Source organism: Sylvia atricapilla, chromosome Z (assembly GCF_009819655.1).
Source record: "Sylvia atricapilla isolate bSylAtr1 chromosome Z, bSylAtr1.pri, whole genome shotgun sequence".
Lineage (NCBI taxonomy): Eukaryota > Metazoa > Chordata > Aves > Passeriformes > Sylviidae > Sylvia > Sylvia atricapilla.
In genome coordinates, this window is record NC_089174.1 from 15,009,682 (window position 1) to 15,153,860 (window position 144,179).

At 38.4% G+C, this 144,179-nt stretch overlaps 2 protein-coding genes across 4 annotated transcripts; one reads left to right on the top strand and one right to left on the bottom strand.

The window, feature by feature from the left end:
* Positions 1 to 44,724: 44,724 nt before the first annotated feature.
* Positions 44,725 to 54,267, top strand: CCNH (cyclin H). 3 transcript variants are annotated; one of them, XM_066339955.1, is made up of 10 exons: positions 44,725 to 44,864; positions 44,958 to 45,080; positions 46,247 to 46,320; positions 46,606 to 46,816; positions 47,128 to 47,291; positions 48,982 to 49,052; positions 51,460 to 51,571; positions 52,003 to 52,044; positions 52,130 to 52,190; positions 54,094 to 54,267. In XM_066339955.1, the coding sequence occupies exons 1-10, from the start codon at positions 44,748 to 44,750 to the stop codon at positions 54,136 to 54,138; spliced, it is 1,020 nt and encodes a 339-aa protein (XP_066196052.1). In that variant the 5' UTR covers positions 44,725 to 44,747; the 3' UTR covers positions 54,139 to 54,267. The 3 variants fall into 3 exon arrangements, with proteins under 3 accessions (XP_066196052.1, XP_066196053.1, XP_066196054.1); XM_066339956.1 differs by having other exon boundaries at positions 44,967 to 45,080; XM_066339957.1 differs by lacking the exon at positions 52,003 to 52,044.
* A 1,312-nt stretch (positions 54,268 to 55,579) lies between these two features.
* On the bottom strand, positions 55,580 to 110,170 carry RASA1 (RAS p21 protein activator 1). The gene is made up of 25 exons (XM_066339318.1): positions 109,565 to 110,170; positions 94,170 to 94,319; positions 92,671 to 92,806; positions 91,843 to 91,913; positions 88,869 to 88,986; positions 87,744 to 87,775; positions 85,393 to 85,445; positions 84,608 to 84,758; positions 81,624 to 81,702; positions 78,669 to 78,789; positions 76,444 to 76,600; positions 74,774 to 74,861; positions 72,611 to 72,688; positions 71,314 to 71,471; positions 70,949 to 71,025; positions 66,756 to 66,928; positions 66,377 to 66,536; positions 66,063 to 66,205; positions 65,226 to 65,341; positions 64,048 to 64,134; positions 61,019 to 61,086; positions 59,263 to 59,351; positions 58,386 to 58,463; positions 57,121 to 57,255; positions 55,580 to 56,453 (listed from the first exon to the last, which is right to left on the bottom strand). The coding sequence occupies exons 1-25, from the start codon at positions 109,945 to 109,947 to the stop codon at positions 56,370 to 56,372; spliced, it is 2,985 nt and encodes a 994-aa protein (XP_066195415.1). The 5' UTR covers positions 109,948 to 110,170; the 3' UTR covers positions 55,580 to 56,369.
* Between the last annotated feature and the right edge of the window lie 34,009 nt (positions 110,171 to 144,179).

Sequence of the window (144,179 nt, forward strand, 5' to 3'; positions counted from 1 at the left end):
ACCCAAACATCAAAAATCCTAAGAGCTTTTCCAAAGAAATTCATTCAGTGCATCCACATGCTCCAAAGACTAGCATGATGTCACTTAATGACACATATTAAACCCCAGATTTTGCACTTAGTTGGGATCTTTGAGGAACCATTTCTGATTTCCCTTATGCTGTTATAATTTCCATGAGGTTAAATTTATCCCAATATAAGAGAAAGTGAGACTGTTGTCTTAACCTTCTAAAAGCTCAATTTGGGCATATAGATAATATCTACATAATTTAAATTATGAACACTGTTAAAAATTAACATTGGCAACAGATCTTCCTAATGTTTGGACTGAAACCTTAAATACCTATCCCACATAGTGCTATTTACCTGTCAGAAATAAGGTTTTAATTTGCTTTAGAATCTGAGCTGCAACCCCAACAACTTTGGCAGTGGAAAATATCATTACCAGCCTCACTTGCAGACTAAAGATAGATCTTCAGAGCACTCTTAAACTTTCTAGTTCTCAGGATGTTTATCACCACTCTCCTCCCTTCCCCTCCCACCCCTCACCCCACCTCGTTGTTTAAACTTAATATAACTTTAGAGGGAATAAGAGATTCTGAAATAAGTCTATTACTCTGTTAGTGAATCACAGTTGTGCACTATCTCACACGTTATCAGAGAGTTTTATGAAATGCTGCAGTCATAATTCCAACAACAGGAAAAAAGAACACAAATACTGGTAGAGAAAATATTCCTCTGCATGACTTTACAGATCTCCACTTGAGAAGACAACAGAACTAGACCCTTTTGAAGGTGCCACTGACAAATAATTTAAGACCTCAACAGTCTGTAAGGGTTCAGTGAGAAGAGACCTAGGATTTCAGAAGAAGAGACTAGTCAGTGAGTGTCTCCAAGTACTGCTTGACTCCTGTTTGGGGGGCATTTCAGATGGCACAACGGGGAAAATGAGCTGCTGTGAAGGCAGCACTAATGGAATTGTGTTAGACTTGTCCTTTCATTCTACAGAATTTTTTAGGAAAATGGTGACTTTTTAGCAAGACTGCGCAGTGCACTCTGTTACCATATGCCTGCATTTCCTTTTAAAAGGCAGGTCTTGCATAGTTTGATTAATTACTGTTCAGGGACTGGTTTTGCTAGAAATATCTTGATGAATACTCAGAAGAAACCCTTATTCCTCAGGAAAAAAAAAAAAATCCCAGGTGCAGAGTAGTTTAGAATGCTCAAATATTCAAATACAGAAGTAACTCCACCCCAACACTCAAAAAAAAAAAAAAAAAAAAAGGTTTATAAGTTATATAACTTCAGAGTGTATTGAAATTAAAAATAAAAACAGGAAGCAATTTCAAAACAAAATTATTTCTTTTTCATACAAATTATATATCCTCCATAGGGTACCATCAGGTGACAATAACTTCTGAGAAGAGACAAAGTGAAACAATATCATGTGTATTTTTTAAACAAGAGAAACATCTCAAATTAGATCTGACTCTCTCTATTTCAGAGAAACAGAATTATGGGATTACTTGGCTGAAAATGGAAACTTCAATCCTGCTGGTATGACACAGTTCATGCATTTCATAGTGGAATTTGACTGTGGGTACAGGTAATGTCCCTGAACCTTTGGCAAAAGGAAGATAAGTATTAAAACTAAATGTATAAATCAAAATGGATCTCTCTCTGTCTTTACCTTTCAGGGAAGGAAGCAGACCACTCACATCACATTTCATGAGAGGTGAAACAGAGTTTCATTAACTCCCAAGATTTCTTCTCCAGCTCATCAAATGAGATGAAAAATGAGCCATAATCCAGGAGAGTTTACATAAGAATCACAGAATTCATAGTATTTCTCTGCAAGCATTCTAGCCAGGAAAATAAGGAGGCAAAAAGAAGTCCTATCATTTTTTAAAAGCAGAATATTTCCATGATCATTATAAAGATTATTTGACATGTATTTTGACTGACCAAGTGTTTCAACCTTGTTTATCTGTGAACCAGTGTATTCCATATGTAAATTTAATGTGCCTAGCAAATGAATTAACACATTTCCCCCCTTTTTTTTTCACACAGTAGTGTGAATACTTCTGTTCTGGGAACGACCTTGAAAATGAGGGGCTCCTGTATACAGGCTAGTAACAATAATGGCTGTAAAGTAACAATAATAGCTGTAAAGTAACAATAATAGCTATAAAGTAACACTAAAAGCTGTAAAGTAAAGCTGTTTTGCTGAAAAGAACAGACATACCAAATGTCATCTCATGTTTATCAGGAGTACAAATACTTTCTTTGACCTAAGAAAGTATTTGTACTCCTGATAAACATGAGATGACATTTGGTATGAGAAATGTTTTAAAGTGAAAACTCAAGAAAGCCTGAGATTATTAAGGCAAATTATGTGGATAATTTACCACAACCATCATGAACTGCTCTGATTATGTTTGTTTTTCAAAAACAGTCGTTCAATAATATTTTATTTGCATGAGTCTCTGCAAAAGGTGAACGCTACACCTGTGAGCACAAATATTTGAAGGAAATGAATGGTAAATCTATAGCTGTGTACTGATGCAAGAAAAGTCCATGCACTACCCTAATCAGGCAATTTGCACAATGCTGTGACACAAATCTGCCCAGTCACAAAGAACCTAAACATTAAACCATGAGAATGAAGAGAGATGAATGCTTGAGCACTTCAAGGAGAGAAGGCACTAAACTTTGCTGAAATACTACTGAGGATATTCCACCAAATCAAATTTTAAAAAAAGAGAGAGAGAAAAAATATTCCACAGCAAACTAAACAAGGTAATTTCATTGAATAAAATATTAATTGTGAATTATTCATTCAGTATTAATATCTGAATCTTAATTGAAACCAAATAATTCCGTTCTGCTCAGATAAAAATAAATGAAATGCTTTTTTTATATTTTAAAATGTATTTTAACTCTAAGTTTTGTAAATGTTTCAATAGACTGAAAGATCCAAATTATTTTCAATTTCCACACAATTTATAACAAGACTCCATCAGGAAAATTCTTCTCCTGGAACTTGGAGGATCCCTCAGGAGATTGGGATGAGTTAATTTCACTTGGACAATCTGTCTCAGCAAATTCAGAAAGGAATGGTACCTTATTTTCTGATCCTCCTCTTCTTATCCTCTGTTTTTCCGTTTTTACTGTTGCATTATTCAATTATGTGAGAGGATTTTATGTATTGATTTCTTTTTCAGCATATATTTGTGTGTGCATCATTTGCATAAGTGATTTTATATTTCTCATTATTTACCCTACTTTTTGGTAGCAAGTGTTTGCATTCTGCAAAAAAAAACCTGTTCAATTTTCAATTTAAATACAAAACTTTCATGGGGTTTTTGTTTTATTTTCCTCATAAACAGGCAAAATTCATCATGAACCCTGACTGAATGGGAGAGTAATTTAACATCCCCAGGCAATGATTCTGATTTTTGGTGTTGTCCCCTTCTGGGATGTCTCTGCAACAATTATGCACAGCAAATATCTGAAGAATATTGAAGAGATAGTTACACCTTTGTGTTAATTTCCTCAAGCACTTTCTGTGTGCTTTTGACACTAAGGAGTAGGGACCCATTTTATTAAGGTAGCATAATGTTTGGGGCATGACATGATGACAGCAGAATAAGCAAAGGAAAATGCACAGCAGTAAAAACTTTTCTTCTGAGATGTCAATTCAGTGCTTTGGTGGCTGAGACTACCATTTCGTTTGTCTATGTAAAAAAACCTTTAAAATTAGCCAAGCATGTAGCAGAGGAAAATTTGGATTCCTAATGCAAATGACAGGGAGTCAAATATTTTATTTTTCTATCTGCTACAAAATACTCCATTTTATTGCACAGATCATTTCAATAGTCTGTTCCTGGTTGTCATGGGTTTTAGTATATATAGGATGTATTCTATTACCATCTTCATGAACTGATGAATCCAATTGTTGGAGCAGTGCTCTTCCCAGCCCCATCCCTCTGGGATGCCTTCTGTTAATGGCCCATCAATGCCTTGTGCATGACTCATAGATAACTCTCTCCAGGAGCTATCTCTCTTTAATGGGCCATCAAGGACCTCCAAAGACTCATCATCCCATTGTGAGATGCTCTGCCCAGGGGGAGGAGCCAAGCATTCTCAGCTGGATAATGCAGGAATTTGGGACAGTACAAGCAGCTCCCACCCACTGGATTCCTAGAGCTGTCAGACCTTTCTGTGAGATCATTGTGTCAGGAAGACCACCTCGCCTGGACTGCTTCCATCACCCTGCTGAGGTTGTATTCTGACTCTCTCAGTGGTCTTTTTGTATTATTGCATTTATTTTATTTTACCTTTTTTCCTCCCCTTTTCTTCTCATTAAATTGTATTTCTGACTTGGAGCCTCTCACTCCTTTTTCTTTCAAACCACTACATTGGTCTTCCCTGAGAGAAGGACAGATTATACCTTCCTGATGTAATTAATACCAAATTTAATTTTTTACTATTCATCACATGTAGAAATAAGACAATGGTAAACCACACAAAAAGACTCTTCTTATCTAGTCAAGTTCTCACTGGTTTAGATTGAAGTTTGCTGAGATAAAGAATAGAGAATTAATTACTAAAAAGTGTGAGCTATTATAAATAAGAATTCATTTAACACTTTCATTCAGATATATTTAATGTAGGGTCCTCACATCTATGTGGAATGATCTCAAGAATATGAGCTGGTGGTTTTTCTCTTCTTTTTTTTTCTCCTTTTCCTTTTTTCAATGCACAATGCCCAGATTAATGGAGCCCTCAGTTACCCAGGGTTTATTATAATGCACTGAAGTAATGAACAATCATTTATGTGCAAAAAAAAGGGCAAGGAATATCTGAGGCATGATGCCTGAAGTGGTCAAAATCATACACTTGGAATATTTAAATGTAGTTTTATAATATTTAAAGACCCTTTTAAATTGAAGGACAATAATTTCCTACTGGAGTTTTTAGTCAATGCTGCTGCACCACAGCTTCATGTACCAGATCAGGATTTCAGCTAAAAATACATTTGGGGGAAGCCTGTTTGCAACTAAGAGGTGTTATTCCCCATAAAGCAATGAAGAATTCTTTTGTAGAATAGATGCCACTAAATATACTAGATCAAGAGTAAAACAACTGCCCTGTCTCCCTAGTAAAAGCCTCGATTGATAAAGATTCAACAGAATATGTGTTAGAACTAAGCATTTATTCCAGGCATTTCTCTCCCATCACCAGTTTATCTTTTTCCTCTTTTCAAAATTATCCTCAAAAGTGCATGAAAAGCTCTTTGTTCTTTGCCCCAGTATCAAATCCACTGTATTTTAAGGTCCACATTGGAAGTATAGGAAATACTTCTGATGACAGCATGAGCAAAATGAGTACATCCCCTTCCCAAGATGCAAGATTTATCTTCTCAGCAGTATCCCATGAATCAGACAGGTGAGACACAGATGCCAGGGGTAACACCAGCATAGGTACTGATGGTTTGCTAGAAGGTAGAGTCCTTCAGCAGCCTCAAGAAAAAATTCTTTAATAGCAGATATTTCTCTAGTTTAACATCTGCTGAAGGGCAATGGTTAATTTTCTGTCATTTACAGTATAGCAAGTCATTGTTTGCACATACTTCAAAACATTCGCTATGTGATTTAATCCAATTTTAGTATTTTTCATGAAAAACTCTCATTGACTGAAGATATTGAAGCCAGGACTGAGACAAGTGAGGACCCCAAAGTGTTACTTAGGAGAAATTTCACTAACTGTTTCACTATTGCTCTGCCAAGATACCAATGACAATGATCATGCACCAAGAATTTTATTTTCTTTTAATAATCAGAAACATTCTCAACAGTAACATCCCACCTAAATATCTGCTGTGAATATATTGCTATCAAAACAAAATGTATTCCTTTGTTTCTCGCTAGATAGCTACATCATAGGATCACTCCTCTCTTTTCATCATTCATTTTCTCCCTTCTTTGTTTCACGTTCTCTGTGTAGTTTCTGTTCTACCAAATCAAACCATGTCTCAACCTTACCTCTCTTTCTGTTGTCTCATCTCTCTATTTCCCTTTGCCATCACCTTTCTCTGCCAGAGTATTCAATCCCTGAAGAATAGGAAAAGGTAGGATGAAATGTTGAGTTTTCTGTTCAAAGCCTTCTGGCACAAAACTCATACTCATCTGAAAAAGAAAGTCAAATGGAAGGTTCCATAGGAACTCTATCCCTTTTTAAAATAAGTATAACCAATTAGAGAAATACCTAAATCAGAGATCAGAATGACAGAATTATTAAAAATGTTTTGTTTCCAGGATTTTCTAACAGCATTTGCCAATACTTTGAAATGGAGATGACTATTAAGGAACATATTTTGAAAAAGAGGCCCCCAGCTTGAATCAAAATTACACACTATGCACAGTAGGTTTTAGGAGAGATGTTGTATCTTCTGGTGCAAAGAGGGCATATAAGTATGAACATGTAGAGACAGGCACCCATCCACAGCTTATGCAAAGTAACAGTCTTACTGAAAACCAGTCCTCATCCCAGAGAAGGTGAGAGGGTCAAAACCCCTAAATTTTGTCATCAACAGCAGCATTAGTGGTATAACACCACAGGACTGCCAGAGATACTGTGCATTAGAGAGGGCAAACACTTCCCAAGCATCATAAAAGTATAGAAACATACTTAAGAAGGAAAGCTGTGTGCATTTTGCTCTTTTCCTTCTAATTGTTTTAGATGTGTTAGGAATTGCCTTGAACATGAGGGCTGAACTTGCTCTGGGTGCCTGCAGCAAGTGCCACTGGTCTCCTCCTCCAGCTGCTACAGACAAGACTGACTCCTAATTTCAGACCATCCTTACCTATGTCAGGAGATTATATGTAGTCTCAAATATATTCACTTGACTTCCAATGGAAAAACCACCTAGATTTTAGGGCACCCCAGAGGATCCCCTCTGTGACATGTGAACGCAAGACAGGCAAGCTGAAAGCAAGGGAATCTATTTACTGCAGATCTAGGACAGTATTTGCACTCTCAGTGTGAGAAACTGTGTTCCATTGTTGGCACAAAACTTATTGCAGGCCTGTAATAAATCCATTGGCCTGACAGTTTGTTATTTTTCTCAAGGTTAACAGGCTCGAAAAACAGCCCTTTCCTGTTGTCAAATCACATGTAATCTGCTTTCTTCCCTGTTTCTCAGGGGTTTGCTTCTGCAAACAAAGTTTGCAGCCTTGTGTAGTAGTGACTTCCTGTAACTTCACACCCCGCTGAAGGGTGCTGTTGCTACAAAGCTGGGGTCTGAGATATGTTGTCCAGTCGTCTAGCCTTGACATGGCCCTGGTTTGACAAATGCAAGGGCCAAAAACCAAGGAAAGCTACCTGGTAATATAAATGTCACTTCCAAAATGTCAGAAAGGAATTTAATAAGTGGTCAGTCTTGAAGTTGCTTTGGATTATCAGGGGTTTTTCCTCTTTTTTAAACCACAGGGAATATTTATAAGTAGTTATTCCTATCTTCTTGTCTCTTCCGATTCTTCAGTTTTGCAGGAGGTACATTAAGAAAAAAGCTAAACAGAATCTGAGCTGGGGTCTTTTGGGGGAGGGTTGGTTGGTGTTGTGTTTGAGGTTTTTTAATGTTAAAGAGAATTACATACTCCTGAGATTACTCAGAAGTAATCTGAAGCCAAGAAAGGAACATTCTAAGAATAAATTTAAAAATAACATAAAAAATAAAATAAAATAAAATAAAATACAATATAATAAAATAAAATGTCTTTACACTTAAGCACATTTGATGGAGAGGCATTAATGGAAGTAATTTTCTGTGTTTCATTTTATTATTTCTTAAGTGAATTCAGCTGCTGAGACTATTATTATCATCTATATTGCTGGGGCTTAGGCATTGCTTCATTGAAAACAGATCACACTTTTCACAGCCGTGAACCACAGTTACTACAAGAGGGTTTTCTCTCCATTATGAAATCCATTCTGACTAAGCTGCAGAACTGGTACGAAAGGGAAGCCAAATACAGAGGAATGTATTTGTATTGTACAGCCAATACAAAGGAAGACTTCCACACACAGATGTAAAATGACATGTCACTGTGTTGTGAAACTGAACAGAAGCATCCCACTGCTTATTTTCCTGCAATATGACTGGGGTTATGGCAACAGTTCTCACATCTTAGCATAGAAAACTGAGAAATTTAACTAACCTCAAGTCTTAAACATTACCATCTGTTATTACTATCATTTTATTGCTTCAATTTTTTTGCTTGGTCTGTTTAGGAAATTATTTTCACTTATGTGTCATGAGAAGGTCAGAAAAGGTCAGTATTTTCACAACAATGGAGTTTAAAGCTTGTCCTCACATTTCAAACAATTTTGATGTACCTATTTACAAGTCAAACTCAATGTGACTATATGCTCATGCTTAAAGTGTATGATACAAATACCTGCTAATGCTGGAAAACAGCCAAAACTGAGGCACAAAAGATCATTTTCAGTGCACTAGCAACAATATGAAAAATTATATTTCAAAAATCCCAGAAATACTTATACTGGACAGTTTTTTGCAGTACCAGTTTTTGGAAGTCATTCAATATTTCCCTTACCTTCACTTTCTGATCAGAGAAAAACATTGCTGACAACAAAACTGTCCAGAAACTCCAGCAAAGAAGTACATGTGGATACAAAAATATGACCTGGGATTGCTTTTACCACTGTGGTTCTGTACATTTGTAACTCACAGATGTAAAGATTGCCTACTCGGGAGAAATACTGAACACGATGTTGAATTTATTCTCTAAAATGTTATCATAAAATTCCCAGCTAAAAATATGAACATTTTAATACACAATAAAGAAAAATCTCCTAATTACTTTTAAATTGCAAGATTATAGTCTCCTTTCAAAACTTACCATTTAGATGTCAATAAAATGCCTATTGTGCATTTGTTTGGGATTGGCTAGCTTAATTGCAATTAATGTCTTAACAGAATGTAAAATAATAATATTATAAAGCAACTTGCTATAATATGTGCATTTGTGGCAAGAACATCAGCAGTTTTAAAAATTCCAAACTACTAGATCATAAGGCACTTTAAAGAAGAAAAGGGAAACTCCCTGTGACTCTAATTCACAGCTTGTTTCATAAACCAGGTGCACAAATTAAACAGTTTTAGTTGTGATTATAGGGAAGACCTTGTTTGGGATGGAGAAGTAAAAATACTCCAGAAAAAAATTAAAAAGCTTTGATTGAAATAAAGCATGGTTTTAATTCTGCTTGAGGAGAATGAGGCAGGATAGCATATATGCAGTGCAGCTTTGTGTACACAAAATTATTCAAATCTTGTTATTCAGGATATGATCATGTGAGTTGAACATGTCATGAGCCAAAGTTCTTCCAGACCTATAGAATCATCAATGATGAGACATGGATCACTCAAAGAGGCACCAAAGGGTAAATAATGACAGTGAATTGCACTAAATAAGTATTTTTTTCCTGCATAGCATTTACTATATGCTTTTTAGGAAAGTCTGCTGTATCCTTGGTGTCTGTGTTAAAGATGTGAAGAGAAACCTCCCTATCCTGGTGCAGTCCTCAGGTTTGTATCTGTTGTGACTGTATCATGTTAGCAATGATGCAGTTGCAATAAGTCTGAGAGCAATCAAGATATTTCAGGGCCTATGTATTACTGGATAAGGGATCAAGAATTCGAGAAGTTTCTTCCCTGTCCATCCAGAGGGGAAGGATGCTGGAAGGAACAGGAAGAGCCAGCAAGTCCATATGGGAGCCTGGTATCACTAGCAGAATTTGGATTTTTTTGATGATGAGTTAGTCTACATGACACTGGGCTGGAATGCAATTAGTAGGGTTCCCCTTTCTCAAAGGGGAAAAGAATCTTTGCAAAAGAGTTGGCAGGGCTTGTGGGAACTGTTTTAAACTAGATTTGAAGGGGGAAAAGACAGGGGTAGCCCCGTATGTTAGGGAGGGGCTTGACTGTCCAAAGTTTGATGATAGTGATGACAGCATTGGGTGTTATGAGTAAGAATCAGAGGAAAGGCCAATAAGGAAGTTTTCATGGCAGGAGTCTGTTACAGACCACCTAATCAGGATAAAGAAGCAGTCAAAATAATCGAAAAGCAACCAGGAGAAGCCTCATGTTCACTTGCTTGGGTGCTAGAATTATTTTCCCCAGAAAACACAATTATTTTTGGAATATTGTGCTGGTTCTGAAATCAAAATAGCTGTTATTTGTTTCAGGGAAAGTGACGCTCTTCTTCTGTCCCACACAATGTAGAACTAATGATACAAAATAATAAGAGAAGTTAAATGACAAGAATTTATCTTGTCTGTTTAACAGCTGGGCTACCTGTTTGTCTAATCCTGTCCAACAGCTAGCTAAGAGAGAAGAGAAATAGTAGTAATTACAGAGGCAGAGGTTCTTGGCACAGTGATGACTTATTTAACACTAAGAGAAGGAAAGGCCAATTATGAATAAAATCAGAAGGGCAGAATGGAAAATTACTTCCATTTTGCACCCACTCCTAACAAAAGATCAACAAAAATAAGGAAATTATATAAGACAAATTAAAAGGAAAGCATCCTCACACAGTGCACTGGCAAGTGGAAAATCCACACTGCCTTACAGTCAGATTGAAAGCACTTAGCACAAAAAACTAATTTTGAAGGACTTCTCAAAGGACTAAAACATTTTCTCTAGTCCTGGAGGGAAATGGGGATTTTGCTATACCAGGCTATGACTTATGAACCCTTGTTTATGAGATTTTCTGGCTGCAAGGTGCCAGTAACATATCTGATGTTACCACAGGACCACAGAATGGGTCAGGATGAAAAGGAACATGGTGAGTCATCTGGTCCAATCTCCTTGCTCATGCAGGGTCCTTGCAGAGCACACGGCACAGAATTGTGTCCAGACAGCTCTTGAATATCTCCACTGAGGGAAACACAGTGAATAAGGTGTTTTTTTGGTGTTGGTTTGGGGGGGGGGGGGGGAAGGGATGGGGGAGCAGCAGGGGTGGTGTGAGCTGAAGGGAAAAAACACTGAAGGATGTCTTTATTTTCTTTGGAAATAAAATGCAATACTGTCTCTCTTTTCTGTACCATATACATGGAAGAATTGATGTTTTGATGAATGGCAAACTGTGACAATAAAACTGAGATATTTAATCTCAAAAACTCTAACAAAATATTCTCAGATTTCAGATACTTGTCCTGTTTGGGTTCTCAAAGGAATTTTTTTTCACAGCTACAGAAAGATGACAGAAAAAACATCTTTATCTTATTCACAGTATATAATAGAACAATATCATGCATCTGTTCAGAATAATTGTTCAAAAAGCAGTGTTCTCTGAATGATGGAGCCTTTCAGAAAAAGCAATCAGAAACCACTGCAGTTTTGTTTTTTGTTTTTTGGTTTTTTGGGGGGTTTTTTTGGTTACTTTTTATGCACAGATTTAAATGATGTCTGTAGGTGTGTTGGGTCCTTCATGTCCATCAAAACTGAAGTTAAACATACTAACTATGTGCCAGAGTTCACCAGGTAGAAATAACAGCATTATTCGTTGAAGGAGTGAATCCATTACAATGTCAAATGCGGGAATTATTTTAACACTGGGAGTTTGCAAAGTGCATTTGAATATTTTAGAGTTCTTATCCTCTGTAGGAAAGATTTGGAAACAACGGAGTATAAAGCAGAGGAGGGAAAATGTGCAAAGCAGTCTTTAAAGAAATTAAAGTCTTCAAGTCGCAGTGATGTGTAGGAGGCAGGGAAGCAACATATACACACAGGGATTGTGCAGCAACAGCCCAGTTTATTGAGACCTCTTACCTCGGCCTGCTCTCCAATGGGCATTACTGGTTGGGTTACATAATTAAGGTAATTATATAATCAACACATTTCAGTTATAAAGTTGGAATGATTTATAACTGTGAGACCTACAGGCCTGCTGTAGGCCACCACAATTCCTCTTTCTTGTTTTTAAATACAAAAGCAGTGTCTGTCCTCTGCAGTGCCCTTGCAGGCAAGACATACACGGCACTGTGTTAAAACCTCAACCTAGGCCTTGGGAAGCTTGAATGAGACCTTCAACTTGAGAGGCCCGGTCCTCTTTTAGTTGTTGGTGTATCCCATGTACCTTTGAAGTTGTAACATTTCACTCTGAGATGTTGGGCAGGACTGCTAATGCTGCTAGTTATCAAATTGGCATGCTGCAGGCATATGGCTTAAAGGTTACAAAGTTACAACTTAACTCTTAAAAAGAGGAAACATTTCATTGCTCAAAACTGTGCGAAAAAAACAACCAACAAGCAAAACAATCTGCCTCACATTTAAATATGTACAAAACCTGCAGGTCTGTAAATAGATTAACTCCTTAAATAGACTTGTCATCTCAGAAATTCCGGTTTTTGATGTGGCAGGTGTACAAAATTGTTTAAGTCACTGCTCCTCAACATGTGCTGTAGCATCATCATGAGGATGTTGTCTCTGGTCCTAAACATGATGTAGGTAGGGCAGGATGGATACGCCTGGCAGGTATCCACTGTGTTCCAGTATCCATAGAAACAAATTGTTTTTTCCACACTGGCTACAGGTTGTATTCCTTTGTCTGTGAATTGTCCCTGGTAGCATAAACTTATGGGACACTGGCTTTTAGGTGGCCTGGTTGTCCACATCTGTAGCACAGGAGTGTCACTTTCACAGCTGCCGCTATGGATTTTGCAAACAAGGACATGTTGTGGGCACTGGATCCAACCTTGGCACATGCATTTATCACCTCATCCAAGGACGGGTTCTCATTTGGCAGCAGTTCTAAGACCCTTTGACAGTCCTTATTAGCATTGTCCTTGGCCAATTGTAAAATTATTTGGTTTTTGACCTTGATGTTTATAATTTATTTCTCCATTGCAACTCATTAATTCCCTTTCTGATCTTTAAGTGGGTCTGGGTTGGATTTGCTGTGTTTGTTAGTTTAAGCAATGCTTGCATCCCCAAATCCTTTATTTGTACCAGCACTAGTGGATGTAGTCTGGCTTGGAGCTGAGGGCAAGCTAATGGTGCTAGTCCTAAAAGCTGAGAGACCTCTACCTCATAACATGGGTCTTCTTGAGGAATGTTTGGGGGTTTTTGCTCCTGTTTTTCTGCACCGCATTGCCAAGCTGACTCAAAAACCGTATACTTTGTATATGTTGTTAGTTTGGCAAGCTGTTTAATGACAAAGGGGGCAACCTCCTTTGCTGTTAAAAACCACAGCTTGCTGGCAACAGCAGGTGAGCCCAGGCAGTACTTGGCTACAAGCTGACTCAGTTAGGAAAGAGCTGGCCACTGAAAAGGTGTGTTTTTCCACTACCCCTTAATACCTGGTATGCTTCAACTGCGCCATACTCAGGTTCCCTGCCTCCCGATAATGGCACATCAATCACTTCTGCAGCTTCATAATCCTCACTTGTTATTGCCGCTAGCTTTACCTGGTGCCAAACGCTGATTGGATTGAGCACGGCTGATGATGGCTTTGTCTCGGGGGTCTGCAGAAAAATGGTGGGTTTGGCTTCCGGTGCCCCTAGCCGGTGGGTGTTCCACCGGTACCTCCAGCTCCGGCAGCAGCGGTGCACACACAGCGGCAGCGGCTTCGGGTCCTGCAGTCCGCCGCTGCCTCTGGGCATCATGTCAGCTGAGTATCCGGGCGCTCACAGTGATGGATGTCTGGGATCTGCCCACAAATCAGCTCCAGCACCAGGTGCGGCTCTTCCACTGCCAGCTTCTCCTTCGGGGCTGCCAGGCTCAGCTCGGGGGCATCCCCCTGTGTGTACGTCCTCGCTCGGGGTGGCAGCAGTCCCTAGCGGCTGCAGAGTGCTCTAGGAGCGAGGCGTCCCACGACAGCCCGGCGGCTCGGTCCCGCACGGCCACTTTACTCCCCCGTGTGCCTGGGGCCGCAGCCGCACCTCCCATCGGCTGTCCCTGTGCCCGGTTCTCCTCACCCATCTCGGGAAGAGTCCGCGGTGCTCCCTCCGCTGCCCTCTCGTTCCGGTCCCTTGTAGCTGCTTCAGCAGGCCCATGATGAATCTCCATGGCTTAAGAATGTCAATGGCAGCCTCGTCTCCAGTGGACACTGCTCGAAGTATAAGCCTGCCAGCTCAGCCCCACGTTTTAAAATCTGAAGCAGCCTCTTCAGCAATGTCCAGCTCATGGCTTTCGCACCAGGTTAGCAGGGCAATTAGAGACTGGTTGTACCTTATACTCATTTCTTTTGCATAAATGTCCATATTTAGAGGATAGGCTCCTCTGGCATAGAGCCCCATGCTCCCATCCTGGTGGCTCCTTCTTAAACTCCCTAAAAAGGTGGGAGGTCTGGATCCAGACACAGCTCTCCTCACCATCTTCTGTAGCTCTACAAGCCACAAGTAGCAGCTCTACACACTGCCTTTGCCGGGGCTCCACAGCTCTACACGCCACAGGCAGCAGCTCAGCATGCTGCTTTCCTGCCTCCTCTGCTCTACACACGAAGGTCATGCAGCAGCGGCCCACTTTATTGAGACCTTTTCTCCTGATATAGATTAGAATCTATGGATTAGAATTAACTGCACATGCAGTTAATCTTCATTGATCAAACTATTTGCCACCCAGCCAAACAGCTAATAGCACCCTGAATCCCCAGCTGCCTGGGCCTAAACAAATAAGGCTTTTTTACTCAGCCAAGAAGCTTTCTTTTCTATTAGGATAGCTTTACCTGCATTGCTATGCTAAAGAAATACTTTGGAGTAAAACATTAGTTCAAATAAATTAATTTTATTCTAATTTATGAGCATTTTACAGGCTTTTGTAGGAGGTTGCTTGGTCTACAACGGTGTAAAACAACTCAGTCAATGCCTTATTTGCAAAGGACATTCATGAATGAAGAAGAGGAAGTCATGCTGTTTTGGTGTTAAATAATGCCAAAACCAGTCCAACTCACCAATCCCAAAGTTAAACATCCTGATAGTGAGATGAAGATGTGGTAGATGTTATAAAGTACCCAATAAAGGAAAAAACAAGTGATACTAATAACTTATTTATAGCTACAGAACTGGCACAGCTGATCTGAAAGCATCTGACTGACAGTCAGTCGCTTTATACTGTAAAACCCAGTCCTGCATTGTGACAGCCACAGCTGGTCTGAACCTGCACAGATAAATTTGTCCAGAACCCCAACTCAACCAGCCTAGTTCATTAAAGAGCAGAAGTAAACAAGTCCCTGGGTGACACTGTAGCTCACCACAATGACTCAAAGGCTCCGACTTCAGAAGGTTGAAAATGACTCCTTTATTCTCGGGAAGTGTTTCCCCTTTTATACTATTTTACACATAGCAATTTGGTGGGTGACAAGAAGACAAACCTCTTCAATCACATTGGTCAGACCAGAAGGACATCAAGAAGAAAGTCCTTCCTAGAGAAAAATATGCAAACAATTTTGCTGTTACCAAAACATGTCACGTGTTTACACAAAATTCCCTGGGAAAGGAATTTCAGAACACCAAACATCTCAGGCGCAAACCAGGGCTATACCCAGGTATGATAATGACAGGTCAGATTTGAACTCAAACGGGGACCCCAGCCTGGATTCAAACCTGAATGCAGACATCTGATTGGCCAGTGAGCTGGGTGGTGCTGAGACCCCAACCAATCAGGTCCAGTTCTAGAGCCCCCATAAAAAGGGGGTCCATCAATAAACTTTGGCTGTTGTTGCATGACCTTCAGTGTGTTCAGTCATGTTACTGTCTCCAAAATTGCGACCAAATGTAATACTGTGTTCTAACAGCAAGGTCTCCTAACAAATCACTTTTAGAGTGTGTGCGGAGATTCTTCCCTTGACTGTGGACACCCCTCAAGGTTTGTACTCAAGCACCTACGTGTATGAGATGTGCCCACTGTTGTTGATATGGGTGAGCAACATCAACCTCTATTTAATGATTGCTTTTGCTAGTTTTATTACAATTATTGCAATAATTGTAATAATTACATTATATTACAATTATTGTAATAATTATTGCTATTTATTACAATTTGTTATTGCTTTGATATACTTTTTTTAATAATGCTTCAAAATAGTGGACTATACTAGTAGTTATAGCTCCTATACTGTGTAGTAAAAATATCTGAATAATTCCTCTTGTCTAATCATGATCTTAGTAAATCATATATATTTGTGCAAATATATCTGGCTTGCCATCCTTAATACTGCAGGACAAACTTTATACGTATAAAGGTTCAATTACACCTGTATAATCCTTTAAACATAAACCACTGACAAACTCTGTAGCTAGGATTAGATCCTGCTGCACCTTGACTCCTCTCTGTAAAGGAGTTTACAAATCAATAGGATTCTTTCTTCACCTCATGAGTCAGTGGAAGAGATTCTCTAATAAACTTTTTCTGAATCTCCCACTCTTTCCAGGACAGCTACCTTTTGGAAACCTTGTCTCATACCACTGAGGAAATAAATTGTTTTTTTATGTAAGACAAGAGTCAGTAACAAGATGGAAAATGTCTTTTAGAATGGGAAGACTGGAGTCAATATAATACAAGTACTGGCAAAGCAGGTGGAGCTCCCAGCCAACAGCACAACACATGCACAGCAACGCTTGGGAATGTGCCAGGAAAATACCTTTCTCTTCTGATGACATTTTACATGTGATACAAAAACTCTTCACAGCAGCATTCACAGACAATTTTTAAGTCAAGGGCAAGGAGCTACCAGTATTGAGTACTGGTAGTCTTAAAATGGAATGCCAGCGGAAAATGTGCTTTATCAGCCAAAGTTCTATTCCATTTCATTTACATAGAGCTGGAGTGAAAAAAAGATGCAGAAAAATAAGCAAGTAATAAAAAGCCTTAGTAGGAAGGACAGACAGAAAAACAACTTCAGCTTCAAAAACTTGAGCTAAATTTACAGTTAGAGCACTGAGATTAAAGGGGAAGGAACGTATGTGAGCAAAGGAATGTCTTAAGTATTTGACTTTACAAGGAGAAGTTTCAGAGAAGAGATGACGCCTTGGCCAAGAATACCAAGAGCAGCCTGGATGCCTAAGACATCTGCCACAAAAGGATAAAATGTAAAGAATATACACTCTTTTTCTCTCATTCTTGCACAAAGGGTGGGGAAATAGATACACATATTGAAAAACACAGTACAGGCCAACACCGACTGAACATATAATCTTTCAGGTTCCTGCTTGGATGTGGTAAGACCCTTCATAATCAATAGCTTTCACTTATGCTGAGGAAAAAAGGAAGCCTGAGCACACCACTAGTTTCTTTAAAATATGTAAACAACAAACGAATGACTCAGTGAGTCATTAAGCAGATGATCCTAGATTTTTTCCAAGTTGTGTTTCCCATCTGCTTGAGAAGGCAGGATCACAATTATGCTCTTGACGTCAGCTTCTGCACTGCATTTTTAAACAGGATTGGATTCAGATGGTTTATAACTCAGAATTCTGGTTATGACCAGACATGACCTGCAGGAATACATCAAGTGACAAACCTCCATGTCTTAATACCACTTCAAACCCTTTGCTAAACTCTGACTGGAGACTCTGAACAATCAGATTTATCTGCTGATAGTTCCAATGGCCCAGAGCAACTATAAAATTTCATTTAAGACTCATTATGTACTCAAGTTGATCTTTTTAATGTAAAATCTGCAATTGCTTTTGTGTGATTAGTCTCCTTTTCCCCACAGCAGTCCAAGCCAACAAGACCACCACATGAAAGCCAAGAGATTAAAATAATAATGTGAAGTGGCTGCAACTTTTTGTTTATCACATGAATAGAAGCACCCCTGGTCACAGTAAGCAGGGCCTTCACAGGAGGACATAAAGAACAAACATTCACACACAGCTTTGTGTCAGTGTGCTGTGAGCTGTGCAGAAACTGAATGGAAATAATTGCATTGTATGTGTCAAAAAAACCAGCAAGCCTGGGAATCATGCAGATTACTAGAAGTTTCTCAGCCACAGCTTCAGGGCAAATAAAGAAAATATGCAAGTTTATGAGAAAATTATCCTCTGTAGATTAAGAAGTTTTAAAATCAAAAGGAACTCCTTCATCATCATCCTTTTATGGGAAATCATACTCAGATCAAGAAAATGCAGGAAACATTTAGGCAGGAAACATTTATGCAGGAAACACAGCCAGCAGATAAAAAGCTGACTTTGGTTCAGACTATAGTAGTCGAAAAATTGGATCAAGGTGGGCTGCAACCAATGTAGCTGAAATACAGGATCTTGAGAATTGTGAATCAATATTCTCCTGAACATCAACATGGTAGCCTAAACCATTTTATCATTCTATTATTTTATCATGCTTGACACCCTCTTTTTTAACTTGAATCATCATACCTGAACAAGCACTGGTTATGTTTTCTACTTTGTTATGCTGCATTGCATAATTCTCAAATTAATACCAACAAGGTCAAGTTCCACCAAGGAAAGTCCTTGTCATCTCTTCACATCAGCACAATGACAGAAAAAATACATGGAGGTAGCTGGGGCTAACCCCTCCTTATCCACTGCAAGAAGATATAAACTTTCTACTGTGATGTAGTTCAAAGGCCATCACAAGCTCAATACAACAGTGAAGAAAAAACAGACCTAAAACCACACTTCAAAAGGCTTAACAGAGCATAGGAGTCTGCATGCACAGTCATGCACCCTGACGACAGGTGCCAAGTTTTTGCCGCATCTTCGTTGAAGACTATAGAAGCTGGGCAGTTGTAAAAGTCCCTTATTGCATGGCTAAAATCAGCCTCATGAAGGCAAAGTTGTTACAGTTCATGCCAGTATGCAGAAAGCCTTCTAGCATAAAGTCCCCAAGTCTCAAGCAGAAAAGGCAGCATCTTAGCAGCAGCAGCAGTAGTAACAGCAGCAACAGCAGTATCTGTGATCTGTGTTCCGTGTCTATGTTAGCATCCTCAAAGCAGTGCATTTTATTCTATTTTTAATCAATCAGGTATAAACACAATTTTTCTACAGTCTAGTTGGACCTATCCTAACCTAACATTGATGTGCGAAAGTAGTCATAATTTCTTACATAAATTCTACGTATGTAACTCTATCTGTTCTATCCAGAAACGTTAGCAAGGCTACACTATGTTTTCATTATGTCTAGAACTTACTTAACTTTGTAAAAGGTGAAGCTACAAAACTTTAAACTAGGCTTTGGGGCTTTTCCTTACTAACTACTGCAGTCTCTTATTTGCTTAAGGCACTTAAAATATTCTCTACTTATTTAAAACTAAACTTGCATTTCTAACTCATGTCTATGTGGGTTTATGTATTTTAGTTTCTCTGAAGGTTTTAGGAAATTCACCTCTCACATTTCTGAACCCTTCTGGGCCTGTGTGGATAGGCCCCACAGGGATTTGTATCCTGACATCCAAGGACAATGAAATCTTTACATTTATCTGCCCACATAGTTATTAACATGATAGATAGAAATTTGATGCGCTGGTGTCACTGAAGAGAGGCCAGTCTTCTATTGGATCTCTATTTCTTGAATGACACAAACAGATTTCTGTTTCAGGTTCAAATACTGACCCTAAAAAATGAGTTGGAAGAGAAATAGTGAATGAGAGAAAGAGAGAAATAATATAGACTTCTTCCAAAGAAGTCTATATTGTGCTTTCTGGGGATTTGAGAATCCATCCACAATTACTTCCCAAAGCAGCAGAAGAAAGTGTCAGGAAATAACTGATACTTGAAAATATATCTTCATCACTAGGTATACCTATGTCAATGACAAACCAACGAACCAACCAAGAAATCCTGGCTCTTACACTGAGATTCTGAAAGGATTTGCAAAGTATATTTTATTCACAGAGACACATCAAAGGACATTCCAGTTTTTTCCACTAAAATCTCTTTGATGACTAACCAAGGTGTTACAAAATTAAAATCTTCTTGGAAAGAAAGGGAAGAAAAAGGTGAAAACTAAGAAATCTGAGACAACTGCAAGTTAATTGGACTAATTTGGGAATTTTAACTGAATGACAGATGGAAAAACCTGTAAGGCTAGCTTTTCTTGGATGCAAACATAACTCTCCTCCCACTTAGGTTTCAGTTCGGAAGACAGTGGGGAAAATCTAGAATGCCACTTATTTCCTGATGAACATAAGCATCAGTCAGCAGAAAATTTTATCTTCAATAAACTAAGGGCATATAATCAGCAACAGTAAAAAACATACACTTCCATTAAAGTCAGGCTCACTATGTGAATCCATAGCCAAGCATCTGTCTACCAGCATTCTGAAAAACAGCTAGAAAAGTCTGTCATACCATTATACATAAAGGTGGGTGGCTCCCCAACAGGAAAGAAAATAACTTTGTCTCATAGCACAGGAGAACAGATAGCAGGGCCTGTAAGAGAATTTTTTGTCTCTGCCCATCCAGGAGCTACTCTGAATTTCTCATTTGCTCAACAAGAGACTGTCACTACTGGGACCCAGAGAGGCTCCAGTGACCTGATGGGTCCCCTCTTCACTCCCCACACATCCCATTCATACAATCAGACAAGGCTTCCTCTGTGGTTCAGCCTCAGGTTTCCCACAACAGAGTCTCAGACGTTCATATCCTTAAAGCAATTTATTCACAGCAGAGTAACATGGAAACAGCTGGAGTGGGTGTCTCAAAGGAGGGTCCCTCAACCAAGAAATCCCATGGCTTTTACACCCTCATGGTCCACACATGCAGTAGTCTGGAGTCTTTCTGGTGAGTCACCCTCTCCCGATCACATGACTCATGCTAGAAGTCCCATCCCTTTGCTGTGAAATTGTATTTGCACCTTTTCGTCTTTGCCAGCATAGGAGTAAGAAAAATAAAGTTTTGCTCTGGCAACCTATCAGAAATGAGCTGTCAAGGTCTTGAAATACTAAATGCTTGACATCATCTGTTGATGTTTAAAAAAAGGCATTTCAACATGTGTTTTGGTTGCTTAGATGTGATGTTCAATCGGCAGATAAAAATAAAAATTTACAGAATTATTTATATAGGTAGTAGCTGGTTGTATGACAGTATCCTCAGCTATTAAAAACATTAATCAAACCCAACTCTGAGAGCCTGTACATGACCTAATCATCTGCAGCTACAATTAAGCATGTTGTGAAACTGTTTGCTATAGCAACCTTAGATACTCTCCTATAATACTCAAAAAAAAAAGCAGAAAAAATGTTAAGTAATTTACAGATACAAAAATTCCTAAAACAAACCTTTTTTGTGCATCTGACTAAAAGTTAATTAACTTTTTGATGTTTATGGGTGAATAATCAGGCTGGCACACTGACCTTCATTTTATTTCAGGAAAAATACAACTTTTGTCAACATGCCTGAAAAGCCTGAAAAATTATTGTTCAAATCATAAACAGCAATAGCTTTCCCCAGCCTTGTTAATAAATGGTAGTTGTTTAAGGGGAGAAGAAGAATACCAAAAAACCCCTTATTTTCTTTCTGAGTAATTATATAGACTAAGATGTTGCTAAAGTAAAGTTAGACCTTTGTGTATCTTGGTTAATTAGCGACCTTTTTTCTTTATTAAAAATACATGCTTAATGTAAGGATAATGTATGTGCTTTAACAGTATCAACTGACTTGAATGAAAATATTAAATGTACATTTCAGAAGCCATTTCATTCTCCTGGAGAAAAAAACCAAAACAATCTAAAATCTCTAAACTAAACTAAAATTGAAAGTAAAATCTCTATATTTTAAGTTTTTAAAATCAATATATTTAAATTTCTTCAAGTGTTTCTTAGCATTGCCTTTTTACTTTCACTGAGAAAAACTGAGAATCTGTTCATTCTTTGCTTATTTGTACCACATGCTCACATTTATGCAAATAGGGAAATAATCCAGCAGTATCCTCAAAAAAAAAAAGCCCAAAAAGCCAAACTGCAGATCTGACTCAATCCACAAAGGAACAGTCACAGGCCTTTTAATGCATTCTTCACAGGGAAACATCATCAAGGAGCAATAATTTCACACAAAACTTTCCAATACAATTTCCTTGAAAAGACTACAAATATTTCTCACATAATGAATACTGTCCATTCCTGTCAGTGTTTTCACCCTCTGTTGTGTTCCCAGACATTAACAGTAATGAAAACAGAGCAGAGCCAATCATATGGTTGTATAAACTACTGCACTTAGGGAGCTAGGAACATTGTATTTAAAATAAGTCTTGCACATTATTCATATACTATGTATTTTTATGTAAATTATTAAAATGAGAAGAGTATACAAAAGCAGAATAAGAAGTAAAACAGCAATTTTAAAAATAGGAGCAGTGAGAGAGAGAGAGAGAGATGTGTGTATGTATATATATATACATACATGTATGAATACGTGTGTGTGTGTATATATATATGTATGAATTTATGTATATGTATATATTTATACACTAAAAAATAAGAATATGATACCTCTTCTAGGCCTCCTAGTTAAAAGAGTGCAGACACATGCTGTATCCTGCATAGAAAACATACTTCCTGGCTTCCAGGACCAGACATTTACATGGGAGCAAGTATATAAATATAAAACAAGATATGTTAGCCTTTCAGTCATTCAGAAAGGCACTGGGAATGTTTGTTAGTGCTGTTTCTAGAAAATATATACGTATCTAAAACTACATGAATGTGCAGGAACAGTCATGTGCAAATTTACCAAAATCGAAAAAAATCTTAAACTTACTCTTTCCAACAAACCCAGAACATCTCCAGGTAAAAGCTGCTTTTTCTGTCTGTTTACACTTGCTATTATCAAGGTACCTATCCCATCTTCTGAAACGGAGAGTTTTAGAAAATACCACATTCAGTACACAAACGAAGACAAGGGTTAAAATATTAATTTCATTCAGACATTTTGAGTGACAAAAGGAGAGGGAGCACTTACATAAAAGGCCTTTCTTCTTAGATGTCAGCTTTGCAGTCCTCTGCAGCTGAGTAACACACATGGCAGAAAGACATTGGTGCTCCTGTATTCACATATTTGCATGCAAAATGTAGTATCTTCCTCCTAAGGCACTTAAATTTTACATCATATTATTTCAAAATACATATATAACTTACATGCTATCTATTATAAATGTTAAGCAAAATAAATGAATATAACACATAATATATTAAGTGAAGCTTACATTACATAAATCATTCTCCTTTTCATTCTTTAAATAAAACCATTGCTTCTCTTAAGCTATTAAGAGTATAACTTAGTGAGTGACTACAGCTACAGAATTACACATTTAGCGTGAGCAGGAAATTATTTTTCTCGATTTGTATTGCAATTTTCCCTTAATGCTTTATAGCAAAACCAATTTGCAGAATACTTCAGATCTGTAATTTGTACCGCAAATAATCTCCATAATCTCTTGCAACTCAGATAAACTGAGTTCCTTTAAAAATGTAGGTATTTTGAGTAATGAATTATTCCACACAAACCAGAGGCAAAACAGTAAACTTAGGCTCAAGGTGATTGATAGGAAAAGTAGAGTTTTGAGAGACATTTTCCCACTGTACTGTAGTGCTGATTTTTGAAAATTAATATCAGGATTACAATGTGACAGTATCTCAAAAAAATTAATGTTGAGCTTATTTTAGCATGTAGAGAATACTGTGGGAGGAAGTTGGACCCATAATTCTGCAGGACCAAAATACAATTGGCGAATAACTGCCTTCTGATGCCAAATACCTGCCTTCAAATCACCGGTCCATACACTATTTTTTCCTACTTGTACTTGCAGAAGAAGAACCTCTCCATCACCATTTTCCTAGAAGTCTGTTAAAGACATCACTTGAGAATGCTTGTGATGAGACACATAAGTAAAGGTTTGGGTTGTTATCTGTGCATCAGCATAAAGAATCCCTCAGGGAAGAAGGACCTGTATCATTATGTCATTTTTCATGTCTCAGGGCTGTAGACAGAAATTCTCAGTGCCATTAAGTCTGAGAATGAGCACTGTAACTAGTTTTTACTGTTAACCCAGTGATAAGCAGAATCCACTCAAAAGATTCTTCCAGAGAAGCTTCTGCCTTCAGACCTCTCTGAAAAGACTTTGTGTCTTTGAGGAATATGTTGTACCAAACAAGTCCAGATCTCAGACAGCAATTATTTGATACAAGCATCTTACAATATTTCAGTGACACAGTACTTGACATCTCTGATCCTAGGGTATAACATGGTTAGCTACAGACTTTACCTGGTATTTCCTGCATAAAATATATAGGTGCATCAAATCTGTCTACATCAGATGTGTGATACTGTGCAACACATTGTGTAATGTAACATAAAAAATTACCATATATTCCTTTCTGATAACATTGTGACTATGAAAGGACCTATTAAGTAAGGAGCTAAAACTATATTATGCATTTTTAGGAAGAAACATGGATATTTAATTCCCTGCTGAGGGTGACCTAAGAAAAAGAAACACAGTAAAAATTTTCTTTTGACTAGACTGTTCAACGTTTCTTTGAGAAAAATAATCAGTGTAACTCTTTAAAAGGTATAAAGTCCATACTGATGTCATATAATTTTTCAGCCTTTGTTCTTACTGCATTTAGTTAATTAGTATTTTAGTTAATGATTGTGGGGTTTTTTATGTTTCTGAAAAATATCTCTAGAGTAGCAACATTAGCATACTCACCATAGTTCAAAAGGGCAGTCTTCTATCTGTCTTCAAATATATCACCCTTCCTACTGCTGAACATCCTCATTGAAAATACTATGATCTGACATATTAAAAAGAGAAGTTCTGTTCTTTCCAAAAATTCTCCCTGGTATCCAGTCTGTAGCTTTGGAAGACTGCAATAGTTGACTACAAAGCAGAGATATTTAAATTAATTATATTTAGTACAGAAATAATGTAACAATTACTATGCAATGGTCCTCTTTCAATTTATAATGAGTTTGGTTCCAGTGACTACTCTTCAGAGGCAGGCGTTTCCGAGGATGGTTATTTGTACAAGGCACACTCTCTGGCTGCATGGGGTTCAACAGTTATCTGATAAAATTACCTCCATACTCACTAGTAAGTGATGTAATCTAAAAGTACCTGGACAGGTATTCTATGCACAATTTCACATCTTCATTTTCAAAATGTTTGTAGAAGTACCAGCCTTGGAAGTTTTATTTGGACTATTTGGAGATACGCTGTCAGTGCAGAATGACTATGGAGTCTCCAATGCTGCTCTTTCATGTGCCCAAATTGGGTGGCAAAGCAAGACACTATAAAAATACAAATGCTAGACAATGGGACAGCACTTGGCACCTGTCACCAAAACTCTTGATGACCCAGCCAGCTCAAGTAAAATGGATTGCCATCGTGTTGTAGTTACAGGAAAAGGGTGCCACTAATCAAACCATGTATTCTACTTCCACCTACATCATGAACTGTTAACAGCAGGACATTTGCAACAGCCACCTGGTACACACTCCACCCCTCAGACTATGAGCTGGGTGTTTGAGATAAGGCAAAAAAAGAGCCAACCAAGAGAGGCAGGATAATGACTCAGCCCTGGTTGTTGTTGAGGTGGCAACGATGCACAGAGGGACACGGTTAAAACTTCAGAAGGCTTCTTTTTTTGTGGCAGCATACTGTTCTTTATACATTCCTTAACAAAGTTTATACTTATCTATTGGTTACAATAAATCAACACAGTGTTCATGGGTACAAAGCAGTCTCCACCACTGTTTTCAGTTAGCATTCACAAAACTTTTCTAAAAATACTTTTTCTAGAGGTAGGTTTCTTTTAGGTTATCTTTTCTTTCTTCTCAGTGTCCATGTAAACAGCTTTGGCAAAATTCCCTTCAGGGGTAAACAAGAATCTCATTCATTAACTCTTCCTGTCTCATAGACCAGCTGTCAGCCCCTTCCACAGTCCCCTCCAAGGATGCACAGTCACACCCCTTTTGAGGGGCCATCCCTGTTAATGGGCCATCAAAAAGTCATGGCTACAGTGATCATCAAGGACTCTAAAAATATCCTATGACTCATAGGATTACATGATTCCATTATGAAACTCCCTGCCATGGAGGAGGTACCACCTGAATCTGACCACAAATAATCTTGACATTTGAGGACTTGGCACGCCACCACCACTGAACATCCATAGGAGGACCAGACCTTTCCACAAGACAACTGCTTTCAACAAGACCACAACTCCAATGGGAATGTAACCACTGTTTAAGTGGACTGTGACCACCACCCTGACCAACAGGGTGTCAGGTTGCACTCTGACTTTGTTGATTTAAACCAGTGTTTCTGTACTATTGCACTTATTGTAAGCAATCAAGTTGGAAATGAAGCAATGTGACACACAAGACTTCAGAAACAACAGATGATCCCACTAAAAATTCTGCTGGCACCAATAAATAAATGCTGCCACTTACAGATCAAAGGCAACACTGCAACTGTTATGTGTTCGCTGTAAAACTCTAAAAATACTTGGCTTTCTTTTTAATGGGATTAGAACTGGGAACTCCAAGATGATAGCAAGACAATAATTTCTCAAATAAACTAAAGGAACATGCTTTTCAGTATACCATGGGAAGACACAGATATTTTCAATTAGACTGCCAGGATTTTTTTGAACAATAAATTGTGCAGTGAAAGTGATATAGGGAACTTATAAGTAAATTTAAACAGATTATAATTTACTGTGTAATCAAGTGTGTTAAAAACAGATAATCCTTTGCCATACAAAAACAGGACCTTGCTCATTTGTTTTAGACTGATAAGAAGAAACCAATCTCAAAAACCTGGAAAAGGCTAGATTTGCAGTTTAGACCACACCAGGAGCCTTGGAGAATAGTGAGAGACCCAGAGAGCCTGCACACAGGCAGAGTTGATCCAATGGACACCTGAGGAACATGAATGTTACTTCATCCAGCAACTCCAGCCTGGGATCACCAGGAGATAATGCATAAGCACAGACTGACAAAACCTGATTAACATATGAAGTGACAGTGGGCAGGGGAGATACATTCTGAAAATGTATAGGCGATGTTGAAACTTTCATAAATATGTATGAGTTTAAGTATATTTGAACAAGAGCACCTGCTCTGTTCGGTGTCCACGTGTCCTTGGTGGAGTTATCCCCCGTGTGCCCGGCTGCCGAGTAAAGCATACCCACTTCATAACCTTCGGTGGTGAAGTCTTTGCTCCACTTCCAAATTATAAAAGTCTTCAGAAACTGGATACTCGGAGCAAAATATTCTGTATGATACTCATACAAACAATATATATGTATGTAATCTCATATTGTTATGTAAGCAGCATTACCATAGTAACAGCTTCATCCTGCACTGAAGCATTCTAATGAAATCACAAGGTTTTGTACAGAAGTGTCTTTTTTGAAATATGCTGATATTTTTATACAAAACAATGTCTTTAAGATTGATTCCAAATCATGCTTTAGGAAAGTATCCTTGAATGATGTAACACTGATGCCATATCAAGAATAAAACCATGTAAAATTTACCTCTTAAAATACCAGAATAAATTCATGATAGATGCATAAATTACTCTATGATTTCTATGTCAATTTCAAAAAAAATCATAAATGGCTTGGGTTGGAAGCGACCTTAACAATCATGTGTTTCCAAAACCTGTTCCACTAGACTAAGTTTCTCAGAGCAATAAAGTGCTTTCCAGGGACATAAACAAAACAGATTAAATGGGAATGTGATTTTGAATTCCATGGACACAGAAATTTGAGGCACAATGTGCTATTTTTGCATTGGATACTCGATTATATTTGTTGGTTTATAATTGATAGCAAACAAATATTAGTATTGACCTATATAACTGTGACTACAGAGATCATTAATGCTGCTTCTAACAGTTGTCAAGAAGGATGGAGAACTACTCCAAATATACAAAATAAATTTAAAAGTTACTTTTAGATATTGCCACTGTGTAATCTTCCTAAATTTCCGAAGTAGATTACCCAGGCACCTCAGCTGCTAAATATTCACAGTCTCATGATCTATCAACATGGACAAAAGCAGCAAGGATGGAGCAAGAAGAGTGCTTGTGGTCCTTTGAGAAGGTAGGACAAACATGGCAAGTGTAACCACACCCTTCTGAGTGCCACCACCATTGCTACTGATGATGAAAGAGATAGTATTTAGGCGACGGTGTAAGGTAGAAGCCAATCAAAAAATTAGGGAACACAGTCATTTTCAGCTGGAGGATCCCAACAGTACTTTAAGGACATGTGCTTTTGCCTCAAGAATAAACTGAAAAGAATTTTAAAGACAAAAATTTATTCCTCCTGGATTATCTGGAATACCACCTGCTTTCACAATGAGTCTTCACAGTTCCATGGTTTGGGGATAAATTTTAATACAAAGATTGCATGTACCATAGTTCTGTATTAAATAATTAATAAAACAAACAAATAAATATTAAATAATTAAATAAATATTTCATTAAAGAATCAATAATAACATTAAAGCACGTAATTCCTTACATTATCTCCTGAATTTTATTCATTTTTCATAGTGCACATAACTGCACATGGAGGAAGGATGACCAGTAACACTTCTGTCCTGTCTTTTCAGGAACCAACAGGAAACAACCCCATGTTTTCATTTCATATAAATCTGTTTTAATTTGGGGATAAAGATGAGTAGCTTCAATAAAAGCAGTCTCTAACACCATAAACACAATGTAGACAGTTATGGAAGAGGGAAATAATTTTTTTTCTCTTTTGTCGTTTTACAGATTTTAAAGGGCGTTTTGTTCATTTGTGTCCAAGTAGCACCATAATAGACAATTGACTCTGATTAACAGTATCAATAGTCCTGACTGCAGCCACTCCAAATGACAGCATTGGCATGGACCAGTGGGAGTGAAAGAAGGACAGTGCAAGCTAAATTTTGAAATAAAACAAGAAAGTCGAAACCAAACCCACAAACAAACAAAAATTTCTGTGAAAGAGGAGTTGGTTGAAATCTGCTACGCTTTAGTGTCCAATGCCATTTCAGATGCTGCAGGCTATCCTAACCCAGCAAGTGAAAATGGTGTTGGGAAGCCTGTTTCATTCTTCATGTCTCTGGATGGGACAGCTGGACTTCTGAGATCTCTTCAAGAGGGGGAAGGGATAAAATCTGGTTGTGTAGAGCAAATCTGTAAGGAAATCTGTGTAGTTTGGGGAGTCTGGGAATAATTACTGGAGTCCACAATGTCATAGAAATGCTCCTGGAAAAATGTTCAGGCACAGCTAAACTGACCACATTACATCTAAAGAAAATGTTTTTAGCACACCTAATTACCAGAACACTTATATCAGCAGTTACGAAAAAACAGAATCATCTCATGACAGCAGAAATCACACCTTTTTTGATTTGAATTCGGTTTGTATCAGACTTATAGTTTTGTTATACAGAATTTAAATTCCATTAAGTTGTGCTTTATTCACAGTGTCAGTAAAACAAATTCTGTAACAGTAATGCTGAAAAACACAGTTTTTTAAATCCTTCATGTGATAGATGAAGAACTCTCACAGATTAGTTTAACTTTTTAACTTTTTAAAAAGTTTTAACACAGATTTTTAACTTTTTTCTTTTGAAAATAGAATTTAAAATGTGGAAAACATTAGAATTTTAATACAATGAAAAAACATGAAGAGAATTTTTTTGAATATGCATGAATAAGCTGTAACACATTTGCTAATATAACTGTCTTCTAACCTGTTTCTGCTGATTTTCAATAACACACAACAGCTGATATCTCCTCAGGTCTCTGACAGCTGAAATTTCTGCAGCAAGACCATTTTGGAAAATCAATTCCCTCTTCAAAAAAATTTTATTCCACTGTTCTGTGAACTCACTAAACACTTGGCAGCAAGGGCAGAAGACAAAATACTTCAAAGGCCGTAGATTCATCCAACTGTGGAATCACATTTAGGTTGCAAAATCCAGACTTTCCAAAACAATAAAGGACTGCAAAATATATGAAATTCCAGAGAAAGGCAAACCCACTCATATCCACATAACTTGTAACCTGCATCACAGATACCTCTCCACAGGAAAAGAAAAAAACCACTAGGTTTTGCTACATGATATAACTTGTGCATTGCTGCAGTCCAGCTCACTGTGACTCCGAGTCTGATCCAACCAGGTGAGGGTGGCATGGAGTTGCTTGAAAAACAAACTTCAATAGAGAAAATAACAAACCAGAAACTGCATTGTCAGAGAGGCAACATCCAGAAACTCAAGGTCATGGCAAACTTAACAATATATAGGGGTATCTTAGGGCAGGGGTCCAATCCCAAACATGGAACAAGAACATGATCTTATATATGACAGCTCCTGAACCAAATGAGAACCAGAACTAGAAACATGGCTTATTATGGAATGATTCTATTAGCATACTAATTTCTATCTTTTCAGTATCCCGCCTCCTATGGTCTCAGGTTGAAGCCTCCTGCATAAGCCACCAAGGCTAAACCACCACTCATCCCAGCCAGTTCAGTTGTCACAGTGCGTCACTGAATGGTGGAGGGTGGTGTCACAGATTGTGACACACCAAAACCTGGCTCTCCAAAGCCTGGCTCTCCAACAATACTGACCTTCCTGGTCTCTTCTGCTGGCCTATCCCAGAAACAATGTCTGTGAGGGCAAAGCCTCTTGTGCTCTGCCCAGCCTCCAACACAGATAGGAATTCTATGAACTTCTCATTCCTCAGCTTCTTGACTTCAAGAGACTAAGAGCTTCTTTAAAGGTCCGGACCAAATAGCACATAAAAAATTACTCCTATTACTTGGTTAAAAAGTAAAGTTTTGAAAATATGGTCAATGGGTTTTTGTAATCCTTACTTGTAGTTCTGAAGGCTGAAAATTCCAAGATTTCTGAATTGAAGGGTGCCAATCCTCGTTTGACCTGAGACCTTGGAAAAGGCTTCCAAAATTGGGTGGTAGCACAGAGGAAGTGTATGTGTAGTTTAGACAGTCTGTGTGATCTCACAGGGTGAAAAACTTATGATAGTATAGGGTTAAAATGATTTTTTTAAATTGTAAGAATTGTAAATGGGTAACTGGGGAGGTGGTGGGGGTGGTTAGAAAGGCAAGGCCTGGACCTGTAGGATAGTGAGGCCTTGGGAATGGAATGTTAGCTTTACTGTAGCCAGGACTACACTTTTATGCTCTTGTCTTAACCAAATCAAGGATGACTTTGCCTGGCTAATAAATCATGAGAAGGGGGGGATGAGTGTGATTTTTGTGATTGGTAGTTAGGGGAGATGTTGATTTGAACAAATCATTAATATTTACAATGTAAGAACATAAAAGCACAAGCCTCTGTGTGTCCAGTGAACACACGATTTGGGCCTTCTGCTGCCCCTGTGTTCCGAGCACTCTCCAATAAAGCACCAACATATGATTGCCTCTGTGTGATTATGTGTTTCTGAATGCTAACACTTAGATTTGGGATTTTAGTGTATGGTGATATATGGGAGCCTATATGGAGAACTTTGGGTGTAGATTAGTTGTCTTTTCGCACCTTGTTCTTCCTTCTTCTTCATGAATCTGGGTGGTTTTCTCTAATTGAGTGAAAGATGCATTGTGAGTTTCAGGTGATCATAATTGGATTAGCAGCATAAATAATATAGATGTTAGTTGCTCATTTGACTTAAATAGCCTTGAATAGACACCATTTTAGCTCATTTTCTTGACTTAAGAGAGTGAGCTCATATCTCATGAGTTTGTAATAGATAGATTGTAAAAGAATAATAAATTTCAGAGTGAGACTTCAAAAAACAATGTCTCCTGAGTTTTATTCACCCTGACCTTGGAGCAGGACAGAGCCAGAAATTCCAACACTTACTAATTTTTTGGATGCAAAAGCACCACACAGCATCTTATGTATTGGACCCTCCTAGTCTGAGACTAACAGGGATAATCAGGAAACACACAAGAAAGAGCTCTCATTCATCAGTAGACAAGACACATAACTGCAAAATTGAGGATGCAAATGAATTTCCTGGCTCTGAATGCTATGTCGTCTTTGGGTACCCTGAACTGTATTACATGAAGGATGCTCAGCAGGACAAGTAATGCAATTCTCCCTGGCTGCCTCAGCAAACTGTACGTTTCTCCCAAAGGCACTGAGCAGAAATTGTTCAAGACATATCCATGGCTTTCCATTGCTTGCTTGAGGAATGCCTTGTCAGTCTTTCACTTATGACTCCTCTCTAAGCATCCACCACAGTGTTTACTCACGAGCTCTTTCATCATTGTGACTGCAGCAGTGTTTCCTGGGGGAGGCAGCTCTGCAAACATGGCCCTAGGGCTCCAGAAGCCTTTGGCTGACACTTGGGTGTAAGGGTGAAATAGAAATGCCTCAGGAGAAGAGAAAAGAAGAAACAACCTGAGACTGGATTAAGGAAAAAGTCTTTTTTTCTTTTTCTTGAGTAAGGGTTTGCTGTAGCCTTTCTAGAGCTGATCACGGCGCTGCTTCTTGCTGCAGTGGGAGACATCTGGGGACTCAAGGGCCCTCCTCTTTCGGCGACGCTGGGATGTCGCAGGTGAATGGTCACTGCCCTGGCCAGGAGCAGAGGACCCAGCAGCCACTCTTGTCTCCCCCAGCTCTTCCTGGGGCTGCTCCTGCTCTGCAGCAGCAGACACAGATGGGGAGTGGCTGGGATGTCCATGGAGGGCAGGTTCCAATGTCCTGGCTTTCTCCTCAGTGCTGGAATTTGTGATGCTACTGGATGGGGTCTGGCTGTGGGTGGGAGCAGCCTCCTGGAAGTCAGGGGAATCAGAGCTGGCAGCCGGGATCTCATCCTCCTCCCTGGCAGTGTGAGAGTGCCGCAGCCTCTGAACCTCCTCACTGCACTGAGTCTCAATGATATTGAGGATGCCATGGACCAGCGATGCAGTGTATTGCTGGAGACGGGGCTGCAATCTCTGGACCAAGACTTCCCTATCTGGACCATAGACACAGAGTGCGAGCATGATGCCACTCTCTGCACTCTTCACCTGATACCACTCGCCTCCATATATCATCTCCAGCCCCTGGCGCAGCCATAGCCGCACGGGCTCCAGGAGGTTCCGTCGTCTTCGGAAAAGTTCTGCCCAAAGCTCGGGCAGGATGCCACCCACAGCCTCTGATCCTCCAGCCTGCTGCTGAGCAGGGACTGTTATTCCTTGTGGAGAGGAAGCATGGGAATCTGCAGGGCCATGGAGTGCATTTTCAGCCAGGCCTCTAGGAGCTTCTACTGTCTGGCTGTTGGTCTCTGGCAATTCTCTACGAGGTGTGATGACACAATGTAGGTAGTCATCTCCACCATGATCAGAAAACTTCACTGTCAAGATGGATCTTCTGCAGAGTGGACAGGCAGGATTTCTTTCTGTCCAACGCAGGATGCAGCCAAGGCAGAATCGATGGCCACAGGGCATCGCATAAGCGACGTCGTCTGGTGCATCGCAGCAAATGGGGCAGCTCCACTCCTTCCCTGTGGCCATGTGTGCTTGTCCCACAGGCTGGCCCAGGCTCTGACAGCACCTGAATTTACAGAGCAACAGCTGTGAGGTCACAGTCATAATCTACCACCAGGATTATGATTATTCCTAGGATTATTATTAGGATTACTACCACCTCCATTACCTAGTGATGTTAGAATGTGATGTCTGCTCCTGTAGCTCTTGGAAATACACTGCTAGTTGGAGGCTGCCCTCTGCAGGAGTCCCTGCTGCACCCCAGAAAGGAGGGCATCACCAAACCATGAGATCTGAGTTAATGAATCCATGGCTGTGGAAAAACAGCAAGGTTAAAGTTTGGTCGGTCACAGATTATCAGAAATTCAGCACAGAAGGGCTCACAAAGCCAGGAAAAGTTTCAGGTGGCACTATGAGCAATAGCTGGATTGCACAACCAATGAAGGAGTGTTTCCCAAGAGAAGGCCAAATTGCACAGATGACCTGGACAAGAGAACTGGAGACATGTTGCGAAGGGTAGCCTTGCAAGAGAAGAACATCAGCTATATCTGCAACATCCTGTAAGTCTGAAATTGCCTAAATAATGCTGTCTCAAATCCTAAGTCTGGGACCAGATCAATCCATGTTGGAAGCAATGGGGGAAAGGAGTGGAGTGGAGTTGTTTATGTCAGTAGAGGCAGGACTGGAGAAAGAGAAGCACAAGGGCACCTGAGGAGGGAAAGAAAAGACAGAGCCTTTGGTGACTGGCATGAAATACCTATGGTGAGCAGAAGACATGGGTGAGAAGAGAAGTAGAAGTGGAGGTGCAGTAGCTCCAGACATGTACAGAGGTGCAATGGAACATTGGGAAAAATATCCCTTGTGCGTCACTGAACTGTGGAGGCTGGCATCACAGAGTGGTAGACTGTGACCCGCCTGGTGTTCTCTGCTGCTCATTACTCCTCTCCAAGCATCACCCCAGTGCTTCCTCAGAAGCTCTTCATGATCTGGAGCATTATGGCACTCCTTCCATGTCTTGTTTCTTGTGAGAGATTGGAGACAGAACAGAGAATGTAAAGCTGCTACCCCTCACTGGTGTCATACATTGCTGAAGGGTCATGGCATTACTCATGGTCACTAGCTGTCCTGGGAATGGAAAACAATTCAAGAAATGTCCATTCTCAATAACGACACCCTCCTGGTTCCCCAAGCCTCAAACTCACCTCAAGCCCAGCCTCAGGGAGGTGTTTCCTTGCGCAGCTCACCTACACTGTTACAAGCATTCTGTGGTACCTGGCTACCTGAACTAGAGGAAAACGTTGATGGGAAAACAGAGACAATGGCTCCTGGATGAGCACTGGTAGCTGATGGAGACCTTCAATGCACCACCTAGCAAGAGAAAGATTATGGATCAGTCATCCAGACCCTGCATGCACACTTGGCAGGAGCCCATGAGGTCTCTTGCAAGGCTGAGAACACTCACTTTCATTGTTGTTGGAGATTGCTAATTAAGAGGTTCTCCTTAATACATTTCTGACTTGACAGAAGACAGTTCCAAACTTCACTGAAATTAAAGGAAACTTGTTCTCTAACCTGAAGTATTTGGTGTTCAGATTGTTCAGAAATCTTGTTTCAGAAGCGAGGGTTTGGTGGCTTTTCCCTCTTCATATGTGAATGTTGGAGGTTAGGTTTTGTTCCTTTTTACTGTAAAGAATTTTTCCCCATAAGTTACCAAAGAGGCGAAATAGACCAAATGTTGTACTTAAGACTATTTAACAAAACAAAGGGGTGGTCAAAGCTGGGGGGGGGCGGGGGGAGGATAACACAAGTTTTGGGGCAGGTAAAGGACAGAGCTTGGGGCAGCTTGGCACTCTGGTTTTTGCCATTCAGGGAGAAGGCACAGCTGGGTTGGCGCTCCTGCTAGAAGAGTTCACTGTCTCTGGAGGAGTCCAGTCCTGGGAAATTTACCATCATCTGCTCACCCTGGAATTCTGAGCTTCTCTGCCGCCGTGGGAGAGCTGGGCCAGCCCAGCCCTGCCATCGTGGTTCCATCAGAGCTGCTCGTCTGCTACAGAGTGACCCTGCACCCCCCTGCCCTGCCGGGACATCCTGCCCCTGCTTGGACACCTGGACCCTGCCCCTGCCTGCTGGGACACCCTGCCCCTGCTCCACCAGAACATCCTGCCCCTGCCCCTGCTCTGCCAGGACATCCTGCCCCTGCCTCTGCCTGCCAGGACATCCTGCCATTCCAGCTACCAGCCTGAGACTTTTCCACTGCTCCCAGCTTGGTGCTCTGAGGATCCTACAAAGGCACCAAGACCAAACTGCCCTGGGTTTTTGTGAAGCAAAGTCCTTGAAGTTCTTGGTACTGTTTTTTGTTATCAATGCTGTTGTTGTTTTTCTGTTTGTTTGTTTGCTTTGTTATACATACTAGTACAGAACTGCTATTTCTATTTCCATTTCCAAAATCTTTTGTCTAAAAGCTTTTAACTGAAAAATTATAATTGGAAAAAAGGTGGTGGTGTTAGTTTAAATTCTCCATTCCAAGGGAAGCTCCAGCTTTCCCTGGCAGATACCTGTCTTCTCAAACGCAAACAGTGAACTCAGAGCCAAAAATACTTTTTTATCTTTTTTTCTTTTGCATTATGAAATAAAAAATATTTTTACTGGTGATCTATATACATCCAGACTTTATTGTATAAAATCACTAAAAGGACTGCAGCTCCCCAAATGCTAACCATAGATCTAACCCCAGAGAAGTTGTAGATGCACTTTTAATTATTTCTCCAACTTTTTACCAGTTCTGGACATAGTAGAAGGACATGATGGAGAAATGTCCAGCTTTTTTTTTTTTTTTTTTTTTTTTTTTTTTTTTTTTTTTTTTGTCTATAAAGCCTTTGGTAAACATTGTACTTTAGAGTACTTGTAACCCTTCTCCAAGTTTTTGTTGATCAGTTAGTCTCCTATCTTATGGTTGTATACTTGTATATTTAGTAACATATCACTGGAAACACAGAAAAGTCCTTAAATAATTATAGTATTCAACTAGATCTAATTAATACTGCTGTGACTTTAAGACATACCTTTAACACTTGAGAACAACTGAATGTTTTGTGTTGCTTAAAGAGCTGAGCTGCTGTTCTGTGACCACCTAATGTTTCCATCACCATGTTACCTGAGATGGGTGCAGCTTAATCCACTCTGATTACCTAAGCAGATAGATAGGTACCAATAGCAACTGATACAATTTAGCCACTCTCTTCATTTAAGCATGCACTACTGTATTCACTTTGTATTAATCTCTAAAGCAGAGGTCTAATTGAAAAGCCCATATGTGTGAGTACATGCGGCAGAAGGGCTGTGAATTTCTTGAAGAACGTTAGCAGTAGGAAGAGCTGCTTGCTAATGGCATGTCCAGGCCTTGACTTCAGACATGATTTACTGCAATCATCGGCCACTGTCACCACACAGAAACTGAAAACCACACATGGATATTCCCTCACTCAAATGAACCTCAGTGCAACAGAGCCGTGTAAGACAATCTAAGAAAAACAGGGAATTTATTTAGCTTGAGCAATCCATTTGAAAGCACAGGAATTAGCAAAAGTTGAGGTAGATTTTGAGAATAAGGATTTATTTGTCTTCCTCAGGAAAAAAAAGGCTGTATATGGATAATTAGTATGCTGTGTTTGTATCAGAGTAAAGCATATTGACATTATTCTATAAAATGCACAAATTCTTTATGTTCCTCTTATCAGCTTGTGTTTATGTATGATGGGATTACCTTATATAAGGCTCAACATCTGAAGTGTATCTTTCCTTAAAATATTAATGCCAAATTGTATGGAGTGAGAGAGGTAGGATTTATTGAGGAGATGATAAGGTGAAGGCCGCATATTTTTCCAATATCTATTTTAGGGTCTTTTGTGGCACTCATTTCCATAATTACCTAATAGCTCATGCCCTCGTTCTTAATTTTTCTGAAGGTAACACAAGTAGGAATTGAGATTCACAGTTGAAAAAACTAAAATATGTCATGAGGTAATGCACCCCACATCCCCAGCAGGTACTTCCAAATAGGAAAAGAGTTTCAGTTTACCTTTAGACATTTTAGAAAGTTTAACTTTTAACTCTGAGCCAGCACAGAAGCATGGATTTGGCTCCAAGAATGTAACTGAAAGCTTGTTGTTCATCTCATTGAGCCAAGAGCCAAAAAGCCCACCTAAACTGTTAAGTACTAAAGAAAGAGAATAAAGAAACTCCATGCTTTTCAAGGTGCAAGTAGGAGACTTGTCCCTATACTGTGCTTGGCTTTGCCTTTGTTTTTGTATTATTTAAAAAAAAAAAAAAAAAAGAATACAAAAATTGTTCCAAAAACCTTTTTGGTTTTTCAAGATACACTCCATCATGCCTTCTCACTAATAGATTTTTGCCACCTCAGAGGTATGGATAAAACCCATAATGTCAGAACTGGATTTCAGCATCAGAGATAGTACTGAAATTTAGATCTCTGTAGCCCTGCTGCATTGCTTTAATTCAAATTCATCTAGACCTTTACAGGAGGTGAAAGTAATTAATTAATTATTCACCAAATAAAATAACAATAATGGCTTTAATTTTTTAGTGTTTCCAAAATCATCTTCACTTGACTGATGTACCTACACCATGGAAAACAAAGACATCTGTCATTTGAAATACTTATAGAGAATTTTTCATAAAAGTTTCTCAGATCAGGAATTCTGCCTCAGTATGAGGATGTAGAACATGAACTGGATACACCTAGGAAAGAAGTGTCTCTGAGTTATGTGAAATGTCCTTTTCTAGAATGCCTGATTCAGATGGAATCTGAGTATTTTAAGACAAACTGTCCTGAAGTCATGGAAGAACAGGTGCACTGAACTGTAAATTAAGACCACGTGTCTTTTCTCGCTATTAGATTTTTCTTAAAATTAATCCCTGTTGGGAAAACTCAGCATGATAGTGCACCAGTGAGCGTGAGAGGCTTTAGCATCCACTACTGCTTCTAACAGATGAGACCTGCTTCTGCAGAAGCTGTGTTCAAGAAGCTTTGTGTTCCACAACAAAGCATAGGGGTGTAAAACACTCCGTGCATTGCAGCATGACTTGAATTTTTGTAGCACGGCAGCCGTTTTAGTAGGGAAGGCAACACAGAGCCACTGCCTGTTCAGCCGCAGCACTTGACGCCCGCAGGTGCCGCAAGCTCCTCCTCTCCGGCCGGGCAGGGACCGCTCCTTGAGGTTCGGGAGGCTCCTGAGCAGGTCTTCTCTGCATCTGCCGTCACCTACATCTTTGTTGTAGACCTGATTCTTCCTCAGGGGCTCCCTTGCCCTGAAGCTGCCCTGCCCCAAGAAAAATCCCCGAGACCTGCACCTCCGGGCCGGTCCCGAGCCGCTCTCCTCAGCGAACCAGGAGGAACATCTGATCTACTTATCTACTTTAAAAAGTTTTTTGTTGTTGTTGTGTTTTTTTAGGTGTTTTTTTTTGTTTGGTTGGGGTTTTTTGGTGGTTTTTTTGTTTGTTTGTTTGTTGTTGTTTGTTTGTTTTTAAATCTAATTTCTGCCAGGTGACGGTCCGGGCTGCCCATATCCCTCAGAGAGCTGCTCTCAGGTCCTTAAGCTGAGAGACCCTGCATCCAGGTGCTCAGGAAGAAGATAATTCTAATTCATTTACTCACTTTGTATTGAAAGTTGCTTACTTATGTATTGGGTTTGTGTGACCAGGTTTGCGTAGCTGCAATGGGGAAGGGAGGGAAAGAGTGTAGGGTGTTGCTAAAGGGGTGGCTCTCACTTTTAAATTACATTTCAGGGACACTTGGTTCCAAAGAAATCTTGGCAAACCTGCCACAACTGCACTTTCTGAATATGAATATAGTTGCATGACATACTCAGAAGTCCACATTCTCAGTTTCTTAACTCCAAGGAGGTCTCAGTTTCTTAAACCATCCAGAAATCTAGTGATGACTGTTTCTGGTATCAATAAGCATAGGTATCAATAATTACATTATATTCTTATGAGACGACATATTGGGAGTGAAGTGGGTGGGAAGAACAGAGTTGTGAAGAAATTAAAAACAAAGGTCAAGAACACCAAGGTGAATTCAGTATGGGAGAAACAGAGAAGGAAAGATAAGTACAAAGGGACAGAAGCAACAGAACTCTCTCCATGAATGACTGAAGACACATCACTGAAGAATGGCAAAAATAACCACTATTCTCCACAAAAGCTATCTTTGACTTTCAGGCTTTAGGCAAATCTTGTGCTGGCTCCAACAGATGTTTTCCATGGTCGCAAAAGGAATATCCAATTCTGATTACCGTATAGGAACTCAGCCCTCCTTGCTGAATGAATGGAATGCTCCAAATTGAAGAATAAACAAGCATCTCTTTTTCATCATATTTCAGTTTTGTTACCATGTTTTGTGATTTCTTTGAGACTGTAAACTTAACATATTTTTGAAGTTGTACATTATTAAATGCAAAAGGCTTTCCTTAGTATTTAAAAACCCAAAGGTCACGAATTCCAAACTGTTGTTTCTAGTCCTTTTTTGCTTGTTCAAAGTCTGTGCTTCTGCTGAGGACTGTAAAGTTTGTGTCCCTGTACTGCATATTCAGTATAAGGAGGGATAGCTGTATATGCATACTTTGTAATGCTTTGAATGATAAGGACATTTTAAGAATATAGAATAAAGTTCCTTCAATTAAATAACCTCATTGATATCAGTGAGATAAAAATAAAAGTAAAATACTACTTAGCAAAAGCAAGAAAGGTAATCTGATTTAACTAGCTTCTGTGCTAGGACAACTGATAGCCAAACACTGCCAAATCAAGAAGTCCCTGTGATATTAATATATTCAAATAGTGAGAACTAAAATATAGTATTTAAAACATTAAATTCAGTTCTACTGATAAATTCTCAGCAGCATTAAATATAGCAAATATTAACATCATATGAGAATAAATCAATGTGTTTCCACCTCTAAAGCTTTTAATCCTAAGTAGCATCAGCAAGGTTAACCTTTTCTTTGAAAGTTTTAGGCTACTGAGCATCTGCAATTAGGCTTGATAATAATCACAATAATGATAATAAAAATCAGGAAATTTATTATGTTAATTTAGTTGTATTAATTATAACTCAGCTGAAGTGCTGTACTCTTCTGTTCACAATCCCCTTCCTCACACATTATTCTAAGAAGATACTAGCAATATCAAAGCTGAATGGTTGTTTTATGAATGTTTATTTTCATAAACACTTTTGTAAACTCTACAGACTGAGCCTCTGTCCTTCACATACCTTTCCCTTCTTAGAGGATGTATGTGGTGCCTCTTGGTTTTTTTGGTCCTCTCTAGATCTTCCAGGAGATTCTGACTTGTTACATCCCCCCAAACAGAAAAAAAAAAGAGAACACTCACAGCAGACACAGCTGTCATAAAAACATCAGGAGGAATACCTCAGTACTATTTGTTGATACAAGCAGGCAAATTATGTTGTGTTCTGTATTTATTTACATCTTCAGGCAATTTTTCTGAGAAATTGCTGAACACATTAAAATGCCTATGCTACTGGAGAGCTTTTACTAGCTCATAAGTTTTGCTTGGTTACCTTGCTTCTGGCATCATTCTGAACAAATATCCCTACACATGACATATTTATAACCAGCACAAAGGACAGACCTCAAACATTTACATTTGACTGAGTTGAGCAACTGATTAATAACCCATACAAGCTACTTAGGATAATTCAGACTATATCTCTAATTTCACAGCTGTTCATATATACTTGGCTCAACATGGTTCTGTATTTCACAATAAAATTGATATATGTTAAAGCTTTAGATTTCAGTTTCCAAAAACCCTTTCAGTTCTTGTAATTATCCTTCTGAATTCGGCAAAAAAAAAAAAAAATACTCACTCTGCACTTCATTAGTGTATTCTATAGCATTCTTTGTAGACCTTATTACTTGCACAAAAATCACACTGTGGTATTTCTACTTTTTATTAACCTCTTTGGCTACGAGATAATATATTAAAATTGTATTGTGGGTAAAGAACTTCTGAAAATTGCTATTGAGAAAAAACAACAGAGGACTAGAAACAGCAAATTCTTGGTTCTGTTCATAGCTTGGTCACAGACTTACCAAAGGTTTTTCTGATTGATTACACTTCAAGATGTCTTATCTAAATCTGCCTTTGTCCACTTTCAGACTGAATTTTAGAATCACTTACAATTCATGACACTAGTTAGTGAAGGGAGTCCATAGTTGTTTGGTATCCTTAAACTCACACACCTTTGAAGTACAGATTCTGAAAAGTGAAAAGTATTAAAGAAAGTCTTAAAAAAAGAAAAAGAAAAAAAATCTGCTTTATGCTCTGTACTGTTCTTTTCAGAAATTTTCATTCCCATTCTTACATTTTAGTCTAAGAGTGATGATGTGAAATAACATATTGTCCCTCAGTAAACTGAATATTAAAATATGCACTATTTATGAATCTCTAATTTGTGATGGAGCTGTCACAATTAGATGGACAACAACACCCTTTCGGTATTTTTTGTACATATGGCTCTTGAAACTCAGATTTGGTCAGATTTCAAACTCCAATTGTTGGATGTGCTGGATCATTATAATTTAAGGCAAAGTATTGATGGATTCAGACTATGTAGACAATAGAATTTTTTTTTGTGTGTGTAGTTTAGGGAAAGGACCTTTATCATGTCTGCTCACAAGGAACCACTTTGTCACTAAAAACCAGGAAACAAACTCTCCAACCTGTTTATATTAGAAAGTTGGTATTTATTCAATATCTTAGGTGCACAGGGATAGCTTCACCTAATACACACATCCACTTTGCTCTTTGCTATTTATATACTGAAGCAAATGAAGAAATTAATGTTCATTGGTTATAAGTTCCATAATTCTCTTCATTAATTAGTATTCTATCTCCTATATATTTGTTTTCTCACTTCTCATACTAATTAGCCTGCTTCTTCAGCATTTTAATGATCTTTTTCCCAAACAGAGAAGGTTTCAGTACAACTGCTGAACTGACTTTGTTAGTTTCTTCTATAACTTGAGTTTCTGCAAAATGTCATCGTTCATGGATTTTGTATTACTTGTGTCCATTTACAACAACAGATCTCTCTCCAAGGCTTTGTTAATGTTCTTCTAGGTTTGAGCTCATTGAAACATATCAAAGTGTTGATTACATTTGTTTTAGCAAAAGTTTCAGCAATTTTTCTAAACCATGTTCCCACAAAACCAGCTTATGACAACCTTGCTAAATGCTGGCTTATGACAGAGTAGAAAATTACACTGCTTCAGAATAATTAAAATTATTAATTAGAAGAGATAATTAAAAGACTTATTTAGAAAAATTATGAGGAAAGTTATATAATTTCTCACACAAGCTGGCACAAGTTTTATTAGTCACAGATGTAGAGAGTTAACACAAAGCCACATTAATCCCTGGCATTTGTAGTAAGTGCTGTTGATACGAAACAAACAATCCTAGATAGGAGTCAACACTATGGTGTTAAGGTTAAAAGAATTTCCCCCCACTGATGTATAAAATCCTTCTAAAATAATATAACTTGATGGGTAACACTTGTAACTACTTTTACAGTCCTGTGACTGTCCATAAAAGTATGCTTTACATACTTTCCTCACATACTTCAAATACAAATATTAGATGCTACAAAGTAACATCTAAAATTTCTGTCTGAAGCATGGAGGCTATGAAATGCTGCCTCCTTAAAAGCATAATTGGATTTTGTATATAATGGTTATCTGGGGAGAGCAGGAGACTGCTGAAAGGAACTAAGGGAGGAGAATCACAGAATATACTGACTTCACAGTCAGCCACTGCGATCATCGAGTCCAGTTCCCGGGCCTGCACAGGAGACCCCAGGAGTCACACCCTGAGACCATTGTCCAAACGCTTCCTGAATCCATCAGGCTTGGTGAAGTGACTGCTTCCCTGCGGAGTCTGTTCCAGTGCCCAGCCAACCTGTGGGTCAGAAGCTTTTTTCTGATATCCAACATAAACCTCTCCTGACTTAACTTCAGGCCATTTACTCAAGTCCTGCCACTGGCCACCACAGAGAAGAGATCAGTGTCAGCCCCTCTTCTTCCCTCATGAAGAAGTTGCAGGCTGCAATGAAGTCTCCCCTCAGTCTCCTCTTCTCCAGGCTGAGCAGACCAAATTGAAGTGAATAAAATTAAGGGACTCCTAGTTGTTCAAGTGTTGGAAGTTTGGTTACTGTTACTTGTTGCTGTTGAGTGCACTGGTATCCATAGCAACTTGCATGCCCCTTACCTTCCCTCGAAAGTTTGTATCCCAAACCCCAGTTCCTTACCCCTTGTATTGTACACCCCTTGCCCTCTGCTGCTCCTCCCACCTGCCCTCTGCCTGCTCCACTTCCTGCGTGCTCCACTCCCTGTTCCCTGTCAGTGCCCGGCCTGCCCATCAAACTGCTGTTGCCACCCCTATGGAAAACCCAAGGACTCCCATGAAGCTCCGCTCCAAGAGGAAGTGGAGTTACTGGCAAAATGGTCCAACAGCTGCAACCCAACACAAAATCCAAATAAACGAAAGACACTACAATACTGAGAGGACCCTCAGCTACCGACGGACTGATTCTGCTTTCTCGCCATGACCACAGGAGAACTGAGCAAAGGTGACAACCCTAGACCAGACGTGCCAAACTGAGTTGTAGAGAACACCCTGCGGGGCAAACCCTCGGCCTTTCCGCGGCTCTGCAGCAATGAGGGCAGCGGCAGGACCGACTTGGACCTCCTCCTCGGTGGAACAGCAGCGGCGTAGGCCATCCCTCGAGCATTTAAGGAGTTAATATCATCTTCTGCCCTGGTCATTTCTAACAAAATGACCTCAGCTATTCCTCATACGGCTTCCCTACCAGACCCTTCACCGTCTTCGTGGCCCCCTTTTGGGTGCTCTCTTAATAGCTAAATATCTGTCTTACATTGAGGTGCCCAGAACTGTCCCCAGCGCTCGAGATGAGGCCACACAATTGCATTGTAAACTTAAAAGTTTACATTAATAAAACCGAAAGAGAAACACGAAGGTGCTACTATTCTGCAAAAGTTTACGACACGCTGTTTTGCCGGAGCTCGTCCTTAACACGGGTAAGTTCGGAAAAGGAAAGCGCCGCGCCCCGCGAGGGAGTGTTCCGGGCCCGCCCCGCCGCGCTGAGGCGGCTCCCGGCGTGCCGCGCGCGGGCGCGGCCTTGTGCGGAGCCATGTTCTACAGCAGCACGCAGCGCCGCTGCTGGACCTTCCGCGACGGGGAGGAGCTGGCGCGGCGCCGCGCCGAGGGGAACCGCCGGGCCCGGGCCAGGGCGGCGGCCAGCGGGAAGGTGCGCGGGGCCGCAGGGGTTGCGGGCGCGGGGCGGAGCGGGGCCGCAGGGTGAGAGCGCGGCGGACTCAGGCGCGGCTTTGCTTCTCTCGAGGTGCCGCAGGGCGAGCCGGTGCTGCTGGAGCCGCACGAGGAGCTGGCGCTATGCAAGTACTACGAGAAGAGGCTGCTGGACTTCTGCGCCGCGTTCAAGCCCGCGATGCCGCGGTCCGTTGTGGTGAGCGAGGCGAGGACGGAGCCGCGGCCTCGGCCCCCCTTATTCCTTCGCTTGCTGCCTGCTTGGCTTGTTTTTGAGAGAGCGAATATCTTTACAGCTCCTTTTTTTTTTTTTTTTTTTTTTCCCTCCGCTAGCACTACAGTCTGGCCGCTTTTTATCTTTTTTGTTTCGTTTTCTGACACGTGCAGCCACTTCAAAGTCTGGTGTTTTTCAACGTGATCTTTTCCTTTTGACTCTCACACTTGCTTGGGTGACTGAATTGTTTTGTTTCCCTTTCGCAAGGAGTAGAAACAAAATGGTAGATGATTGATGGTAATGTTTGATGATACAAAGAAACAATCTCCCAGTAGCTAAAGGAGATGGTCCCAAATTTGGGCTGTTATTCACTTGTTTTCCAGCATTAATGCTTCTCTGACCTCAAAATAAGCTGGATCGTGTACTGGCAAAATATTAACCCAGAAAGCAAAAACAAAATTAACTTGAACTTGTCTTGAATGCTGAAGAGCGTATTTCAGACGGGAGAACTGGGGACTTAGAGCTGAAGAACAGAGTGAAATTGTGCCGCTCTCTCACTGAGCCATTAAGATGTATGATTTACATTGTCTTCCCTTTTTCAGCAGGTGTAGTGTAGAGTGCCATGCCTGAGGATGTCTTTGAAAGATGGCATTCGCTGCCATGGCATGTTTTGTGAAGCCAGACTGATGTGTGAGAAGTAGCCTCTGCAGAGTCTCATTTTGGAAAGCATCAGCTTTCATGCTGATAAATATCCTGCGAAATTTACTGATGTAAAACGTCAAATGGTTGTGATTGCTCGCAACTTGAAGGATTATTTTTTTCAGCCTTTGATTTTTAAATTTCATTTTAATACCAATTTTTTTCATAAAGCTACTGTTGGCTTTTTCAGCATTGCCTTCCAAAACATGTCTAAAAATAAAGAAAATTATTTTGTATGGCAGTTGTAGTGTAAAGTTCTTGCAGGCAAAAATAAAGACTTTGAAATATTTAATGATATGTAATGGCTGTATGTGTCTTAGTGCCTTAACGTATCCTGTGTGCCTGTAGTATATATCTGAATTTGCCCATTTTGTGATTTTTTCTTTGTATGTACTTATATATTTCCTTCTAAATTAATTTTTATTTTTCCCTCCCCATTTTTTTTGATTTAGGGAACAGCTTGCATGTATTTCAAACGTTTTTACCTCAATAACTCGGTGATGGAGTATCATCCTCGGATAATAATGTGAGTTATGAACACTTCTTGAGTTACTTTGACAAATGGAATATTAGAGGTATGATCTTTATATTGGGATATACCTTAAAAAAAACCAAGAAAGAAAATCTGAGAACTTAAGTAGGAGTAAAGACGAAATATGGTCAGATTCACTATCCTTTTGCTGTTTTCAGAACTTAGTGTTTTAAAGATGCACAACTCCTGATAGGAGAATGGATGCTGTATATGTCAAATATGTTTGATTTTGTATGTTTATATGTTTGGGGGTTTTTTTTTGTTTTTTCTCTCCTCAAGGTTAACATGTGCATTTTTAGCCTGTAAAGTAGATGAATTTAATGTATCCAGTGCACAGTTTGTTGGTAACCTTCGAGAAAGTCCTCTCGGACAGGAAAAAGTTCTTGAACAAATACTGGAATATGAACTGCTACTTATTCAGCAACTGAACTTCCATCTCATCATCCACAATCCATACAGGCCATTTGAGGGATTTCTAATTGATATTAAGGTAATACTCTCTGATATGCTGTATGCTCTGTATATTAAAGTAATACAGGTCTGTCATGCATTGTCTTAAAAAACTTTATTTCCTTTTGTGCCTGTAATTTAAAAACTCTAATTTCTATAGTAATAGACAGATACCTGGAAGAAAGTTGTTTTACTTGTGGTCTTTAAATTATTTAGGATATTTTTGGAATAAAAATATGGTCTGCTGTTTTTTAAGCTTTCTGAATACTGTTGAGTAAAATACTGAGCATTTTGAGCTCGTGAACAGGAATGACAAACAGCAACTGATTTTCCTAAATCATTACTTTTTAGACTCGCTATCCAATGCTGAAAAATCCTGAAGTTTTGAGGAAAACAGCTGATGACTTCCTTAACCGAGTGGCTCTGACGGATGCATATCTTCTCTTTACTCCCTCACAGATTGCTCTCACTGCCATATTATCTAGTGGCTCAAGAGCAGGAATTAATATGGAAAGGTAGTGTTTTCTTTGTATATGTGTGATTTAAAGAGTTTAATTACTGCTTGTATAAAGAATTTGCTTTTTTCTAGACATTCTTAAGTACTAGAATTGTGTATTTACTGATTGATAGCAGTTGTCTGTTCTTTATGTTTTAGAATGGCAGTGATGCTGATCATTTTCACTAATGAGTGATGAAAGCAGTTAGTTCCTGTCTGGTTTTTATATCCCTTTAAAGAAGTTAAAAAACCCTGAACAACATAGAATTTTCAGACTCAGTTTGAGGGTTATACAGGGAAGAAAGTGGAAATATGGTAGAAACTGAGTGTCAACTGAAATGACACTGAACTGACAGCTAATGGGTGTGCTGTAACATGCTGTGTTTGGCTGCTGCAACTGTTCAGTTTCCACGGATATAAATCAGGGCTAAGGCGTTGCTTTAATTGAATCTTTTCTTTGCCTTCTTTGTCCTTGCCACTGGTGTTTGCACAGGCGTTATCAAACACTTTGATACCTTTACTGAAATGTGTAGTTTGTTTGATTTAGTTCTCTTAGGGACAAAACACTTTTCTTCAGATGAACAGCTGAGGTGGTTGCTGTAAGGAGCTGTACCTGCCATATTTTAATACCATGCCACTGCCTGTAAGCATTTTGCATCTGGAGTGTAACACCTCCTCTAAATCCAGAAGTTATTTTAAAATAAAAACCTTCCACCTGTTCTAAATACATCTCAAATCTCTAGTTCTAAAACAAAGTGTTGGGAGTATGCTCTACAGGATTCACTGTCTTCTCAGAATTGTGTAAAAACATTCACGTTCATACTTTAACTTGAAACTCGACCAACTACATTCCTACATCTGTATTCTGTACTGCTTGTGCCAAAATTCAGAAAACCATGCTTGCAGAAACAACTGAAGTAATTTATAGATAGTGTGTGATTCAAGGTGTCTGAACTTTGCATATTCGTGAAGAATTCAAGTCTTTGTTACTTGTCTGCACCATGGAGTTGTCATAACCTTTGTATTTACTGTTTCATGTGAGTTTTGCTGCCAGACATGAGAGAAACTTGATGGTGCAGCTGATGGTCTGTGGACCTGTGATCAGGTGCAGCTGCAGAGGTGCTACAGAACACGTGGGAATTGGAAAGCTGTTGCTCTCATGGAGGAAGGGGTAGAACTCCTTGGTTGTTGCGGGTGTTGGCTCATATCTGTTCTATCCAGGCAGTGTGCCTTAGTGTTCTTGCTGAAGAGAAGTTTGATCTCATTGGCAAGAAGGGACCCAGAGGCTCATGCTTGACAGGGTTTAGTAATAGCTTTCAGCTGCCAAAAGAAGCAAGCCTGTCTTGCAAGCTCTGCTGTTGGTCAGTCTGAAAACCACTGTTAAGTATTTGCTTGTTCTGTGGGCATACTGTACAACAGTGTGATGTCACAGAATCTTAAACTTAATTTGACTTAGCTCCATGAGGCTTGGAAATCTGACTTGGCAGTGTTATTTGTACATGGCTGGGGGAATACTTTGTCATCTTACAGTGACAGATTTGCTTTTTTATCATTTTATAGCACTTAAGTAAACAAAGTGTTCTTACTTATGTAATTATAAAGCTCCAGGAGACGTTAGTAAGAAATAATACACTTTTTTATTAACTCACAGTAGTTGCCACAAATGCTTATGACATTTTAAAAAATTCTTCTTCCATGTCTCTTTGCAGCTATTTATCAGAAAGTCTTACGCTGAAAGAAAACAAATCAATCTTATCCACATTACTAGATGACATGAAATGTAAGTAAACATGGGAAAAGTATGATAAAGAATATCTCAAAAGGAGGAAAACCCATCATTTTCCAAATTACAAAAGCTTTAGATAGAAAGGTGTGCTTCAAATGGTTCTCTTCACCTTAAGGCATTCATAAATAAACTACAAACAGTAGAATGAACTATTCACCATGTGGATGGAAGGGGAAAAAAGACAGACCAAATTAATAAATTAAATTAATATGAACAAATTAAATAAATTAACAGGCAGAGGACCTGCCTGATGCTTTCAGAACATAAGTGCTGGAGTCAGTAAATTCAAAAGTGAGAAACCTATTTTGAGAACTAGATAGTGGTTTCTGTAGGACAGAATTAAATTGCTTTTTAAGTCACTGTATCTTAAACATTACAGCTTCAGGCAAAGCCTGCATATAACTAGTACCACTAGAAGGTACCTTTTGTAAGCTAAATGATAATGTGACATACTGATATTTATTCTGCACATGTGTTTTGCAGCTGTAAGATGTTTCAGAACATGCGTAGCTTTACTAGTGTGAGAAATTTGTGTGTATATATTCTACAAATATTAAGAATACTACCATGGTTTGGCTAAGTTAAAAGGGAGTGTAGTACACTGATTATTGCCTTTTTGTATGAAATTCCCAGTAAGTAATCAGTTACTGAATGCATTAAGCTAATGCATGCATTTCAAATGGGAGTGGTACAAGTGAAACTAGGCTGGTGAACATTAGCAGTGAATGCACCATGCAAGTAACCAGGGTCTAAAATTCAATTTACCTTTTATGTATAAAACTTAAGATGTCCTTTACTTTCTGGTGTTCTAACAAATCGAGTCTTCGGACTTCCACTGCTGAGATGGAAGGGAATGCTGGGATCGCTTACTTTTCACTTCAGTTTTTGTGGATGGTTGCTTTAGCCCAAAGGCAGCTCTTCCGTAAAGATAAGATGGTTGAAAGGAAATCTTTCAAGCATTTGTAAATTACTTCTCCAGAGTACTGGTGCTAGAGAAGAACTGGTAAATTTAATTTGCATTATTAAAAGGACTGGAACTGCTATTTTTTATGACAGCCAGTACAACGTTGATTGCAAAAAATACTTGTGTATTTTGAGGCTTGTTAGCAGAGTAATGTGAACTCTGCCTTATGGAAATCCAGTCGGTGATGCTAGAAACTTGTTTCAATGTAGTTAGAATGAGCGAAGGAAAGATGAACTCTTGGCTCAAGCCTGACTATGAGACATAAGCAATACTCAGCTACACTGGAGACTGGATAGGGTGGTGTGATTCACAAGTGCAGTGGGTTGACCCCAGCTCTATGCCAAATGACCACCGAAGCCACCCTTCCACTGACCTCCCTAGGTGGGTACAGGGGAGAAAACAGTAAGTCCTTGGGCTAAGATAAGGGCAGGGAGAGGTCACTCATCAGTCAGTGTCACAGGCACAGTTGGGGAAAATTAATCGCCAATCAAATCAGAGTGCGGTAATGAGAAGTGAAAACCACTTCTTAAAAGGCTTTTCCCCCACCCCTCCCTTCTCCCTGGATTCAGTTTCACTCCTGAATTCTCTCCCTCCAGTGCAGGGGGACTGTAGTCAGTCAGCCTACTATATGTTTCTGTTGCTCCTTCCTCCTCACATTCTTCCCCTGCTGCGGTGGGGGGGGTCCCTCCCACAGAGACAGTCTTCAAATGATTTTTACATGAGTCTTTCCCTGCATGCTACAGTTCTTCATGAACTTCTTCAATGTCGGTCCATTGCATGGGATGCAGCCCTTCAGGAATAGGCTGTTTCAATGCATGTCTCCCATGGGGTCGCAAATCTTGCCAGCAAACCTCCTTGGTAGTGTAGGTTTCTCTTCCCTACATGGTATGGTACACAGCATGGTATTCCCAAGGGGTTGCAGCCTCCTTCAGGGACATCCACCTGCTCCAAAGTCACCTCCTCTACAGGCTGCTGCTGCTGCATCTGTACACTCCACACTCCTGCTGACCCCAGCAGGGCCCCAGATGTTTCATCATGGTCTGCACCAGGAGCTGCAGTGGAATCTGTTTCAGTGCCTGGAACACCTCCTTCCTTGCCTTCCTCACTTACCCTGGTAGATATAGGGCACTGTATATCTATATCTATCTATAGATATAGATATAGCACTTAGTGTAGCACTGGCATTTGGATTTTTTCCTTTAAATGTGTTATCACAGGTGCACATCCAGTGTCACTTAACAGGCTTGGCCTTGTCCAGTGGTGGACACATCTCAGAGCCCTCTGGCATTGCCTCTGTTGTGCGTGGGAGGAGCCTCTGCAGCCTCTCACAGAAGCCATCCCTGTAGGCCCCCACTACCAATATCTTGTCATGCAGACCCAACACAAGGCAGAGCAGAAATTATCTGTGTGCTTACACGTGTGTTGCTGCCGTTTTAGGCATGAAAAATCTCATTAAAAAGTATGAACTGCCAAGACCTGAAGAGGTCGCTGCTCTAAAACAGAAGTTAGAGAAGTGTCACAGCTTGGACCTTTCATTTAATACAAACCTGTAAGTATATCTTGGATGTGCTAAACTTCGGCCTTTTTTACTGGTGTAGGAACATTAAAATTGTCTTACCTGTGTGAGTGATGGAAAATGAAAAACTTTAAATGTTCACACAATGTTTGCCTGTTTGCTGTTTCTACTGGAAGCTGAGATCCAAGACTCAAGTGCTTTCAGTAATACATAAATAGGTTCTTTTACGCTGATTTGCAGGGCAGGCTGATTATTTCGTAACACAAAACTGGAATACTGGGTGGCTTCTTAAATGTGGCTACTTAATGTTGTATGTAATGAGAACTAAGGGCTTTAGAATCACGTGATTAAAACAAGAATGTTGTAAAGGCTTAATGTTTTCTTAAAAATTATGTGGATGGCAAAGGACTTCCTGATTTTTCTTCTCTGCCCATTTCACTTCAATATGCACCCTGAACTTCCAGCAAGCTGTATGCTGAGGCTTTGGTAGTTTATTTATGGAACAGGTATGTGCATAATGTAATTCTGGTCAAATAAAGAGAGTCTTACCCTATAAAAATACCTAAGCATTTCACTTTTCTTCTGGGTTAGGAAGAAGAGAAAAGGTTATGAAGATGACGGATATGTCACGAAGAAATGTAAAATGGATGAGGTCAGTAAATCTATTGTAAAAGTTTTTCCTGTTTTTTTCACCCTTAATCCCAAGACAGAAGTGACACAGCTAAGTGCAATATATTTACCCATCTGGGTAAATATAATAATAAAATTTTATTATAATAATAAAATTTTACGTGTTGCTCAGACTGAATCTTTTTCAAGTTTGGTGGTTTTTTTTTGTTGGTTGGTTGGTTGGTTGGTTTTTTTTTTACTTCAGATGAGCCAGATTTCATACTCACCTGTGCTTAAAGGTGTTCTTGAACACCCCTGTCATTTGTGGAGAGGGGAAAGAACATGCAGACCATGCCTCCTGCTGTTTCTTGTGCTTTTAAAGTTTTTACTTACTTTATTCCATTTCTTGCTAAAAGCAGTATAGAGTGTTGGACAAAATTTATGTCAGATAATTTGTTAACAAGGCTGCATGAATTACAAATGGGTAGCTAGCACTTTGCATTATAACACGAGGTGTAAATAAGATGAAGATAAACTGATAAGGGGGATTCAGCAAATAAAAACAGTAGTAAGATTGTCCTTCATATCTGAGATGAAAATCTTCCAGAGTTTTTGTTTGTAACATGGACAGGAAACTGGAGAGTGAACTGGACTCATCCTGACACTAAAGACACTGGGTACTGATAGTCTAAGACACACTAAGTATGGCATCTAGAAAAATGTGCTAACATCTGAAGAGGGTCACCTACCTAAAGCTGAAGATAAAAGACAAGATTTATGTCTTTTGCTATTAGAGGTTATCATAGTAGGGAGATGATGAGCAGAATCTGAAAAATTGTTTCAAAAAGAGTATAATGAAACTGGCATTGAAGGTCTGTTCTAACAAAATGTGGGACCTTGAACTTATTTTATAATGCTTTTATTGCTGCAAAAACTTGTGGTTAGTTTTTATTCCAAATGCCAGTCTTCAAAAGTATATTGAAACTGGCAATTCCATGAAACAGGCACTTGGAAAATTTTTCACTTTATGACAGTGTAACTTAGAAAACAGCTTCACATGAGCTTTGGGAGTTTTACATGTTCCATGTCCAAGTTTAATTTGTGTTAGTTACTCTGCAATAGTTTGAGGCAATTTTGATTTTGGAGCTTCTTTTTAATTCATATCTGTAATTATTTTCCAAAGGAATAACCTGATAGGATATTCACGTAGCCTACAGCACTATCATGATAGGCTCTTCAACAGTTTGAAAGATCGTGGAATTTAGGATTTTTCATTACTGATGTATCTGAAACTGGGTTTCTACTTGTGTAATTTCATTTCTGAGTAATAATCATTTAAAAGAGCAGATCTCAGCTGGCCAGGACATACAGGACAAAGTGTCCTTAACTTCTTGAAAGCTTACAGAGTGTGCAAACTGCTCCTGCCTTACTAATGGCTTCATTAAGCCTGTAGTTAGCTGATACTGTAATCTACAAGTGCACAGTCTAAGATGTTTCTGGATTTAACTGCAGCTGAAGGTTAGTATCAGTAGGAAAGCCAGAAGTGGTATGCTGAGCTCGTCAGTTTGAAATAATAGAAAAAACATACAATAAGTGGCAGAGAAAGGTGCCAAGGTGACAAAGCCATGAAAAGCACAAGACATTATTAGAAGGTGCAGAATGAGCTGCACCTTCTAATGAGTTGTTTTTGAAGTCTCTACATAGTTATCCAACATAAAGCTCACACTTCTTAATCTCAGAGAGTTGTTGAAAAGGGGTTGCTAACATGACTCTGTGTCCATGACTGTAAGCACAGGTATGGATAACTAGCTTTACGGTCTGACTTGCCCCATGTTAAAATATCTTTTAGTCTTCTGGAATGTCTCTGTAAGTTCTTAAATCCAGACCATAAGGAGCACACCACACACAGATGTCACTCAAGGTGTTGTGTTCTTTCCTTCCATTAGGAAGAGTGGACTGATGATGATGTTGTGGATTCAGCATTACTTTGAAGGAAGATGGACCTTTAGCACTGCAGGAACTCTCTGGTGTCAGGTGTGACTCTGCCTGCCCTTTTATATGTTTTAAGGTCTTTGTACTTTTAACTTTAACCTATTAGTAAAGCTTTTCCTTCCCTAGAAGAGTAAGTTGTGGTTTCTTTAAATCCTTATCCGTTACAGGTCCAACACTAGCACGATGTGCTTCAAGAAGCCTGGCCCTTCTTTTTGGTTTAGAAACAGTTCCATGTGGCTGCAATGTAGTGTTACAGCACCAGCTAATTTGTTTCCTTTTCATACATACAATGTTCTACAATACACACAGCTACATACAGCTTTGGGTGTTCCCAGTTTCATTCTCTTTGCTGCATTTTGTGTGTAACAGGAAAACTAGGTAGGCAGCTCTATCTTCCAGTTTGTATTTTTATCACGTTATATTGCCTATACCAAAGCAACTAAATCCACAAAATAATCCCTTTTATACACTCTGTTAAAGATCTAAGTAGGGCAGAAAGAAAGGTTAATTACTTACTCTGAGGTTCAGTTTAATACAGGTTTGACAGGGTTATGGGACAATCTGAGAAAATACTTCTGTAGTAGCAAGATCTTTCAAACAGGTATACTGTCACTATAGAAGAGCACCACATGTGCCATTTGGGAGCTCTCACCTTCAAGAAGCTGTTCAGCTGGAGACCATGGCAACACAGCAAGAACCACTATACTACTACAGCAAAGGTGCAAAGGCAAACTCTATTTTGTGACAGTGATTAGGCAATTCTGACAAACAGGAAAAACACTGTAGGTGTTGTAAAGGTTTACAATAGTGTTCATATATTAAGATTATTTAAGTGGTTATCTCATTAATCTTGTTAATTAATCTTTTATTCCCTATTATTGTATTACTGCCTAGAATGTAACACATGATGATGATGAAGTACACTCTAAATCAAGTGTACATTTTACTTTTCAAATTTTTAAACACTTCATGGCAGTGCCATGGGCAGGGACACCTTCCACTAGACAAGGTTGCTTCGAACTTCATCCAACCTGACCTTCAACAGTTCCCAGGGGTATCCTGGGACAGCCAGTTCTCTGACACTCTGCCAGTTCCTCACCCCACTGTGAGGGAAGAACTTCTTTTTATTACATCTCAACCTACCTAAGGTGTTCTAACATCTACTTTCTCACCCAGCACTGTACAGATTAAGGCATAGGGACAAGGTAATGCAGTCTGAGGACTTAAGCTCAGAAAGTGACACAGTATGAACACTGCAAAATACATCGCCACTGCAGACACAAAAAAATTTCCACAGTAGCAGTTAGCCAGTTTCCATAGAGACAGAGATGTCTCTGATTTATTTTAAATCAGAGACAGCTTGATTTATTTTAAAAACTTACTTTCACTTATAAAAATATTTATGCTAGACTTACAGTACAAAAAAGACCAAACAATACCTATTTTATAAAATGGTTTAATGAATGCATGCATGTCTGATATAATGATCAATAAATTTACTGAATTCAAATTATTTACTGTTGTAAACATTTTACAAAAGCATTGTGATTTATCTGGATATACAGTTCTTGATGGAAGAACTATTCAGACTGAATCAGTGGCACATCAAAAAAATAAAGCTGACAAGACCCATTCTGCATATTCTCTTTCAACATCATTCCAGCAAGAGAAACAGCATGGTATAAAAAGTGTACAGTAAAGGTTCTTCCTACCATAACATCAAGTTCTGGAAACTGTAAATACAAGTTAAAAGTGGTTGAAACAGTCAGAAGTCATAATTATTGTAACCAGTCAGAAATTACAGTAAGAGATGTTATCCAGTTAGAGGTGGTTGTCAGAACAACACCTTTCTTCTCATGTCAGTTGATAAATTCTTTTCCAATCAGACAGCAAAAACTTTGGCAATCAGAGGTGCTAAAAATTTCAAAGTCCTAGACACAGTCAGAGCATGTTCTCTGTGGAAGGTGAACTGTACACCAAGGCTCAGAGGTTGTGAAAACTGTTTCCAAGTGGAAAAAAAAAAGTGCAAATGTCCTGCACAGATAGCTTAAAAAAAGCTGCTGGTGCAATCATTCACCAACAGGATCTTTGTTTTCTTTTTGCATAGTTCACACATCACTGGGAATGTGACAGGGTGTGCTATTTTTGGCAAGAGCAAGAAGAAAGTGATACTGGTGAGCGTTGCCATGTTGGGCATGCTGGATCCATGCAGAATTCAGGTAGAGGACTGCTACCTGATGTTGTTAGACACTGAATACTGATTTTGTTTTTGTTGTAGCAGTTCAGTAATGGCCAAAAGCTTCTTAAGAACGTGCTGTAAAAGAGAGTGAGTCGGTAAAACTACATGTTAGCTCCTGGAGACAGAAAAGGCATCCCTAAGTAGCATTTTCAGCGCCAGCCTATCAGACCGGTAGTTTAAATATAATACTAAAAAGATTCAATGACTGATTCCCTAGTCAATAAGGGTAGTCTTAAAACAATGTTACGGACTTTGCTTCTCCTCCCATGGATCTTCTTGCTTCTTTGTGCTTTATAGGAAGGTGGAGGAAGTGTAACACACTTAGTAAGCTAATACACTGTTTACAGTCTGTCAGCAGAGTTTGCCAAGCAGACAAGTCTACTGGCAAACTAGGAAGTGAGGTATTAACAGAAAGTTAAAGAAAGTGAATTTGGTTCTCAACTGAAAAAAATTCCAGATCTGAAAGCTAAGACCCAGAGAATCTGTCAGTAGGCAGTAATCTTGTGGGTTTAAGGCTTCCCCATGAAACTTAAAAAACCCACCCAAACTCAAATGATTTTGTTGCATGAGGAAACATGTATTTCATGTATTACACGGATTAAGTATTTCCTTCACAGCTAATAACCTCCTAGTGAAATACAACATCAGTCATATTGCTACAGAAATGCCATGAAAGAATCCCAGTATTGAGGAGTAACTGAGGACACAGCACTGTGCCTGTGGTTGGTTTGTGTTAACCCACCTGCATCACCCCTCGCTCATTGCTGAGCGTCCGGAGCTCATCCGAGTGTGCCACACAGATCTCGTGCAAGGCTGCCAGGTCACGGGAGAGGTCAGTTCGAGAGTGCTCGGCAGTGTCTGGAAGCTCAGGAACATTCTTCAACAAAATAGAAGACAGCAGATTTAGGAGGACAAGACCAATTTTGCTCTTTCCATCTAAACCTTCAGTCCATCTTTCTATTATGTATTATCTGTTTATTTTCTCCTCTTCACAGGCATGTTTTGTGAGTATACTGCAATTTGCAGCACTACCAGGATTCTTACTACAAGATCTGGTATTGCTTCTGCCTTTCAGCTGATCAGAAACTACAGCATATAAACGAAGGAGGAATCCATCTATTAAGAACTTTTTAAATCTAAATCAGAGAAGAGCAACAAAATGCAGCAAAATCTGCTGTTACCTATCACATAACTCATGAAACTGATGATAAACCAGTAATGCTGCAGTTAAAACAGCAGAATAATCCAACAGGTATTTCCAAACCAACTGTTATCAGAGACCGCATGTAAAATCTGTCATTTAAAGAAAACTGATGTGTCATAATTGCAGAAGTTGCAATTTAATCAGAGAAGGATGACATCTGGAACATACCCAAATGCCACACTTGTTAAGTATTCTAAGATGTCCTCTAGGTCACTTCTAAAGGATTAATTCAGAATGCTTAGCACATTTTCACCTCACTTCTTAAAATAGTTATTGGATTTAAAATACGTATCTATAAAACATGAAGACATAACTCCTATTACGGCTACCACACAAAAAACAGTCACATTTTAAAAAACAGTGACAGCAGTTTACTTTCAAACTACAATATGTAGAATGCACTCAGTGAAGCTTTTGCTACTGAAATTCAGCCTAATATTTTTTGAAGAAAAATTAATTTCAGTCTCTGGTCAAAACCATGTGACAACTTTTATATAAAAACTTCTGGTTTAAAAACATGTTTGTATTTTTGCCCGAAATTTCTAATCTCATAGCTGTACAATCTACTTCGGCTTCTCACATTTACAGAAGCACTAAATAATAAAGTCTTAAGAAGATACTTGATTTGAATTCCGTATGACATACCAGCAATTTTTAAGTAAATATTAAAAATGTACTCAGATAAAACCATTCAAAATTATGTGGGAACTGATGCATTGCTGAGCTAGTTAATAAGAGGTATAGAAAATTTAAATTTATGATTCTGCCATGTAGCTTCAGCAAGTATTTTTTTAACAACTTACCCCAAGTTCATCCAAAAACATGATCATGCGATGTTTGTTGCTCTTGATGAATGGATTTACCCCTTCCATGTATGGCTCCTAGTAATTTTAAGAAGTATTCATTAACAAATCAGTGCCAAGAGAATTGTCACATCTGAGGCAAACACAGTGCAGTGAGGCAGATGACACTGCAAAACTAGTATGTAAATTGGAATAATATTTTTTTCAGGTGTATTCCTAGTGTCTGGTGTGCAGCCAGTCAAAAGACTACAGAATTTGGTATTTTCTTGTATTTAGAAGATTGAGAGCCTGTGATTCAAAATTTTTCCTACACATGCATAAAGATATAAATTTGCATCAAGGTGAGTGCCTCTAAATAGCTGTTTGAAGTGAACAGATGCTCTGTGTTCAGAGGTATCATAAGGACCAAATGCCTTCTTTCCTGTTTTGTCGTTAACTCTTACATTCCAAGTTCTGTGTGTCAAAGAAACAACTTTCTCATACCAGCCTGAAGTCATGTTAACAATGCTTAAGTCAACAGATCTTTTATCAATATTTCAACCTGGAAATAGAGACCAGTCACTGCTGGCATTCTCTTAGTGTTCTAACAGAAACTTAATTGAAATCTTTGGCTTATAAGTGCAATAGGTACACCTGACTTACAGCTTTTGTTACATCTAGCAGTATGACAGTACAAGCAGGAGAGCTTTGAAGTGCTGTACCACAGAAAACACCAATCTAGCAAGTGATAAATACAGGGTCAAAATGGAGGAAGAGAAAGTAATGTTCTGCGTGAGAAAATAGCAACAAATTTTTTGCAGGCACTGAACAGGAACATGTGAAAAGCGTACTGGAAACACAGTTCTAGGTTGTTCTCAATATGTACAATTATATTCACCTTAGCTCCAAATTCAACCAGATTTGCTAAATTCTGCACAGACTTGGCGACCAGCGTCAGTGTTCTTGCAGCAGTGGGGGAAGGAGAATCTGTCAGGAATGCAAAGTAGAGAGTCACTGGCCATTACATTTAAAATTGCAAAGTAGAGAGTCATTACATTTTAAAATTAACAGCAGTCACATGAAAATAAATTATTTTAAGATTCTTTTTAATATAAAACAACTGCATGTGAAAGATGTCACTTCGCAAAATAAAACATATTGCTTTTGTACTGTCCAAAAGCTATGTTGATCTGATCATCTTATTTTCTGTAACAGTAGCACACAGAACAAGAAGGCAAAATAAATGTTATTAAGAGTTAGGTGAAATGATAACCGTTCACTAAAAACTTGAGGAGTTTTGTTGAATGGAAGATTATTTGTTTAAACATTTACCTTTGAAATTAAAAAAAGAACCGAGTTTACATTTTCCTTATCTGCTTATACCCACATAAGTGGGCACTGACAAGTTATACTTTTAAGTTACTGGGAGCAGGAAAACAGAGTGAATGTCACATGCAGTGGTGGCCTGTATTTCCACAAATCTCTAATCACTGTGATTAGTCCATAATCACTGTGACTATAAACACTTTACATTAACCACTTAAGTGAGTTAGAACTTCGTTTTCCAACATGTTTGCCAGCAGTATCCTGCAAAATTACTTTTCTCTCCAGTTAAGATAAATGGCTTGGTTGAAAGCATTCCACTGACAAAGTTTTAGGCTTATATGGTCTGTACGTTTCCCTTAACAGTAGTCAAGAATACTAGCTGGAGGTAGCTCAGCAGGATTGTAATGAACAAGCTCAAAAGGCATTACTCAAACTTGTAAGTAGTCCTTTACACCTGCAGGCACAGTGCTACCCAAGTTGGAAGGTACTTAACTTGCAAAATTGCCAAAGATGTTAAAATGCCAAAAAAAATTATCACTTGTTCCAAGCCACGTTTCTTAAATGCTTTCTCCAAAGCATGTATAGAAATGATTACTGTGTGAGAGAAAGGAACTCTGTTTGACATGGTCCTTTTCATTCAGTACAGTTTAAAGACTGATGGTAAAAAACATGCCACATTGTCTTAAAAACTCTCTTTAAATAAAGAAAAAAGCTTTTCTGAACCAGATTTTTTTATTTTCTCCTGTATTTCTTGTTTTTCACCCTTTCTGAAGGCCATCCCTCTCTCATCTTTAAGATTCTGTATCTAAGATCAGCTGTATCTAATTAGTCAAAACACCACTCTAATGGCTGCAAGCCATCTAAGCAGGATATTAAAAAAATTGGTCAAGAATAATTTTCTAGGTGCACAAATGTATTCCAAGCTTTGCAGATACATGCCAACTTTATAAATCTTGTACATTTCAGAGATAACATTGCATTCAGCTGTTAACTCTTGCACTGCACTGTATTGAAAGTGACATCTGAAGTTCCTATAATTACATTTTTCACACCACTAAAATATATTAAACAATGCTAGATTTGACTCAAAATATTATTAGATATCACAATGGATTTTTTTGGACGTTAAAATTACATTGGGGATGTCCAGAACCAAGCCTTTGACAGTGAAAAGTATATACCCTAAGGAGAAGTCAACCAAATTACATTAATAACTTGACCTGAAATACACCATTCGAAAGAACTTCCTATTTTGCTACATTAGATACTACAGTGATTTCATGTCTCTGCTACATGAAGTAGAGATTGAATCTGAAGCACATAGTCACCTGAGATGATATTAAACATCCTTGGGTTCAGGATAGCAGGACAAATCAGTCGAAGAAAAACAAAGCCACTGAAATGAAATAAAATTGTATTTTGTTCAAAACCATTAGAAAATTGATGTAAAATTGTGCAGTATTTCAGGAATAAAGTTAATGTGGGATCGTGTTGAGACAGACACCAATAAATTAGCCTGTGCTCTGTAAAAATATAAATTCAGTTCATCATGCTATGAACTACAATGAAATCTGAAAGAGGCACACTGATTTCCCGATAAAGATGAACTGCTGAAATCATGTAGGAAGAATTAATTGCCAAGTAATAGTGAAACCAATCCCAGACCATGCTTGCCTCAAAAAGGAGCTGGCCTTGGTCTTTGACCTCCCAAAAATTCTCCACTGTCTGCTACTTCAAGTCATCCATCCCACAGCCACCCACTTCCCCAAGGTATTGTAAGCTCAAGCGCAGGACTGGATGGGTAAAAAGATCTCTCTTAGCAGAACACACCTTTTGGTCAGCTTCAGCTGATCCAGTATCCCGATTATAGTACACTTCAGTAGAAAAAGAAGGGGTCTACTACTTTCCACCATGAAAGAACTGCTGCCATTTTAAAAGCTGGAAAAAGAGTGCCCTGTTCTAACTGAAGAACTAGGAATTCATGCAACTAGAACCCAGAATAGGCTTCACCAGCACTGTCTTCCTGTTAATACCAGAGGTAAAAATCATCACTCAGATTAACCTCAACTCCAGTTAATTGCTGTACAATGAAGTGACATATAGACCAATTAAAATGATCTTAAATATCTGTAATTTTGGCCTTGTACACCACCAGCAGGCCGGATTTCACCACAGTAATACTACAGCCTCACTCCTGATGAAAGGAGTAAGGGAACCTTGCCTGTTGTGAAGTACACAGTTAGGGAAATTCCCACATTTCTTGAAAGTGACAAACAGTAGTGAGGTTGATGCACATTCTCTAAGTCCAAGACACCTAGTATGTTCTATATGGATGTGCCTTATCTCTCTAAGAAACACAAGTTATGGGCTGGTAAAAAAACCAGTTCTTAGCCAGAGGTTCAGCTAAAATAGTTCCAGTGGTGAGAATTAATTTTGAAGTCATGGCACATATACCAATCACTCTTTTCAAGTGCCAAAATTGGAAGCTCAACAAGGTACACCAGTAGCAGAGACTCTGCTGACAGGGAAGATCTAATGTTCCTTATCTTGGTAAACCTGGCTAAATTAGGAATGAACAAATATCTATATGGGAGTTTTAAAACCAGACAGAAATGTAGCACATTCTGACTGATACAATAGAGAAGATACCAGATATCAAAAAAATTGTCCATCTGCCTCTGAATATTGAATCACTCTTAAACCAAAACCAGTGCAATGAAAGGTAATAAACACCACTGAAGGCTGTGAAACTGCACTCCAGAGAAAAATATCTAGTATCCACTTGTGAAAATGAAACACCAAAAAAGCAATTGATAAAAAGTATTTTTAGCATCCATCAGAGACCACTGGGAAAACTCTGAAAGTGAGCTGTTGTGTCCACCAAGAAAAGCCACATGGAGGAGGAGGATGGTCCTCTTTGGAGCTGGGGAGGAACAGCCAGAGATGCGGAATTCATTACTGACCTTTACAGCCTTCCAGCAGCTTAGCCTCTCTGAGAGTAAAAGGAGGTCTCAGAGTAGCAGCAGTGTCTATTTGAAGGCAATGCCGCTTCACAGTATGAAATACATAAGGCTTCTGGTGTCAAAATGATAAATACAAGCCAAATATAAATGCTCTGAAAGACCCCTCCATGGGACATTAACCTCTGCTAACCACACAACTGCCTGACACCACAAAAAGAAAAGCTGTGGCTCTGATACTGAGATGGGGAACATATATGGCTATGAAAACTCAGAATTTAGAAACATGTTAGACTTAAGCAGATGAAGGGGAAACAGAAATATATATTGTTTGTCTAATGATTTTTGCAGAAGTAGAACAACAGCTTGTAACAGCACATAGAAGGTAACTTGTTATGCAGAAATAACTGGTAGCAGTGCACACAGGAATTGCTAGGTAAAAACTATTAAGATGCATATTGGGAAAATTCAGTAAAGACTAAGATATTGTGAAAAATCAATGAAGCAGAAAGCTATGGTTTGAATCCAGCAAAATCAGGGTCCTAATTTTTGGCAGGAACAAAGTGACCTGAAAAACAGCCTAACCTCCACTGCCCTGCCCAGAGGCAAAGGTCAACCAAGAAACACCTGAGGGAGATGTTGGCTTTCCTCCCAAGACCCCAACTCAAAACCACCAGGAAGTGAACACGAAGGGAGAGAAGGTGGGAATGGGCAGATGTGGGTTTGTGGGGATGTGGGATGGGGAGGCACATGGGGAGGTGTGGGTTTGTGGGATCAATGTCTGTTTACACCTGGGCCTTGTCCTGACACATGGTTTGGAGAAGCTATACCCTCATGTGTCCCAGCTGGAAATAAAACATACCACTTACGATTTTCGATGTGAAGTCCTGATTTCTGCAAATCAATACCCTTAAAATCCCTGCCATGTTTAGAAAAAGTGTCAAGACCACAGCTTTGTCAAACATTTTTGTTGGACCTGCCCTGGCAATGAACAGAGTAGAAGTTTTGTATTGTGCTGGGAGTTTTGATGGCTGGTGTGAGTTAAGAACAGCCAAGTTCTGTAACCTCCAGCAACATTTTCAGAGGTGCTCCAGAATACTGCAACATGACTGGGCTGTAGTATTGTAAATTCAAAGTTAAAACCATTAAGTAAAGCTATACTGACCTCTACACTACATCAATTCTGGCAAGGCTCTAAGAACAAATCAAGAATCCAGCAAGCTCTATCTTTAATTGGGACATTGCGCTTCATCATCATAAATATCTTAAACACTGCAGTAACCTGTGTAAGTTCATACAGTTTTGTCACTGAAAGAAACATAGATAAGCACACTGAAGTATGTCTTCAACAAGGCTTGGAAGAAGTATTTCCAGAATAAGGCTGAAGAGTAACTTACCTAACAACTCTGGTTCTCATAGTAGTATTAGCTGGCCATTTGTTTTGAACAGACTTCTGTAGGCACCCATAAATATACCTCAACGTCCTGCAGAAATAGTTGCTAATTACTTATTCCAATAAATTTACAGAACCAAAAAAGCTAGTCAGAAAGGACCTAGACCAACCTCCTATTTGATGCAGAACTATTATCAACTTTATATTAATAATTTAGACAAATTTTTAAATTATAAATTTTCTCTCAGAGTTTGTTTTAAAAAGTAAATTTATAAATGACAAGGAAAACCAATTCTGTGCAATATGTGATCGTTCAGATGTGCATTAAATGTTTTGTAACTGTTTCCTTAAGTAGTATTCCCTTTTTGAAAAAAGACCATTTTGATGGCTGACTTTTCTTTTAGTTTCTCTCTTAACTGAACAAAAACTATTCTTTCCATACATGACATACAGTGAAAAAAGCTAAAAAAGTTAAGCGCCATAGCAATAGTCCTCTCCCATTAAAAAAGGTGGACATTTGTGGTGTATTTCAGAAAATGTTGATCACTGCATCATATACTTTTAAGTACCGCAATTTTCAATACTAACCTTGCCATTACTAACACAAAAGAAAATTCCATGCTACTCCAATGGCTCAAAATTGAGGGTTTCATGTACTTTAAAAGCTAATATTATGAAAGGAAACTCTGTACTATCCACTTTTTATTATATGACTCAAATCTGAGGGATGAAACCAAGCTACTTTATCAATTAAAAGAAACAGGGGAAAAAACAGCCTCTGCATTTCCCTAGCAGACAAAAACAGACATATCATGGTATAACTATAACTACCTACCTGTATTTTTAATATGCTGTTAATAATTTCATCTCTTTCTCAGGAGAGAAAGACTGACCAATACATGTCATTGTCTGCCAACTACCACTGTCTTCTACCTTTTTGTAAAAATATGAGATTAATTATATTATTACTATTTTGTCTCTGATCTCGAGAGCCAAATGCCAGCCAGAGGCTTTTGTAAAACACTTAATTACTAGAAGTGTTATTTTCCCCGCTATGTATTTTCCGCTGTGTCTATACAGCAAGACTAAGATAAATCAGTAAGAATATAACTTTAAACTGCAATGTAATTAATGGAAATTAGAATTTTCAAATATAAATCTGAACAGAAAGTGCAAACTTACGGGGGCAGTATCTCTGCAGCCATGAATATCTTCTCCACCAATTCTGAAAGTATACTGAGTAGATGTGCCAAATTAGTGTTTACATCTTCATTTTTTTCTAACTTCGAGGGATTTAACTAAAACAGAAAAAAAATTTTTTTTCTTCCATCTAGAACTACATAGTTTGTGAATATTACACACCAAATTTGAAAGAAATTAAATATTCTGCTGCTATATAGGTCTCTTATAGAATTCAAGCATGTTTTCAGTGGCTTGTCAGGAAATGTGAAGCAATTTTAAGTTCTAATATGCATATCTATCTGGCTTTTATCAGCTTGGATATTCATCACTTTTCATCTGTGTGACCTTTTCATCTCTATCAGTCCAAATTTCCGGTGATTCCTATCTTTTCCACAACGAAGTGAAACACATGATTTCGGAACGCCAATTTAAAAAGAGTTTCAGGATCAGTAATAACCATTTAGTATCAGGAATTTTACAGTTAAAACAGAGGTTCAGACCTTGACTTCTACAATATCTTTGGTTTAACAAGAGTTACTTAGATTAGGACATTCAATAACAGCCACAGAACGCCTGCTGAACTATTAAAAGAAATTTTGAATAAAAAACTTTGTAAGTTCTACTATGAATAATGTTTGAAGCCAAAATCCAGGAAAAAGAATATTAAAACATCTCTTAATGAATTCAGTTCCTGTATTTCTGATGAAAACAAAGTCTAGTTCTAAGAGATTATTGAATGTCTCTACAACTAATATTGAATGTAAACACAACACCTAACAACCAATCAATTATTGTCTCAACAAACCAAAAGGTTTAAACCATAGTTTAAGGTATCACCTCACAGGACTGCTTGCTCTCCATTATCTTTAATATGGAGTCTTTCAGGGCATGATGAACAAAACTTGTTGCTGTGGCTTTCATATACTGCTCCATAAGTGTGCTTGCTAAAGTGGTGGCACGGAACAAGGTAGTAGCTTCATCTGAAAAAAGAAATTGGAAAAACTGAGAGAAGACATCAAAAAGAGACGAAGAACATGGTTACTCTTTGACATAAGCTGCAACTAAAGGAGGAAAAAAAAGATAGCACCAGAACCCTTTCCTCCCCATCTGCCCAGAATTCCAGTAAACTTTTGTGTGCTTTAGAGCAGTACCTTCCATACTTATCTCCCTGTCATTTAGTGTTCGTAACAACAAGGACTCAAGCCTTTCATGAAGAAAAATCTTCAGTAAAATGCCAGCCAACAATGTTCTATCCTGTCCACAAACATGTGATAAGGCATAGACTACATGAAGTTCTTTCTGGAGTATAAGCTGAAAGAAAAACAATTTTAAAATATTCAGAAGCTTCTCCTTACATATAACAGCTTTGGAAAAATATGCTATTACATATCTATATATATATATATATGTAGCTGTCACATAAAATTATTATTTGATTACATCAACCAGTGTTACTGAGATCCCTCTCAACCAATGAAAAAAAACTGGTTTTGACACATAAACCATGGATGATTAAACTTAAGTTCATACCTCTTTAAACTCATTGTACTCCTCTTCTGGCATGATCTTCTCCATGGAATATCGTGCTCGAACACGCAAAGATCCTGGCTCAATACCCTTTAATGGTACATGGGAACTGAGCTGAAACCACTCATCTGTTGCATGTCCTTTTTGTAATCGGCTTAACTGGCAACGCATAAACACTTAAAGAAAAAAAAGCATTGTTCAGGTATGTTATCTCAACCAAAACAGTGCTGCTATTGAAAAATAAAAAAATGGTTTTATTTTCAGCACATTATCTTATTTCAGCGAAAAATACCAGCAAGAGTAAACAAAAAGCTTTTCATCAATATATTAATGGATTAATTCTCTCTTCAATGGCTTAACTGTGTCCAATAACTGAAGAAGAAATACATGGCAATCTGTAAAAAATGTATACATATAAATTCAAAAATGCCACACAAGTATTGACATGGCTTTCCTTGTAACACTCAAGTAAGTAGGTAATACAGCGCTACCCTCCAAATCCAGATAGCAGTCAGAAACTAAAAAACAGGCTAAATCTTTAGAATTCACTAAAGATTCCTTTTCCAGTCTTGGACTGACACCACCATCAGGGTCTGCTCCTATTAATTATTATGGTGTTCCTTAGGTATTTCCAAAGACTGACATACATACTACCTTTATAGTAACTCCAGTCTAAACCGTTTATAAGGTTAAAAACTGTTCCCAAACAGTTGCTGACTAGATAATGAAAGCCAGCTCAAGAATAGTAGTATTATTAACTGGTGATGATGGTACTGAAATTGCCAAGCAATGACCTGGACTGCAGCTGAATCCTGGTGCACCAGCTGGCTAGCCAGCTACAGCAGCCAGGAGAGAACACAGCCCCATCTACAGCAGGAACATGTACTCCTGAGTGGAGGGGCCTTTTTTCCCCAGAAGATAGGCCCAGGTACTTTCAGATGCAACACTGTGCCTGTGAAACACCCACCACGTTCTAAGAGGAATCCACAATTGATTTTACATTGAGCCTATCAGTCTGTACCTGTCAGTCAAACACCCTCTCTTTCCATAACAAAGATATTTGCTTTTACTTTCCTCACATGAAAAACAAAAAAGCCATAAAACCAAGACCTTATTTTTTTACATCTCTGCAAAGCCAATACACCAATCTGCCTTGCAGAAACTGTCAACAGTTCCAGCAGATTTCTCATTGCCCCAGTGTTGCAATACACAGCAAGATACAATTTGATACTGGAACAGAGAAAGGTAATATTTATTATGTCTTATTCAGGACAATCCTACTGACTATTTCATATTCTTTGGAGTTGATGAACTGATAGAAATTAATGCATTTACATAAGTCAAACAGTATGAAAATCAATCTATCACCACCTGCTATTTATCACCAGTGTGGATGGAATGTCATTAGACCATGTAATAAATTTACCTTCCTAGCATACTTGTCCCTGGCATCAAAGCTCAGTATCCACAACTAAGCAATGTGCTTTTCATCTTACGTGCTTGCACATGTAAGGCATGTACCAGTGAGAGGAATGGGAATGAAATACAGGACTTACATTGTAAGTGATGACTTAGTTTTTCCCTGTGGTTATAGTAGCACTTCATAGCTATAATATCAACAATATGAATCATACGAAATATCTGTGTAAGTTGCAAAGTGTACAGATTAGCTATTAGTTATTAATTTATGTTAAAAAAAGTAAGACTTCTAAGTAGTAAGAGTTTTTTCCTGCTTAAATGTTACATTGAATTGGTAGGCTCCTCTCAGTAAGCGATTTCTACTCCACATGAATTGATTTGAAATTAATTACTGTAGTGCAAAACCAAACCAGAATCTCCACTCCAGTTCAACACTTTGTGGTTTTGTCCTTCGAGACTTACTAATTCAACTGTCAATAGTAGCAGATGGAATCCTACTAATAAATTCTAGGACTTCGGATTTTTCAAGCCATATTATGAATTTATTTGAATAAGTCCTTATGCAATTTGCACTTAAGAGAAACAAAAAAGTGAATAGAACTGATGCTGAACTGTTTAGTATTATTTCTGACTATCTGGAATACTTAAAACAACCTCTACAGTAACTATGGAACATTCATAGTAAGCAAACTTCAATGTAAAGACCTGAAAACTCAGGAAATATTTTAAAATACTGAAAATATAGCCTTCATTCATGCACCATTTTTGTATTTAAGTTTTGCACATTACGATGAAAGCAAAAAAGCAGTGAATCCAACAATTAAATTTTGGACCTTCAATTTGCATTATATGGAAGGAAAAGCAAGCAGAAAAGGTGAGTTAACCCCATTAATAACTGGGAAGATGAATAACATCAACTGTACAGGACTGCAAATTCATAGCATTCCACAGGTAACATGTGTGGCTGAAAAGGAAAGGAAATATCATTGGTTGAGGAAGGGAACCAATGATCTTGCTTTTGAAGAGTTACAGGTTTATTCTGGCAGTACAACACAACATATGTCAGAGATGATGTGGTTTAGGTCATTTTACCCCCTGAACTTCACCTACTTCATGGGACTGGGGATGTAAGCAGAGATGTATGTTCATTCAAGTTGACTTAGTGTAATCTTTATCTCAAAAGGAGTTACACTGGATTATGCTTATGCTGTAAGAGTGTAGATAACTGCAGTAAAGGAATTCAGCCAATCCTGCCCCTGACTCAGAACCTCCCTTCTTAGAAGGTGAACCTTCCACTACATTACCTGAATGCACAAAACTAACAGCACCTCCTTAACCTGGACTGAGGGGAACAAACTACAAAAATATTTTCAAAGAAGCTGCTGAAGTATCCCACTCAAGAATTACCCTTTTAAGATTCTTTTCCTAACCAAAGCTTTGGTGTACATAGCTGATTAGTCTTCCAGCTCAAATGAATTCAAGACCAAGGCCACAACTGCAATCTTACTTGTAAGAGACAATATATCTTTATTCCTCCTGCTATGCAGAAACATTTCTAGTGAAAGGAGAAGATCTGAAATTGAATCAGGTTCTGCAGGACCATTCAAAATGTGTTGTAAATCCTACTTTGGCTAACGTTTCCCAACAGATCTTAATACACCCCAGAAAACCAAAAACCAATAAATTAGCACTGGCTAAGTTACAGGCCAGTAACAAAATATATGCAAACTGAAAAAATTGCACTAGATTATATATACTAAGACTGCCTTGGAACAGACAGATCAGAACATAATGGGAAAAAAAATCTTGGAACAAATTTGAAAAGAGCAGGGAGAGCCATCCTGCCCTGCAAGCAGCAAAGAGGGGACACAGGGCTGAAGCTGTTCCAGAACAAGTACTGGGGAACAAGATACCTTGAAGAACACACACACACGCGCCACCCCCCCAACACCCTTCCCCCCAAAAAAATGCCCAAAAAACAACACAACCACCCCCCCAAGAAAACCAAAACCAACCCACAAAATAAAATGAAACTGAAAGTATTGTGTGGGAAGAGACCTGACCTTAAAATAAATTTTTTTCCAACTTAACAGCTTCAAATTTACATTCTTTGAACTCTTTTCTAGGAAGCTGACAGATTCTACCACTTTTCTGTTGATTTGCTGGAACAGAAAAGCACATCCAAGAAGCACCTGCCTGGCAAACACAAGGAGAAGAAAAAATAGATCCTTTCCCTTCTAAGTGATACTGAGGTAACTTGAGATTTAAGCCAGAGTGGTAGTAAGGGAAGACAGATGAGGTAAAATGGAAAGAAAAATAGGGAAATTTTCTTCAGGGGCTGTCAAGATTATTTTTTTAATAAAGAACTGCACCTTTCCCTATATCACTGGAACCAACCAAAAACCTGAAAAGAAATTCTATGTAGTCAGATTCCATGGAACTTAACATTTTATGGAGCAGACTAATACAGATAATTTCCCTTTGTTCTTGCTTTTTGATAAGCACAGTCATTGTCTAGCAATTGTTACAGTAAAGGAGAGCTATGTCAGACATACAGGACTGGAGTACAGTGATTTTATCACTAAATCAGTGGAAGCTCTCATTATAAAAATATTAATGGAAAACCACTACCAGATATCAAAAATATATACAGGCAGTATGGTAAACCTAAAAACCTTCTTAATTCTCTTGTGACAATCCTTGACAAAAGCAACTGTAACCACACAAAGTATCCACTGCTGAAATGTAATAAGCATCTTTTACAGAAAAATACTTACATATATCTGGATCTTTACTTTTCTTTGTTTTGTTACTAAGACTTATCTCAAATCTATTAATATCAGATGAAAGATCACTAGGAGAAAAGACAGAGAGCCTCAATTAATACTATACATGGCTGGCATTTAAGCTCTTCCTAATTTCATTTCAATACTGAGTTACCACTATCAGCCACTAATATTAGCAAAGACAGGTGCCTACAGAAAATCCTGCCCACACAGAATCTGTCTGAAAGGTTGCTGCTGTATGAACACATATACAGTATTTTTTTAAAATACTATAAAACAATAAACAAATCTTAGGAATCTTAAATCTAATACAAATTAGAAGTGAAATTCACCAATTCAAGATAATTAAGACTTACTCAAAGACAAATTCTTCAGACCACACAGGGTTCTGTCCTTCCCTGATGTGTGTTTTTGCTACCTGGACACTGTTCAGGTAGATGTTACAATATGGATTTGTAAAATGCTTTACTGGGAGAGTATGAGCTTCTTCTACATGTAAAATGAGACTGCTGACCTGAAAAAAAAGTAAATGGTTTATTTTTTGTTACTAAAATACAAAGCACATGAACGAATTATTTTTAATCCTCTATGCAGAGGCTTAATGTGTGAATACTAAGTACAAAACTCCTTATTAGAAGAGCAAAGACTAAAAGTGTTGGAACATTTTAAGAAGCACAAGGAACAAAGTAAGAGTAACTCAAATTATTACTGAAAACAAATATCCAGACCCATTAAGGGTTTTTAAGACATCTTTAAAATAATTTTTGAGGCATTAGGATTTGCAAATAACAACTTTTCCAGCCACAGAAAATCTTATGGCAACAGAAGACTAGCACTTCGAGTAAGAGCCATGAACAATTCTAAATACAGTGGTTTATTGTTTGGTGCTTTCCTAACAGATTATGTAAAATTCTCTTGTGAAACACACTACATTGTATTCTTTTATGTAGATAAGCACTGTCTTTGCTTTTTGAAGAAAAGAATGCCCTTTTCACTTTGGTTTTGCACCCTGAAGCTCCCCATTGCACCTGTCACTTTATCTGTACATTCACCTGAATTAGTTCACTCATTCAGAAGTATCTAAACTTCTTTAACATTCACAACCAAAGAGCTGCAGTTATTATTGTTTATTCACATTTTATTCCCTTCTCTACTGCCTGTAACAAATAACTATATTCAGTGTTTCTCAGATTAAATTATATCAGGAATTCTTGAAGTATTTCCCTGTTACTCTCCAATCATTACAGACATAGCTATTTAAGACTAACTGCTCTCTCTCTCTCTGAGAAATTCTGAAATATGGCACTTTCAAGAGGTCAAGAGAAATTAAGACACAAGCATGGCTCAGCATTTATTTGTTAAATAACATGAATATCATTAGTTAAACAACATGTATTTATAAGTAGATAAAATGTAAATTATGAGTATTTTATGTATGTCAAATAATTTTTTCTTGTTTAAATGTCATATTAATTTTTAAAGTTTCCCACATGAGGCATATTCAAACAGCTCTAACTTCATTAGACTTCATTCAGGATTTGCTACCATTGAAAGAAAAATTCTGAGATTTATTAATATCATTTTGCACACAGGAATATTCACACAAAATACTCCTCCTCCACAAGCACCTCCAACCCACAATATCAGCTTCACCTGACGCAGACGTTTATTTGATGTTCCTGGACTTGTTTTTCTTAAACTGCAAAACACTTGCAGAGCTTTCATCCACTCCTAAGAGAGAAGGATGCAAAATAATGTAATGAAACCAAGTCAAATACAGCTTCTTGCAGTAGAACAGACATCTGCAAAAATTATCTGAATTTTCACTTTAGCTTGGCAAAACCAAAGTTTTCTGTAATTCCACAGTACAAAAGTCTGAATATTAAAGCAAATTTATTATCTACACTAAACAAAACCTCAAAGAATTTGCAAACCTGAATTTTCTCTTTCAGAATTATCAAGCATTACTAATGGAAATACAGTGTGACCTTTGCCAATTTTTCAGTGTAGTGATGCCACAAGAAAGTGCAAATTGTATATAAAATTAAGCGAAGCATGTTTGCTTCTGAGAAAATTGCATTTAACAAACCAAACAGGTTTGATTATTCTCTCTAGTACTCCTGCATGACAGTCATAACACTGTATACTTCAAACAAAAACTGAACAACTAACAGAGAAACAGAGAGTATATATCCAACATGCTCCAGTTTGTCTTTGGAAGGTGGAAGATATGTTATAGTGTCATTCTCTAGTTACTGTCTCCCAACCATTAAATCATATAATCATGTAATAAGCACAAAATTTAGGTTTTGGCCAACAGTCTTCTCTTCAGTCAGCATCTCAAAGTTCTGCCATCTACTCCCAAAGTAGAATCTAACAATGTCATTAAAACCCCCACAACACTGCTTCAATCATTCTTCATAACATCCTCCACATTTTCAAAACACAGGAATATGCACTGCATCTATTCTCAGCTTTGCGAGTTAGGCTTCAGCTCTCAAATCTTTCCAAAGAAAAGCTTTCAGCCTACACCCCACCAGGTTTCTATCTTTCTATTACATGTTAGAAAGTAAAGAAAGCTGAGCATTCTCAAAAGAGAAATATTTGTAAACTTTTCTGGGCCAAAGCTGTACTATTAAAAAACCTGAAACAACTATGTACTGTATAAATGCAGTGAACAGATTGTTAAGCCGTTTCAAAACCAAAAACAAATTAAACCAAATGTTTAGAAAACAAAAAAGGATATTCTATCTTCTATCTATTCTATTTCTTTTCCTTTTTAGAAAACAAAAGATTTTACAGATATGACAAAAATTGATTAAGGAGCATGGGATTTAATTTACATATTCTCAATTACGATACATCACACTGCTTCCCAAAGACAGTACACTGACACTACATATGACAAATGCCACTATATTCTTATGTCATCTCTGCAAATTTAACTGATTGAACTGAGATAAATTTAACAAGAAAATCTGTGCTTTCCTTTATATACGGCACACAAAAAATACTAGACTTCATGCTTGCATGAATACAGTCTGTTACGACTGCTCTAAAGAGCTTTCATTCCATTCAAATAACATCAAATGCAAAGCTTAACTTCTAATGCAAGGTATACATCAGAGCTGTGAACTTGCAGAGCTTAAAACTTAATAAACAAGAAAACTGTGTCATGTTAGATACAATCTGCTGGTAAAGTAATTTATCAGAAGTAGGCTTCTACCCCACAAATCTTAATTAGTTAACATAACTATTAAGAGAGCTAGTAACTAAAGATACCATATCTACCCAGAAAACCTTACACTGGACACCATCAAGACCAAAGACTACGCATGACTACCAGTTTATATACACAGCAAATTGCTGGAAAAGGCAGATCAATGCGCTTTGGCCACTGGGCACACATACATGAATTAGCATTCTATTTCACTCTGAAGTAAAACACCCACTTACTATGCTGTGTTTTATAACGTGAAAAATACATGGAGAGTAAATTTTTTCTTCTGAGTTAAACTGTGTCAAAAAACATGTATGTTCTCCAGAAACAGAAGACAGAAAATAATTGTAGTTCTGTGCATGGGACCTGACTGGAATTTGTCAAAACTGAAACCCTGAAGAATAGGTAATACAGATGCTGGATTTTCAGCAGCAACCTTTCCCCTCAGAAATCTGCAACCTAGTCCATTTTAACACCTGCTATATAACCACTAAGTATTTGTGATACATTTGCCTTCTGTTTCAGAAGGACAACATCATTGCACAAAACAAAATAAAAAGTTACTTTTTTTACACTTAGCAAATAGAAGTACTCACCTGTGCTTGTTCTGGAGTTTCGCCTGCAAAGTAAAAGATGTAATGCTCTTCACTAAAGTGCTGAACTACTATCTGAAAACAGTTTGGCCTTAAAAATAAAAAACAACAAAAATTAAGTTTAATAATCTTCAAATACTAACATACACCTTCACTTGATCTCTGCCAAAATGAAGTTTACACTGAACTAACAGATTTCTGCAGTTTGTCTGAAAGGTGCATTGAACAATTGCATCCATTTCTATTCATCTACATGTTACCATCACATCTGGAAAGAACTCCAACAAAAAAAATCCTGCATTTTGTTTCTGAATGTATTGTGTAATTTTAAGAAAACTACAGTAAATGCTTCAGAATGTTGACACGTTTTTAGAATGGTGTGTACTGAACAAGCATGTATGCCAGCTTACAAGTTATGGCAAAAAAAAAAAGCCATCTGAAAAAACTTGTCAACAAGGATTAATCCTACAGAGCTTACAAGCAGCAGAGCTTCAGCATTATTTCACAACCAGTTAATCCTACATTAAGGATTTTTCTTCCAGGGAACAGTACTAACCTAAGGAGTTCCCTGTATGGTGAAATGTGTACTAGATCACACACAAAACATTCGAGTATACGTGACACAAAGCTCTACAACCTTAAATGCTGTGGAAGTACAGACTTCACGGTACTCCCGAGGAAAAGGCAGAGACAGTTCTTTATCAGCTACTTGAAGCACAGGAGGAGCTCTGTCTCAGCTGCACTTCCTCACTAACAACTTCCTCAGCTGCTGCTGCAACTATGCATGTCCTCCTACACACCTCCTAAGTACCACCTAGCACCCAACTATGCTCCAACCCATAACACAAGGTTTCTTAAAAGCTGTTTAAGAGAAAAAAATCAGAATGTTTATTGATTACAATATATAACAAAGCTTCCTGCCTAATTGTCAACAACACAGGGAACATTCTAGTTATTTTTTTTCATAGTCTTTATCTGTATCTGTGCTCCTCATTCCAGTAGTTACATGTTGGGAGGTTTCTTTTTCAAAATTATTACAAATATTTTTTAAATCCCCAACCAGACAGAGCAAAGCATCTGTCTTGCAGATCAAGAAATGCCACTAATTTTAAATATTTGTCTCTAAGTTTTTTCACAAAGTAACTGGAAGTTGACTATATATAATTTTTCAATAAATATTAAGATCCTTAGTATAACCAGAATTTCTAACTTCTATTGTTCATTATATAAGTAAATGTAGTACTTCTTCTATAAAACACTGTAATACAGGCCAGTGGAGTTGATTTTGTAACTACCTATAAAAAATATATAAACTCTCTTCTTAATTTCTAGTGATACCTAAAAGACTTCTGATTCTCAACTTCCTTGCTGATAATCATATCCCCTGTGGTCATCATATTTTGGATATGAAAATATTACAGTAAGTAAGATCTGATGTGTAAGTAACTCTTGAGTTTAGCAAAAACAATCGCAAAATCAATCTCTGAGGATGTTTACTTATATAGCACACTACAAACAAAATACTTGTTTTTAAATAGAAAAACACCTACCAACTTCTAACCAAGTTAGCTTTCAAATAACTACCAAAGTAATGTAGAACTTTTAGAACTTACAAAGATTATTTATCTTATTAACTCTTGGTGCAATAGGATTAGAAAAAGCCAATGTCCTACCTGCCAAATAAACTGTCATGTACTCCATAGACAGAACACACGCTAAGGTCTATTAGTCCTTTGGGTTTTGTGGCTCGTTTTTCACTTTCAAAATAAATAAGCTGGGCATCATTTCCTTCTAATATAAAGTACAAGTTTTTCCATCTCTTTCCTTTACCTGTACAAGAATCAAGCAAACAGTTACAATACTGTCTAGAACAACATGTAAATTTTGTAAATTAAGGAAACAGAAGAGGGCAGTAAACCTTCTGTCAAATTCTGAAGAGAAGAACAATGTATAGATAATCCTGCTTGAGTTGTAACATCAGTATACACATTCCGTTTTATAAAACATGACTAAAACCAGATCTTCAAAGATGCAGGTAGAGTTGCAAAAGGTTCTTCAAACATCTTCACTGCTTTCAACAGCATTACGCAAGTGCCTATAAGCTGCCCCTGGGCTCCTCTCAGTGTTACTCCTGTGTCTACACAGATTGCAAATAATGACAAGTGTGGATCCCATTTGCTATATTTTTTTTAACAAATGGACTCCTGACATTAGAAAGTTACTCTTAAACTCTGACCCATGTTTAACAGATTGCATTACAATACTTTAAAACATATAGGTGAAGAACAGAAATGGAAATATTTTATATGCAAACTTCAATCAGAATCAACCTGCAAAGATATCTGTAGGTATGAATTTGGCTGGTTCCACTTGCTGCAGAAAAAGGTTCTTTGAATTACAATGGATTAGGAGCATTCTGCAACAAATTAATGATCAAATCCGAGTACCATTTAGAAAAAACTCTCAGCATTTATTTTATACTTTAATCATCATAAATCCACTGTAGCTTCAATAAACTAGTAGCAACATTGTTTTCAAAATACAAATGTAACACTCATCTATTATACTACGGCTCCTAGATGGAAGAGTGATTTTATTGCATTTATTCCATATATACTAGGTGCATCTGTCTACAATAGAGTACTCCAATTAGCCTCTTTTAGCCTAATTTTTTCAAGTCATTCTCATTTAATCCCTTACTCCATGACATCTTTCTACACCTCTCAGAATAACCCTTATTAATAAATGAGATGCTTCCCTTGTTCTGTTCAGAAGGTATAGTTTAGGGTTTTTTAAATGTCTCTTGTATTAGCCTATATGTAAACTCTTACCTTCTTTCTTGCATTAGATCACTATTCAGATTACCCCCTGTAACTTCTCCTTCTTGTCACTTTGAGAAATTTGTTATTGATATCGTTTTTCTGTGTCCATTAATGTTGATTTTTTCAAAAAGTAGAAATATAACACTCAGTAAGGGACTAGCTTCCTCAAAAGTTCAAAATTTTGTTCAATGGAAATTCTTCAGAGTAATACTGAAGGTTACACTGAATTAAGTCAAGCTGTTAGCTTTTAATGTGCTTATTGTATGTTATGCTGTGTCAGCATAAGAACCCTAAAAAGTCACTATAACCTTTGTACGGCAGACTGCATTTTAAATTTAAGACTGAAAACATAAAACCTGACTTGGAATAACAAAATTAAACCAGCTGTTCTCTGCAGTGAATGTACAGATTCACACTAGTCTAGCTCTCTCAGATCTGTATCAGCTAGAACTTGGTGAGTTCTGTATTAAGTATAAACACTTCATGAAATATATTTCATTTCACGATTTTGACAAGGATGCCTAGTTTTTCTGCTGTGCTGCTTTTTTCAGAACTGCCCACCAAAATTTTCACGCTGCATGTAATTTCATGTATCACATCGTTCTATTCATCTACTACCTAAGGAAAGAGATCTTTCACACTCCTTACACACTTTCTAGAACCTTTTTCCCACTTCAATTTTTCTCTCTTTCTAGTACCACTAAACTCAGCTAGGAGGTGCTGATCTCTGCTCTCTAGTGACCAACAGCAGGGCGGAAATAGGAAATGGAACAAAGCTGAATCAGGGTAAGTTCCGATTAGACTTGAGGAAAAAGCTCCTCACTGAGGAGGTGGTCGGTCCTTAGAACAGGAATGCACACAGCCTGTCAAATACACAGGAAACACTCACAGCCTGTCAGGGTTTAAGGAGTATGTGTCCCACATACTGGGACACATGTGGTTTAGCTTTCGGTAGACCTGTGAGGAGCATGATCTTTATAACCCTCTTCCAATTTAAGATACTGTATGATTCTGTGAAAAAGCTTATCTGCTTTTTATCTTCCTTTAAAAAAATAATAGAAGCAAACATAACTCACTTTTTTTCAGAAGATAACCTTTTTTGACAATATTTTTATAAAAAGCATCCTTTGTTTTTCGACGAATTGTATTGTAGATTTCCTTTCCATCCACTGTATCATTAAGCACTTGTTCTTGGTGCTAGAAAACATGTCAGAAAAACATACTTTAAGCTCAGAAATTACCATTAAAAAATGCATCCTATGGAGTTGCAATCAGGACTATCTTACTGAATGTTACCAACTCACTACTATCGTTCTCTCACACATTTTACTAAAGCATTCATTTTTCATACAATATACTTGCTAGAAATGCACTGTAACTCCTTCCATATTTCCAAAACTGAAAGAAAATAGGAGTTTTCAATACAGACCAACTTCCATGAAGTATTTTTCACATAAAAATAATAATAATAAAAATCTTTCACTTTGATTTCACTGTGTTAAAATTTATGCCAGTCTTTGAAGATTTATCTAGCTTCTAACTGTCTTCTATCAAAGCTTACAGGCCTGAGTAATCCTGGATAAACTCTGAAGCAATAAAAATCGTTCAGAACATAACTAAAACCGACCTGAAGTGGCACAGTCCTTCATTAATCTCATTAGAACTAATAAATATGACAAAAACCCAAGCCAGGTCTGATCTTAGTAAGTAAGCTAATCAAACTTTTACGGCAAGAAGTTCTTTAGCCATTAAAAAATACAAGAAAAGCAAGACTATGAAGTAGTAAGGACATTGCTGAGATGAAAAGAGACATATGAACTGGTTCTTCTGTAATAGTCTGCTTTTCTTCCTGTGCATGTATCTGCAAACATTTTGATTTTGATCAAAACAACAGCAAAATGAAAGATAATTTGCTAATATTAACAAGAATTACAGAACCTACAATGGAAGATATATCCTTGTTATGAAATGATAATGTAACCCAGTATCGGTCAAGATAATGTCTGTAATATAAGTACAGAAGGAGTAGTGCACAAAACAAGAGACCTAGTGACAAATATTTTAGAGTAAATACCATATTAGACACGGGAATTTCACCAGATTGAAATGATGCTTTTGAACTTTTGAATTCTTTTTCCCTCTCAAAAACAGGGCGCATGGTGCTACGTGGAAGGGAGGTAACAAAGCTGAACATTACTGCACCACTGTGCACTAAATTTTTAAATAAAGTCACAAATGTAGATGGCTAGGTTAAAAGAATCTGAAGAACTCTCACATGAAAAATGAGTCAATGCCGAGTTTATTAATGCAGTTTTTTATTAATACGGACTTTGTTGATTTACATATTAATACTGTAAGTTTTGTGCATGTGAAAAGCTAAAATGAAGACTTACTGCCATGATTAAAGAGGAATGATGGAGCACAAACAAAACTACTAATCAAGTTTTTCCAAGGAGCAATCTCAAAATTCCTATTTGCTTTCTGACCCAATCACATTACTGAGCACAAGTTAACAGCAGGAAACAATGGGGAAGCACCAAGGACATAAGTATAAAAAAGACTCCAATATCGATGTATACATCTCCTAGTGCAAGACAGCAGTTACACCTGTCAGACACTTACAGAAAATGAGACATTAACAGCTGAGTCACTCAGTGGAGGACTGGGCTGTGATACTGTTGGCCAGGCCAACATAATCGTCTCACACGGATAGACTTAACTTCTGTCATGGCAGCCCCTAGGGTGCTGTGTTTTGGTTTTCTGACTGAAACAGTACTGGTAACACACCAGTGTTCTGGCTCCTGTTGAGCAGTACCTGCATAACCTCACGACTTTCTCCATTTCCCACTCTGCCCTGTTCCTCAGTGAGGTGGCCTGGTGGACAAGAGGCTGGGAGAAGTGACAGCCAGGACAGATGATGACAATTCATCAGAGGGCTATTCTCTGTCATGTAATATGACAAACAATAAGCATGTGGGGCAAGGGGAGGTCTCAGAGAGCAGCTGGGCATCAGTCTACTTCTGAGATGTGCTAAGTGATTGCCTCTGCATCACCCCTTCCTTTGCTTATGAAACTATATTTTTCTCAACCCAGGAGATTTTTGCCTTTGCCCCATTCCACAGGAGTGGGAGTGAGCAAACCAAGGCGCAGGTCTTTAGCAGCTCACCAGGGTGAACCCACCACAGAAAATTATATGTATATTCATTAAGTGCTTTCAGTGGGAAAGGGAATTATGCAGAACATGGTACTACTCTAGATTGTTCTAGTACATGCTCAAGAAACGAGAGTTCACTCCAAAACTGCTAGCAGCAAGGCAACTATGAAAACCCCGTCTCTTTGTGATGTTAGCTTCTGTGTGTTTAGCTTGGTGAACAGAAGAAATGCTCTCCTATTAATAAGAAAGATCCCACAAAGAGGTATGAATTGGCAGCCGGTCTCATTAGGGCAGACAGGAAGAGCAAATTTCTCATTTCCATTGAAACAGGAAAGCTTGGAAACAGAAAAAATTGCCATGTAGATTTTTTTAACCAGCTGTAAGCTCATGAAAAGCTAAATTATGTAGTGTACTTATTACCGGTGATCTCTTAGAATAAACTTGGGCTATAGTGTTGCCGTCCCAGCCCTCCAATCATCCCTGAAGCTTTTCAGTGTGTATAGGTTTTCTGTGGCAAGAGAAAAACCCCAGACACAGAAGAGACGGGTAGACTGGCTCCCCTTAAAATGGGACTAAATCAAAGCATGAGCCCAGAACAGAGCCAGGGGCACAGAGCAGAGGTCGAACACCTCACAGCACAGACAGAACTTACCACACTTTCTGTTGACTACAAGCCAGTCTTCGGTAAGTGTAGGTATTGGAAGATAAAACAAAAGAAACAGATGAGCTGAAAACACTGAAAGTGTTGATGACTGACTACTGGAGATGATGCTGCTTTACTACTACTGGTATCTCAGCTGTAATTTAGTTCATAAATTGATTTGATAATTACTCAGTCTGTGACTTCAACATCAAAGGCTCAGAGACGAAATCGTACCTGCACTGGAACAGGATCTTTTAAATAATATCCTTCAACAATTTGTTCTTTTCTGTAGTGCTCAATGATGTCAGCAATACTGTTCCAGAAAGAAAAATATTGAAATGTTAAGCACATTAATTTTTCCACTGTTTGAGAATCTGCTTTTCCACAAAACCACAGAAAACTTTCTCTCAAAGTTTTAATAGAATGAAGTGTTAATCATCATAATCTTATTTGCAGAAATGAGGATTTACTAATATACTGAAGTCAAGAAAGTTCACAAATCTGTATTCAGAATGTATTAATCCTAAACTCTGAAAAATATTTTAATGACTTGCTGAAAATGTCAAATGAGGACACTGAACTTTCCACATTCAGGTAGTACATGTGCATTACCCGCTTTCCAACCAGGCTGAAAATTGCTATTTCGCTGGCAATAACTTTCCAAGTAAGTCCTAGAGTAATGAGCCAAGTGGAATGAGACATGCTCTGAGTGAAGGGCAATCTCCTTCTAGGAGAAAAGAAAAATGTAATGGGCTTATACAAATTATGACTGGACATCACTGAGCTATCCTTTTAAATACTCCTGTCAGCAGCACTCCTCTACAAGAAAGCATTCATTCCAATCAACAGATTCAGACTGCAATTGCATTTGGAAGGCTCAGAAGAGAAGTAGTGACAGATACAAGCTTAAATTCAAGGCATTTAAGTTGCTCTAATTATTTTTGCACTACTGAAATTCACACTGTAATAAAGAACAGCAACAGGGACATCAACAGAAATTAATCATTTACATGCAAAAGGTCAATCTAGAAAAATACCTAAGTAAGTAGATAAAAATATATTCAGTGTGTCCTCTCAGTTCATGCATACCCAGCTGTGTGTGCAAAGATACAAATAAGGCATGTGCGCAACACAGGAACAATAGCTGATACTGTAAAAATCTCAAGAACTTCTAAATAAAGCTGTATCAAGGCATCTTGGTTGACTTTTCTATTTCATTATGAAGCTATGAACTAGTGCAAGCTTGATAAAATGACCTTCCTACAAGTATTTTTATTTTTCAGGTGAGTAAAATGAGATGAATGTTGCTTTCAGTTTTAATGAAATCAAGCAATTAATTTCAATTTTTACTGAAATGCTGTCTGCATATGCTGTTTTCCATATAAGAATTTCAACTGTGTCACACTACAAAAAACAATGACTCAGTCACTATATTTCACAAGTTGAACAGCTACTACCAACATTTTCTAATCAATAAAACAGCACTGTATGAATTTTCTCACTCAACAGATCAGGAATACTTTGACCTTCAATGCACCACTCCTCGATTAAAAATGTCATTAGGAGTTCTTCAATATAAGGAGCAGGTGCCTGCAAAATTTCTGCAAATTTGTAATATAGGTTGAAGAATAAACTCAGTCTGTAGTTAAGAGTTATATATAGACTAGGACTTCAAGCCCTGATGGAGCACATAAGGGCTGCATTCTTCATTACATGTTTGAACTTCCAGCAAATTACCAACTTGATACACACAGTAAGTTAAACTGAGTGTGAGCTCAAGAGTATAGTGACAATTCTCCCAAACACAACAAAATCCAAGATTTCTTCACACTGAGGAAAATATATGCAAATTACATACCAAAACACTGCAAAAAAATTTTACAGTTCTTTGTCATGATTTATTGCTTAGAACCTCTTTCAGACAAATGTAATCTATACCCCAAGTGAATCCAGCACAGTATTATAAAGTAATCTGAAGTAATAACAACATAGTAACTTTCTGAAAGTATACTATTTAATTCTACAAACTCATTTTGGACTAAAAAGAGTTTCGCTAACCTGATGATTAATCTGACATCACCAAGGTTGGGGGGCTTCTGACCTATCATCCTCCTAATAAGCCATGCAACAAGAAATCAGCATTTACCCTCATGAAAGGCTGACCTGCAGCTAGCCTGGTTTTCACTGAGGATGGCTGGAGGCCAGACTGATTAATGAAGAAGGTATTCAAGCAGCCTGGGTGTGAAACAGGCATAGATTCATAAGGATCCAATTGTTTAGCCTCACGGCATCATGTGAGTGAAATCACATGAAAAAAAATCCACTGAACTTAGTGAGGAGATCTTGACATTTTCTCAGATACACCAGCTGCTGAATCTCTATCCACTCAGAAGGCAAGCTAGAAGTAACCAATATTCTCTACTGGGGTAAGAATACTCCACTTCTAGGTGAGCAGGACTGGAAAAATGCTGATTGGATTTTTTTTTTTTTAAGGCAAGCAGTGACTTCTGTTTAAGGAGGAAAGTGAGTTTTCCCTACTGAAATGTCCTTCAGATACATCAACTCTAAAAAAATACTATCAAAGATGGAGGTGTACTGATAGTTTCTCCCACAAAAGGGGAAACATCTCATTTCTCTTTTTGTACAAATTACTATAATTTTGTACCAATGGCAAAAGAAACACATCTTAAGTTTGTTGACTCTAACTGAACTGATCTGTATTTCTGTTCCAAGTACCATGCACGTATTTCAACACAATTTAGTAACTTTTTCCAACAATTGGTTTTTTCCCCTTTCTTGTAAATACCCATTTTTATTATTTGAAAGCTCCGATTGTCTCAGATAAAAATCAGCATTTTTATTTTCCCCTTTTCAAACAGATGAATACATGGAGAAGCTTCCAAGCTATTTCAAATAGAGTAATCTCCTAATTACACATACACAAATTATGGACCCACATGATTCATTCAAACCACAATTTACACAGTGAAGCAACTGGCAAAAGAAGCACAAATACTTCAAGAGAAACAAGTTACACTTAGGCTATTTAGCTATATAAGCTATTCAAGATTTTGCTCAGTTAGAAGTAACTACTAAGGAAATTAGAGGAAATATTCAGTATAAAAGTAACTACAGTCTTAAAACCATAGTAGTAAATAATTATCAGGAGCAAGTTATACAAGCATAAATGCACAATTCCTTTTGCCACAAGAACTCACCTATTATAGTATCTGCCCCCCATCATAAACTGATTGTTTGATGTTGGACATATTTTAAAACGCTGAATATTTTCACTGGTCCGGAAATAAAGTGAATAATCACCAGGGGTATTATCTGAAGGCCTCACAAGAAAACTGCACACCTGACCAACTGAAAAGACATCATAATAGTGTTATTTTTCTTAGTATTATATGCAAACCCTTACTAAATCAATTTCTACATAAACTAGGAAGAACTGCACACTTGAAGAAATACAAACCCTATAAAGGCAAATTCCAGTAGTGATCTCAAACTAGAAGAACTAGTACTAAACCACCAAAATTAACAAAAAATGGTTCAGCTGTAGCCTGCAACATAGCCACATCTTTGCCATCTCTTTAAAACAGCATACAAAAAAAGTTTGATAACATTTCAAAAAAAACACAATCTCTGTTCCTGTATTTAAAGTAGGGTATTAAACAACATGGGCCAGAAGTACTGTTTTCATTTACAGAAATATTTGCTTTATGGAAGTGAAGTAACCGATTTCATATATAATAATTTAAAAATTAATTGAATGAAAAATTACAGAATTAACTTTACTTGAGAACATACTCAGTATTAATAGCCATGAAAATTTTTTTCCAATGTAGTATTCTATTGAGGCAGCAACCAAACAGGTTGGGGAATATGAAACACTCATGTATGTTCAGATATTAAAGGAAGTTTTGCCACAGTTTAATATTAACAGGATCCTTCTGTGCCATTTCACTATCCCTGTATTTCACACGAGAAATACCCATACCTGTCATCAGCAAATTGTAAGCTTCTTGTTTGGAGATCTTCCCATGGAACCATCTTAACAAAGAGGAAGAGAAAAATTAGAAAGCAAGACTACCAGATCTCTTTTTTGGTTGTGGTGACATCCAAGGCTCTGGCACCTATGAATTAATCTTTATTTAAAAAGACCCAATATATATAGATGAGACAATCAATGTCTGTGCTACTTAATGATTCTCTTCTACCAACGGGATGAAAAGACTAACACTAACAGGTATATAAATAAATTACCTCCAAAAAATATCCAACACTTGGAGCTGATATTCAAATACAATTCTGTTTAGAGATTGATATGAATTGTCAAGAAAGCAGATAATTTGATAGGCATTATGTGAAGTCATATAGGAATGTACTAGAATCGTGAAATCTGAAGCTCAAACAGGAAGTTAAACACAAAGAAAACCTTAAATTCAAATTTGTCAGAGCTATGGAAACAAAACCTAGCTTTGTTAGATTAATGAATACAAACTGCTTTGACCTCACACCTTGTACTTTCCCAGAGTTGTGTGTCAGAGCAGTACCCCACAAAAGTTCACAGCCTCTGCCTAGTCTCACCCTGATACCACTATTCAGAAAAGCCTGATATGCTGCAACTTAATAACTTGTATTTAAAGGGAAGTTAGAGATATCATGCTTTCATCTATCGTAAAAGACCCCAATTTCTACCCTTCTTTCCATACTACATTCAGATACTAATTTATGGATTCCTCTGAAAGGCAAACAACCGCTGAATGACAGAACCAAAGCTCTAGGTATCTCCTAAAGCTACTTTGCAAATACAAAAATTCAACATTTGAAGACATCCATACTGCCAAACTGACTAGTAGAATACAATAAACCAAACAGACCACTGAAATGCCTCCTTCTGCCACCAGCCTCTTGGAAAGTGGGAAACAGCAAAAAAAAAAAAAAACCAAGCACAAATATGACAAACAAATGAGAACATCATACTAAGTCATCAAGGCACTAGACATTTTTCACAACTATCTGCCACTCTTCTTCACCTGTGAATGTAATCTATCAACAGACTGACACATCATTGCATTCAATTTTTTTAAAAAAGTTACACATTTACAAAAACAGAAGGAACCTTATAGTCCTGTGATATTTTCTTCAAACTTTAAGTGTTACAAGAATCACAGAATACTTTGGGTAGAAAATATCTTTAAGATCATCCCATCCAATCCTTAACACAGCACTGACAAGTCTGTCACCAAATTATGTCCCCAACTACCACATATACACACCTTCTAAATCCCTCCAGAGATGGAATCACTGCCCTGGGCAGCCTGTTCCAGGGCTTGACAACCCTTCCAGTGAAGGCACCTTCCCTAATATCCAATCTAATCCTCCCTTTGTATACCTTGAGCAAACTTCCTCTTGTCCTATCACGTTACCTGGGAGAAGAGACCTCTCCTGGCTACAACCTCCTTTCAGGCATCTGTCTAGAGTAATGAGATTCTCCCTGAGCCTCCTTTTCTCCAGGTTGAGCCCCACCAGCTCCCTCAGCTGCTTCTCACCAGACTTGTGTTCCAGATCCTTTCCCAGCTTCATTCCCTTCTCTGAACTCACTGCAGCACCTCAATGTCCTTCTTGCCACGAGAGCCCAAAACTGAACCTGAACTCAAGGTGTGGCCTCACCAGTCCTGAAAGGGAGACAGTCACTGCCCTGGTCCAGCTGGCCACATGACTGCTGACCCAAGCCAGGATGCCTTTGGCCTTCTTGGTCCCCTGGGCCCACAGTGGTTCATGTTCAGCCACTGCTGACCAGCAGCACCTCAGGTCCTTTCTGCTGAGCCGCTTTCCAGCCACCACCCCAGCCTGCAGCACTGCACGAGCTGTTGTGAACTAAGGGCAGGAACCATCCCTTGGCCTTGCAGGATCTCATACCACTGGCATCTCCAACCCAGCCTCTCCACATTCCTCTGCAGAGCCCTCCTACCCTCCAGAAGGTCAATGCTCCTGCCCATGAGGCAGAGACACTGTCTTAATATTACTTTGGTACAGTACTTAGAGTTGTTATCTTCAAGGCACCTGTGTTCAAGAAATACTCCATTGTGCATTGTTCTGGCTGAAAGCAATCACACATGGCCTTATCTAAGATTTCAGAACTGCAATACCCATTAGCAACAGACATACCTATTACAGGACTTTTTCATGTTAACTATCCTAGCATCTGCAGCAGCTAGTATATAAATTAATCTTGAGATTAAAAAATTTATCTTTTTGGTCACTTTCTCAAAAACTTAGAAAACTCAGAGTAGAAGTTTACAAACAGTTATGATTGCTTTTAAACAACAAAACAAAAATCCTTACATTTTGCCTTCATGGGGATCTTCTTCTCTTCCCTATGAGAAAATTAACATAGCAAATGAATGACAACAGTACAACTCAATTTCAAAAACAAAAAAGTCATAAGTTAAGGCCTTCTGTAGAAAAAAAAATACATATAGAAGTCTGAGGCATTTTTTAACTAAAGCGCTTACTGCAGCTCTATGAAATTTTCCCCTTCATTCATCAGGTGAAAATTCTGCAAAAATGTGATTTCTGATGATTACTTCAGTCATGATCCAAGTCCTTTAGAGACAGTAACTTTTCAGAGAGTTTCAACCTTCTCAGCCTTCCTAAGGTTAAATTACCACTGACCTATCAGTCTACAGATCAACAGTCTAGTGCTGCCGCTTCAATTTTGCTATCCACATCCTAAGTAGATGACCCATGAGGTCATCTATCAACATCTATCAACAGGAGCTGTTGATAAAACCTGAACAAAAGCAATTTATTTTTTTAATTAAATGGAAACAAAAGCTGTGAGAGCTTTTATCAGAACAAAACCTTGATAAACGAAACCAAAACACACCACTTCACCAGTAGGAGCAGCATGAGCATAGATATTGTTTAACCTGGCAAAACTGGGGGCTTCCCAGTGTTGCTCCCATTTGTTTCTCATCCTATATGGAAAATATCTCAAGTAGCACTGCTATTAGCAAAATATACATACTGTGTAAGAAGATATTATTTAATTTTTTTTCCTCTCACCAATAAATTTTTAAACTGAATTTCATCCTTGAATAACGAGAAAGATCTATTACGATGCAAAATTACAGTCAGTTGTTTTATTGGACATTTCATGGGAATTCCAAGAAAGAAATGCAATTTAATAATTCTTCACCAGGACAGCAGATTTTAGGGAAATGCCTAGTAAATATACAGTACCATTCATTTGTACTTATCTTTGGACAACAAATGAATAAACATTTTTTGATAAAGAATTAGGCTTAAAGGTTTGTTTTAATATTCTAGAACTCGAGATGAATTTACTAGGTTTAGAAAAGTACATAGTTAAAAAACACGCAATTAAACATCACTATTTTTTGTTCATTATTATTTTATCAAAAAAATTCCATTCATTTAAGAAATTTGAATATAACAATTACTTACCACTTCTTCCACCAGGTCTTCCACAATAAGACCTTGTTCATCTGTCCGTAGGTTTGTAACCCACATCCAGCCATCTTCCAATTCATTATGGACAATAAACATGTCTCCTTTAAGGAAACTGAGGATGGTTACAGCAAGATTTAAATCAGAGATATAATCATAATATAAAGTTTAATGAACATAATGAATTCTTGAGTATAATTTCCGTAAAATATTTGGGAAAATCTATTTGTAAAAAATGGAATATCAAAGCAATTGATATTCCAAGCACACATATATTTTTCTTTACAACAGTTAAGTGGGTATTATATACAAGTTTTCATACTTTTGATTTATGTTTAGTATCCAATATATGCTTCAGTGCTGTCAATTTCAAAGTGTGCTAATGTATAAAACAAAAATAACACAGCAATATGAAAATACAGGAATATTGTTCCTTTATCAAGAGAGATCAAGTACAAAACAAGTAACAGAACCCTTAACAGGTTTTTATTATATCTTATATTCTATAAGAAAATAACATTCCTTTCATTGAAAAATTACCTTGCATAATACTTAGTTGTGGAATACCTATTACTTGCATAATGTAAGTTGTGGAATACCTATTCATTATGTTCTCACACATGAAGACAAGCGATGCAAAGAGAATACAAGCAGTTACCAGAGATGCCATGCAATTAGCTACAAGCATAAGAAGCATTAACATTCATAATCAGAGAATCAGAGAATCAAATAGGTTGGAAAAGACCTTTGCGATTATGGAGTCCAACCTACGACCAAATACGACATGTCAACCAGATAAAGCCACTAACTGCAACATCCAGTCTTAGACAGTGATTCCACCACATCCATGGGCAGCATTTCAATGTCTAATCACCCTTTCTGTGAAAAATTTTCCCCTAATGTCCAACCTAAAGCTGCCCTCTAGACTAAAGGGAAATTTAAGATTATGTCCTCTCATCCTGTCACTGATGCCTGGTAGAAGAGACTGAACCCTACTTGGCTACATGCTTCTTTCAGACAACTGAAGAGAACAATGAGACATCCCTTGAGACTCCTTTTCTCCAGGCTTAGCCCTTGCAGCCAATCCTAACAGGACCTGTACTCCAGACACTTTACCAGTTCCATCACCCTTCTCTGGACACACTCCAGGACCTCAATGTCTTTCCTGAATTGAATGGCCCAGAAGTGGACATAGTACTCAAAGTGTGGCCTCACCAGTGTTGAGCACAGGGAAAGAATCACTTTCTTAGTGCTACTGGTTACACCACTGCTGATCCAAGCCAGGATGCCATTGATTCTTGGCTACCTGGGCACAGCTGGCTCATCTTCAGCTGACCAGCATCCTCAGGTCCTTTTCCATTGGGTTAGGGTTAGGGGTTAGTCACTCCTCCTCCAGCTTGTAGCTCTGCAGAGGGTTTTATGGTGACCAAAGTGCAGGACCCAGCATCTGGTCCAAGAGAATTTTCATTTCTGGTGTAAGACTAGTCTAAGTTACTCCTTAAATGTTAAGGACACAAACTCAGGTCCCACGAAAACCTTCACTGCAGCACAGAATTTTCGATCATATTTCATGATGCATCAAGGTACAGGAAAAACAATAAAGAGCTGAAGCTCACTAACCACCATTTCAATTCAAAATTTCATAGCAAATGTCTATGGCATGGCTCTCACCTGAAGTAGGCTAACAGAAAAAAACAAAAAGCAACAAACCATTACCAAGAACAAATAATAAATTCAAGAGGTGACAGATAACAAGAGCACTCTCCATCACTCTACAGTTACTGCATGGAAGACACGTTGAAATTAACTTGGTAATATTTTGAACTTATGACATTAAAATTCTAAGTCAATAGTCTCTGAAATAAATAATGTCTTCAAGAGCATATCAATTCAATCTAGAACAAATTGAGAACTTTGGTCTCAGCTATGCCATGAACAGAACTATTTTAGCCATGTAGACCCCAAAACCCAAATGCCAACTTTGCATTTCAGCTCTACCCTAAAAGAGGAAGAAAAGGTTTGATTGCCTGCAATTTTTGTTATAATACCAAACAATAAAATTTCCTCTTAAGCTGGTAGGTACAATAAGGCATATAATGGACTAAATTTTTTTTTGTTGTTCTCACACAGTGCCATTAGAGAGCCCCTTCCCACTAGTATCACCTTACTAAACCACATAATTACAAAACCAAATATCCTCATATGATCCTTTAAAGGATCACATTGGAATCTGAGTCTTGGAATAAATTTCTATCCAAATGATATAAAGCTCTCATATTTTTCTCTACATTTTAAGACAATAATCCTAAACATAAAAAAAATTCCCTATTCAATTGGCATATTACATCAAGTTACGAAATCAGTCTCATTAGAGAGATCAGTGATCACCATAAATCACTTTCAAATCCTCCTATTTTTTCACCTGGAAAAAAATTATCTCAAGAAAGCGGTACCAATCCCAAGTAACGAGAAAATGGTCTTCTATTGTAAGACTCACTTTTTCCATTCTTAAATCTGTAAGTAGCCAAGGCTCACTTTCTCTTCCTAGTGATCTGAACTGTCCCCTTAGCTACACATCTACTTACTGTGGCAGTTCAGAAAAAAAAGCCTAGCTCATTTCTTTCACACACTCAGATATGCCATTTCCATATAGAATTCTTTGTCAGATAAACGTATCCTTTTGGTAAAAATCTAAGGCTTTTACATAACATACTTCATAATTATAACATTACTAATTTTGATTCTATGTACCTAATGTACCTTCCCTTACAACTAGTACAAACAAATATACTATGAACAAAATGTCTTTTTATTTCCAAGGAAAGAACAGAGAGATATCATCCTTTAATCTAACTGCATCAAGCAAGTAAGATGCAACTGCAAAGTATTTGTATATGAACACCTACCTAAATTATTACTATTTAAAAATACCCTTGCGGATTTTACAGCTACTACTGTTACTTGAACATACCTTATTTCATCAGTTTCTGGCACTTTGGTGTAAGGTAGAATTGCTCGAACTCTCCTTCTGTCTTCCACAGGCTACAGTTGAAAAAAGAGCAATGTTGTTTTTCTCTGTACTCTGTACTGTATATTCTACACTGTAGAATCTTTCTCCCCACCATTATGCTATTCTGAGGCAAAGAACTGGTAACATCACTTATATCCATCTTGCCAGTTTTGTATTTCCAAAACTCAAAACCACTGTCATCTAGAAACATGCGATTTGTTGATTAAAAGACCATTTATTTTAATTTTTTTTTTTCACTTAGAGCAGAAGGAAAGTCCAGAATTCTAACACTCAGAATCATCTTTATTCAAGTTCTGGGTTTTGTTACAGGGGATATTTTGCAGTGTTTTGCTTCATTTTACTTTCATTGTTTTAAAGATGGGCATGTGAAAGAAACCATGGTTATGTACAGGATGCATATTTGAAATCATTCTTAGATATGCAGAATGTCATGGAACAGTGAAGGTTACATTACAACGATGCTCCTTATTAGCCAAGAGCTCAACATTTTCCTGTTTCTCTCTGTCTACTTAAAATGATGTTACTACATTGGACAATAAAGGCAATAACTCTATCTTCCTCATTACATATTTCTATTAAACAGCAAATTTTTTTAATCATTACTTTGTATCAGTAAAAATGCATTTTCAGACTCCTTATAGCTCCATGTACACCTATACAAAACAACAAGAAACTTTCTACGATTTTTCCCCAAAGTGAATTCTGAACAGTGATTAAAGGTACAAACATTTTAGTGAATTAAGTCTTCAGAATTTTCTTTTTACTTGCCTCTGGAGGTGCTACTGGAAATAAGAGCTTTTCCCCTTTCAGCAAGCAGGACACATGACTGTAATAACCGATCAAGTCTGAGAGTGAAGCAAAGCGACGCCCACCAATATAATAGTCTCCACACATGGCAATAATCCTGTTAATAAAAAAAACCCAGAAGCTTGACATTAAAAAATTTTTGCTACCAAATTTTCTTGAAGAAAAGGAGATTAGGATCATGTTTAATACTTAAAACAGTTGAATTTATTCAACTGTTCAAGTGCCTATATTCAGCAAAATACAGTATTACATGTTTACATTGTAAACATGTAAATAAACCTAATAAATATTTTATCAAAAATATTAATACACATAGTGTATGATCCACCAGTTTTTTACCTAAAGAAAGTGCTCATTCACAGAAAAAGACAGTACATTTGTCAGAACTAAATGAAATCGAAAAGAAAGAAACATAAGCGAGATGTGAACATCCTGGAAAACTGAAATAATGCATTAATATACAACAGCATTGTTACTTGTATCATGCACAATATACACCTTTTATAATAGGCATAAAGTAGCAAAGTATTTTAACAAAAAACTACTACACTTCAAGCCCATACAATGCAGAAAACAAACACCATCAAAAATTAGGCATTTGTTACAGTTAGCTTAGCATCCCTCTTAAAAGTTAAGAAATTACTTTGGAATAATCAAAGTATCTACTTAAATTCCATTTAAAAATTTTATATCTAATGGGAAAAAGCTCACATAATCATTCCAGCAGTTTAACAACACAAAGACTTCTTACAAAACCAGATTTTTCTTTAACGTTTGCGTATTTTCTTAAAAAAGAAATTCTTTAATGCACAATTTGAATTGAACTGTTTCTCGCAAGAAGTAATATAAAATGCACACAAAGATTAATCTTTAGAGATTAAACCCAAGCTCATAAGTATATAGCATTTGCAAAAGGAGTCAGAAAACAATGCTCAGGACATACGCTGAAAGCCGTTTCCAGGAAACCTTTTGATTACTAAACATATAATCTATTTGTTGGTTTTGCTTTGGGATATTTTTTGGCAGCTTTTGTTTGTTTGTTTGGGGGAGCTTTGTTTGTTTGTTTGGGGGAATTTGTTTTGGATGGTGTTTCTTCCCCTCAAAATTAAATAAGCAATCAGATGTGCTAGCACTTTAACTGTGCTAAGTACAATGATTGATATGGAACAGACACAAAACAATCTCCTTCACTGACTAATGAAATCTGCATGGTGCTTTAAGTCTATTCAAACCACTTCAGGCAAGCTTCTCTTTTTGGTTTCCTCACACTCCCATTCTTCACCCTATAAAGTAATTTTGAAGTATCATGTTTTAAAACAATCAACGGAAATAAAAAACTGTACCACGAACGCATAAAAAGTAAAAAATTGCATTGCAATACAATCACTGTTTACTTTATTGTGTTCTGAAACAAAAAGCAGATAGATCACAGTATTCAAAATAAAACACTTAATTCTCACCTAAAATGATTGACATTTGTTTTACTAAGGAATGAAAGCACAAATGAACCTGGTCTCCGATCACTCTCTCGAATAAGGTAACTTCCAGGTCTTCCTGCTTGTCGAAGACGTTCTTCTGCAATTGTTCTGTCAAGTTTTCCATGATACCACCTGAAAAAAAGAGTAACAACGGGTGTCCTTAGAACTTAAGGGTTTCATTTACTCTCACAAAATAGACCTATGGAAGCAGAAAAACTTTCAGACAAAACCCACGTAACTCCGAAACTTCATTTCAAAGCTATCAAACTGTTACAAGTTCAACCTTCTGGTATACTTACTGCCAATAAACTGTATTTTTAACACAGTAGTTTTTCAGATAACCTGCTTTTCCCAAGGAAAAACCCTAAGTGCACATATCATCAGTTTTTATCCCCTCCCTAGTTAGTTTACTTTAATACACAGACTGAGGTGACTGACCCGACTTGAAAGACAGTTGTATTTTAAGTCTACACAGGTGTCAGTTCAGGCTGGGTATTTCAAAAGCACGAACGAAGAAGTGAATTCTATGAAACTGTTCCTCAGCTGACAGCGACGCTGCTGCAGCAAAGCCAGCAAAGAACTGGACAGCAGTCATCAGACCACCATCTGGCCCCAAAACCACCTTTCCTAATCACAATGTGCACTCTGTCAATCAAAAGTGAGTGCTGATGCATGGCAAATCACAGACTGCAAAATATGACAAAGGAAATCTTTAACCTACTGCCACCATTCAAGCATTCATCTGTCTCAGTTCATTTACACAGCCTTAGTGAGAACACTTGCTGTACTCCAAATTATCAGGTACAACCTCCCCCCACCCCCCCAAGAAAACAGTTATGGAGAGCAGCTTCCAAAGACAGCCTTTGCTCTGATTACCTTCACCAAGCCACAGCATGTTCCAGAGCTATATATCACAATAGCTCATTAGCTCCTCCACCTAATTTTGCTTGCTTAAAGCTTTAATTTTACACTCAGGAACTGTTGGCTCCAAAACAGTCAGTTTCAGACAATTTAAATCCTTCACCATTTCAGATCACAAACCATTTAGTTTTAACAGTTCACAGATTGTTCAGCAAGATTCACAAACAAGCAATTTAAAAGATATGTAAATGATCTCCTGAACTAATATATGCAAAAATATCATATATTTCACAGCATACAGTTTCAAAAAATAAAAATTTAAAAGCTGAGATGTTGACAAAATCTAAACAAAAGCATTTTTTTTTTTTACTAAATGGAAACAAAAGACATGAGAGCTTTTATCAGAACAAAACCTTGATAAACTAAACCAAAACACACCATTTCACCAGTAGGAGCAGCATGAGCATAGATATTGTTTAACCTGGCAAAACTGGGTGCTTGCGAATGTTGCTCCCATTTGCTTCTCTTCCTCACCCTGATGAAAACAAGTTAAACCAGTAGAAGCACTGATGTATCTGTACAACATTTAAAACTTGAAACTGCTGCAGGCCTAGTTATATTAGCAAGAGCCTGTGTCATTCTATTCCAGCAAAGCAGCCTCATCAACAGAAACCTGTTGTTCAAAGACAGTCCAGAAAGAAGTGGACCACACCTTCCCTACCAGGAGGGTCTTTTAAAAAATCAAAACTGCTGATTTTGAAGACATTAGGATTAAATATTCTGTGTGTCAGCGTGCACTGCACAGCTGAAACTTGAGCGAGTTTGTTCCCAACACGTCACAACTGCGCATTGCCTTCCTGGATAGACTGACTTTCATGAAGTATAAAACTCCTCAGAGACCCAAGAAACTTACCCAATGAAGAAACCAACACTCCCTTTCATGAAATCTATTTTATACTAAGAACAGATTCACCAAGCTTTGATTTGATCCAATTTATTACCCACTTGAGGAAAACAATCTTAATTCTATTGCAAGACACACTGCATTACAATGCCAAACTTAAAGAAATGCATAATTTCAAAACGGAGATGTGGGAATCTTAATAAGAATGCAAATTACCAGTAAAAACCAGAGTAAACAAAAAGGCAGGATCATATGCAAATACAGTATTTTTTCTGTAAGGAACCAGGATTTCTAACAATATCACAAATTTAAGTGCTCCAGTTTTCAGTCCAGAATTTTCAAACAAAAAAGACATCCTCCTTTTGCTCGTGACAGCAATATTTGTATTGTTATATCCCACATATTTGAGATTACATTCTCTAACACTGAACAGGCTATATATATTTGTCCCATTCGACACCTTCATATCAAGAGTACCAGAAGACATTTATTACCTGGTAAAGCACTTAAGCAAAGGTTTATTTTCTGAAATCAAAATACTAAGTAAATTTCTGAGTGCAATTAAATTCAGTGCTACCAAGCCCAGATATAACATGTTAACTTCTGATGGCAAAAACCCACTGTATTTTACAGCTCACTCTGCATTAGTGCAATGTACCAAATTAAAGTACTTGCCACAGAAATAAATATTAACACTAAATTTAATACAAACACCAGTGAAGCAGTCAATATTGAACAATGATAAGAGAAAACAGCTAGTTTTTCCCCAGGAAACCGCTACAGATTTCACACGTCTTTGAAAAAAAACAGGATACACACTTAAGTGCAAATCTGGATACCGTTAGAGTATGCAAAATTCTTGTCAAGAAATAACTGCATTTTTTTCAGAGAGCAGAGTTTCATCAATAGATAAAAACAGTTCATTTAAGTAATAGACAATCTAGGTGCACTGAAAGTAATCACTGTCAGAAGTGCATGTCTTAAAATTCATCCTGCTATCATCAGTTTTCAGCATTATAGAAAGATACACTCTGCAACCTCCCATCATTATCTTCAAGGCCTTTGATAGCAAATAGTAAAGACTGCTTTACAAAACTGCAGTATTCAATCTCATTTAAGGATACTGACTAATCTAACACACACTAATGAAAGATTTTTAAAGCTGCTATGTTGTATTATCAGTTACAAAGGAAGGTCCATCCAAGTCAGTGTTATCCAAGAAAAGGGCAAGAGAAATGAGTAAACTACAGAGCTGGCCATACTCCAAATTTCATTAGAGAACCGAGTGCAGAACACTCTAAAAGATAATCAGGCTCCCCTAATTTCTGAGAGGAAATAAAGTAACCTCCAAACCCTTTGGTTTTAAGCTCCAATCAGGTATCTGAGTGAAGCCTGAATTCAGTATTTTTGAAAAAATACATCATAAGAAACCACCTCTCCAAGTTTTCTAAGTCGAGATTTACAACTTAAATATTTTGCATTCAAAACAGCTTCAAGTTTAATGTTTTCAGTCAGATGCAACACTAGCCATAGAGATTCTTAATGGGTGCAAAAGGAAATTTTTGTAATAATAGTATGGTGTAGTATAAGTCTCATGAAAGGAATTAAGGTTTGGATAGGAAGGTATCACATTAAAAACCTGCCTAGCTGTTCATAAATAAGTTACCAAGTGACTGTGACTTACAAGTGCCTGCATTCAAAATTCTAGCTCACTATTACTATCATTTCTCATCAGTGACCTCTGCTTGTTTGCCTAATCCTGTCCAGGAACACTTCTGTATTTCCAGCATTAGCTTCATGTTTTTAAATGCTGACAATCCACTACTTTCACTGTGTTTTGAGCAAACATAATTCAATGACATTTTGAATCACAGCTAGTACTCTAACAATGCAGTTGCTGTTATGACATGCATTCAAAGAGGGTAAGTAGCCTTGCAAGCATACTTTATGAAACTATTAAATTACAAAATATCCTATCAATTAAACATTACAGTTCAGGTGTTGTTTTCTGCGGCCCCCTGTTTAACTTGCCTACTTTAAGAAACTTGTGTTATTGTCGTTTGTTTTGCTTCTAAGAGAATAACAGTGAAAGGCTTCCGTGTTTCAGAAACCTGTCAAAACTGTGCATGAAAATACTCCCATCTGCAAGTTTATTTCAAAAGCGTCATGTTCAAAACTCCAGCCCTATCATAATTTAATTACAGCAAGCAGACAGAACAAAGACACAAAATCACAAAGAGCTTCAATATCCACACAAGCAACATACAGGCCTGCAGAAGAATGGTGGCTACACCACTGCCACATGGAGTGACTGACAACCATACGACAAGTCGTGAATCTCATGGAATGAGCTGCACTGCAGTCAGAGTTGTCACCTCTGGTCCACGCACAAACAGGAGATACCTGTATTTCCTCATGCTCCACGGAATATGCTGGGTAGTCACACCAGCACCATTAGGCCTAGCCAGCCCTTTCTACTGTGAGAGGAATGCAGTTACACCACATCCCTTTAGCAAGTTCACAGTGTAACTGTAAGGCTGCTGGCCCCTAACACAGCCCCAACACCACAAGGCCTTTGCAAAGAACAACCCATTCACAAAAAGGTAGCAGATGGTGAATTTACCATATGGAAAGAGGCAGCTGCTATTACATGTGGAAGCATGTCACATCTTACAACCAAATCTTCATTTACATGGCTCCTTCTTACCTGTGAGAAAACAAGTATGAAGCTTTGCTGCCTTACTAAAGGATTCTGCTCTTAGAGTACACTGCAATTTTTACTTAGGAACAGAGTAGGTAATGGAGAAGAGAATGCAAGAGAAAGTGCTGAAGGGGAGTAAAAATGAGTTTCAGCAACTTAGTACAAATATAGACACTGATACCAGCTGCAGACTTCTCTATTTCCATCTAGAAAAAAACTGTGGTGCACAGGAAAAAGTGTCTTTAAACACCACACCCACTTCAGTCAAGGCTCTTCTCAGCTATATCATGATGCTTCAAGAACACCTGTACTAACAATGGAGAATTTGTAGAAGTCATCGTCAGAACTCCTCTCCTATGAGTCCAGACTCTGCCTTAATGCCTTTCACATATATGAGATTCTTGATACCACCTCAGACTATGAGCTCTGTTTCAATTAGAGGCAAAAGGGAGGAAAGATTACTTTGAACTGGGAAAATCCTCAATATCAAAAGACACATAAAAATCTCAAGGCATTTAATGAAGACAAAGGAAATAAATTCCACAACAAAATATCCTGAATTATAACTTTTGTCTTCTTATTCTGTTAACATCAACTATCCTCTTCTCGATCTTTCCCTGTGAAGACTGTTGTCTTGCGGAGGGAATCACAGTGATGGGGATATCCCACAGTCATTTGTGCCAGGAATTGTCATTGTTTCCCCCCGGGTACCCCACAGCTCAGGGGACATCTCAAGAGGTGTAAACTTGGCCTGGAATCCTGTGGGGTGTGGGGTCAAGACTGTCCCTTCCCCTTGGCAATGGAGGAGAGTGGCTACATGGGTGACAGTGAGTGTGGCTGGCCTACAATATTGTGGTTTTCGGCAGTGAGACCAAAACCTGCCTGTTTGCTTCCTTCACTCCTTGCTGCAAGGCAACCCAGAGCCAATGCCCCCGTGCGGCCAGAGGCCACGGCTATCGTCACGTGGGAAGGTCCCACGCTGGCACGGGAGTGCCCCTGCTGGCCACAAGACAGTGACTGCAGCTTCCCGGCCTCACCGGAGCCCGATAGCAACTCTGCCGGTCCCGATTGTAATTACACCAGACGGGAAAAGTGTTTGAAGTCACAATAATTTTGAGGGAGGGGCTGTTTTTTTCCATTTCAGGAAGGTTTCCGCCTTCCTTGGCAGATACTACCATTAGCAGATTTTAAAGCAAGATTCAATGCTCCCATTCACTGCTGAAGTTTTATTTCAGTCTAATAGCTTCTCCCAGCTAAACCACACTCTCGGTATAAGTATTTTTATATTATTAAAGATTCTGCCTTTTATACCTTATTTCCCATTTCTGTCATATCTGTAAGGTGTGATAGTGCCTTTGTGCACCTAACTTGTTCAGAGAAGATTAAACTAAATTTCAGTTAGATTTTACCACATTCATCTCCTTTGTCCATCTTGTTAGTATTTATTCACTTGTTACTAACTTTTGACCAAGTCTTTGCAGTTCTCCACATCACAAAACTTTGCTACCAGAAAAATATCTACCAATATACTAGAATGGATGCACCTTTAAGATAAGCAGTTGAAGTTAACTTCTAGCCAAGTAAGTGCTCTTTGTCCAGTGTGCATGACCCTGAGTGTTACAGTTCTAGTAACATGAGGGAGATTTTCATCCCTTTTGCTTTCCTACACATTTTTCTAAGAGGCACTTAAGCCTACCCACATAAGCCTAACAAAGACTCATTCTGCTTTTCTCATTTGACTGTTCCAAAATCCCTCAAAAATAGCACAGGGAAAACTGTGCTGTGCTACAAGACTAGGAACCAGCCAACAAACATGGAAAATCACCACCACAGGCACTCACATTAGCTGTGCCAACCTGCTAGCTGTGGCACATGCACACACTTCTGCCTTGCACACCCTTCCACAAAACAGCCACCAAAACTCAGCAGAGTTTATGTCAGCCCTGAGCTAGAACTAAACAGATCAACCAAAAACCTCAGCTGTCTTAGCAAACAGACTATGACAACATGAAATAGCAAGGTAAGTATACACTGAAAAGAATAGTACATTTAAATAATTTCACAAAGGGCAGAAAGCTTCTAAAAGTTTCAATTGTTGTAGCAAACAATGCCATAATTTTAGAAGAGGCAGAGGTGTGACAGCAGCATACTATCCAACATTGAGAAGAAGACTGGCTGCCTATCTCATTTTCACAAGAATCACCAACAAACAAGTGAAATACAGCTAAACTTCATGAAAAATAGCTTTTGAAACAGCTGGCATTTTTCTTACTGAAGAATCAGATTAGGAAATGAATTCTGGAACTCATTAAAGGCCTTAGCAAGAAACTTTCCATTTTTACATGCTAGGTATCTGTGCTCTCAGGTGAAAAACCCACCTTTTTTAGTAATTAGCTCTGAAACTATGTTAGTAAGGCTACATAAATGAGCAGATACTCTTGACAATAACTAAGGAATTTCTAAGATGTTGTTCAATTTGTCTGCTATGACTCTCATTAAATGTACCAGAGACTCTTTCATCTTCCTCCTCCTTGCACCTCACTCTCTTTGATCAAACATAGGTTTTGGTTTTGTGCTCCACTCTCACCTCCTCCTGCAAGCTGTATTGTTTCAAGAAAGAGATGTATCATATCCATGGATGGATTAACTGCTTCCATAATGAGAAAACCCTGCAAGTTATTATACACTAGAAATCAAACCCTCACCTGAATTGTGAGCATTTGAACACGTTCAAATCTTCCAACATGCACTAGGAACATAGAGTACAACCCATACAGAACAAACCTCACAGCATAACATTAAAAAAAAAATCGTGTGTAAAACTGAGAAAAAGAAAAACCCCCATCTGTTTCTAAACTGAAATATAGGTTGAGATGATTGCTACATAGGCTTGGTAACACGATGCTTTTGGAGAATAAAGACATTTCTCTCATATCCTTTTTGTTTTATTTTAAGGAATGGAAATAACAAAAAATCCACAGATGCTTAGAAAGCAAAAAAATCCATGAAAGAAAGAAACTGAGGAAAAAATGTGGTTTGAACAAGATAATGCAAGCAGTCCCTTCATGTTCAGTATTAGGCAAGTATCTAGCCTTGAATCCTGTAACATCTCTAATGCTAACTCTACTAACAGACAGCAATACTGAGAAGAAATTAATAGACTTATGAACATTCCTAAATATATTTTATAAATAAAAAATATAATGCCATTTATCTATAAAATAAACACACAAAGCCTAATGAGCCATAAACTGAACTTCCTTGATATGGCTAAACATTTACATACAGATACATAAATTTATGGAAAGCAAGAAGCAGACTCAGAACAAGAATAAAAATTATCAAAATTTAAGAGAAGCATCTTACAAAAATCTACACATAATTACCACATGATTGCTGAGTTGATTACCAAAAGTTGGCTAAACCTAGATGGTGATCACCCCAGTCCACCCAGCTGTGCAGCTGCAGCCAGAGTACTGTGTCCAGTTCTGGTCCACATAATCCAAGAAAGATGTGAACAGGCCAGGAAAGATCCAAAGTTTTCAGGATGTGACTGGACAGGTGGCAAGATAACCTCAGTTATACTCCCTGTTCCCCAAAACATTGGGACATAAGAACTTTCAAGGTCCATCCCAATCTGGGCTAATTTACGGTTCTATGATTCTATATATTCCAACCCTGATGAAATTTTATATTCACAAGAAACCACAAACTACTAGCACTTGAGGATGAACAACTATTGCTATTTCAGTTTAGCAAAAAACATAACACCAACAAAAAATTGATAGTGTGAAGTTGGCCTAAAAAGTAGCTGAAAATTGAACATAAAAATTCATTTTCTGGGTCCAATGTTCATAAGAATCAGACTAACTTGCCATAACACAATGCATACACCAAGTGTCCTGGAAACCTCAATATTCAATTCCTGAAATATGACTGGAGCTTTGAAATTAATCTAGTAACACTGGGTAGATTAATTTGTATATATGAATAAAACATAATAAATGAATAATAATATACTTTTAAAAAAAAAAAAAAAACCAACCATACCCTAGATGGAAAAGCTAGGTATTAGAAGCAAATTATTGAATATTTAAGAGGCATTGTTAGCTACTTTAGAAAAAATCTCTTTAAAGGCAGATTCATCTTTTTAAAGATGAGCTTTTACCAGAGAAATGAGGATACGTGTCTATACCGAAAGTAATGAAATATTCTGTTTGCCAATTAAAAATTTCCTGTACTTTCATTACAAATCCCCTCTATTAGCAACTGTCCTGACTTTATTTCTGACTAATTACAGTAAGAGTTTCCAGCAAATAGGTCCTGTAACATGGATCCTCACCTATAAATAGTATCTTTATACACATCGATAGGAACACCTGAGTTGAGATGACCACTGGGGATCATCTAGTTCAGCCTTGCTTCCCTTTCACCTCCAGCTCAGGTAGGATCACCTACATCTGGTTGCTCAGCCAGGGCTGTCTTCCACTGGGTCATGAACATCCTCAATGACGGAGACTTCATGACCACTCTGGGCAGTATTTGTCACTGTTTGATCACCTTCGTCATTAAAAAAAAAAAAATCAAACAAAACAACAAACAAATGAACAAAAGCATCCTGTTGTATTTAAATGGAAAATCAAGTTTTTTTCATTTGTCTCTAGTGCCTCTCGCCCTGTCACCTCACACCACTGAGGTCAGTCTGGTACTCTCATCTCAACTCCTCCCACATGATTTTTATAGTCATGTTTAAGAACCACTCAACTTCCTCCTCTCCAGGCTCAACAGTCTCAGATCCCTCTGTATCTCTTTATCTGGCAGATGATCCAATCCCTTCAGCACCCTGACAGCCCTGCACAGACCTCTCTCGTGTAACCCCATGACTGTCCTGTACTGGGGAGCCCAGCACTGAACTCCCCAGATGCATCTCACCAGTGATGAGCAGAGAAGAATGATGATCCCTCTCAAGCTGCTGAAAACACTCCTCCCAGTGACACCCATGACAACGTCAGCCTTATTAACCACACAGGCACACTGCTGGCTTTGTTCACATCCTCACCTCCACATTCTTCTCTGCAGAGATGCTTTTCAGCTGTTTAATCCCACCACTCGCTTGTGGATACTACTCCCCAGTGCCAGAACTTTGTGTTTCCTTTGTTTAACTACACATCTCCCGCAGTGGAATTCTCCAGCCTGTCCACATCACCTGGGATGTCAGCACAACTACCTGGTATTTCAGCTACTCCTCTTTCAGTTTTGCATAATCTGTGAACTTGCTATGGGTGCATGCACTCTGTGCAAGCACCCAGGTCACGGTATTGCCCCTGGAGGCACCCTGGATGTTCCCTAGGGAACATCCCCAGTAATCTGCCTCTATCTGGACTTTGAGCTGCTGATCATCATGCTCTATTCCCAGTCATTCAACCTGTTTTCAATGCATCTCATGTCCTTCTACCTAATCCATACTCTTCTCAGTTTGTCCATAAGGAGACTATAAGAAAACAGTGTCCAAAGCCTTACTAAAATTATGGCAAACTATCTCCCTTTCTCCCTCAAGTCAATGATCACATCACAAAAGGCTCTTAGGTTGGTTAAGTACAATCTTCCTGTTATAAACTCATGCTGATTACTCCTCTGCACGTTCAGCGGTAAATATGATTTAAAGATATGCTAATTTAATACCAGAAACTTTTTTCTGCTCTATCACTATAAAGAGTGATAGAGCAGGTATTTTATATAAAAATAAAAACTGTTAAAGATCACCTTCTACTAGTCTTCATAGTTGAAGTATATAAAAGTAAATAAAGCAGGTCAAGTAAATAAACTCTGTCTAGCACTGTAACATTTTACTGGCACTGACCATACTCTGGAGGGACACAGAGGAATCAATCCTGCAGTACTTGTGTACAGCACAAAGACAACGTAAAAACAAGATGCCTTCTCCTCCCTCCTACTGTGCCTACCAGCAAGACATATAACAAGACGTGTTTTGTTTGGGAAAAATATATGAAAGAAACTGGAAAACAACTACCGGAGCTCTACAAATCCACATCTGAATCAAAATATGGAGTATCTTCAAACAAAATACTGAAGAGACCTAAGCCCTCAACAGAAAACTTGTGTTCCTCTTCCCTTCAAAACCACAAATCATACACACAAAAAAGGGTGAAAAAACACAGCACAGTACTATGCTTCTCAATGGGGCAGGCTAGTAGATAAACTGCCCCAAGTCCCATCCTGATATTATGAGACTCAATCTATGACATGAAACAAAAACTGAAAGAGCAGGTCAAGAGACTCTAGTCACTGTTTAAACAAAATTACATTATGTGATGTTAACTAGACATACTGACTAAACTACTGAAAAATCATCCTCAAACTTCTTGCTTCAAATGCTGTCCTACTTCTGGTTTTATTTATCTGAAGTTCTCATTTACCTATGAACTAACACACTCAGTTTACTTACTGCTTCACTTTCTGTAGCAGGTTAGGTACAACACTGACCCATTGTTGTTGAACCACTGTTTTTTAACCACTCATTTAAGACAGTACTTCTAACACCATACATCCAGCCAGAAGTAGCCCAGAGTACATTAGTCACGAACTTTAGAAAAATAAGTTCCCTTCCACACACAACAGGAACTGATGGGGAAATTAATGATCTAAAAAAGAAAATATTCAATGCTAACTACATTAGCAGCTGAACAAAAACCCCTCATACACTAAATACTACTGACATCACATTTTATATTTTTAATACAGTACCTAACTCAACACACCAACATTATTTCCTCACAGTTAACAGTGCAACAGATTCATTCATTAGTCTGGAAAAACGCCTTCTTCAATTATTCAGAAAAGATTTTTTTCATGAGTTACTGAAACAAATGCAGAACTCTCTGCTTGCCACCTTGAACACTCATGTGAAAGTACCAGAACTTCGCTCTTTGATCAGGCAGAAAACTGTTCAACTTTAATGCGATCTATTCTTACTTAGTATTTCTCTACTTGTCTTCATCTTCTGTGCTTTTTCTCGTTAGTACGTTGTCTGAACAAGCACCAAGAGTGACTATAAGAATACATCTGCTTTGGACAAGATTTGTTTCAACCAGACAGTGTTTCAATAGCCTATTTCATTTTGTGTGGTTGATCACTTTCAGATTTCAACTGATTTACATTTGAAACGGATAAGCACTGCTCAAGAAACCCCACATGAAAATGCCAGTTTTGCTGCAACACAGGAACAGCTCCTGCCACATTACTGCAACACTAGGATAATATAATAATTTTGTCAGCTAAGATTTTAAATCAAATACATAACAGAATCAGCATTCATTCATTAAATTCAAAGGCATTTCCTTATACTATTTGAGCCTCTGTCACTGAGCTCTGCGAATGGGGCAGAAGGCAAGGGAAAAAATGACCTAAACAAACACAGAGTTGCCCATTTTACTCCCTAGTATCCTGTGCCTCCCACTTAGCATTAAGCTGCAACATAAACACACCGCTGCTGTGCTCCACAAAAATGAAAACACACACACACATACACTGAACAGACACACCTCAAGTTAGTTTTAGTCCAGACTGAATATACTCCAAAAGAAGACATATTCCCCAGACCTCCTTGAACAAACTACATTTAAAACATCCTGATGAGGAACGCAGAACCTACATATGCTTCATTTCCCATCTTCTCAAATTAGTTACTATGAAAGCCAGAATGTCAATTCTACACTATTTAAAAGCATATTCATGTTTAAAAAACATTTGTAACATCTTTACACCCTAAAACCTGGAAGACTAGGAACTCGTAATTTTGTCTGGTTTTTGTCTGAGTTTCTTTGTTTGCTTTGGACTTGTTTTTTCCATTTGCAAAACAAGCTCAGAGAAGAAGTGATAAAGTTGTACCAAAATTTATGCAGAATGTTTTATATTATTTTATTTTATTCTTAGAAGTCTAACCAAAGATTGGAGTTTGAACCTGGAAAAACCAGCAGCAACATTTACCAGGTATTTCTCTCTGGAGAGAGAGTAGCCACTCAGGAAATCCTAAAATGCAATGCATACCCATGGGGAGGCAAAGAAACGTAGTGATGATACTGGTACTACTTAGATTGGTACTATGAAAGAAATAACCTTTGCATTCTTACAAAGGAGAACAGTAATTTTGTATTATGGCAAGGTCAGGAGTGAAGAGCACTCTCAAATTTCACATGTACACACAAGATACTGTAAGCAATGAAGAGAAACAAAGCCATGTGACAGAACTGTGGAATTATCGATCAAGTCACCCTGCATTCCTTCCATAAAAACTGAATGAATAAGGAGAAAGTGGGAAAAGGTGGAGCTGCCAATCAAACAAATGGAACAGCAGTCCTGTAATCATATCCAACTGGAGAAATTTAAAACAAATTTAGATTGAGAGATCAATTAGTCTTTTCAAAAAGACCCAGACTGGAGCTTCCCTTATATACAATGACAGATTAATACTGATCTCTGGTTTTGGTAATAAATCAGGAGTTCCAACTCTACAGAAGCAGATGGTAAAATTTACAAAGAGAGAGCATTTCCGAAATAAAACAATAGAACAGAAAGGAAAGAATTTACTATTGACATATACAAATTTTATTATTTAACTGAGAATGGTAAAAACTGATGCTGCATACCATAAATAAGAGATGACTGAAACAGAAATGCTTCTAAATCATCAGACAACTTAACTTAAATATTTTATGGAAAAGTCACACACCAAGGATAAAAATTACAAAGATAAAGCTTAGGTATTTGGAAGTACAAACTTCTGAATCAATTTCTAAATGCGTTTTACTCCCTGTCTGCTCCAGTATTACATTCTTCAACAGAAGAACATTTAACTACAGAGCTATGCCCTGGTCCTGTGTAAAGTAAGGAGCCTTATCGGCCAAAATGAAATCAGGACTTAAGTCTTCCCCTACCGTATACTCCCTGCCAGAAACCTTAACATCCTTTTCTGAAAGTCAACCATGATGTTTGTACATGTTTATGGTATTGCAGAAGACAATGTTTGACAGAAAAATTCACTCGGAATTGTAGATGTAACAATTAATTCAGTATCAAAAACTGATTACTCATTAATAACTTCCCTGCTTTCCAAAAATATTGTAGAAAGCTTGATATTTGGCTTTTTCCTCAGTTTTCTGAAGAACTTAGCCAGGTCTTCTTAGCCAGAAGCACTCTTACTTTTCAGAGAGTCAAACCAGAAAAGCAAAGTCCTGTCCCTGACGTGCTTGGCACACAATCCTGAAGAAGTAACTTTGCTTTTTATGTGCTTCCATTTCCCAGATTTCTTTCAAAACTGCCTAATCCTATTTCTAGCTCATTAGGGACTTCTACAAATTTAAGACTATTCAAACACATTCAGAACACTATCCAGAAAACAAGGCTTTAATGTTTACAAACTTTCACACAAAGCTCAGAAACTGAAGGGATAAACGACTGCTAGAAAGCCTGTCAAGGTTAGAGAGAATAATCTCAAAATAAATGCTATAACATTACAATTTTATGTCCTACTTCAAATGACAACGGCTCCTGAAATCCTTAAAGCATGTAACATAATGCAGAAGTTAACTCAGCCATGACAGAATATAAAGTAAGAACCCAAAATACACACAGATTTTTAGGATAACTATTTGACTTATCTATATACACGTATCTTTAAATACAACTGTATGTTATTCCCTAAATTATCCCCTATACTTGTGAGAACTTCAGGAATAACATATTTACATAAATGATACTAATGAAAAGTTTAAGCCTCTGAAACAATTTCATTTTGGAGAGACTATGATAAGGACATGAAAGGTTTCTTTTCTATTCTAATACACACCTTGGAAGTTCTTTGTGTAAACCTGCAGATTTTCTACAGAAATCCAAAGGTTGTGTTTAGAGAACTTTCTAATTACATAGAGTCTATATAACATTATCTGATCTTATATTTCACACAACATAAACAAAGAACTAGTCTGCCTCTAGAGCAAGATTCTTTCTCTTACCAGCACTGCAGGAATCATAATTAACCTGATGCACAGATAAATACAATAAAACCTAGCTGTAAGTTTACAGTTTACTCCAAACATCTCCTCTCTCCAAGCATAACCTAAATGAAAACAACTTTAAATTGGTTGAGCAGCACGGCAGTTAAAACATTTCTAAAAATATCCCTTTGTTAACGCTTTTAAAATTAGAAATTATTTTAATTCATTTTAAATCCATGACTCAAGACTGCCTCAATTTTTAAAAAGATCCAACACGTGGGCATTACTTTGGCCGTGTTTCTGAATGAAATGGAAAAGACAAGTTACCTTCCTTTTTTGTCTCAGCAGAAAGCAATGCAATAAAAACGATGACATGGTAAATAAAGTACATTATGCCATGAATAGGAATTTTAATCTATTTACAGAAATTAAGTTTACAGCTCTGCTAAGAAGGGGCTACCAGTGGATGGAAAAATCTCCCCAACAGGTAGTTTCAACCACAACCAGAACAGCTCACTCTTCCAGGCAGCCTGCAGTATTGCTATGAAAACTTGCAAAAACCTAACCCAAACGCCTTTTTCCCCATGAGCTGATCCCACTCAGTACCGGAGGACCAGCTCCCGGTGAAGGGGAAGGAGCTCGACCTCCCTGCTGCGGCCGCTCACCCTGCCGGGCTGCGGGTGGGCTGCACTCCGCAGAACCTGAGCAGTGCCCCCGTGAAGCAAACTTCCTGCTGGAACGGAACCGGAGGAGGGAGGGAAGGTGAAGGGGTGGGCCGCAGAACTTGTGCGAGACTTCCAGCCGAGTTTGACACACACTTTCCCCGGCTAGCGGTGGGGGCCCGGCGGCGCGGTACCCACTCCCCACAAGGACTGAGGCGGGGGCGGTGGGTACTCACTGATTGGTGGGGGGCGCGTTGAGCGGAATGGCCACCTCCTCTTCCTCGTACTCCGGCCCGTCCAGCGAGTCTCCCTCGTCCACTGTCCCCAGACCCCCGGCCAACGGGGGCGGCGGCGGCGGCAGCGGGGGGAAGCCGGGATCGGCAGCCCCAGCGGCCGCCGGAGGGGCTGACCCCGCGCCCAGCTCCAGGAGCCCCAGAACCGAGCACAAAGTCGGCCCGCCTGGGGGGCCGCCGCCCACAAGGAAGGGGCCTTGCGGCTCCGGCGCCCGGCCCCGGCACAAGGCGGGGCAGTGCCCCAGCTCCCCGGCGGCAGCGGCTCCCGCCGTCCCGGCCGCAGCGCCCGAGCCGCCCTCCTCACCCGTGGCCTCGGCCGCCATCATGTTGAGCCTCGCCCCCCCTTCCGCCGGCCGCCTCACGCCGGGGAGGAGGCGACAAAGGGGCTCCGGGCCCCTGCCCCCACCCCGCCCCGGCACGCAGCGGAGCCGGGACGCGGCCGAAACTTCCCGGCGGAGACCGGCCGGGAACAATGCCCGGCTGGGCGGGGGCTGGGCCGCTCCGCAGGGCCCCGCGCGGCTGCCTCGGCCCGCGGCCGCCCCAGGGAAGCGCCGCCCGCCCGCCCGGGGAGCTCCGCGCTTGCGCGGCACCTCTGCGCCTGCGCGGGCGGCGCGGCCCCGGCCGCGGTGTGCGGCTGAGCGCGGCCGGGCGGGCCCGGCAAACAAAGGGCTCGGTCCGCGGGCGAGGGGCTGGCAAGGCGCGGGACTAGGGTAGGATCCACTAGTTCAACCCTACAGGAGCACTGTGACTCTGAGCTCTGTGATTCAGATCCAGATGCCTTTTGAACACCTCCAGGGATGATGAGTCCATTACCCCCCTAGGCAACGTGTTCCAGTGCCTGACCACCCTAACACTGAAGAAAAGCGACCGGGTATCTTCCAGCTCAGCTTCTTGTCATTGATTCTGTGTAATCCGAATCTCCCCCGTCTCAGTTTGAGGCTTTTTCCCCAGGTCCTGCCACTGCAGGCACAGCAGAAGAGACCAGTCCCCGCCTCACTACGTCCTCCCGTCAGATATTGATAGAACAAGTGGGAACGGTTTTGTCAAGGGAGGATTAGACAGGATGTTAGGAAAAAATACTACGCTGAAAGGTTGATCAAGCACTGGAACAGTCTCCTGGGGCAACAGTGGACTCGCCATCCATGAAAGTGTTCAAAAAACGTGGATGTGGTGCATGGGGCATGGTTTCATGGTGGACCTGTCAGTGTTAGGTTGATGGTTGGACTCAGTGATCTTGGTGGTATTTTCCAACCTTAATGATTCTGATTCTATTCTAACAATATTAAAAATATATCCTGGTGGTACTGTTTACCTTGTAAGAACTGTGACTCCACAGTTGACTGACTTGCTACTATACTCTGTACTTCCCTGAAAGTGTGTTTTTTTCATGTTGCTTAAGCTTGCAGGCTTTCAAACCCACCTTCTGCACACCTATGCCTACCTTCATCATCAACCATTTTTCTCCCCTAAGTGGGTTTACTTGGTACATCAGCTTCACTTCACACCTAAGTAGCTCTGGGATCAAGAAGACATGTGATTGCCATTATCAGGCAATACAATATGTAGATGTCTTTAGATTTTTTTTCCCCCCCAGTGTTAAAAGAGCTGACAAATAGCAGCACGTTTACACTTGCATGTTTCTCTGCAGTTCTCAGAAGGCATCTAAACATTCAGGTTTTCAAAGCTTTGCATTACCCAAAAGTATTATGTGAATTTTACCTGAGGCCACTAAAACAAACTACTGCTCCCACTTTCACAGCTCTCAAGCTCTTTTTATCTGCTGAAATTTTTTCATATCTTTCCTTTTGGAGGCATACTGCTTCCAACTTATACTACTAAGACACACGGAATTATGCTGGTTTTGTGCCCAGAATCACAGTGAAAAGAGAAGCTTGGTCTTGCCCTTAGTTTATACCCTTGTAATACATCCATTTACTGCTGTTTTTCTTCTTTTAGAAATTGTAATTTCAAAGAATATTGTAGGCTGCTCTCTCTGGGTTTCTCTTTACTGCTTCTTGCTTTGCCTCACAGATTTTAAACAAAGTAATTTTAACACAGCCTTGTCACTGTAGTGGTAGCAATAAGCCTAAATATAGAAATGCAGTGTAAATATTTATAGGATTCCCTTTATGAGGCAAGCTTTTCTAAGTGCCTTCCTGGGCAGCAGCATGTGTGTGGGGGTGTGGGCACTAGAAGAACAGCTAAGAATTTCAGTCAGGAGGGGGAAATGTGTCTCTAACACTCTTTCAGGAGGTTTTTTTTTTGGTGAGAACAGTTTTAAATTTGGAAAGGATTCTGCAGAGAAAGACTTCCTAGTAGTATCAGCTGAGCTGTTATCTCTCTGCACCCGGCACATCTTTCCTGTTCAGTTTGCAGGCATAGTTGCCATCTCAAGCCACTTGCTGCTGAAGGTTCTACCCATCCCCTTGTGTCACTTCTTGAGCCTTGGAAGTCGACTCCCTCTTTAGAATCATGAAATATCTTGGTTTGGAAGTGTGAGAAATGATGCTCACTTTTAAAATTGCAAAGGTTTATTGAACTGTCACAAAATACAACAAAGGATGGAATAAGGAAAAATTACAGCCCTTGGGAGCATAGAACTAAACCACCATTTGCTTATCTACAAAATGGCTGCTCCACCTTTTATACCTGTTATACCTTTTATACCTTTGGTGTTGCATCAGGTAACCCTGGCCCCGCCCAAAGTCTGCCAATCAACTCTCCTTTGCTGTCCATTGGTGGAGGCTGCTTTCTTGCAGTTTGATTGGAGGTCAGGTGTTGCCATGCCACACCCCCTAGCGACAAGGCTGCCCTCCCCTAATGCCCCATGTGAGGGCACAGGTACACGCCCGCGCTCTGCATGTCCCAGCTACCGGGGCCGTGCCTTGGGAACCACACGGACGTAAAGGGGACTATGGGGAGAGCAGAGGACATCCAAACAACAAATCACAGTAACAGAACTATACATTCGTAAAACTTCTCTTGGCATACACATCATATTCGTACCTTAATTGCGAGAACTAACCGTCACATTACTCATTTACAACAGAAGTGATCTGTAAGGATCTAACTTTAGAGTCTGGCTCCCTGCTCCTCTCAGGACTACTCAAAACTACAGCTACAAGTATTCATGGGACTTTTTTTAAATGGATGTATTTGGATGAAGGGGCAAATGTAGCAATATTTTTGAGCTTCTGCAAATTTTGAGCTTTTGCAAGAGAGGTGTCTGCAAAACCTCTTCTTCTGAAATCCCTGGTATAAATTATGCTAGTATCACCCTGATCTTTTTCAGCCTTCTGATGTTTGTATTTTTGTAGTGGAGTTTCTCACAGATACTCAGGTAAAGAAAGTGATGTTTATATTCCTCTCTGGAGGAAAGATAGTTGATGGACTTCTAGACCAGTGTAATGGAAGAAGTGTCAACCTCATTGTCCAATCCATGGTCATTGTTCGAAACCTATATAAACCCAAGCAGAAAAATAAACTTTCTTTTTTTGCCCTGATGACCTACGGTGCGTATGTCCTTCTTTTCATGTCCTATAGCAACAGCTAGGATATTCAATCCTTCATCCTTGTGTCAGAATGGTGTCAGGCTAGTTCCCCGAAAAAGTGCATTTGCATGTTCCCTGGTTTGAGCTAATACAGTATGTATTGTGAGAAGAGTGACAGGGGGGAGATGTTCCAGGGAGATGTATGCCTGATTAGGTGCTCACGTATTCAGGCTGGGTTTGTCACTGGTTTCTATAGCATTGGGCAAGTAATTTGCGCAAGGTTATTCCTTCTCCATCAGTAAAGTAAGAAACTATCTCACAGATGTGTGAGAGAATCAATTAGAGTTTTTCACAACACTTGAAAGCTGTTTAACATTAATGCTTATTAGGGTGAAAAGGCGCGTAAAGTGTGACACAGTATTTCAATGAAAAACAGGCTGCTCTGCTGTTCTGAATTTCAGCTTTTATCCAGTAGGAATGCTTGGCCCCTCCCACTCGGAGCATCTCACAATGGAATGATGTCATTTGATCAGTCGTGTGGTAAGCCTTAGTGGCCCATTAACAGAGAATGTCCCCCTGGAGGGAGGATGGGTCCTGGAAGAGATAAGGAACATTTTACCTGGTTTTGACGGCTGGCCTGTAGGAATGTGTTTCTTTGGAGTGAAGCTGAAGCCTAGAACCCAATAAGCCTCTCCAGTGGAAAGGCTGCTTAGGGAAACTCAGGCAAAGCAGTCAAGCTCACACACCCACCACGAGGCTAGCTCAGCCAAGAGAGGCAGAAGCGTCCTTGTGTGAGATCAGTTCCAGAAGTGTTTTATTCCAGGAGATGAAGGGAAATCCCAAACAAAAACCAGACCACATGTGAGTACCAGCTTAAGTATGGGGTACAGCAGTTAATAACATGGGGGCACGGGGGTGGTACAAAGAGCAGGTGGGGTCATGACATACAGGGAAGATAGGGCCAGTTACCAGGGTCCCACAGCTGATGGGGACACAGGGGAAAGGAGAAACCAGAGGTCCAGGGTCACTGATGAGGGGAGAAACTGGGGCAAATCACCATGTGCAAAGCACCGTTGGGAAGTCCTCTGTCTCAGGCTGGGCAGGTGACTCTATGATCTGTCCTGCCAAGGCCAGACCTTGGTGTTATGTTGAGGGGCGGCAGGGACCCCATACTGGCCCATTAACAAAAGGCCCCTTCCCCCGGGAGTTATGAGGAATGGGTTATACAAGAGATAAAAAAAACCCAGCTCCCGAACTGGTTTCAACAGATGGTAAATAGCATACACACTTTTGGTTACATATTGCAACTCAAGACATCCAGCTATTCCAGTTCTTCCCCTTGTACTCCTACAGGTATAAAATAAACAGTTACAGAAAGTGCTGTTTCTTCCTACCTGTATAGCTGTCATGCTACATGTATTGCTTTTCTGTTTTTCATACACTTGCCATGCTGGCAGGGAAGTTGTGGGTGCATAGGGGCTGGGAGGATACACAAGGGGTATTCCAGAGCGTGTGACATCATGCTCAGTATATAGAGATAAGAAGAAGGAGGAAGAGGGAAAACATTCGGAATTACAGCAATTTTTTTCACAAGGCACCATTATATGTGACAGGGCCCTCTCTACTGGAGGTGGTCGAACAACTGCGTTCACTTGGGAAGCAGTGAATTGATTCCCTGTTTTGCTCATGTGCATGGTTTTTGCTTTCCCTGTTGAACTATAAGGGAGGGTAAGACCAACCTTTGTTCCTTACTGGATGAGAGAGAAAACTTACTAACTGCAGATGAGGAGAAGGTGGAGATGCTTAATGTCTTCTTTGCTTCAGTCTTTAGTGGGAAGATGGCTTGTCCTCAGGACAACTGTCCTCCTGGGCTGGTAGATGGTATCAGGGAGCAGAATGGTCCCGTTATCCAGGAGGAGGCAGTCAGAGAACTGCTGAGATGCTTGGATATTCATAAATCCATGGGATCAGATGGGATCCATCCCAGGGTGATGAGGGAGCTGGCAGAGGAGTTTGCAAAGCCACTCTCCATCATTTACCAACAGTCCCAGCTCACTGGTGAGGTTCCAGGTGACTGCCGGCTGGCCAATGTGACGCCCATTTACAGAAATGGTAGGAGGGAGGATCGTGGTAATTCTAGGCCAATTAGCCTGAGCTCAGTACCCAGTAAGGTAATGGAACAGTTTATACTAAGGGTCATCATGCAGCACTTAAAGGATGGTGAGGGTATCAGACGCAGCCAGCACAGGCTTAGGAAGGGAAGGTGATGTTTGACCAACTTGATCTCCTTTTATGACCAGGTGACCTGCCTGGTGGATGCAGGAAGGGCTGTGGGTGTTGTCTACTTGGACTTCAGCAAGGCCTTTGACACTGTCTCTCACAGGACTCTCCTGGAAGAGCTGGCAGCTCATGGCTTGGACAGGAGCACTCTTTGCTGGGTTAGGAACTGGCTGGATGGCCAGGCCCAGACAGTGGTGGGGAATGGTGCTGCATTCAGCTGGGGACAGTCACCAGTGGTGTCCCTCAGGAAACTGTGCTGAGGCCAGTCCTGTTCAATATATTTTTTTCTGATGACATGGATGAGGGTATTGAGTCTTTCGTTAGTCAATTTGCAGGTGACACTAAGCTGGGAGCATGTAGTGATCTGTTGGAAGGGAGGAGGGCTCTGCAGAGAGATCTGGGATGGTTGGATGGATGGGCTGAGTCCAGTAGGATGAAGTTTAATGAGTCCAACTGCTGAGTCCTGCACTTTGGCCACAAAAACCCCCTGCAGCCTTGCAAGCTGGGAATGGTGTGGCTGGGAAATGCCCAGGCAGAAAGGGACGTGGGGGTTCTGGTGACAGCAGCTGAACAGGAGCCAGCAGTGTGCCCTGGTGGCCAAGAGGGCCAAAGGCATCCTGGCCTGGATCAGGAATGGTGTGGCCAGCAGGAGCAGGGAGGTCATTCTTCCCCTGTACTGGGCCCTGGTGAGGCCACACCTCGAGTGCTGTGTCCAGCTCTGGCCCCTCAATTTGGGAAGGACGTTGTGACACTTGAGCACATCCAGAGGAGGCAACGAGGCTGGTGAGGGGCTGGAACACAGACCCTGTGAAGAATGGCTGAGGGAGCTGGGGGTGTTTAGCCTGGAGAAAAGGAGACTCAGGGGTCACCTTATCACTCTCTACAACTTCCTGAAAGCTGGATGCAGTCAGCTGGAGTTGGTCCCTTTCTCCAGGCAGCAACTGACAGAATGAGAGGACACAGTCTCAGGCTGCATCAAGGGAAATATAGGTTGGATATTAGGAAAAAGTTTTTCATGGAAAGAATAGTAAAATACTGGAATTGTCTGCCCAGGGAGGTGATGGAGTCACCATCCCTGAATGTGTTTAAAAAAAAACCTGCATGTGGCTCCATGCCATAGTGTAATTGAAGTGTTAGGGCATGGGTTAGACTTGATGGTCTTGGAGGTCTCTTCCAACCTAGTCATTCTGTGATTCTGTGTCTATATCTCAGCCCATAAGTTTTCTGTCTTTTACCATTCCAGTCCACTCCCTAGTGCTACTGGTGGGGCAGTAAGCAAGCGGCTGCCTGGGGCTTGACTGTTAGCTGGGCTTTTAAGCCATGACACCTTGTCAATCCAACTCCCCTTTAACTTCAGTAGCATACAATAAAGTGCTACCTGATTGCACTGTCAGTCTTTCTTAATGGCTGTGATCCTTTTATTAAAATTCCGTATTATTATCCGTGTTTAAATGCAAGAGAAACCATACTACTTATACTTATCTATATTTATAGTTTATGCCTTTATAAAAAGCATGTTTGGATTCTCCCATGAGGCTGTATACAGTGACTCCATGTATAGATACATTGAACAATTATGTTACGTTTTAAGCAACACTAAATTTATCCTCATATTTGGAAGTTGTTTTATTAGTTATTGATTTTTTTCCGTAAGAAGAAAGTAAAAACTGAGTTGCAAAGGACAGCTTTTTTTCTTCCAATTTTAAACATGAAAATATTTGCATGTAGTAATTTCTATGCTTAGTTAATTACATCTAACTTCTGTAAGGGTTCTCAGTAATGATGGAGCTTAGGTTTCTGCAGTTTATCTCTGGGTTGATGATGGACAAAAGTTACATGTTGACAAACATCTTCATATTTTTGCAGCTGCTTAGGTGCCTTTTGGATGTTTGTATAGGTGCTTCTACAGCAGATAGGGAAAGGAAAAGAACATTATAAGAATGAACAAACAGGAAAATGTAGCTACACTCTTAATACCTACAGATCTTTCTCTGAGACCCATGATGTAACCTGTGCAGGATAAACCCATCTGTTGCAGGGAGAACTGCCTTTTGTTTCAAACTTGGGTGAATTTTTTTGTGCTGTTTACTCTGAAATTTTTAAATAAAAAGTTAATAATACCATTAAGGAATGCATCATTCTCTCTTATTTAAAATAATTTCTTGGTTTGTGGTTATAAGTTCCAAGGGCTTAATATAAAGCATCTACCTGTATCTTGTATTTAAATAAAGGATATTTCTGTCAGGCATAGCTATATGTATGACCTATAAAAATCAACAAAAATCTTTAATGCATGTATTAGTCAGCAGGCTCATATTCTGCATTGATGGTATAAATTGATGTACTGCATAATAGAACAATTAAAGACTAAAACTCTAGATGTAGCTGTAATATAATATAGTGTAATATGTAATTGGTCATTTCAAGGAATGTTTATATAATGAAGCTTATAAAATAATAATAGTGGAAGCTATTTTGAACTTAATATTTTCATGTATGTTTCCAGGGGAAAAAAAATTTCATGCAAGGTGCCAGAGAAAAAAATTCTTTTTGACCTACATTTTTAAATTAACATCTTTATGAATTGTATCATGGAAAACTGAGAAGTAAGGAGAGAAAATGCTGATTCATATAACGGATATTTCTTTATCTAAGATGTAGCCAGATCTTATTTCCTTTAGACATCAGATCTGTATGAAGCCAATTAAGTTTTAAAATGTCTGCTCCATTGTGCCATCAGATCTTCTGTATACACTTGCTGACTGTACAGAGACTAGAATTTGCATGTGAGACCTAAAAAACGTATTTGCAAAATGAGGAACTGTGTCTAAAGTCATATCTGAAGCATCTATTCTGTATATGAAAATTTCTATTTCCTTATGTATATACTCACATGGAACAAGTTCCTTCATACGTTACACTGGGATAGTTTAGGTGTCTGTTGGGAGTTGGGTTTTGTTCCTTTTTACTCTAAAGAATTTTTCCCCATAAGTTACCAAGGAGACTAAATGTCATACTTAAGACTATTTAACAAAACAAAAGGATGGTCGAAGCTCGGAGCGAGGTGATGTTTTGGAGCAGAGAAAAGGACAGAGTTTCAGGCAGCCAGGCTGTCTGGTTTTTTCGGCGTTCGGGGCGAAAGCACTCGGGCTCTTGCTGGAGGATTTCGCTGCGGTCCAGTCTCAGGAAGTCTGTCATCCTCTGCTCACCCTGGAGCTCTGGGCTCCTCTGCTGCCCTGCGAGAGCTGAGCCAGTGGTGGTTCCACCTGCCCTGCCGTGGTGGTTCCATCAGCGCTGCTCCTCTTGCTACAGCGTGACCCTGCATCCCTCTGCCTTGCCGGGACCCTACCTCTGCTCTGCCAGGACATTTCTGCCACTCTGCAATTGCCAGCCCGAGACTCTTTTTCCCACTATTCCCAGCTTGGTGCTCTGAGAATCCTGCGGGGGCACCGAGACTAAACTGCCCTGGGTTTTTTGTGAAGCAAAGTACTCAAAGTTCTTGGTACTGTTTTTGTTATCAATGCTGTAGTTGTGTTTGTTTGTTTTGTAATATATTAGTAAAGAACTGCTATTTCTATTTCCAAAATCTTTTGCCTAAAAGCTTTTAACTGAAAAAATTATAATTAGGAAGAAGGGTGGTGGTGGTGGTAGTTTACATTGTCCATTCCAAGAGAAGCTCCGGCTTTCCCTGGCAAATACCTGTCTTCCCAAACCAAGACAGTGTCCTATTTCTCTACTTACAGTTTAATTTCTATATGTCTTCCATCATGGGATAAATTTTTCCATTAAGATGTTTCTCAATTAGAAAGAAGAAACCGATTGTTAAAATCCGATACGCTATCTCTAATTCATAACTATTTTTGTTATAGGATTTGATGACTTAAGACACTAAATTAATCTAACTGCAAGATTTAATAGGTAAAAGGCTGTGGTTTATATTATATTACATACCCAGATTCCTAAACTTCTTGACCTTATAATGTGTTAATCTAACCATTTACTTCTCACATAGTCTACTTATCACTCTTTCCATTGCTGTCATGTTTATTGCTTGTGATAGAATTTGCTTGTATGAAGCAGTTTGTCTGAGCTAGTTGTATTCCTGTTGTTGACTTTGAAATCAGTTCCACAGCATGAAACTACTAGGAGTAGGAACATATGTAGTATGTAGTTTTAAGGAGTGATGTAACTCATTCTAGAATAACCTAAACATATTCACACAGTGATAACTCAATTTTCGCTTGCTATGGGTTAAATTCTAAAAGGTATTAAACAATTAAACTAGCTGTCATTTCACTATTCTATTTAAATTGGAGGTATCTGAAGATTTAGTGGTGATAATGCTGAACCCAATTGCTTTGAAAGAAGCAATATATATAAGTCTTTTATATATGCTTCAACATGACATTCATGATGATTAGGAAAAAGAAGAAGTTCAGATATCTGATGTAGGGCATCTGCTACATAGGGGCAATTATTGTAGCAGCAGTCAGCTACAAATAATACTAGTTTCATTTGACATTTTAAATGATAACTCATTAGCACTTCTTAAATTTAATCTAAGGTTTTCCAAGATTTGCTGGTATATAGTTGTTCATCTGCTCCTTTTTCAGCACCTGTGAATAGCTTTGCAACCTTCGCTGATACTGCATAATTTGCAGTGATATCTATTTTCTCATAATGAGCAATGACACATTGATTTTTTTAACTTTATTTCTGTAAAACAGTGAAAGATGAACTGTTTGGTGTGTATCAATTACAGACTATATAATATGAATGCACAAGGTTTAGGATGTATTTTGGAAATTGTACTGTGCTTATAACAGTAGTAGGGTTTATCGCAGCAAATAGAAAATTAGGGAAGACTAAATACTAGCATCCTTTTAACTAATGAGGAATTACAGTGTTCATGGTAAAAAGGAAACAAGGAGCTGCCTTGGCGTACACAAGGAATAGGCACATCTAGTCCCCGCAGCAGGCGAGCATAGGGCACTATAATGGAAATAAAGGATTCTGGCTTCTGCTTAAATTCATGCCACATGTTGGTCAGCAATTCCCAGAGGAACTAAGTCAGACTGGCAGATTTCAGACAAGGTTGCAGTACCTTTCTAATGGATTTAGAGCTGGCAGTGGTCTTCACTGGTTTTCACTATGTAGGTATTTGAGCCTACTGCTCCATATTTTAAATCTGGTTTTCCTTGTAGGGAGAGATCTCTATAGCAGTAGATTAGCTCATGTTACTGCACAAGAGAAGATATTGGCCCTTCTCACTCAGAAAGGATGCTTCTCAGTATTGGTGCTTCTAGGGTTTTGTCTATTAATTAGCAGGGGAGGGGAGGACTGACAGATCATCTCCTACGGTAACCTGCTACTCTTAACTGGACTTGCCTTTGAAAGACTGGCTATTTCATGCCTCAGTTAAACTAGATAATAACTGAAAAAGTTATGGGCTTGTGTACGTGATTTACAGTGGTGCACAAGATACTCTTCCAGTCTACATATCTCTTACACAGATTTCCTCTGGGTAGTATATTCTTGTGGTAATGAAAATTTGCATTGACATAAATTTGTTTAATTACATCTGTGCCAAACTGTCTAGTAATTCTGCATTTGCCTTCCTCCTTTGCTTTCTCACCTTTCCAACAACTCTACTGTCCTAACCAGCCAATCCACCTATTGGCATCACCTCTTTCCCAGGATAGTGAATCTGGACAACAGGAACATCTGACATTACCCTGTTGTCTGAATACCAGTGCTTGGCCAGATTCTGCCTTTTTCTATCTCTCAGTTTGGATGCCAGAATAGCAATAATATATACGCTGTTTTTGTTAGACCTTGACCATGTGTCATGACCTAACTTAAGATCATGGATCAGATCAGGCTCTGGGAAGAAATTAAAGCAAATCTTACCTATCAGGTACAAAAAATGCAGCGTATTTGAGAGTAGTATCATGTCAGTGGAGAAGCAAGGTCTACAGATTATTTGCTCTGCAGTGCTATAGTGAGAATACTGTACCAACAATTCCATAAGCAGCAATATGAAAACTTTATTCTCAGTGTCACATCAAGAGGTTTACACATTACCAAATGCTTAAGATCTTAAATTGCTGAGACTCATTGAAAAACAGCAATCCTGTTAATCCATCCACAGGGTACAAGATACCATATTTCAGATGTAAAAATTGCCATATTAAAGCAGAAGGTACTACCTATCTCCATCTTGCTTTCTTAAATACCTTCCAGGGTGATAGCAATTTGTATGAAGGGCCACGATAGGGTCGCTCAGATGGTAATGGAACCTGTTATCACACTTCCCTGCAATGAAGGGGGAAGAAGGGAGATGGGAAACATTGTTCTCTTAGTTTTATTTTTGTATGTATTTTGTATGCATATATACTTTGCTTGTATTTTTTGTACCTTCACTTGTATTTTTAGTCGTGTCTTCCTCAGCCTTCATTAAGACTTACATTTTTCCTTTGCTGTTTTGTTGCACAGATCAGCAAATGAATTAAACAAGTCTCAAGAGGAAAACTCCTCTTAACTCAATGAAATGCTGTAATTATTTTTAAATTCAAAGATAGCACCAAGAGACCTATGCCATCTTTCTGTATCCTTATTTTAAATGAAGAACAGCTCATCTATAATCAAGTGTATCTGATATGGTGCATAGGCTGTACTCTGCTAATGCAGGTATCTCTGAGATGGGTGGTTCCACAGCATGTTTTAAAGTACGCAGAAAGAGAGAAAGAAAAGGATGTGCCTTGAATATTTTAAAACAAACAAAAGAACTGAACAGCACAAATGGCATTCTGGGAAGGCAGAAGTTGTAATAACATTCTCCAGACTTTTCAGTGTTATGGAAATCTAAAATTGCAGACTATTGTCCAAATCCAGAAAATCACTGATGTTGACTGCAGCTCATTGCTTTATTTTGTTTTTAAAAAACAGCAGTGTAAAAGAAAAGGCTAATAGAAATACTGAAAATTGTTAAAAATGTGGAAAGCTAACTCAGCAATTCATGGAATCATAGAACCACAAAATGGTTTGGGTTAAAAGGGAACTCGAAGATTATCTAATTCCACCCCTTTGCCACGGGCAAGAACATCTTCCACTATCCCAGGTTGCTTGAAGTCCTCTTCAACTTGGCCTTGAACACTGTCAGGGATAGGACAACCACAGCTTCTCTGGCCAACCTGTGCCAGGACCCCACCACCCTTGCACTGAAAAATATTTTCCTAATAATCTAACCCTACAACCTAACAATTTAAAGCCATTCCCCCTTGTCCTATCACTCCATGTCCCTGCCAATAGTTCCTCCTCAGCTCTTGGAGCCCCTTTAGGTGCTGGAATGAGATCGAAAGTTTCACCAGAGCATTCTCTTCTCCAGGCTGAACACCCCCAACTCTCTCAGCCCAATTCCGTAGCACAGGAACTCCAGCCCTCTGACTGTGAGGGTTTTATCTTCTTTTCTTTTTCGTGCTAGAGCCAGGATTAATACACAGGAGTCATAGTTTCTTGTTTGGACTCAGTGTTTATTATTTCTTATCTATATTACAGTCTCACAAGTTGTGAGGTCTAACTAGCAAGTTAGAAAACAGGTAAAATAGAGTATCTCTGTCTCTATGGGGTCTTTTCAAGGACAATCTGTCCAATTATGAAATGCCACCTAAATTATTTTTACCTTAAACCCAATAACTAATTACTTGAAGTCCACAATGTGGACTTTACTAATCAATTACAGAAAACCACCCCAACCCATGAAGAAGAAGGAAGAAGTATAAAAGGAACGACTAACCTCCGCCCCAAAGTCTCCATCTTACCCCACACACATCACCATATACCAAAATCCCAAAATCTAAGTTTCCAGAATTCCAATATCTGACCCTCATTGTCCTCTGGACTTGATCCAACAGATTCACATCCTTCTTATAATAAGGACCCTAGAGCTGAGCACAGGTAGGGTCTCACCATAGCATAGCAGAGGGAGAAAATCAATTTTTTTGCCTATTCTAGGCAATCTCATTTTTCAAGAACTGATTCAAACTCTCTCTGCTTGTAGAAATGGAGGATAAAGGGTGAAAAAAACCTAAGAAATCCAGATTCCTTAAAACCTATTTAGGTAAGATAAGGAACAAAGCCTGCTAACAGTGTTGCTGTACAGACCCACTCAATTTAGAAGAGTCATTTCAATGGACCATCAGAGTGATGCAAAGTAGTCAATACTGAACCATTTTAAAAGCTTGTGGGAGCGTCTCATTTTCAAGCTCTGGAACAAAGGAGGAATATCAACCCAACCTTGTCTTGATTGCTTAAGATTCTGTTGCTTTGGGAAATAAATGTTTGTATCAATTTGAAATAGCTTAGTTCTGTTCTGATTTTCATGTTGCATAGTAAATACAATATGTTGTCATAATTAAAAAGGTTAATTCAGTCCCTTGAATTTTTTTTCAGATATTTTGAGAGGGTAACACAGAGCAAAGCCAAATGCCAAAACCCTTACATATTTTAGGAAACATTTCAACCTTTTCAGATTTCTACTCAATATATATAAAAATGCCATTATAGTCTCACCCTGATCTAAGCTGTTTTCACTACTTTGTTTTCAAATAGGATCTGATCCACTACAGGCTCTCTGTAGTGAAAACCACATGCAATTTGACTCACAGTTAGAGAGGATGTGTTGTGTAATTGCTAATGCACTCTGAATGCATAATTATGCTTTTTAGTTTGTTTTGGTTTTTTGTTTTTTTCAATGAAGATCAGTGTGTCTCTTATTCAGAGTATGCAAACTGCTTGGTAGTATGCCATGAATATTTCTCCCCACATGTCATATTGGCTGTCATTTATGTAGAAACAGAACAGGAGATCGTTGTAAGAGCAGAGATTGAAATAATCCTAAATACTGCCTAGAAGAAAAAATTGTACAAGTGCTCCATCTGAACTACCATATTGCAGTCTTTCCTTTAAAAAACTGAATTCTTTGAGTGCCAGTGCCTACTAACAAACACACACACACAAAACCCAACCCCCCCAAATTAAAAAAAAAAAATAATACACCAATTTATGTGAAAACATGCAAATCCTGTGCAGTGAAACATGACACTAAAGTCTATTCACATGTTCCTCTAAGAGTGGGTTAGATTTCCTAAAACCAGTATGCAAAATGATGGTTATTTGAATAGCTGTGAGATTACAAAGTACATAAAAAGAAGGTAACTGAGGAGGACAAAGAGGAGACTGGATAAAGTGCTTTAAGTCTATATGCTATTAGAAAAAGAAAAACAACAAAAAATCATATATCTTGAATTACTAACATCAAATTAATTTTCTGCTTGTGGCATTAAATACTTAATTCTGATTTCATAAAAGGAACAATATCAATATCTTTAATCCTTGAAAGATGTGAATAGTGTTTTTAATTAAAAAGAGTTACTGCAATTATTTACTATAGATGATAACAGATACGTGGAATTGGGTTTTAAGCATTCTCACTCAGGCAAAATCACATTGCACCAAAGGACTAATGTATCTGTTCTCTTTAGTTCTTGGCTAGACATACTTAAAGTATATATATATCTATACAAATATATATTTATACTTGGCTGTACTTCAATATAATTATTCCATTGAAGTTTTCTGGCTTAGAAGGTGAGTGGACTAAAAAATAGCAGACTGATATAAAGGTGTTTAAGATTTTTTTTCTACTAACCCCCTGACATTTGTCTGACAGAACCGTGTCTCACACTGTCCATCAGTAAAGGAAACTATCACTAAAGCAAATGTATTAGCTGATTCCCTTATTTGGGAATGCTCTTGAATCAGCTTCATAATTCTCAGTAAAAACATGAAGTATTCTTGATGTTCTACATAGCTGTCATTTAACCACTTTTATGCCATTGAATAAAGGCATTATTTTTCACTGAAAATCTCAGTAACTATTTTTTGTTATGCTTATCTTCCAGAAGAATGCCAGTGTGTCTTACTGATGAGAGAATTAGGGTTCTTTTCAAAGTTTTCTCTCCCACTTAGTTTTAAAAACAACTGTAAAGATTTAACATTTGGATGTCAAAGACCACAGCTTTTATGTGTTGGTCTGTATTTTGCATTTACTACAGTACTGGGTTATTGTCATTACTTAAGTGTTCCATTTGTTCAATAAAATCTAGTACTATAAAAAAGGGAGAGATTTGTTCAGGCATGCACTTTTGAATATAGCTTTTTGATTGCTAATCTACCAATATAAGGATTTTTCTTTCTATGTTTTGTATTTCATGAGTTTGGTTTGATCAATATCACTGCTTTTTAGAGGAAAAGCAAAAAAGGAAACAGAAAAACAGGTCCTTTCACCCCTCTTGAAGTTCTTTATTATGTGAATATCATTTACTTTCCTAAGTATGTGTTTCAACCTTGAGTTTTGTTTTACAATTTTGAAATATCTGTTCCTACAAATAGCAAATCTATTCTTCTGAGTGAAATATACCCAGCTTTTAACAAATGCAGGGGAAATCCTAATGCTTCCAGTGAAATACAGTGAGAACCCAGTTGTCTAACTGTTTTAGGAGATGAACCTGAAAAGGAAAGAGTTGTCAAGGGAATAAAAAATGCACAAATACTGCAGCATTAAAGAAGGTTATATTTATTCTGTTTACAAGACCAATCCTATATTTTCTTATATTTTGATGTATTTATAAATAATCATTCAAAACTTTTCTTTATTTTAAATGTTACCAGTAGATTTTACAAATCTGAGCAAAATACCAAAGTACAGTTTTCATTTATAAAATCCCAGAAGGGGTAGGGAAGAAAATATATAATGTATTTAATAACACCAACCTCATATCATATACACACTCACGCTCCACCCCCCACCCCTGCCAAATTTAAAAGTTTGGACCATTGCTCCAAATTCTGCCATTTTATAATTTTATGACTGTTGGGTGCTTACTTTAACAGTCTCACTGATGGTTTACCTTCTAGTCCAACAGGACCTCTACAGTTTAGTGCAGAGCTGCTTTGCTGCTGGGTGGACCCACTATATACTGGTGCTTGGCACTGTTGTTCCCAGCTTCAGGAGCTTGCATTTCTTGAACTACACAATCTTTATGTCAACCCATTTTTCCACCCCTCTGGAGGACAGCACAACCCTTTGGCATATCACCCACTCTTCCTAGTATCTGCCAGTCCTCACAGTGTCATATCAGCAGCAAATGGAGGGTGCATTTTCCACCACCATCCAGAGCATTTGCAAAGATTTTAATTCATGTCATGTGATTTGAGGTGGGCAAGCACTGAATTAGTGAGACCTAGGTCCTACCTGTTCTTATAAGAAGTCAGGCATAACAATGCATCACACAAGACTAATAATAAATGGCTGTTTGACAAGATATTTGTATACAAAGTTGTTGATGTACAAATTCTACCAATGTTTCACATTTTACAAATGTTTGATGTGCAAAACTGTATAATAATGTTACCTTACTATGGTCTTCCTTCATAGTGGTAGAGAGTGAAAGCCTGACCTTTTTTCTGCAGATCTGTGTGCAAGAGAGAATTCAGCAAGTCCTCCATCTAATTTGAAACTCTGACCTTAAACATTTGAAACCTACCAGGCTAGAGGTTTAACTAGACAAGGTAAGCTCTGTCCCATTTCTGTATCCATTGATCCTGGTTTTCTCTAAGCAAATGGTTAGGGGGAAGAATTATCTCTCATCAGAGAAGTCTGGCACTTCTTTAAAGCCAGAACTTTCTGACTTTGAGAACCAATACCAAACAAACAAGGGAAGATATAATTTCTTTGTTGTGGGAGAACTAAGATTAGATTAAATTTAAGTTTTTTTCTCTCACTCTTTAAATGGCAAAACTGAGAAATGTGTTAAGTACTTTTTGCTTATATTTTGGCAACCATAGGTGATTTCATTACAGCCCTGAGTGCAAGTATGGTGAATTGTCATGCAACAGTTGATATCTTTCCCTCCCCATACAGAAATAACCACTTCCTTTTTAAAAGAAATTCAGAATATCTGAATCATTAAGGATCTGTCTCAGAGTGCTATTTCCACTGTGTTGCTGTTTTTGTGGTTTGCCTGACATGAGTTATCTACACTAGCTTTTCTTCAGTTTCAGATTTATGCCCTTGTCATTTCTAGGGAAAAAAAAAAAAAGAAGATAATATTTCAAAACAAAATACCATAAAATCTCAGAATTGTTAGTGTTGGAAGGGACATTTGCAGATCCAAGCCCCCTGCCAAGGCAAGGTCATGATGGGTTTTTGAGTATCTCCAGACAGAGACTCTACAACTTCATTGGGCAGCTTGTTCCACTGCTCTGTCACCCTCATTGTAAAGAAGTTCTCCCTAGAGTTGAGATGAGACTTCTTGTGTTTTATTTTATGGTCATTATTCCTCATCATGTTGCTGGGTACCACTGAAAAGAATCTGGCACCTTCCTCTTGGCACCTGACTTCAAGATGTTTATATGCATTTAACAGGATTCCCTCTCAGTCTTCTCTTCTTTGGGCTAAATAGGCTCAGCTCCTACAGTCTCTCCCCATGAGAGATGCTTCAGACCCCTCATCATCTTTTGTCGCCCATCTGGACCCTCTCCAGTAATTCCTTGTCTTTCTTGTACTGTGGAAATCACAAGTGAACATAATAGGATGTGACCTCAATCCATACAATATATTATGAAATTTTGTAAGTATTTCTTCTCTTTCCCCTGCCCCCCCAAGCCCCTCCCACCCCCCAGAATTGTTATCTGACTTTCTCACCAATGGTTTGTGAGGAGGAGGCTGTTCTCTATAGCAGGAGTAAAGGCAATCTTAAATAATACAAGAAATTTGTTGAGCAAATCAGCTAGCATCATTTCATTTTAAATAGATTTAATTAGCACTACTGGTTAAAATTCTTTACTACTGACATCATCATCCTCATAATCTCATCCTCATTATTAGCTATATTTTATATATATATATAATTATCTATATTATATATATTAACTATATAATAAAATAGTTAATATAAAATAATAGTAGTAGTAGTAGTAGAAACAATAAATTACGTATGCTGTAGCAGTACCAAACTGCTTTTAATTTCCTTCAGTAACCTTTCTCTCCTTTGTCTTATTGTGTGTTGAGTGTCTTCACTATCTTTTTAATATCAAAGGCCCAAAACAAAAACAAAGACCCAAAACAATTAAACAAACAAGTAGTGCAGCCTTTGAATCTTCTCTCTATATTATTTCCTGCCCAACTTTCCATTTAGACATAGAACTTCCTCTTCTAGGAAAGTGTTTTGCACTTTCTTACCTATCTCAGCTGCTTGAGATCTGATCCTTATCTCATCTTTTACTTAAACATTTGCCCATCTATCAGTCAAGAGGTCTTAAAGTTGTTTCCTTTCTCTTTGTTATTTCAGTTTGTGTAATTATAATTATATTGCCATACTTTCTGTGCAAGATAACATTGCAATAACATTTTTGAAAGCATAACTCCACAATAGTTACAGTATTACCTTAAATTTTTTAGCCTGAAGTTATAAGATGTATAAGTAGAGACTCACTGCCATTGATGTGCATATCCCATGACCATGCACTCATTTTAGGACAGATTGAGGACAGGTAAACTATACCTAAACCAAGAAACTTGAGTTAGGACCTGGAAATGTAATACATTTCTGAAGGCAGCAGAAGGTGGTGCAGTGCATTATAAAGTGAAAGGATAATTCCACTGAATTTGTGGAAAAAACATGTTAGTTCTCCATAAGTAAATTATTCTCCACAGGTAGTACTGTATGCCTTAACATAAGTATCTAAACTTAGGCACAATACCTCTGCTGAAAATCCGTGGAAGCAATTTCAAGAGGTATATGTTTGTCAAAACAAATTCCACAAACAATCCCAATGAGTTAAGTAGAGCAGCTGATTTCTTTGTGGAGCAGGATGTTACACATTGCACCCTATTTACTTCATTTGTGCTTTTACTTAGAATCTTCAAATATAAAAACAGTATACCAAAGAAAAAACACAAAGAGCTGATACAGCTGGTGCACAGTGAAAATATATTTCAAACTCTATTCATGGCATTCAGAGAGATGAAAAAAACCAGTTTAGGTAGAATTTGATTATATTATGTAAAAATAATCTTAGTAATAACTCCCTGAAATTAATAGTGCTTTTTTTCCACCTTGAGCCAAAGGAATATTATATTGGGTTTAGATTTTAGTGAATACCAAATTAGTGTCTGTAGTGCACTGGAAAATCTGAAATTTTTTTATTAACATAAGTTATGGCACTCATATTTAGCCTTTCCTATGAATCGACTTTAATAATGGGACCAAATATAACACAGAAACTAAAAAATTAATTTAATTGTTCCCCTCCTTCCCACTGTCAGGTCAAGATCTGTAAGACTAACATGCACCTGCTCCTATTTATATATTTATTTTTAATTATCTGTTATCTGAGATTTTTTTTGTTACAGCTAATAGGTTAGAGCTTGAAGCCTGAAGAACTTGTTCTCAGTTTATTTAGGGTTCCTGAAACAGGAAAAATAAAGAAGAACAAAGAAATAATTTCTTCCTGCCATTTGTGCTGAAATGAAGTTAGTTTACTCTTTTTCTTTGTATTCAGTGTTCTGGAAGTACTGCTCCTTTTTTTGTATTTAGTTATTCCAGGGCTGTACGTAGCACCTCTTCTCCCTTTTTCTCTCATATACTTCAGTGATGGTATTTCTTTCATTGTTCCACATGAAAGAAAGTTTTGCTGTTTTTATTCAAATCCTAGTGAGCTGGACAACTGCCAGAGTTTCCATCAGATGCCTTCAATTCGAATTACTCTCAGGTCATTTGAAGCTTCAGTTCAGCTATGTCATAGGAAACAAAAATATTTTACTAACAAACCTTTAAGCTTTTAGAAATACATTATATCAGTAACCATTAGCATGTCCTGGGCTATTGTTTGTGTGTTTTGAGTGCATAGTTAAAAACATTAAAGCACTTAGATATATCCACAGGCTGTGTGAGAAAGTACAATAACTGGTCTGTCCATTTTACAGACAAAGTATCTTGCATCAGTAGTGTATTGAGTTATTCAGGAAGTGTTCAAGACCAGTTGGATGAGTTTCAGAGCAACCTGATCTAGTGGAAGACCTCCATGCCCTATCATAAACAGCTACAGCTAAATAAGATGAGTCCAGCTCCATGTGTGTGTGTATGCCTACAAGTATATGTATCTATCATGATATATTTTGAGCACAACCGTATCTAACAGATCTTGAAGAGAAGTCTTTTTGTTTGAATCTTGGAATCTGTTAGCATCTTTCAGCAGTGCAGTTCTTTATCTGACAGAACTCATGTTTCAGTGTTTTGTAGATACATAAAATCATGAACTGCTTTGGGTTGGAAGGGTCCTTACAGGTCATCCAGTTCCATCCACCTGCCACGGGACACGTTCCACTAGACTATGTTGCTTTAAGCCTTATACAATCTGGTCTTGAACACTTCAAAGGATGGGGCAGCCACAGCTTTTCTTGGCAACCTGTGCTGGGGCCTCACCAGCCCCACAGGGAAGAAGTTCTCCCTAATATTTAATCTAAACCTTGCCTCTGTCAGTTTGAGGCAAACTTCAAGCTAGCATCTCATTCAGCTTCTGATTTCCCGTACAGCAGCCATTTCAGGCAGTGGTAACTGAAGAATGATTGCTGTCCTCGTCTGCCTTCCAAGGCATTATTGGGAGACAACATATGCTGACATTTTCCTTTTATTTATGCCTTTTTGAGTATTGCAAAAAGATGCATTAATTTCTTTTTATTACTTCTTCTATTCATAGGTGCATTAGCACTTAGAGAGATTGTCTGTGAACAAATGCAGTTGTAAGCACGAACTTGTTATGATCCACCCATCTATCACTTATAAATTAAGAAGGTCTTATAAGTAAATCAAGCATTACTAGAGCAATGCAATAATATATGATCAGTTTATTTTGGTAAGAAAATACCTGAAGACTGAAGCAATATATGCATGATGTCACCTCTCTTTATGAAGAGAATGAGCCAACTGCTCTATACCACTCATGATTTCTTTCAAAACTGAAATAATCCTTTTTTAGTTTCCCCCTAGTTGAAAAGCACCATGCATAGTAGTGCTATGTGACTTTAACTTCTAAGCCACTATTTAATTCATGATTTTGTAATTACTCTTGCCTACTTGTACTTGTTCAAACAACCCATTTCATTTATAGTAGAAAAAATCTATGCCCTTCATATACTTAATTTTTAGGCAGTAAAGTTCTCATGGTTGATGTTTCTCTGATGGCTTTCATTCATCTGTTTCTATTTACATATTTTAAATCATCGAAGTTCAAATACACAGTGTATGCTGAAAGATTTAGAAATATATCATTAGTTTAAAACTTAGAAGACAACATGCAGAACTACTTGCTTCAGAGTGGCCAGAGTAAGATTCCCATACACTACTTGTAGGCAGTGTCCAGGTCTTGTTCATCCCATGTGCTACATCAGAATAAGCAACTTTCACATGTATATAACTTCTGCACCCTTACGTTCTCTGAAGCAAAGATCATAGATTGTCATCACACATTGTCCTGGTTTGGAATAAATTAGGGGAGAACCTCTAAAAAGAGTCCCCTAAAAACGAATCTCCACCACCCCTTCCCCCCCCAGCCCTGGGTTCGGGAAGGAAAATGCCTTGGAGGAAAAGTGGAAAAAACCAGTTTATTGACAAATGAAAAAGAACACTCCCCAATACCAAAGGAAGGAAAACAGTACTTGGATTTCTGTGAGGGGAGGGCGCAGCGCTTCTTCCGCGGGCCCTGGGGATTCTCCGACTTCTCAGGTCAGGTCAGGTCCGGAGCCGGTCCAAAATCTTCGGGGGGGGGGGGGGGGGAGGGGGGATGGCGGGGGGAGGGAAAAGAAAAGGAAGGAAAGAAAAAGACAAACAGAAGAGGCGAAAACCAGCGGCAGGAGCAGACGGCAGAGAGAGAGAGAGAGAGAGAGAAGCAGCAGCAGTAGCAGCAGCAGTAGTAGTGAGCAGCCCAGCCAGAGAGCAAGCAACAAAAGCGGCAAGCCCCGCCAAAGAGGGAGGGGGACAGCTGTTAGACATAACAATGTAGTCCAAGATATGGGATAGGGGACAGCGTCAACCCAGAACAGACATGTATTTAAAATGTAGGTATATAGATGGTATTGTAATTGAATGACAGAAAAGAGAAGACTGTTATCCTGTCCATTGTAGTTGGAATTCTTTATAAAATCAGTAGAGGCACATAAGGACCTCCAGTGTGTCATGAGATAGATATTAAAGCTGGAGTGAATCACTCTGACAATACAGGGCACCACTGTAATGTAAACTACGTCAACTGCTAACTTGTTCTAATATGAACTTTTGAATCACTAAATCCCATATTGCCAAGATGTTTTGATACTAGGAAAAGAGAAAAAGCTTCTCTTTTTTGACAAAGTATGAATTAGGATTTTTAACTACAACAAAATGCAGGAAAAGGAAGCACACATTGATTTCAGTAGGCTTTGAATCTTATCTTCAGATTTTATCAGAAGAGTTCACCATGTGCATAGATTTATTGACGCTGTCAAGTACTGGCATTCACTATACAAGATTGATGAATACTTCTTCTCATAAGATATTTGTCTTTGAGACTTTATGTTTTGGGGTTTGTGAAGTTGCTTGAACAGTGGATTGTCATATTCCAGGAAAAGGGGAAATTAATTCCTCTGGGTGAGGCTGAATCAAATCATATATCTGTTAGTCACTGAGGAGCTATCTGGGTACAGTACAGTAATAAATGTAAAGCAAGTAATCCTTCCTTCACTTGTTTTGTAAAGACATCAGAAATATTTATATTTTAAAAAGAACCAAAGCCAAGAAGCAGACACTAACCCTAGGTATGCAGCCGAGTTTCTTAAGATTTGTTTCATCTTCCTCTAAAATGAAAGTGTTTTTGTTTGCTCCAAGCATGATATGCAGCCTTGCATACCTTTTAGTAATGCTGTTAGATGCAATGCCTCATACTCAGTGTCTTTCATAATGTAGAATTATGATATGATCTTAATTTTATTTCTTTTATACTTACTGGAGATAAGTACACACCTAATGGAAGGTGTCTCTTACTGTGACATACAGTTTGGAACAAAATTATCTTTAAGGTCACTTCCAACACAGCCTATTCTATGAAATCTGACCTTGTTTCTTTGCACATTTGTAACATGTATACATAACTCATTTACCCCTTTGCTTCTTCAGCCTTATATATCTGGTGGACCAGATACAAGCCTAATACATATGTTATTTCTGATTCTTCAGAGCCATAACTATCTGCCAGTCCTGTAGGCCTTGTGTTGTCTTTTTTTCTGTAGAAGAACCAGTAATATTTCTAGACTAGCTATAATAGAAAATAGTAATAAAAAAACCCAAGCCAACAAACAAAAGGCTTCTTTCTTCTCTGTGATGTGATTCTTACTGTAAATTTGGTTTATCAATACTTTACCACTTGTCAACCAAACTCTGAGTTATGTAAGAGATTTATTTGGATAAAGACTGTGGGATAGTTGTGGTTTTGTTCGTTGTTTTTTTTTAAGTATGGCAAGTAAACCCCATTAGGCTTACTCCAGCAGTGCTTCTGGGGCTGGCTGCAAGACATTTCAGCTATCATTGCTCCTTACAGTTCTGTTTTTTGGTTCTGCTTTCAAAGCAAGATATGAAGCCTTAAGTTGGAATGTACTGTATCTTCATGTGACTGTATATTCACCCTGATGTTGATTTACAATACTGTTTGTTTAAATTCCCTGCCTGCATGCAGCTCTGCCCAAACAAGTTACAGATTTATTGTACCTTTCTTTTTCCCCCTTTCAAATGCAAGTACCTCTGGAATCATCTTCTGTAATCAAGTAGGAAAAAAATCCACAAGCTCATTGTCTTGGTTTAGGAAGACAGGTATCTCTCAGGGAAAGCTGGAGCTTCCCTTGAAATGGAGAATGTAAACCACCACTACCACCCTCCTTTTTTTCCAATTATAAATTTGCAGTTAAAAGCTTTTAGGCAAAAGATTTTGGAAATAGAAATAGCAGTTCTTTACTAGTATGTATAACAAAGCAAACAAAAAAAAAACCCAACACCAACTACAGCATTGATAACAAAAAAACAGTACCAAGAACCTCAAGGGCTTTGCTTCACAAAAACTCAGGACAGTTCGGTCTTGGTGCCTTTGTAGGATCCTCAGAGCACCAAGCTGGGAGCAGTGGAAAAGTCCCGGGCTGGTAGCTGGGATGGCAGGATGTCCCAGCAGACAGGGGCAGGGTCCAGGTGTCCAGGCAGGGGCAGGATGTCCTGGCAGGGCAGGGGGGTGCAGGGTCACTCTGTAGCAGACGAGCAGCGCTGATGGAACCACGATGGCAGGGCAGGGCTGACCCAGCTCTCCCACGGGGGCAGAGAAGCTCAGAATTCCAGGGTGAGCAGATGATGGCAGATTTCCCAGGACTGGACTCCTCCAGAGAGAGCAACTCAGCTGTGTTCTCTCTCTCCCCAAACGCCAAAAAAAACCCAACAAACAAACAAACAACAAACAAACAAACAGACAAACCCGCATGCCAAGCTGCCTCAAGCTCTGTCCTTCACCTGCCCCAAAACTCGCGTTATCCCCGCCTCCCCGAGCTTTGACCACCCCTTTGTTTTTTGTTAAATAGTCTTAAGTATGACATTTAGTCTCCTTGGTAACTTATGGGGAAAAAATTCTTTAGAGTAAAAAGGAACAAACCTAACCCCCAACACTCATCATATGATGCTTGACCTTTTGGGCATTTTCTTCACTCTGAAGTGTTATTTAGCAATTATTGAGATGACATTCTCTTTAGGCACCCCTTGCTTTCCTAATATTTCTGTGTGTTGTGTTGCATGCCTGTCTCTGAAACTGTGGTAGTCTTACTCTTCCAAAAGGCATTACTCTCACGTCTTAACATTTTCCAGTGTAAGAGCTTTGCCTATCTTTATCTTCCTCCCTTCATACTTATTTATTTAGTATAGTCATGATAATATTTAACAAAATAAATCAGTGAAATAAGTAACTGGTAGACCCAAGTGTCTGTTACTCTCTATCTGCTTTTATACAAGATGTTTGCTTGAAGGGGATCAGTAGGGCTAACTGACCATTTGGATCAGTCATGTTTTCAGACATGCAAACATCTCACAAAGCGTTCTCTCTTGCCTGAGCTAAAGCATTTTCCATTATGTCATATGGTGGGCGTGGGGTATCACTTTGGTCACCTTGGGTCAGCTGTGTTGGCTGTGTCCCTTCCCAGCTTGTTTGTTGTGGGGCAGATGGGCAAACAGAGAAAACATGAGTGCACTATAAGCACTGTTAACACTGGTCTTCTATCAAAGCTCCTTTAGCCTGAAATCCAAAGCACAGCACCTCACTGAAGACAATGATCTCCATCCCAGCCAGACCCAGTCCAGTCAGTAATAACTGAAAAACCACTTACTATAGGGGAGGAGAAGAAGGAACTCTGTGCAGGGCCCTACAGTTCCTTTTTTACTCAGGTACCGTTTAATTTTTTTAAAATAATGAAAACATATTCCACCTACTTTGTGTGGGGCAACAGCCACTTATATTTTTTTGTGGAGGATTTCAGCAAATCTTTACATTTTCAGAAACAAAGTAATTTTCTTAACAGTGAGGAGGGATAGATTGCAAGCAAGTTCATTACTTCTGCAAGAGGATGCTTGCAAAATTAATTCTTTTACTCCAAGGTGAGCTAGAAGCAATGTATTATTAAAAAACCCAAACAAACAAACGAAAAAAAACAAACAAGAAAAACACCACAGACACAAAATCCCCCAAAACACTAGACAAAAACATATTCCAAGAACTATACAAATACCACAGAGGGAAAATGTCTAGGATAAGGTGTCATTCATTCAGTCTATAGGTAAATCATAGCTTCACGTTGTAATCCAATTTAAATTTTGTTCAAGGTCCACAGAGTTTAAAGATATTACAAAAACATCTTGATCACTAACCCAAGGACAAGTCATAACTAAAAAATTTAAGCTTTCATGAAAATCCATCTGATTCAGCTTACCAGACTTTATGGATACTTACGTTTTTCCAACTAGCAGTATTATGGCTTCTCAATAAAAGTGTGTTTCAGTGCTGAATGTCAGAAATTTGAAAAACTGAGTCCAAGGCAATGGAAAATTAAGAAAAATCTAATTCTAAGACCTGAAAGCCACTTCAAACCCCAATGTATAGTGTGATATTTCATAAACTAGCAGTGTCATTAAAAGATACAAAATTGTCTGTTTTCTAAAATGGGACAAATCCAAATGAATACAATGTTGATGTTGAATTTATTTTCAAGTCAGGAAAAGGAAATAATGTGGAAATAAGCAGAACAAATTATCACAGAATATTTCTACTCAAACAACAAATACTTTTAATTTCTGTTCATTCAACTGGTAAATTCACAATGCTCAACCCAAAGTTTCCTTTGCCTGAAGGATCTGAATATTTTAAATTTGTAGTAATTTTCATCATTTTTTAATTCTATCTGGAACCCTCAGGAAAAAACCCTCAAAACCTCAGGAAAAAAGAAATTTCCATCCTTTTTTATTGTCCTAATCTTTATTGACCCTGAGAAGGAAGTCAATATTGCCTTTAAGAGAAGAAAACTTAAAACTGCTTTTCAACTGCTTTTTCTTTACCTGAGAACTGACATCATCTATCATCTATGAAAGATTATTGCAACATTTTATATGCATGATTGTTCTCACAATAAGAACACAGCAGTTTGCTTTATTAGTAAATTGCAAATGAACTGGAATTTTCAAGTTAGAGACATTCACATGTAAATGTATATATTCAAAACCTCAGTTCCTGATGCTTCAAGTTGCAATAATTGAGAAATATTTTTTTTGTTTTGTTTCATACGTGGTCAGGAAGATCTAATATTTCCCAATTTACAAATCTGCTTTTAAGAGGGAGAAGGAATTAAAGTCTGAATTCAGTTTAGACAACTCTGAGTCTTTTTGGAAACATTTGAATTCCCTCACAAGACACAAAAAAGTTTTAAAAAAGAAGAGGAGTTTTTTCTGCAAGAAGAGAAAATAATGTGGTTTCTAAGGCCATATTGAATATTACAGTTGACCTGTGCAGTAGGACTTGGTTTCAGAGTTATGTGACCATAGCAATACTAGTGTAATTATTGAATCGACCCACATGATAAGAGCTGAATTAACAAAGTATTCTGCAAAGAATACATAAATATCTGTTTAGTTTCATAAAAATCAGGACATTAATGTTTTATCTTCTGCACAGCTCTGAAATGCATTCCTTTGTTTTCCCTTGTCCTGTTCTGAAGCCTCAACCAGTTGATAGGTAGGATGGGCCTCTATTGTTAAAAGTTACTGCTCAAAAATCTGTGCTGAGTATTTGCAACTTGTGAGCATCCATACGCTGAACAGAATACCTAGAGCCATGGGGTAACAACTTTAGGAACATATTTAGAGGGGGAAAAGTGAAAACTTCAAAGTTGTACACATAGAATGTCTCAGTAATTTTATGGGTAATAACAGGTAGCAGTTTATTTATATTTAATTTGCAAAGATTTGGATCTCAGTTGATAGAACATTTGTGGTGTTCTATCAACCACCTAAATTCCCAGGCTTGCAATCAAAGGATGACATCTGTGTCTTGCCTTCAGCCACCATCTGACATACCATGGTGTGCTCCTTGGTGTATATGAGCTAAGCCATGATGTACCAAAGGGCTGGAGAAGGAGGTAAGGCTGAAGGTCTCCATCACAAGAGGTTTTCAAGATGTAGACAGGGAGCTAGACAATCTCATCTAGGTTCCCTTTTCCATGAAAAGTTGGGCCAGGTGATCTCCTGAGGTCTGCTTCAGATGGAGCTGTTCTGTAATCCTCATTAACATATTGAGTGCAGCAGTGTTAAAGCCAGCCTATAGCCACCTTCTTTATTCCCAGTGACATTCCTTATTATCTGTGACCTTATTTAAAGATGGAAATTATTACAGAGAAGTCTCTAGTACATCCTTGATAGAAAAAAATCAGTGTTGTCCTCTGTTTAATTCTACTAAAAAACATAATCTTGTGTGGTTATGCAATATTTTTGGCTTTGTTGGTTTTCTCTCAGAACTTATTGGTGGAGGTTGCTTTGGAAATTTCTGTGTTTACAGTGGTCAGACATAGAATAATACAAACCTGAAATGCCTGGCTTGGTGCATTTTATCACTAACTGTAATGCACCTGCTATACACATGGTATTCAATGAGAATGACAGCAGGTGGCAATAACAATATTTAGTATTTTATTTGAGCAGGCAGGTGGTCTGGGATTTACATAAGGAATTGGCACAACTGCCCTGGTATTAAGGTTCAATAATTATTGCAGTTACTGTGGTTTTAGTTCAAAGCTAGCCATTTTGTAATGGGGATATAGTTTGCTAGGATGCTTGTGGTAGAACCTTGATATACCTTCAATTGTTTATTTATAGACTATTTATAATTGGTCTGGAATACCGATTTCTTTATTTTTTTCTCCCCAAAGAACATGTATTTAAATGGATTTGAGAATCCATGAAGACAATGGAAGGACACAGAATGATGAATTATACCATTTAAAGTACAGATAGCTTGAATAAACAGAAATTTTACATCATTGCTGTATTAAATTGAAGGGTTATATACATTACCAATCAAAACTTTATATCCCTCCTTCAGCTAATATACTTATTTCAGAAAAATTCTAAATAGGAAATTGTTTTCAAAGACTTTGAAGATGACTTCTCAAAGAGTATGCTGAAAATTACACTAATGATCTCACTTAGGCTCTGTCTAAACCACCCAGAAGCAAAAGCTCTCTCAGTTTCACACCTACTGATATTCAAACTCCCTTTCCTTTAAATATTCTGTATAGAAATAATGGTAGCAGACTGCCCTTTCTTTACTGAGATTTAACTTCTAGTTTGGGTTTTGATTTGTCTTTTTACAGGTATTCAGACTTCACATTAGAACACAGATTTCTCCTTCTCTTAAAAGCCAGGTTTTAGTTTATTTATTCCACCCATTTTTAAATGGCCTTTCATAGGACTTGAGTGTATCCTTTTTAGGGTAACCAGACATATTTCATGTTGTCCAAGTGTCTGGACTGAAAACTCTACAACCACCATAGGCTGCTTTCAAAATAAACATTATACTATGGTTTTTGCCTGAAAAGGAATGCCATTTGTGGTCCTCAATTATGTTTCCAGCAAAGGAAAATCATTGATATGAAAGGAACAGTAAAGATACTGATGACATTTATGCTTAGTATTCTAAATTCTGGTGTTTTGTTTGGATGTGATGCAAGCACAAAGGGCTTTTTGGAGAAGTAATGAATAGAACAATGTCTCTTGCAAACAACACAAGGATTTATGGGTTTTACTTCTATGTGGGTGATCTTCTACTTAAATATTACCATTATGCTGAAATTTGTACAAGTCCTAAGTGGACATAATAAAATCAAAATCATAGAAAAAGAAGAAATCCACAATTATATAAAATGTAATGTATTTTATAGACATATAACAAACAACTGAATGTCATTCTCCAGTACACAGTGTCAATAAATCCCCAGTGAGAGTCATCTCTAGCTGCATGCAGTTCTCATTTTTATCTTCTTTGCTTAAATGGGTTCTGGCATGGCAGCCAAATAGCGGGTTAACCACACCCATGGAAGACTTTATATTTGGGTTTAAGAATGCTTTTATATAAGCTGCTTGTGTTTGCTTCAGTAACTGCTGTTAATATTTTGTTCTGCTAATGCTTTACCTTCTTTCCAACTGGAAAAAAAATCTTTAAAGTGGCAGAAGTTAGCAGTCTTACAACTATCAAAAATCATGCATTAGTTTTGATAGAATTTTCATTCAACAGACAGTAATATAGACAATTATTTTATATTTTTCAAGCTACTGGTGTGATATTGCTACACAAAACCCAGTAAAAATCCTCTGTGTTTCCTGTTGAAGTGTATTTCTATGGGAAAGATTCTGTGTTGCTACGCTGTGGAAGTGTGCATTGTATTGTGTCATAACCTTTCCTGGTGTATAGTTTCCAAGGGCTTTCAACACTGAACTTTTTATTTAATTTGACAAAAGTAACCTGGCAGACTGTGGCTCCTGTCAGCTTAATGATTTGGAAAAATTATACTGTTGTGTACTAGCAAGGGATACTTGTCTTTTTAGTTCAGAAGAGCTGTGGCTTGACATAAAGCTGTATAATTTTTTTGTCTCTCACTACTGTTCTTGCAGTACTCTCTACAGTTTGCTGGTTCAGGGTCATGGAAAATATTCACGTATTTGGGTGAAATTTGCTGAACAGCTTTGGTCACAGTGCACATTTCCTTTGTTCAAAATTGCTCCAAACCTAGATCACAGAAAAATTCAGTACTAGTCATAAGATGAATGAGCAGCTCTGAGACTGAAGGATCCTGAGATCAAGGGGTCTCACTTGAGTAGGTGAGAAGTGCGACATGTATAATGAGATGGATCTTTTTTTGAAGCCCCCCCTCACAGTCCAACTTTTACTGTGAACAATGTCTCTAAGGTGGGATTGCCCCAAAAGAAACACGTATTAATAAGCAATCAAATTATTTAGAGTTACTCTAAATAGCAGTTGGAGGAAATTTTACAGTGTCCTCCCACAAGCTGACACTTTTTTCAGTGGTCTGATTCTGATTCTGCCAATTTGATTTATTTGGAAGATCCCATTGTGGGATCATAGAGACAGTGTTAGATAATGTAAAATTCTGCTGTGGGAGAGTCTCCAGTGATGCAAACATTGACTGTGCTTAGATCTGACCTAAAGGTATCAAATAGCCAGGTCTTCCACCGCTGGAATTGACACTGGAACCCTTCCTCTTGCAGACATTTGGAGTTCCATTCTAATTGCAGAATATTTTTAGTTTCTTAGCAAAGCCTGCTCACACAGGCTAGGATGCAGAATTTACAATTGCACCGTTACCCAGACTATGAAGTGAGTGGTCAAGGTAGCACACTGAGTGTTTTTCAGGGAGCTGTTGTGTCTTGATGTTTGGAGATGCAGGGTATCCAACTGTTATATTCAAGTCACATTTTTAACTTTTCCACTGTTTTACATGCAATATATATTCAGAAAAACTGTAAAGATTCCAACCTAAAAATTAAAAGTTGTTTCTTAATATTAATTATGTATAAACTCTCTTTATACATATTTAAAGTAGGTTTCTTCTCTTTGAACCTAACTTAAAGCAATATCCTATTGGTTCCCTCCAGCAGTTCAACCTGACCCATAACCATCAGAGAACATCACATGGGTTGGTGACTGTTTCTGAGATACTCATCCCATTTTGTCTCCATTACTTCCTATGCATGCTAGAGGTAAAGGCATCAAGTTGAAGCAATCCTACAATTCTCAATTGTTTCTTCTAAAAATATCCTGCAAAATACAATCTGCAAGCATTGTATTTAAGTACAAACTGTGGAGCAAGTAAGGAAGAATTTGTTCAGAAAAACAGCCAAACCCTGACTTAGAAATCACTATAAGACCTGTTACTTTGCATGAATGACATCTGTAAGGGAAGGATATAAAACAATTATCATTAAGTTAATTCACACCTATGTTTACAATACATTAATTTCTGCAGTTAGGCAAGCTGTGGGACACTAGTCATTAGTAAAAGGTATGATTGTATTCAGCAGGTTCATTAGGTTTCCAGAAAGAGGAACAAACACCACATTGAGGAAATGTGCAGATTTTTTTTAAGCCAGGAAGTGTTGTGAGATTTTTAAAAAGAGGAATACCACAAAGAAACCTCAAAGGAACATAAACTTCAAATTATATACTGATAGTTTCAAAAAAAAAATAATATATATACCAACTTTATTTTAGGATGAATTTGAAACATGAGACTGAGGAATCTAAGAGGAAGTGAAGCTGCAAAACATGACTTCAGCTAATAGTCATCATGTGAGAAATTATTTTCCAAGACTGAATTATTTATTTCCAACCATATTTCAAATCATATTTCCTAGTACTTATAACTAAAATAATTTCCATGTCACACACATTGAATAGAAGGCTTTAAAATATATGATTCAGCATTGCTGCAATGCAGGCATAATTTACTGCAAAAGGAAGAGACCCAAGTAATTTTTAATATATTCACATAGATGCAAGCTACAGGCTTGGCAAAACAATTGTGTCAAGAAAATCCAATACAATATTATGGTCATTTAAGCCACAAAATAAAGCAAAGAGCATGCCATACAAGATCACTTTTTGAGCCATCTTCTTGTCTGGAATACTCTGCTCAACGCTGATTACTAGAATATTAGAAATAAACAATAAAAATGGGGGACTTAGTTCCAGAAAAAATCTGAAGTGCCATTATAAGTAAAGGTTTATGTGGTAAGACAAAGAGTTAAGATAGAAAAGTTGACAAACAAGTTGGCTGAGAATGCAGCTAATGTAGAATAGGGAAAAAATAAAGATGGACTCTATTAAATTGAGGACTTAGTCTTTTGCACAGATGAATATCTAAAACTAATGGATGAAATGTAGAAATAAAACCTGAGTGGTAACACTCCTCTTAGCTGCCAATAAGGGAAGTGATGTAAATCCCAGTTTAAGTTCTCAAGACTAGTTCGAAAATCATTTCTACCCTGATTCTCCAGTTAACAGACCTGTCCTGACAGATGTAGATTGACTATTTACAGAATTAATGTCTGTAAACAGTCTTACACTTCCCGACAAATCATACGGTGTGTCTAACATGCATGTTCTATTATTCCCATTTGTGTTTTCAACTCATGTGACTCTTTTCAGCTCAGTTAAAATATCTTTTGTTCAGCTTCAAGATTTGAGGCTGTTTGTTCTGAAGGCTTCTGCTTTGTGCTCACAGTAAAAAAATCTAAGACCCTCCTTGGGTTACTTTTCTCAAATAGCTTTACTGGTGTGCAAGAAAACACTGCAAGAAACTTGTGTGTACATTTTGAAAGTGTCAGGCATGGATAAGGCATGCAAAGGCAAACTACGATTTTCCTAGGTGATCAGGCAAAGCATTATTTTCTTAATATTCTAATTCTAAAAAACTTCAACAGGGATAGATGGCTTCTTTATGTGTGCCTTCTAGCAGAGACGAAAAGATTGGAGAAAAAGAAAAAGAAATGTCATATGGGAAGAAAATGGAAATGAAGAGCTGACAGCTTCAATAAACTTCTGCTTAGAAATAATGTAAAACAAATCCCTTTATTCCACTATCTGACATCAACATTAAATGTATGGCAGCTGCTGACTTGCTATGAAATTACTCAGTACAAGTAGAAGACTCCAGGAAACTAATTTATATCCTATAGTTTTCCTTTAGTTTCTAAACGGAGAACAGCAGTAGGAACAAGCTGAGATCCACCATATCTCCCTCATCTAAATGTCAGCTCTTGTTCTAGCTGAGTCTGGCCTTCCAGTTACTTTGAAGTTTTTAGATTTTTTTTAATGATTCCTGATGTTTCTGTAGGTAATGCTGCAATGGTTAATAAGTTTTATACATATCTTATTTGAAAATGTAAATTTGTCATTCTTGAAGGACTTCATGTCAGAAAGTATGTTCAAAACTCATTGATGCATCTGAGTCTACAAAGAAGTCTGCTGAGGAACAAGAAAAACAGGGCCAAATGTTACACATTAAAAAAGGCTTTAAGATTATTAAATTAACCTCAACATTAGGGAAA

Excerpts from the sequence above, each read along its gene's own strand:
- RASA1 (XM_066339318.1), bottom strand. The coding sequence starts at position 109,947 with ATGATGGCGGCCGAGGCCACGGGTGAGGAGGGCGGCTCGGGCGCTGCG. Across the intron at positions 78,790-81,623 it reads AAGATCCTGTTCCAGTGCAG|CACCAAGAACAAGTGCTTAA; the intron begins GTACGATTTCGT and ends CATGTTTTCTAG. Across the intron at positions 71,026-71,313 it reads TCTGAAGAATTTGTCTTTGA|TGATCTTTCATCTGATATTA; the intron begins GTAAGTCTTAAT and ends CTTTTCTCCTAG.
- CCNH (XM_066339955.1), top strand. The coding sequence starts at position 44,748 with ATGTTCTACAGCAGCACGCAGCGCCGCTGCTGGACCTTCCGCGACGGG. Across the intron at positions 45,081-46,246 it reads CGATGCCGCGGTCCGTTGTG|GGAACAGCTTGCATGTATTT; the intron begins GTGAGCGAGGCG and ends TTTTTGATTTAG. Across the intron at positions 52,045-52,129 it reads GTAGTTTATTTATGGAACAG|GAAGAAGAGAAAAGGTTATG; the intron begins GTATGTGCATAA and ends CTTCTGGGTTAG.